Below are 143,776 nucleotides of genomic sequence, written 5' to 3'. Positions count from 1 at the left end.
TACAATTCAAGCATGCCAAGCTATGAGATTGACTCTAACGACGACAGAAGAGATATCTAACGTGGAAAGATCTTCCAGCAATACCAGAGACTGACGAAGCAGCCCGCACGAGCAGATGATTCACGGGCGGATACCGGGGGGCCAGATGGGGTTTTCCCAGGTGCCGCGGAGTGTTAGCTAAACCACAGACATCCCGAGTTCTAAGGAGAAGCTGCCACACACACCTCAACAGGTTCTTTCCTTCGAGAGATGGAAACAATCGGAGAACCAGCTGCTGGAGGCGGGCAGTGTGGGGTTTTCTTCCCCAAGCCAGTCAGGGGGGCTCCAGGGAACAGCCCAGGGAGCCTGCAGGGATCCTGCAAAAGGGGGAACCACCCTCGCGCCCCCAGGCTGAGTGTGTGTCCACCTGCAGAAACTCTTAGGTGCCCAGGAGTTCACCAGAGGGGAGCATGAGAGAGAGTGTAGGGCACGGGGGACCCAGAAACAGGAGCCAGGTTCCCGGCTGAAGAATTCGGAAGTTAGAGGCTGGCTAAGGCCACCGTGGCGGCCCAGTGAGGACAGGGGCAGGAGTGAGAGGCACCCCATAGAGTGTGATGGAGCCTCAAAGTCCTGCTGTAGGGCACCGCATCACTCGAGTGTCTGTGATGCTGGGGTAAACCAGCCACTGCACTCACTGCCGGTCAGTCGTGTGAAAGTACCGCGCATATAATTACGCACAGTGCGTACCTGGTAACGGTGGCAGAGGACAGTGTTACTGGCTTACATATCACACTATGGCTTCTACTGTTACTTTAGAGCACACTCTTTCTACTTATAAGGAAAAGTTTGCGTGAAATAGGATGTCAGGTGATGCCAGCATCCTCCTCGGACATGTCCTCCTGACTGGATCTTGAGCTGTTTTGCACAGAAACGTGCCGCACAAGCTACAGTGTAGCCTGGGGGTCACACGCTTAGCACACGCCTCGGCATGAGGCAGGCTGTGCCGGCTAGGTGTCCGCACGTGCACCCCGCGATGTTCACGCTACCGCCAAAGCAGGTAAGGACGCGTTTCTCAGGATGCGTCCCCATCGTTAAGTGGCGCCTGACTGTACTTCCCCCGCTCGTACCCCAGCCCTGGAGGAGGGAGAAGAAATCCAGTGAGAAGAAGAAGTGCTGGCAGGAGCAGAGACAGGCCGGTCCCCCGGGGCGGTTCCACACCTGCAGCTCCGTGGGTGGGGGTGGGGGGCAGGGAGAAGCTGGACCCGGATGTGAGAGTGCCGTGTGCTCTACACGGAGCAGTCAGGGGACTGTTCTTTCTTATAACCTGGAGTGACTGGACAGCTGTGGCTTCCCTGAGATACCATCCTGTTCGGGACGTCGGGTGGGGTGAATTGTGTCCCCAGAAGATATATACTGGAGCCGTAGCCCTCAGTACCTCGGTGTGACCTTATTTAGAAATAGTCTTTGCAGATGATCAAGCTCAAATGAGGCCAGGAGGGTGGGCCCTAATCCAATACGACTGTGTCCTTATAAAACAGGAACTGAGGATGCAGAGACACACACGGGAAGAATGTCACATGAAGATGAAGGCAGAGATCGGGGTGACGCAGCAGAAACCAAGGAGCGACAGAATGCCAATAAACCCCCTCAGCCTCAGACGAAACAGACCCCGCGACACCTTGATCTTGGACTCCTGGCCTCCAGAACTGCGAGAGATCAAATTTCTGTCGTTTAAGCCACTCAGCTGGTCGTACTGTGTTACTCAGCCCCAGGAAGCTAATGCGGGGAGGCGGACCCTCCAGCGTAGGTCAAAAACAGGGGCTGGAGACACTGGCTTCCCCTTCCTGACTGTATGTATCCGCTTCAGCACATGGGATGGGATTTTATAATCGCGTAAAGAAAACTTCTGTAGAAAACACACAAAGTGTTAGCAATGGTTACCCTCGCATTGTAGGATTGTTTGCATTTGGTTTTACATAGTGCCATTTTCTACTTTTTTAAAAAAATAATTTATTTTTATGGTGACACTGCTTAACGAAACCAATAAATTTCAGCTTCCTACTTCTTAAAACAAACGTGCTCATTGTTTAATATTTAAGTATTTCATAAGAATATACGCATATCTTCCTGGGGTTTCTCTCCATGACCTCCCCCCAGAGGCCTTCCCCTGGAGGAGAAGGGCGGGTGTTGGCGATGAACTATGGCACACAGGGGGACGCCCCCGCCCGGGGACAGGAGCCGCGGGGCTAGTGCTGGCTCCGAACACCTCTCTCACACCCGTTTCCGTTCGTCTTTACCACGAGAAGGAAAAACGGAATACTCTTAAGAAAGCAACTTCCGTGTCTTGATAAATGGGAGGGGCTGCGTGTCACCGGAAGTGAGGTATGGGGGTGACAGTGGGACGCGATGGGCTGAAATCTGCTAGACACATGGTGGAGAATGAGAGTAAGGGCACCGAGTGTAGCGGTACGGGCGGCTGGGCTCACCCTCGGGGTCACGTCGATCCCTTCTCTCCTCGTTCGTCCTCTCATACCCTGAAGTGGGGGACCCTGGTCCTCCTAACAAACCTTCCCCTAACCCAGCTCCTGGATGGTCCCTGACTTCTGGCCGGCAGAACTGTGAGCCGGTGGCTACTGCTTTAAATCACTACATTTGTTGTAATGTGTGACACACAGAACCAACCCAGACTTCCACTGAGTGCTCAGCAGAAAGAGAAGGGCTGGACAGGTGACCAGAGACGACTCCCTGGGCAGTGACAGTCTGGAAGAGGGGAATGGCTGCCACTGTGGAAAGCTTCATCCTTCTAGAAATTTCTCTGACGCTGCTGGGGGAAGGGCTACAAACCCTGTTGCTCCCAGAGCTCAGGGACGACCTACTGTGTCCTGGGCTCACGCTTCTAGATCCTCCTTCCACAGGGGTTGAGTAGCGTCCCCGACAGCCCCAGCCCTGACACTCAGGGACCCAGGACCCTCCTAAGGCTGAGAAAGAAACAGCACCCTGCCCTCTTCCACCGGACCAGCCAGCACTGAGAAGCAGGCCGGAGCATCAGAACCAAGAGAGTCGACGCGGGTTAGGCCAGCAGCAGAGGGAGCAACAGCTATCAGCCCACTCTCTGCACGGCGATGCCAGAGAAATGCAAAGCCAGCGGTGGCCTGATGGTAACCATAGCAACAACAAATGCCAGCCCGTTCAACTCTTGACCAGTCTCATCGCAACCAACCTCCCGCCCTGCCCCCAACTCCCCCACCTCCCAGCTTCTACCCAGTGACAGCCAGGGAGAAGGCTTTTTGCCGACACACAATGTCTGACATTTGCTAAACAAAATACGAAACATACAAACAGCAAGAACGAGCAACCCACTGCGAACAGACAAAGCTAGGAGCAGGAGCCGACCCGATCGGAGATCTGCGTCACCAATGAATGTAGACGATGCATACGCAGCTCTAACTCACATAGATACTGACGCGGTGAGGGGAAACTGACACATCCTCCACTGCAGTAAAATCCCAGGACACAGGTTTAGAAAGGAAAATCTAGGATACGAAAAATGGAGTAAGGATGGATAGCATCTGAATAACAAGAGCTTGATCTACCGGATCAGACAGAAGAATGTACTGGATAATCAGAGAATATACATTCTTTTTAAGCACATCTGGGATAGTTATAAAAATTGAGACATAAGCTAAAAAATAAACCTCTGTAACATTTTAAAAATCAATATTGCGTAGATGCCACCCTCTAAACCAAAAATCAATAAAACCAGAAAATAGTAAAAAGGCTATGAAAATGTTTGGGATGACTGCAAGATACTACATATCAAAATTGGTGGATAATTACAAACACACACTGAAAGGAAAATTACAGCCCTAAGATATGCATTAAATAAAAACTGCAAAATAGGAAAAAAGAGCAAATCTAGAAAACATAAAATAAATATGAGCAGAGATTTAAAAAGGAGAAATCAAAGAATACAGGAGATTAAAAAAATCCTGCCACCAATGTATTACCTTTATCTATTCATGATGAAATGTGGGACAAACCTAAATCGAGGAGCATTCTGTCGTGACTGGCCTGTGCTCTTCAAAAATGCCAGTGTCATTAAAGATAATGAAATATTGGGGCACCGAAGAGATGTAAGAAAAACAGCAATGCATGATCTGAGATTTCTTTAGCTAGAAAGGGTGTTATTGAGATGATTAGTGAAATCTCAGTAAGATGTGTGGGTTAGACAACGGCATGTTATCAACGCTAGTCTCTTGATTTCGATCGTTATACTGTGATGGTGTGACAGAAAGGTCCTTGTCTTGGGGAAGCGCACACTGAAGGAGTCACACATACATGTACGGAGGGGGGAGGAAAAGAAGGATAAAGCACGCTGTTGTGTAAATGAGCCAAAGATGGTTGTGTACGGTGATCCCTGGGTTGTTTATTTCTTCTCAGCTGCCTGAGACTGTTAGCTCAGAAGGCCAGCAGCAGCAAACTAAAATGTCAACATGCAAGTGTTTTCAACACAGCCCAAAGCTAAGCAGTTCTGTAGTCATCTACAGCCGGCCTGCTCTGCCTCCCCTTAAGAGGCTCTGACCCACAGATGCCTAGGGGTTCCCTTGTCCTCTCCACTCTGGGAAGTGGCTCCTGGCGGTCTCTGCTTCCAGGGACACGCCCCCTCCCCATGTGAATTCCTCAATAAAGCTTGCATGTGCTCCTGTCACCTCATGGTTATAGCTTTTTCCTTAACTGGCCTTGAAATTCCCTGACATCCCCCCACCCCCCATAAAAATGTAAAATGTTAATATTTGGGGAATTCAGACGAAAGGTGTTCAGGAATCCTTTGTACTATTCTACTATTGCAACTTTAAATCTGAAATTGTGCCCCAGTAAAAATTTAAAAAGAGAAAACTAAAATCAATTGTTGGAAAGGAATTATTAAAACCAATAAACTAATTGGCTTATATTTAAAAATAATATATAGACTGATTTCAAGCATGACTGATCAAGAAAACAAGAGAAGGCACGCACACATAATTTTTAGACATGAAAAAGGAGACAATTTCAGTAGAGATTTTTAAAGATTATTAGACAACTACAAATGATTTAATGCTACAAAATATACCCACCCATAGAAGAAACGTCAGACACAATCAAATCCTGTTCAAGATTTTTGCACTGTGCAAAACCCGAAATGGATTTAAATCTAGAATATGTGAAAAATACTAAAGATAATTAAGAAAAAGACAATCCAAAAGAAACATACGCAAATATACGAACACACAAGTCATATCTATTGTTTACAGCTACATACATTTTGTTTACTTAACATTTTGTTAAGTAAACATTTTGTTAAGTAAACAAAAACAGAGGATATATAGAAATTTCAGGAGTTGTGACCCCAGAGATAGAGGAAGGGAAATGGAACAGGTAGGATGCCAAAGGGGTCCGTACGATATATATAAGGTTTCGGTTCTTTAAAAACATGAAGCAAATAAACTTTAACATCTGCTCAATCTGGATGATGGGTGCAAAAGTTTCTTGTTTTACTTTGCTCGGCATCTGAGATATTTTCTAATATAACTAAGTAAAAACAGTAAAAAAAAAAAAAAAAAACCATGAATTGTCACAGGGAAAATCTCCTTTAATAAGACCCAAGTTCAAGTCATAATGGGAAAACATTGATACCTTTAAAATTAGATTTAGAGTACTGGTTTCGTTTTTCTCGCCCCAGCTCAAGTCCATTCCACCTCGAACAAGAAAGCGTCAACGAAAGACAAATCCGTCATCTCTGCATCACTTCCCACCTTCACCACTGCCGTGAAAGGACAGTCTACACTATACTGTCTCCGTGGCCTCCCTTCTTCATCCATCTGCAAACGGGTGCGCTCACGCTGCCCCGGCTTCCGGTACCCAGGCCCGCTGCCACATGCTCACATCCGAGGTACATCCGCCACTCACTTTGCTCGCTACTTTGTTTCGGCCGCCATCAACTCTACTCATTGCTGGCATATTCTGACTCAAGGACCAATATATAACCATGCGTCTGCCTCGCTTAAAACGCTTCAGGCACCATCAGGATCCAGTCTGCACCCCCTAACCTACCTTCATCTGCTCCCTGAGCCACCTCCAGCCTCACCTCCCAGAAGCTCCTCTACGATGACAAATCCAGCAGCACCTGCTTGTGATGCTTCTCACCTTTGCATGCGCTGTCCCCTCCTCCTGCACACCCTTTTGCCCCTTTGCACCTACAGAGACCTGACTTCTCTTTAAGTCTGATTTTTAGGCACCCTTCCCCAGTGGGAACTGAGCGCCCTCCCCGGCTGTCCATTCACCCCGTAATGGTAACTATCAGGGAACACACACGTGAGGGTCCTTATCTGCTCACGTGACCAACATCGCCACAGGACCCCAGCCAAGGATGGGACCGGTGCTTCCCTGGGACCTGATTCAGACATTTAATAAAGGTTTGTCCGATGAAGACAAACGCTGCAGACCCCCGAAATAACGATCCTCTCACGGCCTTCCTTCGTTGCCCTCATAGCTCAGAGCCTACCGTTGGCTGCGATGTGAGGTCCACGGGGGGCGGGGGTGGGGGTGGGGGGGCTTTCCTCAGCAGTCCCTCCTGCCCAAAGGAGGCCCGGATGCCTGAGCGGGGTTCAGGGGCCTGGCTGGGCAGAGAAGCTCTGGGTCAAGGGAAGAAAACGAATCCACCATTGGGAAAGAGGGGTAACCATTCAGGGGAAAGCTGATCCCCAGCTCACCGGGGCCAAGGTAGTCACTGGATCCCCTGCAGATAGTGGACTCCGATGACGCCGAGCTGCGGGAGGACAGAGAAGCGGTGAGACCTGGCCGGCAGGTGGCCCCCGTCCCACACCAGACAAGAACCCTGACCCTCTGCCGAAGACGTCAGACGGAGCCTCCCACCAGACCCCCGCGCGGGGCCCCCCTCCCAGCGGCCGCCCGGCCCCGCAGTGTGCAGGTCACCGCACGTGCCCGCTCAATAGGCCGGTGCGGAGCCCGAGGTGCAGCGGCCACCTCAGACGAACCAGGTTCCCGGTGCCAGCCGCCCGAGACCAGCCTGCAGTCTGGAAGCACGCAGATAGCACGCAGATGGCGCCCAGAGTCCTCCCAACGCTGCGTAGGTGGCCCTGGACTCGGGCGGAACTACAACTCCCGGGAGTCTCCGCGGTGAGCTGGTTCCGGTCAGCCGTGACGCACTTCCGGCCACGGTGGCAGCTGTTGTGCCTGCGGGCGTGGCGGCGTGGCGCCGTGGGTTGGCGCAAGACAAGGCCCTGGCCGCCGTGGTGGGGCGGCGCGCTGTCGGCGAATGCGCCCCTCCCCACGGGACCGCGTCCCGCCGGGTCCGATCGGACCCCAGCCCTGCGCCATCTTGAGGGGCGGCTTATGGCCACCCCAGCGTTGGCCGCCCAACCTGGGCCAGGCCGTAGGACACGTCCCAGAAAGTTTACTGACTCGGGGGGCGAGGGGGACTTTTTTTTTTAAGGCCTATCCTTCGGGCCGCACGATAATCCCCGAAATAGGTATCGTTATCCGCATGTCCCAAATGAAGAATCGGAGGCAGCCCTTCTCAGTATTTTCACTCTGGGGGAATCCTTGAAATAATTCCCAGGTCTCAGGGACCCTCTACCTAAATATGTCTGTGGCTCATGGTAGATTAAGGCAATCACGAAATTACGCTATACTGACGATACGAACACAGTCGCCAGACCGCGTATCCAAATAGGACTCTGACCTACCATTGCTGCAACCTACCCGGAAACCTACCCTTATCTACAACAAACAGCCCCGAGGAGCCAGATGGCTATCTCTAGTCACAGTCCAGGAAGCTAAACAATAACTTACATAACAGTGGGCCCCAAACGATCCCGACTTGATCAATACCTGAGAAGTTCTCTAATTTTTGTCCCCACTTCTAAGTTAGGACCAACCAGAGAAAATCAAATAAGCACCCCTAACGCATCATACAGGACACCCCACTTTTAGTCAGCGGCCTCCAGCTTCCTCATGCCAACAGCCTCCAGCGAGGGCCGACCAGAACCTCTGCATTTTTTCCACTGTAAAGCTTTTAACATTCCTCTGCCAACCTTTGAGTCTCTGCCAAGACATGCGACAGTGATTGATGCCTATGCTATAGCGATCTCTGGATAAATAGCTTTGCCTGTTCTACTTTGGGTGGTCTCCACTTATTTTCGGGGGTATCATTAATTGTCAATATTTTTCTGTAGATTCTGTTTATTTTGAATAGCTACTCTTTTACGTGGTTTCCCCCTCATCATTTGCCATTAAAAATTTATTATTTAAAATTCACAACAAAGAAGGTCGACATAAAAAGAAATTTAAACTCTAAAATGATGCTTTTTATATGCATGTAGAATTTATGCTAAAATTATCTAAACTTAAACTTTGGATATCCTGTATTACATAATAGCATTAATAAATTGTACTTCTTAGTTTACCATGTTGCTGGAATTGTCTGTGGAGTCTGAACAACCAGTCTAAAGTAGATACTCTTGAAGACATTTGGTGAGAGAGAGAAAGGTTAGGGACAATGAATGTCACGTGATTTAAAAAATCCTATTAAAATGGTCAGGTTTGCTATTTATTAACATGTTCAAATAGTAAGTTGCATATCAATGAATCTATCTTGCATTAGTATTGGAAACAACCCTTTAGAACTTTGAAAATACAGTTAGATTTGGCTCATGCTTTTTTTGGGGGGAAAAAATAGGAATATTCTTTTGTAACATGGGATTGCTTTTCCTTTTGTTTCTATTTCCTAGGTCAGATTTAGACATCAGGAATTTGAGTCCTTTGCAGATTCAGCTACATAGGTTTTTACCTTTTAGTTCGTTCTAGAGAAGTATGAACAGTACAAATGATCTCTTTTAAAAACTTTCGAAAGATTCATTTGTGAACCTTCTGAGTGTAGAACCTTTTTTATAAGATAATTCTTTTGGGGTTTTATGTCTTTTATTTCTTCCTGCTTAACCGATTTTGTTAATATATTTTTCTTCCAATTTGTCCTTTGAGTATTTTCAAGTTTTTAACTAAGTTATTTATTATGCCTACTACTTTAAATAATGTCAAATTTACAGATCTATTTTTAGAGAGCTTTCCAAGAATTGGTATCTCTTTTGTATTGATTAGTATAACCAGAAAATTATTTATCACTTGTTCATTTTTTCCAAAGACAGTGCTTTAGATGTGTTAATTCAATTTTTCCTTTCCTTCTCTAATGAGAGAGAAAATTAAACTCTCACAGTTATCATCTTCTAACGTCAAGATTACATGGAAAATTTTTTAAACGGGAAAGGGAACATTCCACTTCTAATTATGAAAGGAGAACTAAAAATGGATGGAGCTATATTATTCAGGAAATGGCTAAAACTGCTGTAATAGAGATACCAAAACAACAATGCCTTAATAACCATAGATATTTATGTCCCATAAACCCATCTGGGCAGCTCCAAAGGGAGTTAGAAAACCAGGCTCCTTCCAAATTACTACTCCACCATCCCTTGAGTGTTTCTCCATCTCTATGGCTCAAGATGGCCAACACCACGCCTACCTCTCAACCAGGAAGAGGGAATAAGGAAATGCATAGAGTACCCGTCCTTTTAAGGGCACAATCTAGAAGAATTGCAGTCACCTCTGCTCACATCCCAGTGGACAGGTCTTAGTCATAAAACCACTGTTATCTACAGAGAAGACTGGAAAATGAAGTCTTTGTTCCTGGAGGGCAATATTTCCAGCTAAAAATGGGAGATTCTCTTACTTTAGAAGCAGAGAACAGATATTGAGAGATAACCAGCAGTCTCTGCCACAGGAGATAAGAGAGGATACAAGATATCACCGAGAATGGCAGCCAAACAAGTGAAGTATATTGTGATATCGACCACGAACCTCCCTCCACTTCATCGAGTTGGACTGTAGATAGCACGGAGTTTTATTTATTTTCTCCATTGCACCAGAGGACAAAATTTAATCTTCCAAGCATGAGAGTGAAAATGATAAGCAGTAATAGCAACCTGGATGTGCCGGATAAAACTGGAGACAAGAGACTCTAACTGCTCTGATTATAGATTTTCATGTTTTTCAATTTATTTGAAGAATATAATACACGTATGGTGTAACAAATCAAATGATGCAAACATAGAGAAAGCTAATTCCCCGCCCTCATATTCCAAAGTAATAAATATGAATAGCCTGGTATGTTATGTCAATAATACTCCTACCTCTATATAATCATTTAAAATCATCCAAAGACCATTCACATTTAATGTGATTATTAATATGGTTGGGTTTAAATCTCTCATCTTGCTATTTATTTTCTATTTGTCCTATTTGTTCTGTGTTCTCTTATCTTTTCCTGACTTCTTTAGGATTAATTGAATGTTTTTTATGATTCCTTTCTCAGTCCTTTTAGGCCGCTGTAACAGAATGCCATAGACTGGCCGGCTTATAAACAACAGACATTTTTCCCAGTTCTGGAGGCTGAGAAGTCCAAGATCAGGGCCCCAGCAGACTCAGTATCTGGTAAGACCCTGCTTCCTGGTTCACAGGGGCAGGTCTTTTGATGTGTCTAAAATGGTAGAAGCAGGGAGGGATCTCTCTGGGGTCTCTTTTATAAGGCCATCATAAGGGCCCTACCTTCTCATGACTTCCTAAAGACCCCACCCCCTAATACCATCACATTGGAGCAGGGTGGGTAGGTGGCAGCATATGACTTTGGGGGGGACACATTTAGTCTATAAGAGCTCTATTTTATCCCCTTTGTTGGCTTATTAGCTATAACTCTGTGTTTTATTTTAGTGACTGTTTTAGATTCATAGTATCCATTTTTAACTTATAAGCTATCTTCAAGTGATATTCTAGGACATCACATGTGGCCCTGTCTGGCATTCTATCCTGAGAACTCTTTAACTACTGTGGTCTCATTGGACCCTCAGGCCTATCTCCTCAACCCAGGGAGTCCACTGGCCACCTCCCAGGTTAGCCTCTTTGTGCCTAAGTCTGAAAACTCTCCCAAGGCTGGACGCTGGGACAATCGGACGGTTCCTTCATTTATTTCCCAGCTCTCATGAATCACTGTTCATTTCCTGATAGCCAATGTCTCACAAATTGTTTCATATATTTTGTCTGGCTTTGTTTTTTTTTCAGTTTTAAGACTAAATCTGGTTCCTGTTATTCTGTCTTTACTAGAAACAAATGTTTATCTTCGTTTTTGAAAGATTTTCGCTGGGAATAGAATTGTGGGTTGATGGAGGTTTTTCCTTTTTTTCTTTTGGGACTTGAGAAAACGTCATTCCATTTTCTTTCTGACTTGCAGAATTTCTTCTTTTTCTGCATAGACATTGCGTTTATTTTTTTGTGTGTGTTTATTATTTTATGCTTCCGTATTCAACATTTTAGGAAAAGAACCCGAAGAAATTAAACGGAAAATGATACTGATTGGAGGATAAAATGATAAAACAGAAAATAATGAAATTAGAGAGGTTCAGAACTCCATGACATGGCTGTGAAAGGCAAAACTGTATCACTTTTAGAAGATAAAGGAGGATAGCCTTATGCTTTTAGAATGGGGAAGATGATTTTCTAAGAAAAAATATAAAAATCATTAACTATAAAGGAATAGATTGGTATGACTGTATCAAGAGTAAAGACACCATAAATGGATGAACTAGCCATAGAGTAGGAAAAGATATCTATAATCAATCTACAGATGAGTCTGTAGAATTAAGATTGCCTACAAATCCATAAGGAAAAAGCACGTGATACAATAGAAAAAAAATTAAAAAACTTGAAAAAGCATTTTCCAGAAGAGAAAATCCAAATGGACAATTAAGGGTACCGAAAGGTGCTCAACTTAAGTAATGAAGAAGCAAATGCAAATTACAAACCACCGGATTTGCACTGGTGGCACAGGGGACCAGCAAAGCCACAAAACCCCTGGGACACTCATTGCGGTGACAGTGGAAATTAATACAACTATACGGAGCAACATTTTGGTATCCGGCGGTAAAAGTAAGCAGGCATTCACCTGTGCCCAGCGACACCGCCTTGAGGGGTAACCCGCTAAGTGAGCAGGGTTTCTCAACCTCAGCACTGGTGACATCTGAGTGTAGGGGGGCCGTGCTGTGCATTGTGGGATGTTGAGCAACACCCAGATGCTAGTAGAAATGTTGGCAGTTGCGACTGCCAAAAATTTCTCCAGACTTTGCCAGATATCCCCGAGGAGATGGGAGAGGCAAAATTGCCCCAAGCTGAGAACCACTGGTTTAATCCGGTCAAGTAGTTTATCAAACTAGACTTTGAGATCACGAGACTTGAATCCGGAGTATGTGGCCTGCAAGATAAATCTGCTCTCCTTGCAAAGCCAAAGCCTGGGCCATCTTCCATGGGAGCCGATGGGTTTCTGCGGCTCCTCCCTTTGGAGAGCTGGACTCAGAATCCCTAATGCAACTAGAAAACAGTGTTTCTCACTCATTCTTGTGAGAAACGGTGCCCTGGAGAGCAGCTCCAGCTGACCGGTTCAGCCTCAAATCTCTTTTCGGAGATGGAAACTCACCCAGATGGTAAGGCAGCCCCATACTTCTTGAGACAATAAGAAGTTAACAAGCAGCCAATGACAGCACGGTTAAAATATCACAATGCCAACATTATTCAGTCCTAGATTTTGATAGGAAATCAAGCTTCAACCGAGGAATCAGTGTCTGATATATAAAATCTCCTCTTCCTAGAAAAATGTAAATAACTAAATCTCTTAACCCTTACTTTAAAAAAATCCTGCATAGCCCCGCCTATGTGAGTCTCAGAGACCTAAATAGAATCTGCCTTTTCTCTACAGCCTGCACTGTCTTCCACAGAAACTAATGTTTCCTCTGGCAAGTCCAGAGGTAGGTTAATTCTCCCCAAGGCTATTGTGTACTCACTTTTCCAAAATCCAAACTAGTCAACTATATATCCAAAAATTGTGTAAGGAGCTTAGAAGCCACACCACTCCATCCACACAAACTAAAAGCTGAAAAAACTGAAAAATCAACAGCTCTTCTCAGATTTATCAAAGACGTGAGGTCACAAGGCAAGCTGCTGTCTCCAAAATTGGAGAGACAGGCAGATTCAGCGAATCAGTTGGGGAACTTCAGAGCAGAAATATCCACCGTAATGGATGAACTGCTCCGTAATGGATGAACTGCTCCAAGGCTCAGTGTGGACAAGTGTGAGAGTCAAAATCTCCGGGGAGGTCCCCACTCTTTTGTAAGTTTTACCTCCTGGAGCTCAACCAGGGGAGAAAAATCCCCTCACTTCCTGCAGGTGGAAGGAAAAGTAACCATTTTGAAACTCACCAAAGCATCTGCTGATAACAAGGTCTGCCCTCAGGAGAAACTAGTTAACCAGAGCCCTACCTGCTAGGGTTTTATCAGAGCCTGACTGACCCGGAAGCGGAAGATCCAAGTCCAGCTGGCTCTAGCCTCCCATGTGGAGGAAGGGTCCCCAACTTCAGCCCACCTGGCTGCTGTCCCACTGGGGGTGCGGCGAGAGCCGCTCGTGAGGCCCACAGTCCAGAGGCACGAGTTCACTAGAGGACAGAGAACTTGAACTACAGACACTTCCCCTGACCCCACATCCTACCAGCTCGTTACTAAAGCTACGTGCACAGTGGTTTTTTCTTCTAGCCAGGACTAGCTGGTCCTCGAACTACATTGTTACACTCAATGTCATTTCGGTATAATGGTTGATGAGATGTGGCAGTCACTTAACTCTTGTTCGTATCGATTAGCCTATGGTAAATTGGTTTCATTTTAGTCATTTTGCTTAAATTCGAAGGACCTATCAACTACATTGAGGACTTACTGTACATCATATACACCTCTCAACAAAAAAAATTATAAGGTGTACTAAAAGGCAAAAAAAATACCTTTGACGAGACTGAACAAGCTGCAGAATTGTGGTCAGATATGGCAGGAATGTTCAAATTACCAGACCGGGAATTTTTTAAAAACTGGTTAATATGCCGAGGGCTTTAATGGGAAAAGCAAACAACATGCAAGAGCAGGTGGACAAAGTAAGGAGACATGGAAAATTCTAGCAAAGAATCAAAAAGAAACACTAGAGATCAAAAACTCTGTGACAGAAACAAAGAATGCTTTTGATGAATTTAACAGACTAAACACAACTGAGGAAAAAATCTCTGAGCTTGAGAATATCTTACTAGAAACCTCCCAAACTGAAAAGTGAAAAGGAAAAAAAAGACTGAAACACAGAATTAATGAAAACCTGTATGACCATTTTCATAGAAGCAGAAGAGGCATAATAAAAGTCAACATGCATTTGTGACTTTAAAATTGCTGTACGAAATAGGAGTTAGTGGATACTTCCTTAACATGATAAACTACACACACACACACACTTCATCTAAAAAGTTAGGATATTACTTAATGAGAAAATACTAGCAGCTTTCCCATTAAAGCAAAGCCATTTTTTCTAATATTCTTTAACACTATGGTGGAGTTATTCCACTACCATGAAATAAAAGAGAGCAAATTAGAGCAAAAAAAAAAAAGAGAGAGATAAAACTATAATTTTAGATGATATGATTGTATTTCTAGAATACACAAAAGAATCAATGGAAAATCTACTACAAAACTAGAATTTTGTAAAAGAAGGTATTAAAATCAACATGCAAAAATCTATATAAACAGCCATTTAAAAGATACAATGGAAGAATAAAAATGTAATAAAAAGATGACCCTGTTATGCTAAAAAGTAAAATACGCAACATAATCTTAAAATATCTAAAATGCATATTAAAAACACTGTAAAAACGCTTCCAAAAGATCAGAAAGGAAGTTTGAATAAATGAAAAGACATGCCCCATTCTTAGCTAGGAAGACAATTTCATCAAGATGCCCATTCTCCCACTAGGTTAATCTATAAATTTAACATGGTCTCAATAAAAACACCATGCATATTCTTCTTTTGAAATTAAAAAGTCAATTATAATTTGGAAAAAAACAAATTATAAAGGCTAGATAATGCCTAAAAAACAGCCAGATTCCAATATATTTGAACATGTATGCAGCCTCCGTCACTAAAACGAGACACTGGCCTAGTCATAGAAGGGAGAAAATCCAGACATAGCCAATTGCAGATGCAAAACAAGTAAGTACACAATAAAGACAGCATCTCGAGCCAGTGAGAGGAATAAAGGACTTTTTAATATGTGATTCTGGGATAACTAGACAAAACTGGATGCATTCCTCATGCCGTACACCCACTAATTTGAAAGGAATCAGATTTAAAACAAAAAATGAAGCCACATGATTATGAGAAGATAACATCGGAGAATTCGTCTATACCTGGGGATGGTGAAAACTTGCCTACAACCTGAAATTCAGACCCGATAGTGGGAAAGACTGATAAATTTGCCTGAATGAAAGTGGAAAACATTTACATAACATAAAATACCACAATCAAAATAAAAAGGCAAATGACTTACTGGGGAAAATATTTGCGAGGTATGCTACAGACAAAGGGTTACTATTTGTACTATAAACAATGTTCCTAAAATTAAAGAAGACAAAAATCCTCTGAGGATGTGAGCACTATATATGAACAGACAGGTCACAGAGAAAGAAAAGCAAGTTCTCTAAAATACGTGAAAAGATGCTCGATCTCGTTCCATATACGAGACACACAAGACACCATTTCTCATTTATCAGATTGGCAAAAATCTAAATACTTGATAACACACTCGAAAGATATTCATTAATCGCCTTCAGAAGACAGTGGGAGAACAAGTCATTATGTTGAAAGCAGCTATATATAAAGAGAAAAATAAACCATTTATTTTATCTTTCTTATCTAAATAGTACCCTCGAGTAACTCAATAACTGATATGGGAGAATCAATAAATTAAGAATTCATAGAATTATAATATTTATCATTTTGCAATCCCCAATGAACCCTTAAGTAGTGATCAGTTTTCTTTAAATAAGAAAACCAGACATTCTATCCATCTGTATGGTTGTACACAACATCACCTATGAGTAATCATAACAAAACAAAACAAAAACAGCAACCTGGGTCTGACCAAGCTTCTGGATCTAACTACTAAATTATAGGAAAACAACGGGCAGCAGAAAAATGTCATGTGACGTCACAATGAGACAATCCACAAAAGCCAGGCCGTGGGAAACTCTACAGCATCCTCAACACGTACGCTAGCTTCTCCACTGCCCTCCTCCCCTCTTCTGGGTTTTTATTCCTGTGATTCTCATTTTACAGGTGCTCAAACTGAGGCTCAGAGAGCTTAGGCACAGAACACTTCGAGATGTAGGGGTCAAAGCTGGAACTGGACTTTGGTCACCTTGTTCTGAAACGCCCTCACATGATTCGTTTCTTGACGGCCCCCAAAAGAGAAGCCACAGAGCCCCTGCATGCCTGCTGGCTACCCACGTTTCTGCATTATGCCCATTTTTAACGTCGTCGGGCAGCCTCCAGTCCCCTCCCCTGCAGATCTCTCTCCTCCCCTCCGTGCAGCACACCTCCAGTGTGCTTTGTCCCTTCATGGTGGCACCTGGGGAAACTGCATCCCTGAGAGTTTAGCTAGTGCTCCGCGGGCTAGTGACCAGATGGGGACCATGACCTTGCTTCCCGACCCCTGCTTTCCTACTCCCACGCTGTGCCTTCCTGACACCCTTCCCTGTCCTGGAAGAGAGGAGGGCGACGAAGAATGACAAGGCACCCTGGCGACTGAGGGAGAGAGAGGGTGAGGCCGACATGGTCATCCTCAGAGGCCAGCACAGCAGTGGACAATGCGCATGTGAGACAAGAGCCCAAACGTCGTGCTCTACCTCTAAAATCAGGCGACACACACCGTAGCAAACGCGGACCTATCTCTACGCCACAGAAAAGAAATCTTAGAGGCACCATAGGGTCATTCGGCGCTTCTCCGAGGCTGCTTCTCCCTGTCTGGTCTGAAGTGTTAATTTTATTGAGGCCAGGATATACAGTCGTCCATCGTCTCAGAAACTTCCCTCATGCCCCCTTTTACTGAATCTCCGTCCCACACTTGCACTACAAGTTTGGAAGGTTCTGACACCTTCTGGAACACTCTTGCCTTCTGGGTCTCCTCATTTGCCAGTGGCTCCTGGCAGGCCATCTAGCCATGATACTGCCAGGCTCCTGTGAAATGTCAGTCACCGCGTCCTACTCCGGAACTAGCTTTCTGACGACACCAATAACCACACCATCCATGTCGCTGGCTGTCACCGTGAGGCCACCAGGTCAGCCAGCAAGTAGAATTTTGCACTTCCTCCCAAGCCTTCCATGGAGCTGATTTTCCCTTCTCTCTCTCGGTATCTGAGGCCCCAAGCTCATTTTATCCCATGGCTAATATCTGTGACAAAGCAGGCCCTGATAGAGAGGGTGAAGATGCCTGTGATTACCTTAGCAACGGAACATGCTGTGCCTGGGAATCATTTAATCTCATCCCCATAGCAACAAAGATTCATAGAATCATGGTCATTTGGAGCCCAGTGGCAATAGTGCTCACTTAGTCCAACCCCTTAGATGAAAACAGAAACAAAACCAAAACACAACACACAAAAAAGTCAGTTGTCACTCAGAGCCTTCACATCCTTGTACATATCCTTTGTTCAGACTGTTTATAATGGGTGTTCATTCAAATAGGATAAGCCTTGTAGTGTCCATTTTGGCTGCTGATTCTTAGGCTAATTTCAAATCTGAAGCTTTGTCCTGCACTGTTAGACACAAAGGAGGTTTATTTGACCGATGGAGGCAGAGCAAGTCCGCCTACCGGGCCATACAGTAAGGATGCAAGGATAATAGACCCAGATAGTCATCAGGGGCTACACCGCTAATATATGTTGGGAGCAGGAAAGAGTTCGTCTGGGACTCCAGTCACTGAATTGCATTGTGGGGCTTGTGTGCCTGGTGATAACCAGGAACGGGCACGAAACAAAGCACATGGTAACCAGAGGCTTAGCCCTCTCAGAGAGGAACGTCACCCTGCCCAGCAACCAGTTTAGCTCGACAGAAGTGCTGGCTGCAGATGCGGCATTGGGTGGAAGAAGGAGGAGGCCACAGATGTCACTCGCAGCACAAATTGAAGGACCAATTGAAGTAGTTTATCCCAGGAATCTTGTTTTAAGTCTTTTTTTTTTTTTTTTTTTTTAGAAATTATGACGAGTCACCACTTTGGAGAATCAGTGTCAAGATAAAGTAAATGGGGCACTCGTAGATGAAGGGAATCAGGAGGAGAAGCTGTCTGTGCCTTGTCATACCTTGACATTCATTTCTACTCCAGAGGCTGCTTACTGTAAACAGCAGCAGTACCAGGCCTCGGAGCTGTTTGGGATGGCTGCCGGAGCATATTTGGACCATGCACAGGGCAAGCCAGAGGTACTAGAGGGAGGATGCCCCTGGAAACAGCCCTCAAGCAAAGAGATGGTGAGTTAGTGAATAAAACCCTCAGCATCCTCATACCTCAGGTGAGCTAACTTTGAGATATGTTCTGCTTGTCTCCTCGAATCACAGTGGGGTTAAGCTCCGAAGAAAACTGGCTTGAGAACTTATTAGCTTCCTTCCCTGCCTCACTCCTTCACTCCCCAGTGGGGATCACTTAAGATCACGGACCCAAGATATCATTTGCACTTCAATCCTTGCCTCCAAGTCTTTGGGAAGAACACAAACCAAGATACCAAACATGTCCTATAAATTTTGAAGTCTGTTGTCATCTGGTTATTGATTATATGATTACATTCTTGTATATAAGAAAAAAATATATACACACGACTTCTGTTGGACCTGTAGTTTATTTGAACCCTAACTCTTATTTTCTTGATCGGAGGTGTATCCATCTTCTTAATTGCTTTCAAGAAATCAAAGATTCGAAGAACCTAAAATTCGATTGGTTCCTGAGTTGACCTTGTTTTTATTATTTTCTTTCTTCTTGTTTTGGGTTTGCCCCTTGAGTTCGATATTCAGACTGTTTTGTTTCCTAATAAATGTGTTTAAGCTAGACAGTTGTTATTATGTACTTCTTTTGCAGTGTTCCACAAATGTTGACGTGAGATAGTTTTTATTATCATTCTGTTCCAAATAGTGCTTGATTTCCTTTGCAGTTTCCATTTCAGCTTGAGTTATTTAGTATTATGCTACTGCATTTTCAAACGTAGAATTTTTCAGCCTACTTTTATTATTAATTTCAAATTTTATTGCATTAAGTTTGGATTGAGTATTTTAATTATTCTATTTCTCCTCTACTAACATGTTATTTATAATTTCATTATTTTTTAGTTGTTACCCATGAGATTACAACATACATCACTGAATTATTAGAGCCTACTATACATTTGTAGTTTTATCTGTTTCCAGGACAACGCTAGAACACTCTAACTCCACATCCCCCTGCCATTGTCTTGACCATAGAATGCTATCGAAGTGATGTTCCGAGAATTCTGGGCTAAGGCCTTAGGGCTTGCAGCTTCTGCTTCTTCTCTCTTAAAATGCTTACCCTTGGGGTGCTTCCTCATGGAATGCAGCTCTTTTTTTTTTTCCTTTTTTTTAAGAATCTCAGCCCACCTGGAGGGCCCATAGGGAGAAGAACCAAGGCTCTCTGGCTCCGAGCTCCAGCTGAGCTTCTAGCCATCAGCCATCACCAAATGGGAGCCAAGCAAGTGAGCCAGCCATCTTAGCCATTTCAGCTGGGAGGATGCGGCCCCAGTTGACATCATGGGGTGCAGAACAGCCCAGCTGAGCCCAGTCAACCAGCCGAGTCATGAGAGATTACAGCTCGAACATCAATGTCTCATCAATAACACATACCTTACTATGCTTATCATCAAATGCAAAGGTAAATTTTACCTAACTGCAGTAGGTAAATCCTGAATTTCAAACCCAGGAGTGGACATCCTTTTAATGAGATCAGCTCCAGAAATTCTACTTGACTAATGATGATGACCAAGAAGGTTATGTTAGGGTTAGAGCAAGCCTAACCTGAGGTCAAAATTCACACAGAGCAGGAAAATGGGTCAGACATTGCCGCTGGAAGAGAAATCTAGAAATCAGACAAATGGTTGAGAGGTAAGTCATTGCCTTGCAACACCTGCTTTAATGGTGTCCCAGTCAAAGTTTAACAACTGGCTCTCTGCGGGGACAGTTCAGATGGGTAGCGTTTGCTGATTTCTGTGGTGTAAACACACCCATCATGACCTGCTTCAGGCTACCATGTGACATCACTGAACCTGTACAGAGCTGGGAAGAATTGCACACAGTGGGCTTCGCCTGTTCCTACACGCCACTGGCTCGGTGGTTCACTGCAGTAGCTGAAGCTTCAGGTTTCGTGAGGAAAAACCAGATTTCTGGGGTTAAGAAGCAAAGGGAGATTGGGGAAGCGAAAGCAACTAGCAGGGGCTATGTTTTTATGAAGATGTGCTGCACAGGGAGGCTGGGATAGAGAATAATGGCTAGAGTGGGATCCAGAGCTGATACGGGTGTGTGCGTGTGTGTGTGTGTGTGTGTGTGTGTGTGTGTGTAGTAGGAAAATCGTTAAAATCCGAACGTGTCGAGGGAAAAACCCAACTGAGAAGGAAATTTGGAATATTCAGGAGAGAGATGGTAGGTGGTGCAAGGAGGACCCTGTAGAAAAGAGAGGAGATAGAATCCAGAGGGAGGGTCGAGGGGTCAGTCTCAAACAGAGGCAGAGGCGCCTCCTCCTCAAGTCGGAAAGGTACGGAGTGATAGTGGGCCCATCTGGAAATCAGTGGGTAGGCTTGGAGATGGAAATTTGAGGGAGTCTAGGCAGAATACGCCAATACGGCCGTTTAATTGATACGAGTTATGTAATGTAGGTTTTCCTCAATGTAGTGGAAAGTGAGATCAGATGACAGGCAGGCACAAACAGACATGGAGGGCTGGAAGAGCTGACGTGGGAAATGTGAAAGGGAGCTGACCAAGAAAAAATAAGGCCTTGCAGAGCAACCCTGAGAGTCTTGCCGTGAGTTGTGGTAGCCTCAACCCACACTGCTGTGGGAGGTTTCTCTGCAGCCCACAGGAGGAGCAGAGGGGTTCTAGGCTTTTCTCAGGGCTGGACGTGTTCAATTAGCAGACGCAAAAGTCAGGCTGCAGTGGCAGCCTCATAACTCCAGGAAGCCTCTCAAGTCCTGAATGGTCATAGAGATAGAGCCGGCACTCTAGAATTGGGGTCAGCTGTGGATTGGGGTGGTGGATCGAAGGTGAAGGAGGAAGTTCACAGGAATAACCAGTGTGTCAGAAACAAAGCCTGGAACAGCAGGAATAATTTAAGACTCCCGTGGAATAAGAGATTCCAAAATACCTCCTGTCTTAACTGCCAATACCATCTTGAAAGAGATTGCTTTTACTTTTTAAAGAATTTTGCAGGCCTGTTGACCTCAAGTCAGTGGTTGAAATCAGCCACGGTCAGAAAATTTACCCATGAAGTCACCAAACAATGTAAGTCAATAGAATACTACTCAGCAATCATAAGGAATAAACTGTTGATACACTTAAACAACATAGAGGAATCTGGTAAACATATGCTAAGAAAGACTTGTGCAATAGAAATTACAAAACGAGCTGAAAAAAAGGCATAAATTGACACATTTCACGTTCATCAATAGGAAAACTTAATATTGTTGAGACATCAACACTACCCAAAGCAATATACAGATTCAGTACATCTCTATTAAAATCCCAATGGCGTTTTTGACGGAAATAGAAAAACCCATCCTAAAATTCATATAGAATCCAAAGAGACCCCAAATAGCCAAAGTGATCTTGAGAAAGAAAAACAAAGCTTTTCAGAAAGAGTCACAGTTCCTGATTTCAAAACTTAACCATGAAGCTACATCCATTAAAACAGCAGCACACTAGCAGGCATGTAGAGTAATGGAATAGAATAGAGAGTCCGGAAACAAAGACTTGGATATGTGGTTAAATGATTTTTGACAAGGGCACCAAAACCATTCAATGGGCGAAAGGACAGCCTTTCAACAAATGGCGCTAGGAAAACTGGATATCCACATACAAAAAAATGCAGTTGGACCCTTGCCTAAGTCTATCTACAAAAAATAAACTCAAAATGGGTCAAAGACCTAAATGTAAGCTCTGAAACTAGAAAACATAGAGTAAAATCTTTATGATGTTGGATTTTGCAATGACTTCTTGACTGATACCGAAGGCATGAGAAACAAGAAGAAAAAATAGACAAAATAGACTTTATGGAAGATTTTAAAAATTTATCAAAAAACGGTATAACAGAATAAAAAGGTAATCCACAGAATGGGAGAACATATCTGGAAATCATATCTGATAAGGGATTAATATTATAATTTATAGAGAATTCCTAAAACTCAACAACAGAGAAACATACAACTTCATTCAGAAATGACTAAAAGATTAAACAGATATTTTTCTCCAAAGAAAATATACAAATCATCAGTAAACACATGAAAAGATGCTGAAGATCATTAATCATTAGGAAAATATAAATCAAAAGTATGACTGAAATACTACCTCATGCCCATTATTATGGCTGCTATTTAAAAAAAAAAAAGTAACAAGTATTGGCAAGGATGAGGAGAAATCGGAACACTTGTGCACAGTTGGTAGAAATGTTAAATGGTAGAAAACAGTATGACAGTTCCTCAAAAATTAAAAATGGATTTAAAAAAATGATTCAGCAATTCCACTTCTGGGTATATACCCCAAAAAATTGAAAGTAGGAGCTCAGAGAGATGTCTGTATACCCATTATTCACAATAGCTAAAGCATAGAAGAAACCCAAGCATCCATCAATAGGTGAATGGATAAGCAAAATGTGGTTAACCCATTCAATTGCATTTATTTAACCTTAAAAAGGAAGGAGATTCTGACATATGCTACAACATGGAGAAGCCTAGAGATCATTATGCTAAGTAAAATAAGGCAGTCAGTCACAAAAGGAGAGATATTGTACGATTCCACTTACACGAGGTACTTAGAGCAGTTGAATTAATAGAAACGGAAAGTCGAATGGTGGGTGCCAGGGATTAGGGGGAAGGGAACGGGGAGTTATTGTTGAATAGGGATAGAATTTAAGTTTTGCAAAATGAAAAGAGTTACGGGCATGCATGGCGATGACGGTTGCAGAATATTCTGAATGTATTTTAATATACTTAAAATGGTTACAATGGTAAATTTTATGTTATGTGTATTGTACCATAGTAAAAATACATGAAAAAAATAAACGTATGTCGAGCAAAAGAAACCAGACACAAGTACATGCTTTATGATCTCATTTATCTGAAACTACAGAAAAAAAGCAGTTCTTGAGCGACAGAAAACAGATAAGTGGTTGCCTAGCGCCAGGGATGGGGGTGGTAGATCCACTAGGAAGAACCACAAGGGAATATCTGGGGGTGATGGAAATGATCTCTAAATTGATTGTGGTAGTGGTCGTATGGGCGTATAAATCTGCGAAAACTCATAGAAATGTACACTTAAACCGGGTGCACTGAATCGCATATAAATTACACCACAATAACATTGATTTAAGAACAAAAAAGCAATGGGCCAGAATGGCAGGAAATTACTACTTCTGAAAGCAGCAGACAGTTCAGGAATAATTTCCTCCATGGCCAAACTAGCAGTGCTTCATCTTGAGAAAGCTGATGGTACTACGGCGTACAAGCTCTTGGGAACAACGTGATGATGCACGAATTGTGAAAACTGCAGTCGGCTACGATTACAAATGATTTTACGGGTCATAGTCGCATTATACTAATTGTAACCAGAAAATGAAAAAAAGGAGACGGTGCTGTGAGGTTTCACAGAGATGTGCAGATTCTAACCACAGCTTTCTGGAAGGCTCGGCGAGCTCGTGTATGTTTCACACCTTTTGCCAAAACCGCATGGATGTACAGCCGGGTCAGACGACAGATGTCCATGGATGGAATTTCCATGCTGCTTCCCCAGAAAATAGCAAAACATCACTTGTTGGCAATAGTTTCATCTATGAGGGGTTAGCTTTTGCCTTTGATTCTTGATGTTGGTTAACATTAAAAGAAAAAAAAAAGTGATTCCTCTTATTGACATAGAACATCATTTTTCCCTTGAACTAAAAACGTGGAGCAAATATTCCTTTACTTCTGACTGATTACAAATGATTCCATTCTTCTCTTAACAAAGCTTATTTTCACTTACATGTCTCACACCTTGATTTAATTTTTATTTGTAGTTTCATTGCTTTAATTATAAATTTTTTAAAAATTCAACAACATCATTTTATGTCCTGGAATCTACTTTTATGGTTACTTTCTCCTTATGGAAAGTGAGACTTGTTTTCTATTTATAGTAGTGAAATAAATTTATCCTTTAAAATAAATATATTTTAATGAAAAATGAACCAGTCTAAAGAAAAATATTACTAGTGGGCTATAAGCGGATTTGTGGCGGAATGGCTCGAATGCCTGAGGTTTGGGAAAGGCTGTTGACTTTCTTCTCCTGCTTTGTTGTTCCACGAGGGCAGGTGTGGGTTCGTCTGTGGCATGTTGATAAGATGCAGCACGGTCAGCAATTCAGAAACAACTGAATCTTCGGAAAGAGGCATGTGCTATGGGACTGTACCACCCTCCTTCTGTACAGCTAACTGCCGGTCTGCTGGTCTTGTCTTCTCATTCACTGAAGATTTTAGGACCTGTCTTATTCCGTGCCCTACCCACATTTTCAACATCTTTCTTGATGATTTAACATCCTTTTAAATAACTATCGGCACCCAGGCCTCTTAGTTTCTCGATCTCTCCCCTTCGATGATGGAGACGTCCTCCCTACCTGAGCCACCCACTCTCATTGTCATACCCTAGGCTTCACCATTACCAACAACTGTATCATCTTCAAAATCTATTTCAAGCTTCCCTCTCGTTGATTCCCTTCCATCTCTCCAGCTCCTTACTTTCCCTGCATCTAAGCAGGTACCTGGAGAAAGATGCACACCCTTTCTGCCTGGCCTCACTTTAAATTCATGATCACAGAACTCCAAGGCCAGCAAGCAAGCCTATCACAGTCTGCTAGTTGTATCGCGCTCCACTTTTTCCTTCACCAACCTCCAAGACCCTCTTCCCGACTTCACTCTTAGCTAACGTCCCTCCGTGTTTCACTGAGACTCGATCCCATCGCTCTGAGTGTCTGAGCAAGATTTGGCACCAACGATAACTTCCTTTCCTTCCATGGCCTCTGGGCCATACTTTTCTGGTTTCCTTCTCCATCACCAGCCTTTCCTTCTCAGCATCCTCCTCTAGGTTCTAAATCTTGAAATGACCCTGGGCTCCCTCCTCAGTTGTCCTCTCTCCTCTATCTACACTCATTCCTTGGGTATTATTATAGCCAATCCCATGGCTTTATGTATTATCTTATCTTAGTGACTCACAACTTCAATCCCTAGCCTCTTGAGTTCTGTCTTTCTGAGGCCACAGACTCACACAGCTACAGTCACATGCCACATAATGATGTTTTAGTCATAGACAGACCACATATACTATGGCAGTCCCATATGATTACGATGGAGCTGAAAAATTCCTATTTTCCAGTAACACTGTAGCCTATGACTTCAAAGGATTTTCCAAGGATGAGGAGGTTGCAAAAATCACCAACGCTGTGGTTAAGATGACAAACAACTTCACGTGGATTCGGATGAGGCTGACACTGAGGAGCCCCTAGAGGTGGTTCCTAAGGAACTGACTAACCAGTTGTTGGAAATGGAACAGGAACACGTAGCTAAAAAAGAAGCAAGAAAAAAGGAAACTTCCGGAGAAGACAAACAACACCCAAGAATATTCACAGCGAAGGGTTTGGCAGAAGCATCTGCAGACCTCGGGAGCTCCTTAAAAGTTTTGAAAACACGGACCCCGTTGCCGAAAGGTTTTTAGTAAGAGAGGAGTGTTCACGGCACAGTATCTGCTTACAAGCAAATCTATGATGAAAAAAGAAACAAACCAAGCAAACCACCATGGACATATTTCTGAAAAGAGTGACACCTCCTCAAGAAAGAGCCTCGGGCAGGCCCTTCACAGGTGTTCCAGAACAAAGTGTTGTTATCACAGGAGATGACGGCTCCATGCGTTATTGCCCCTGAACCCCTTCCAGTGGGACAAGATGTGCCTGTGGGACACAGTGATATGGATGATCTGACCCCATGTTGGCTTAGGCTAATGTGTGTGTTCGTGTCTTAGCTTTTAACAAAAAAGTTTAAAAAGTTGAAAAAAAGAACTTTAATAGAAAAAAAGCTTATAGAATATAAAGAAAGCAAGCATTCTTTATTTTCTTATACAGCTGTACAATGGTTCATGTTTTAGAGTAAGTATTACTATAAGCTAAAAATTTTATAAATAAAAAAGTTACAGTAGGCTGAGATCGTGGATTTTGGGTAACCTATGTGTACAGTGTTTATAAAGCCTACAGCAGTGGACGGTCATGGCCCAGGCCTTCACAGTCACTCACCACTCACTGACTCACCCAGAGCAACTTCAAGACATGCCAGCTGCATTCTTTCTTTTATATCGTATTTTTACTGTACCTTTCCTATGTTTAGATATGTTTAGGTAAATAACCATTGTGTCACAATTGCATATAGTATTCAGTATAGTAACATGCGGTGTAGGCTTGCAGCCTAGAAGTAACAGGCTACGCCACACAGCCTAGGTGTGCAGAGGGCTATATCACTTGGCTTGGTGTAAGTGTGCTTTGCGATGTTTGCACAATGATGTAATTGCCTAGAGACGAATTTCTCGGAACATCTCCTCCTCCCGCCCCCCCCACCTTAGAGCGATACAGGACTGTGCCTATTGACAGCAGTCTTTAAGGTCTAGTTTGCATTAATACGCTCAAAATCTGTTCACGCCTCCCTACTCTGACCAAAATCTGTTCCTCCTGATTGCTCCCCATATATGTGAATGGAACCACCATTAACTCAGTTGCAGAAGCCAAAAACCCAGTTGTTACCCTTGACTCTCCTCTTTCTCTCTCACCCCACATCCAATCCATCTGCCAATCTCTCTGTTCTACCTTAAAAAAAAATTCTAATATTTTTCATTTCTCACCTCCTCCTTGATCACACTAGTCCAGGTCACCAACGTTTATTATTGAGACGCCTGCGATAGCTTCCTAACAGGATTTCCTGCTTCTGATCTTACCTCTTCACAGTCTGTTCCCCAAACAGCCCCAAGAGCGATCTTCAGCAATACGTAAGCTGACACAGTCACGCCCCTGCTCCCAAAGCTCTGGTCCCTTCCCATCGCGCTTAGAATAAAATCCAAATTCCTTATGAAGACCTTCTGTGATTTGGTCCCCTACCACCTCGCCAAGCTCCTTCGCCACCACTACCTGTCACCGCACGGCAGCCATGCGGTCTGCTTCGACACCAGGCCTCCGCTTATCCGGGGCCCTTGCCCTTTCTGCACCCTCTGGCCGAAGCGCCCTCACTCCGGGGGTCACCGTGGCTCACCCCCTAACTTTCCTCAGTTTCCTGCTCAATGTCCTATCCTCAGAAGATGCTTCCCCTGACCACGCTAGCGGCCCCATCACTCTCGATTCCTTCCTCTGCTTTAGTTTTCCTACTTCTGCACCCCGGACGCTTCCTGCCCGAGCCGGGCGTTTCGTGGGTGGGTTAGCTCGCTGGTCGGCTCACTGCTCGTGTCGTCGCCTTGCCCGCTGAAGACACGAGCTTCACGCGAGCAGGGCGCTCTCCCTTCGTGCCCGGCGGCGCCTAGAACAGTGCCTGGCGCGCCCTCCGAGGGGACGCGCTCAGTGGACGACCTGCCAAAGGCCAGGGGCGCAGACGGGGGCCGCGCGCAGACCCCCGCGCCCGCCGCAGCTGCAGGGCTGAGGGCGTCTCCGCCCCACTCGTCCGCGCGTCTGCGGGGGGCGCGAGGCGCCGCGGGCGGGCGGGCGGCGGGCGGCGGGCGGGGACCGCGCACCGGCGTGGGCGCCCGCGGCCCCGGCCCCGCGCGCCCCGCGCGCCCCGCGCCCCCCGCGCCCCGCCCGCGCGGCCTCCACGGCGCTTCCTGTGCTCAGTCGGGAGGGGGCGCTGTGCGCAGGCGCGGTGACGCCGCGCCAGGGCCGGAAGGAGCGCAGCGGCGGCTTCGGCGGCGGCGAGCGAGCTCTCGGCGGCCGCTCCAGCTGACTGAAAGCTCCGGCGACAGAGGCCGCCGTGCCCGCCTCGCGAGCCGGCGACCTGAGTGGCGAGTGAGTGTCGGCTGCGGGGCGCGCCCGGCCCCTGGGCGGGCGCCGTGAGGCGAGCGGCGTCCGCGCGCGCGGCGCCCTCCGGAGTCCGGGGGTGGGGGCGGCGGCCTGGCCGTGAGGGGCGGCGGGGGTCCGCGCCCCGGCTCCGGCTCGGCGCGGCGGCGGCCGGGGCCCCGGCGGCGCCGGGGGCCGCGCGGGGCGCCGCCGGCCGCGGGCCTCCGGAGCAGCGGGGCCGGCGGCGAAGCGGGAGCGACAAAGGCGCGGGCGGCCGGCGGACCCTCCCCCGCTCCCGCCACTTCGGGAAGTTTCGCGGGCCGGTCCCTCGGCCTGCTGCGTGAAGGCGAACGCGCCGCCAGCCCGAGTTTCCTGGGCGACACCTCACGGGAGGCGGCGTCCGTGGAGCCGAGCGCGGCCCGGGGCGCGGGGGGCCGCGCGCCGCCGCTGTGAACCCCGGCGCCCCGGGCCGGGCGCCGACGCGCCGCCGCCCCTCAGCCTCGCGGCCGAGCTCGCGCGGGCCGTCCGCCCCGGTGCGCGCAGCCCCGCGCCGCGCGCGCCGTGGGACCCCGACGTGCGGACCGGAGCGGCGGCCGCGCGTGGGGTGTGACCCGAACGCCGTGCGGGGACCGCCGCGGAAAACTTCGGGGCCGCCGGGTCTTGTGACGGACGCGCCGAGTCCCCGCGGCGGGGTCCCGGTTAAGTTTCGAGGGCCGGTTCCGAGCTGAACCAGCCCGGCGCCCTGTAAACAACTCAGACGTGGCGATAAGTCCCCTGAGAGGGCCTGTCCCTGGCCCTTCGCGGACGGCAAGTGGAGGATGATGCACCCTGCTGGGAGGTTGTAGGACAGACCCCAGCTCGTCCCTTGCCTGAAGGAAGAGACCGCTGCGAGTCGGCCTTGCTGTGCTTCGGTTTCTGTATCAGAGATTTATCACGGCCGGGGTCGGGCGCTGCTGAATTCGGGGAGACAGCCGGAGAGCCTGGGGCCAGACTTCGGACCTCTCCCTGGAAACCGAATCCGGGTTCGAGATCTTTATCCCGAAGGCCGGCCGCGGCTGCTGAAAGAGAAGCCTCGCAGCCCCTGTGGGGAGATCCAAGGAAGTTTAGATTTGAATCAGGGAGACCGAAAGTTTCTGAAATAGGATAGATGAGAGAATCCGTGTGTGCCGACTCCGAGGGCTGCTATTTAGTGACTGTATTCTAGGCTGTGTGAAGATTTTTGCAGACATCGTAACTGATTTCACACCACTTATTCTATCTTCGTGGTTCATAGGACAAAACGCGATCCTAGCTGCCAGATACTGTTCTAGGCATTTTCCACATGTTAACTCTTAAATCCTCGGTGACCTGGGTTTTGTTATTCTTACTTTAAAAGAAGAAAACAGGTGCTGAAAAATAAGTGACATCATCACGAAGCCTGTAAGCGTCAGAGCTGGGACTTGAACTCGGTCGGATTCCAATTCCTAATTCTCCTGCAATATCTGTGAATGGTGCTTATTCAGAACGTTCTTCTCGGGCAGTTACTTTGTGCCTGGAGCTGTGCTACGTCCTGGGGCTATGGGGGGTGAATAAGATGCAGAGTCCCACCTTGTTGGAATTTTTTTGAGGGGGTGGAAATTAAACACATCTTCCTAAATAATTGTAATTATTATGGTACTGAGTACTTTGAAGGAGTGAGAGATGTGTGCATGAATACTGGGGATAGTCAGGAAAGGCTATTCTCTGAGGAAGTGACATTTAAGAGGAAAAAGTTAAGGGGGTGATAAGAGTTTGTTCGATCTGAGAGAGGCAGTGAAGAGTAACCCAGCCAGAGGAGAGTCTGAAGTGGAAGGAAGGAGCATGGCCAGTGCAAGAAACCGAGCCATTGTCACTGCAGAATGCTGAGTGCCGGTGGAGGGAGAGGTATGAGGTGAAGCCAGCTGTGTCAGCAAGGGTCATATGAGGCAGCGTTTCGCAGGCCACAGTAAGGATTTGGTTCTACTTTGAGGTCTGTGATTTAAAACAAATCCTCAGTGCTACATGAAAATATGTCAGCGGGTAGAACCTGTAGGCAGTATTGGGATAGAAGGGACAGGGTGTCATGAATTCACAGGATTCAACTATAAAAAAAGATCATTGCATTTCCCCCTTGTAGATCAGGATGTTCTTAACTGGGTTTCTGAATCAATATTCAGTTGGCAGTTAAGGAAAATCTTAATGTTATATATGAAACTCTTTAGCTCGCCCATTGAAGATTTCGAATTTAATTTTGAGTTTAAAGTCTTTCCTATTGTAGAAAGATACTGATAGCAGGATTTTTGGGGCTCTTTGAAAATCTACTTAAACTCCAGACTAATTATTTGCATAATTATATCTGTAATTATGGATGCTATTTTACCTTAGTTCTTTCATTTTTGTTGATGTATTAAAATTAACACATTGCATTTTCTTATTCTGAACTTATCACCTGCCTTGGTCTCTCTTAATAGTATCACCATCCTCCAGTCACCTGATCTCAACATGTAAGTCACCTTGACTTCTTTCTCTTGTCCTGATGACCAATTACATTAAAAAATCCAATTAAATCTAATTCTATAGTCAGTATCTTGTATCTTTTTCCTCCCCCTGGTTACTGTTAGCTCTAGTTTAGACAGTTCACTAGCTTTTGTCTTCTGGATTTCCTACCAGCAGACGTCTTCCACAGTCATACACGTTGCAACAGGGTTGATTTTCCTAAAGCACAGCTCTTTATTGCTTTCCATTGGATAGAAAATAAAATTTGAGCTCTAATTGTTATTTCTTGACGCATAGCAAACCACCCCTAAATTTAGTGACTTAATACAACAGTTTTGTTTCTTGACAATATTGTGAGTCAGGAGACTGGGAAGGGCTCTCCTGGACCATTTTTTTCTGATCCACGTAGTGTCTGTGCGGAGGTGATGGGGGCTGGAGGATCCACTTCCAAAATGGCTTCTTCATGGGAAGGCGGGGCTTAGCTGTCGGTTCTCGCTCCACGTAGTGTCCTGGGCTTTCCATGGGGGTCTCTTCAGCTGGGTAGTCAGACTTCTCGCGTGGTGACTCAGCTTCTAGGATCCTAGGTAGAAGCTGCCCTTCTCTTAAAGACTGAGCTTGGAACGGATAGAACATTCAGTTTAGCTTAAATACTGCTATCTGCACTACTTGTCCTCCCACAATTGGAATAGTCTCTTTGGGGAGCGGAGGGGATTATAATTATTTATTTTTTAAAAAGTTTATTTTTCATTTACAGTTGACAGTCAATGTTATATTAGTTTCAGGTGGACAACATAGTCGTTTGATATTTATATAACTTATGAAGTGATCCCCCAGAAGTCTAGTACCCACTTGACTCCATACATAGTTATTAACAATATTACTGACTGTATTCCCTGTGCTGTACTTTACATCCCCGTGATGGAATAGTCTCTTTATTGCGCTAATGACTTTATATTTTGTAGTATACTTAATTGTAGGCATATTTTCTCTCATTGATGGGATTCCAAATTTTCTGAGGTAAGATCCACATATGATTTTCTTTGTAGTTACTCATCATGATGCACAACACATTATCTATACCATGTGGCAGGCCCACAATAAATATTTGTTGAATTAATGTATTTTAATTTTAAGTGTTAATGTAAATACTGATTTAGCATAGAAAAATCAGAAAATATATGGAAGCAAAAAATGTAAACTACCTTAAACTTACTACTTAGAAATAACCATTATTAACCTTTTGTTTTGATTAATATTGATTAAATATCAGTACAGGTTTACAAAGAATGGCTCTTCAAATACTGATTAAGATGACAAGCTAGTATTTGAATGAAGAATAAAAATCATTTATAGACACTTAAAAAATATACTAGGAAGAGACATTGTGGGGAGCTGGGGTGATGGTCATTATCGGCGTCTCCCAGTCTATTCCTGGTTCTGCCTTGCCTACCTTTCCCTGGAATGTTCAAAGAGATTAGCTCATTAAATTTGAAACATCTTTTATTACCCCAAAATCAGTGTTTGCAGAAGTGGCAAGCGTGTTTATGGAGATTATTTTGGAAAGCAGGAACATTAAAAAACCCCAGGACCATGCAATCTTATGTTAAGAGCATGTGGAAGGAAAAATGGAGGCACCACATGAATAGAAGAATGAAAAGAAAATGATTTGCTAGAGACAGACCTAAGGTCTGTCTCTGGTCCTGAGGAAGCAAAGATGCAATTTTGAAAACCAGAAAATTGTGGGAGAGAACCATGGATTCCCATTTTTTTTTTCTGACTTTATTTTATAAATATTCCACAATGGGCATACTTTATAACTAGAAAATCCTGATGAACTTGATTGTTTTCACCTAAGCCATTTTACCTGACTGGTTATATATATGGCTGTGATTCACAGCTTTAGTCTCTGACAGAGAAATATGTTTTTAGAGCCACTCATTTATTCAGCTATGTGAGACACAGAAACAAAGCTGAAGAAGGCATAGTCAAGGGCATGTGGAGAAAACAGTTAATAACAATGTGAGTTCTTTTTCATGTTGATTCAACTGTACAAGGAAGAGGAGGTATAAGATTCTCCACAGTTATGAAGTAAAGAAATATGTGCTAGTTTTTGGTTCTATTTTGGAAGCATATGCTGATATTTGACTATAGAGTATAGTCATAAGTGTACATATTTTTATAATAAAGGGAAGAGGCAAGAACTGAAATATTCTTTTTTGGGTGCTGTTTCTTATTTCTGGACTCCAGTTTTGTTTTTTTTTCTTAGGTTGTCTTATCAAGAAGTGAAAAAATATTTAGCTTCTTGCTACTTCCAGAGAAAATCAAGTTTCTTTTATAGAAGAAAGTAAGGTTTTGCTGTGAAAGGTTAAAATACTAGTGAAAAGTAGGTTGTAAGAGGAAAATACAGTTTCCCTTCTCCGGTTTGGCTGTATTTTCAACTCATAAATAAACACTGCATCTACTGTGTACTTGTGATAAAGGAAAAAAGCTCCTGTTTTGACAGCATTTACCATATATAAGGTACCTTTTCATATTTTATTCTTCACAGCCTTAGAAGATAAGAAAAATAGCTATTTCCATTTCACAGATAATAATAGTCATAATGGGACACTTGCTGTGTTCCAGGCTCTATGCTAAACACTTTATACATATTTAACTCCAATTTTAAAACAACCTTATTTTACAAATGAAGGAACTTGGCTCAAGAGATTAAGCGATTTACATAGTCACTGATTCACTAAATGGTGAAACTGGGATTCATACTTAGGTATTCTGACCCGAAGCCCAGATCAGAGAACTGAATGTCAGGGGTCGAGTGATCTTCACAGAGAAACTAGGTAGGAGTAGAAATTCCTCTATTAGACTCCTTTTCTCACGCACTGCAGGTGAGGACCACTTTATATGCCACTCATGAGGAATCTTGCTTTTAAAGCACCACTAATAATCTGCTTAACAACAAGCTTGACATTCTAACTAAATTAGATGTAAAGTGAACCATATTTTCCTTTGATTTCCAAAGTTAAATTGAAAGAGCCTAGTTGTGGTGAAAGAAGAAATAAGAACCTTAGCTATTGGAATTAAGTATTGAGAATACTTTTTAAAAATTGTACTTGAAGAAAAAGTAAAGTTTGAGTAGATGCAGTTTCAGATTTGACACTGGAACTCTTTTGTTTATACTGTACTATTTGTAAATAACATTACTGTTATTTCAAGTGACAGACCCAAACATAGGCTTGGATTTATAATTCTTAAAAATTGAAATATCTTCATCCAGTTATATATACCAGAAAGTTCTGTTGTAAATCTTAAACATAGTCTTGGTATACAACTTTATATTCTTTAAGTTGGAAAAATGCTGGTATTTTTTGACTATTAACTCTTTGTAGACATTTAATAAGAAACCAGAGTCTGGGTCCTGCCTCCAGTGATGCATGTGGTTTCTCCCAACAAGGCAAAGAAAACTGAGATTTTCTTAAGAGAGGAATAAAAACGTCAAGTGAGTAGGTTACAGATAAGATCTTGGAACTAAAGAGGCCTCATAGCAGTTATAATTTTACCCCTTTGGTTCTAATTGATTTTCATTCTTCTAATTTTTGTCAAAATAAAGCAAGAAAATGTTTCAAAGTCAAACTACAGAAAGACTTAATTAAAAACAATAATCCTCTCTTCCCCATCCCCAGCTGCTTTTCCCAGAAGCAACTTTTTTTTCACTTATAACGGATTTGTTTCTCCTAACTTTTCCACTGTGAAATACAACATACACAAAGAAGTTTCACCCCATAATAAACTTAGGCCTGTGCCTAAACTATCTAAATAGAGTCATTCATCTAATATTTTATGCCTGGGTTCCTTCATTCAACCATTTGGTTTAAATATCCATCCATGTGGTATGTGTAATGGCTTCATTTTTGCTGCTGTATAGGTTTTAATTGTATGAACATACTACAATATATTTGTCCATTCCATCATTGATGTGAGGAGTCCTTCTCAGTTTTTGGCTCTTAGAAATAATGCTGCTGTGAACATTTTTGTCATAGACCTGGTGCATGTAAGCATACATTTCTGTGATACGGATTTCTGGCAGTGGGTTGTTGGGTCTTTAGGGGACATAGATCTTCCACTGTAAGTGATAAAGTCAGGCCTTTTTTTCACGGTTCCATTCCCACCAGCAGTGCCCAGGGCTTTCCTGTCCTCCACATCCTCAGCAACACTGGTAATTTGTTGTCTGATAATACATTCTGACAGGTGAGAGACGATAGCTCATTGTGGTTTTGATTTGCAGTTCCCCGATTAGTGACATTGAACACCTTTTCACATATCTGTTAACTTTTTGAATACCTTACTAGGAAAAAAGTATTTAGGTCCTTTGCCCATTTTTAAATTGATTATGTGTATTTTTGGTATTGAGTTGTGTGAGTTCTTCATATATTTTGGATTTTAATCCCTTATCAGATAACATAATTTGCAAATATTTCCTCCCATTCCATAGGTTGCTATAATTTAGTTTTTAAGTGTACTTTTTTAAAATATATATCTAGTGTTTTGATCCTTTATTCCTTTTTTATATGTTCTTTTGCAGTGATTGGGTTTTTTATTATTCCATTTTTTTTTTTCTATTAGCTTTTTAGTTTTACATTAGTTTTCTTTTTAGGATTTTCAACATAAGTTTAGAATGCTACCTTGACCAGATATGTGGGAAGAGTTTTCATACTCCCTCATCATTAATGTTCTTTTTCTTTTTCAGACTCCGGAACAGATAGTCACCATGTTTAGATATTAGCAAGCACGTCTGTGCGTGTCAGCATTCGAAGATGGCAGAGGGCAGTAACAATGAAGAAGTGATTCACTTCAACGGCTTTCACTGCCACCAGGGACAAGGTATCTGTTCTCTTGCACTTTCACCCTTTCATTGTTGCTTCTCCCTAAGTACTGCAGTTTTATCATCTTTGAAACGAGCCTGTTTTGTACCATGTAGAACCCAGAGACATTTCATTTTTAGACCTCAGAACATCAGGTGTAAATGGACTCATCAGACTCGAATTTTGTGTCAAATGGTGATATCTGCTGAATGAAGTTTAAGAATCTTCCATCATAAGTAGATAAATAAGCCATTAATTAGCAGGCTAAAAAGAGCCGTGAATGTGTAGTCACGGGATCTTAAGAGGCGGGAGTATCAGAACAGTGGCATGTCTCTGTTTTTGAAGGAATGGTGACGCCTCCAGGCCTGTGGGATCTAAGAGTGCTAAGGGTGCTGCTAAAGCATTTTTGCACCCCCTTACGGTGCTTAATTTCTTCTCCCCCCCTCAAAATTTCTGTTTTAGCCTTACATTTTAGGACATGTATTTTTTCATTTTACAGTGCTGTAAATTTGGGGAAATTCTTTGATTCATAGAAGAAGGAGTTTGCATTTCTATAACTTCATTCCTGAATGTGTATGAAATTTCCTGTGAAATCCTAATTCACATTTATACATGAGCTAAAAGGAAAAATTTCATGCCGATGAGTAGGAAAAGATCATTTTTTGCAAGTATAAATTACATGGAATAGGTTGTACCAGTTTTTTTTCCATTGATAATATATTTTGTGCTTATGAAGATGACTTGTTTTCCAGGAGAGGGTAAATTTTTTTTATAGCAAAAAAAAAAAAAAATTATTAGGCAAACAAATTGAGAAAAAATTGCTTAAGCTATGCAAATGATGAGTACTACAAAAGAATACTGATTCTTTTTTTATAATTTCATTAATAGTGTTTTCTTACTTGGTGATTGTAGCTATAATTTGTGATCCAGAAAGTTTTAAATTGTAGCTATAATTTCTACATATGATCATTTACAAATTTTCTGAACAAGTATATCAAATTAATGTTATAGTTGTTTTTTAATTGGGTCTTAAATATACTTGAATATTTCTTTAAGAACACCCAATTCTTTTTTGGAAATTATTGATTTTGAAGGGTTTTTTAGGTTTTGTTTTGTTTTTAAAGATCTAATAGATCTGCCTTTTGTCACTGGACAATTTCATATACATGGAAGCATACAGTATATTCTTCGTGCCTGAATTCTTGCCAACATAATTCTTTTCAAGATTCATTCATGTTATTGCATGTGTAAATAATTCGGTCCATTTTAATTGTTGAATAATATTCACCTAGAATTCTATACCCAGTGAAAATAGGCTTAAAAATGAAGGTAATGTAAAGAAAGGTTGACAGCACAGGAATGAAAACAGATGTGTTATGCAAATAGCTTTAAAAAAAGGCTGGTATATCTGCATATTATCAGATAAAATAGACACTCCATCCAGAAGTATTAATAAGGAAAAGAGTTCATAATGATAGAAAGATCAAAGCACTGGAAAGCTAAAACAATTCTAATCCCTACACACTTAGTAATGTGTTAAAATATATGCAAAGCAAAAATTGGCAGAACTAAAACAAGAAATGAACTAATCCACATAGGAGATTTGAACTTGTTTCCTTCAGTAACTGGGAAAGAGCAAAAACATACAAACATTTTTATGAATACAGAATATTGGAAGAATACAATCAACAAACTCAATATAACATACATATATAGCATATCATACCCAATGTATTTACCAAAATTGACCATATGTTGAACCACAAAATAAGTTTACAGTTTCAGAGGAGTGAAATCATATAATGTTCTCTAACTACACTGGAATTGAGCCATAAATCAATTACAGAAATATAGATAGAAAATCCCTGTATATGTGGAAAATAGGAATCTAGAACAGCCCGTAGTTCAAAGAAGCAATCACAATAAAAATTAGCAAATATTTTGAATTGCCTGATAATGAAAATACAATTCTATTAGAGCTTATGAGATGCATCCAATGTCGTGTTTTGAAGAAACTTATATGTTCATAAGAAAACAAAAACAAAGTCAAGAAAACTAAAATGTATATATTAAATAAGAAGTAAAGCTGAGAAATTAATAATCTAAACTGGGGCTCAGCACCCTTAGAGCCAGATAGTCACTGTTTTAGCCTCTGCTGCAACTGCTCAGCTATACCACTGTACTGTGAAAGAAGCTATAGATAAATATATAAATGAACGAGTGTGGCTATGTCCTTATAAGGACATTATACACCACTGGTGGGAGTGTAAATTGGCACATACAGTTTGGAAAATTGTTTAGTGTTGTTTGCTAAAATTGAACATGTGCTTTCCCTGTGACTCTGCACTTCCGCTCCTAGAGTGTACCCAACTGAAAATGAGTATACCGTGAGACATGTACAAGAATGTTCATAACAGCATTATCCAAAATAGCCAAGACTGGAACCAATTCAACTTCAAACCAACTTTTTCATTGGGCCCCCAATGTTGTTTTCTCTAAGTGTCCCTTTCTTGGGCTCATTCTTTCAGAGAGGAGTCTACAGTTTCCTGCATATGAAATCTAAGGCTCTGCTGGCATTCAGGGAACCGAGCAGCAGAAGGCAGCTGGCGCCTTTTTCATTATGCTGTTTCAGTGGCACCCCTTTCCTGCCTTGACCCCAGGCCTGGTGTCTGGGCCTCTCTGCCTCAGAGTCTCTTTAGAATAGACCTCCACAGAGTAGGTCTTCCGGAGTGGCCAACTGAGGAGCTTGGCAAATCCTCTTCCCAAAATCAATGATAAACTTAAGCAAGATTGTCAAAAACTACCATTTAAGACTGGAAGTGACCAAAGATATGTTCGTTCAAGAACATCTAGGATTCTGCGGTGTGAATTAGGTCAGCTTTGGTTGGCTACCCCCTCTACAGGCTGGGTTTGAACCTCCTCCACTCTGCTAGAGTTCTTGCCAGCTGCCATGTTCTTCCCTCTTTTTTATTAAGGCAAGGCAATCCTTTGTTGATCTCACGGATTGCAAGGACCTTGTCAGTTTATAACCTGTCATTTTTCACACCTGCAGCACTTGGTCTTTCTAGGTGGTCTCCCATCCAAGTACTAACCAGGCCCAGCCCTGCTTAGCTTCCAAGATTAGACAGGATCAGGCTTATTCAGGGTAGCATGGCCATGAGACTTATCTCCTTTCCTCTTTGTTGTGTATTTGAGAGGTTATACCTCAGGAGGTGATGGGATGATTATTTAAATTAATTCTGCTAGGTTTAACCAGAGTCTTCTATCATGTACTTCCCAGGCCTTCAGTTCAGTTAGTTGTTATCAGTCTACTGTGTAGGTGGCAATGGACTTGAAATTAGACATCTTTACTATGTGTCAAATACTATGATAAACAAGCATTCTATGTGAGCTTTCTCAGTGAATACAACTACTTGAAATAGGCACCATTGTTAACTTTTTTTTAACATTAAGGAAATAGATGCTTAAAGAAATTAGATAACAGTGTCAGGTAGCTAGCATGGTGGAACTGAGTTTGCACCTAGGCAGTCTGACCTTAGATCCCACAGACTTACCTGTTTTAAACTGCTGTCCCTCGCATTATCACAGCTCTGTTACAGGAGTGAAATGAGATCATTAATTTTAGATTGCTTTTCAAATTGTTGGGTGCCATAAAAATATGAGGCATTGACCATGACAAAGACATTAGAGCTTTAATGAAGGAACTTCAAAATTTGTAATGTGATGTCTCTTGTTTCTTTTTTCTTTTTAGCTTTTTTATTCCTAGGATACTTAATGTATTTTCTCTTTATTACCTATTTTAGCTTTAACATTCTCATGGAACCAGACAGGAAAAAAAATATTAGTTTGTGTTTTTCAGTAATTCATATCAAACATGATCCATTTTTGAACAGATCAAAGAAGTTGAAGACCTTGAACAGAATTGCTATATCTAGGTGGTTCATTTAACTCTAGTTATATTTAAAAGGAAATTAGGGAAGTTAAATTGTTTTACTGTCATAGATGCTAATTGAGTGTTTGGTTAAAACACAGAAATATACATAAATGATACTTAAGATTTATGTCTAAGATGAGCAAATTTTAATATTTTAAATATTAAATGAAAATTTTACTATTTTTAAGTGAAAGGTTTTCAGACCTATTAGTTTGAATAACAGTGTTTTATTCCCCAGGAGAATTGGAGATGAGGTGGAAGGCCATGATTTAACTTTTAAGAAATTGGCAGTGAGGACAGGACAATTTCATCAGTAGATTTCTCTAATCTCATATAAGGAGATGTTGATAATCTTGAGCATAGTAATTGTCAGATTTTCTCAAGTGTTTTTTAAAATGTATTATTGGATAAGATCAGGATAGAAACTTGGCTCTTAACACTTAGGTTCAAGTGCTGCTTGAGGAGATAAGTTAACTCACCAGTAGCCATAAACTGGTTTTCGGTTCGACCCTTTGCATTCCAAAGCCAAATTAAAGGACTGAATGTGGTGGCACCCACTTCCTGGTGACAGTGTCCTCTGCCTACTTTTAGACTGGATCGGTCTCAGAGATGGACCCATCACCATATCCGACGACTCTGATGAAGAAGGGGTTCCAATGCTGGTCACCCCAGCTCCTCAGCAACATGACGAAGAGGACCTGGATGATGATGTCATCCTGACAGAAGTGAGTTTTCTTAAACTTACCATGATGAGGTGTTATTACAAGTTAGCGATCTGGTCCTTCAGCTACTCAGTGAAGGCTGCGGGGACCTCGTGAAGGAACAGCTGAGAGCACCACTTGTGCTAAGCATCGCTTGCACTTGTTCTGCTCCTGAGGACAGCCCCCTTCCACCCTGCCTGATGTCCCCGTAACGTGAGAAGCCGTGTGTTTGGGTCTGCTTCTAGAATTCTCTGCACTGTTGCTCTGTCTGACTGTTCATGAACTAGTCCACGCTCATCTCCCCTTATTACTCTACATTTTCCAGAATCATCCTAGATATTTGTAGTATTGACCCTTTCTAAGAACAATTTTTGTTATTTAAAAGTTGGTTTTTGTATTCATACTCAAGTCACCTTATTTTTAATGTCTCGTCATTTTTTCAGTTGACCCTCGTAATTTCTCAAGGGATGGCATCTGATCTATCTGCAGATGATAAACTTTCTTTCATTTTTATACCTTCTCTTGACTAATTTTATGAAGTGATACCTCCTCGAAAATTTTAAGTAATAATCGTAATGGGAATAAGAAAGATAGCCGCTGACATAAATGGGAATATGTTAATGTTTCTTCACCAAGTATGGTGGTGGCTTTTTGCTCGAGATAACATTTTTAAAAATTATATTAAGGAAGTAGCCATCTACTTTATTTCAGGTTTTTAATACATGAATGTACAATTCTATCCAATTCAATTTTAGCATCTATGGAGATTATCATATAATTTTTCTTCTTTGATTTGTTAATGTAAATTATTCTGTTTCTGGGTAGACTCCACTTGGTAGTATTGTAATTGGTGAGTTCTGTTTGCTAAGATTCTATTTAGGGTTTTCTTCATAGATCTTATAATCAAGATTGGCCCATGGGTGCTATCCTTGACAGATTTTTTTATAAACATGATTCTGATTCTGACTTTATGAAGAATTGAGAAGTTTCTTTCTTTTTCTATAGTCTGATAATAATATTTTAAATAACATTTTAAATAATATTTTAAATGACATTTAAATAACAACAAAAAAATAACATTAAAAAACATTAACTGTTCCTTAAAGATTTGGTAGAATTATCCCTAAAGACATCTGAGCTGTTGCTTTTTGTGTAGGACAGTTCTTTGAAACTCTCGGCTTCCTCCAAGGTAGTTAACATGTTTAGATCACCTGTTGCTTTTAATATCAGTTTTTTTCATTGATATTTTCCTAGAAAATCACTTATTTCCTCAAGATTTTTTAATATATTCAATAGAAATATGCACCATAGCTTGCTGGTCTTCTGCCTCTAAATTTACGACGGCTTCATTTTCCTTTTCTATTTTGCGTGCTTTGTATTTTTCCCCGTTTTTCTTGATTGGATGAGCTAATCATCATCTTCCTTTGTCACCTTGTTCTCTTCCTTTCTCCTTTACCACAGAACCGCTTCCGAGATTTATTTTGTAATGCTACCATTTGTTTTCTTACTCATTTTTGCATTTGTCTTTATTAATTCTTACCTTCTGCTTTAGCATATTTAACATAACTTCTTTGGCATTTATTTTATGGTCCTTTTGTTAACTTCTTGAGTTATTCATCCTGTATTCGTTCTTTTATGTTATTTTGGTTACTTATCACTATGTAATATATCACCTCAAAACTTAATTACTTCAAACAACTAGTCATTTTATTCTCTCATGGTTTCTGTGGATCAGGAATTTGAGAAGCACTCAGCTGGGTCATTCTGGCTTGTAAGCAGAGGTGATGGGGTGGGCCAGTGGGAGAATGGAGGCTGGCAGGCATTGCTTCCTTCAAGGCGTCTACATGGGATCTCTCTTTCCCTTTTTGAAACAACTATTGAGATAAAATTCACATATCATCCAAGTCATCCACTTAAAGTATACAGCTCAGTGGTTTTTAGTGTATTCACAGAATTTTATAACTATTAACACAATTTTAGAGCATTTTTATTATCCTTCCAAAGAATTCTGTGCCCATTAGCAGTGACTCCCCATTTCCCACCTCCAGTCTCTGCCCTCCCCCACCCTAGGCAACCACTAATCTTTTTATCTCTGTCGATTTGACTCATGCACATTTATATAAATGGAATCATACAGTCTTTTATAACTGGCTTCTTAGTATATTTTCATGGTTCATTCATGTGATACATGTATCATCAGTACTTCATTCCCTTTTTTAAACAGCTTATTGAGATATAATTTATATAAAATATGTCTCTTTACTTAAAAGTGTACAGTTCAGTGACTTTTAGTATATCTAAACAGAATTGTGCATCCATCACCACTGTTAATTTTAGACCATTTTTATTACTCCCCAAAGAAATCCTATTCCTTTTATCTGTCATCTCTCAATCCCCCTATCCTGACTAGCCCTAATAACCACTGGTCTTTCTTTATAACAATTTTTAGTCCTCTGCTGAAGTTCTCAATCTAGTCTTTTATTTTCTTAAACATGCTAATAAGCATGTTATTATTTTAGAATCCATATCTGGTGACTTCACTATCTGAAACCTCTGTAGATTTGTTTCTCTTGTCTGCTTCTTCTTTTGGTTTGGTTTTCTATTATGTTGCATCAGCTTCTTATCTGCCTAGTTATTTTTTATTGAATAATAGTCATCATTGTGTATGAAAAATTTGAGGTTCTAGATGATGTTATCTTTCTTTAGAAACAGCTCATTTTTGTGTCTCAAAGGTTAGGGGACCTGCAATCTCAGATTCATAGATTTAAACTATCCAGACTAGGATTCAGTCTCTGAGAGGTCCAGCATATTTCCAGTTTGCCCTTATTCAGTGGAGTAGCCCTTCAAGGACTCACATTAGAGCTTGAGATTTACCAGCATCCTGGCCCTTGGTGAATTCTGAATTCCAGTTTTTGTGCCCATAGCTCCTCAGTAAGGATATCATAGGGTTTGTTTATCTTCTTATTCTTTAGCCAGGTCTGGAATTGGCAGATGCATCTGTATGGGGAAAGTATCCTAATGTGGGGCTTATACTGCTGCATTTCTTCCTCCTGGATTCTGTCTCCCTGTATTTGAGTCCTTCAGATAGATGTTTTGGTTTTGGTTTTGCCTTGATATTTTGACCAGGTTTTCTGCTTTTCCCCAATAGAAGGACTGATCTGAGTGATCTAGCATGCCATTACTTGAGTCAGAAGTCCACTTTTGTGTGCTTATCTACGTACTTTCTGAATCACTGTGTTCCAATAATTCTTGATTATATAGTTGATTATGTAGTTGGGTTTTGCTTAGTGGTTCTATTTAAAGAGACTTCAATTCAGTAGGTGAATTGATCTCATTTATATTTATTAATGTGACTATTATAGTTTGTCTTTAGTTCTCAGTATTTAATATGCTTTATATTTTTATTTTTAAAAATAATCTTTCACTGTATTACCTGCATCATTGGAGTTTTATTTTTATTTATATTGGGAGTGTCTTCTTGCTGATTAATTTGAAAGGTTTTTATTTGTAGTCTTATTCTTACTAGTTCTTCAAGTAGTTACTTTTATACTTTAAAATGCTGTCTTAAAAAATATTAAATAAATAAAAATGCTGTCCTTATATATGTCATTGGATTTACCAGCTTTACATGTATTTTTTGACCTCCAGCTTCTCCACTTCCCCTCCCAACTTTTGATAGTTACCTTGTTTCTATAAACCATGACTTAAAACATGTGTAATACATTCTCTATAGAAATCGAAATAATATGCATAAAACTGAGGTCTCTTCACCAGCCCTTTCTTCCTGGGATTTCCCAGAGGAACGTTTGTTATCATTGTGGCATGTATCCTTCCAGATCTTTTTCTTTGAATATGTGTGTGTATGTGTGTATGCATATATATGCTTTTAGATATGGTTATGTTGATGTCTATTTTGTTTTTTTTTAAATATAGAACCATTCCGTGTATTGTTTTGCATCTTTTCTTCACTTAAATGATATTTCTTGGTGAGCTTTCCATTTCAGAATATATGGAGGTACCCATTTTGGGGTGAGGGGAGTTGGAGACTTTTGTAGAGCAAATAAATGATAATTTGCTTAACTGTCTCTTAGGAACAAACTTTAAGATGTTTCCATTTCTTTTCTATGTTATAAGCATTGTGGCAGTGAATATCCTTGTATATGCCTCTTTTAGATACATAACGGTTTATAGATTAGACATGAAAAAAGTGATGTTAATAACACATGAGGATATACATTTTTTTACTTTAATAAATAATGCCAAATTGCTCTCCGAATTTTACCAGCGGTTTTCTCATATCCTTACCAATGGTTTGATATTATCTGGCTAAAAATTTGCTAGTCTTATGAAGGGGGGTTCAGAATCTTATTTTAATTTAGTTTTGTTGATTGTTAATGAGATTTAGATTATTTTCATATGTTTATTGAACATTTCTCATTTCTTTACCGTGTTGTCATTTTTTTCATTATTTACTATGCACTGTTTCTTTTTTTTTTTTTTTTGGTTCTAGTGGTTTTATGTGAAATTATAATTCAAACTATAATTCAGGCTTCGATCTATGAATCGTTACCTTGATTCTTATAGTTAGTATAGTATGATCAAGTTTCAGTGTTAAAATGAGTGTGAAAAGTAGGTCTCGTGGATGAGGGTGTTTTGTTTTTGTTTCGTTCCTGTCCTATCTCAGAAGCTCAATATAAATACATAAGGAGACATAGACACAGGAAAGAAATTGAATCATTATTATTAAAATTTCATTTTTTCTTAGACAAGTAAACCGCAAACATCACGACCCAATCTCATCAAACCAGCTGCCCAGTGGCAAGATCTCAAAAGTTTGGGAGAAGAAAGGCCTAAAAAGTCTAGAGCAGCCTTTGAATCAAATAAGAACAGCTTTTTTTCAGTGTATAACAGCTCATTGTTTGATTCTGGGGCACAGGATGATTCTGAGGATGACTACGGTGAATTTCTGGATCTTGGGCCTCCTGGAGTTTCTGAATTCATTAAGCCAAGTGGCCAAACAGAAAGAGAACCCAAGCCTGGACCAAGTCATAACCAAGCAGCAAATGATATGGTCAAACCCAGATCAGGGCCAAAAATCATTATCTGGGGAGAAAATAGTTTTCTTTTTCCAGAAGGCAGTCCTTTGCGCACTCGGAACAAGTCATCTGAAGACTCAGAGACAGAGCTGTTACCAAACCTCAGAGAATCAACTACCATCCTAGATGACCAGACCATCGAAGATGACTACTGGTTAGACCATCCTTACTTTCAGTCTTTAAACCAGCAGGCACGTGAGATAACAAACCAGGTGGTCCCTCAGGAGCGGCAGCCGGCAGGGGAACTGGGCCCGCTGTTGTATCAGCACAAGCGCTCAGGGCTGGCTTTCCCACGGCCAGAGCCCCAGAAGGATGGGATTCCGGGCCCCTCTTCTCCTCCTCCTGCCCAGCCTCTGGGGGAGCTTGAAGACCAGCAGTTAGCAATAGATGATGAAGAGCCAGGCCCAGCCTTTCCGCTGCCAGGATCTCAGGAGCCCAATTTGGAAAACCTTTGGGGACAAGAAGCTGCGGAGGTAGATCAAGAAGTCGTTGCACTATTAGTGAAAGAAACAGTAAGTTTTATTTTATTAAGTAAATAATTATAGACACTAAATAAGTTTTCTTCTATTGCAAAAACGTGTGTGTGTATACTTCATTTCTCTAAGGAGTATCTAGCTGGATACATAGAAGAGAAGCTCTGAAAACATGAAAATTGAACCAGGATTCTTTAATCTATCCTCACCCCCAACCAAGCCCTCTGGGAGTCTAGCTACAGATCACAGGTGCCCTGGTGCTGTCATAAGAGCAGTCATCCAGTTTTTAAAAAGGCATTAAATTAACTCCAAAGTCAAATCCTTAAAGTGGGCTTGTAAGATTTACCTAGAACTGCACTGTCCAATGTGTTAGCCTCATGTTACTGTTTAAGTTTAAATGTCTTGCAACAAGTAAAATTACAGTTCTGTTTCCAGTGGCACCAGTCACATTTTAAGTGCTTGATAGCCACATGGGGCTGAACGGCTGCCATATTGGAAAGCACAGAATAGAATGTTTCTGTCCCTGTACAAAGTCCTGTTAGATATCACTGATCCAGAAAGTAGTGAAGGGCTTTGTGTCCTGGCTCGGCTGTTGTTTTCCTTTGAACAGTCTTTTAACCCTTCTTTCCCCAGGTTTCATCTGGCCCACTGGCTCATGTGCTTCTTGAGGGTATAAGCACTAGGTAGTGCTCTATTCATCTTGAGACTTCCTTTGCCTAGGCAGAGATGTTCAATATTTATTGAAATAATGAAGACTGGACATGCAGAATGGGAGCAAAGGACCAGATGATCTCTAGGGACCTTTCTAGATTCCGTATTTTATGTAGACAGATAAATCTGGGCACCTCACATGGAATATTAAGCCAGACACAAACCTGCCTTATAGCCCTTTCTTAGTGTGGAGTCATTTTATATACTTTTTGCATCTGGTTTTTATTACAGTTTGAAACCATTCTAGTGGATGAAATGTAAATGTTTTTATTCCTTTCCAGGAAGCGAGATTTCCAGATGTAGCAAATGGATATATTGAGGAAATAATTCATTTGAAGAATTATTATGATTTGAATGTGTAAGTATACCACCTGCCTTTTTTCTTTCTTTTTTATGGTGGTAAAATATACATAACAAACATTTACCATTTCAAACATTTTTAAGTGTATGGCATATTCTCATTTTTGCATAGCCATCACCACCATCCGTCTCCAGAACTTCTTCATCTTCCCAAACTGAAACTCTGTATTAAATACTAACTCTCCATTCCCCACTTCCTTCCCACAGCCCCTGGCACTCACCATTCTACTTTATGTCTCTGTGAATTTGACTACTTCAGGAACCTCATATCAGTGGGATCACATAGTGCTCGTCGTGTGACTGGCTTATTTCACTTACTGCCTTTCCCAAGTCAGCAGCCCAGAGGAGGTCCTTTTTTTCTAATTTGTGCAAACACATTGTTGGTGCCAGCAACAGCCCTTTCTTTCCACCTCGGTCCAGAGGCAGCCACTATTGCCAGTTTTTAAACCAGGACTGAATCAAGGTTTCATTGTGTATTTGTTTATTTTTAGTGCCTCAATCTAGTACTAGATTAAGTACTTAATCCAGTACTTAATCTAATACTTTTTAAAGAATGTCATTGATTTTTTTTTTCTCCAATAGTTTTGAACATAAAAAGTTGAAAGGCTGTACAATGGTCACCCATATATCCACCACCTAGATTATTATCTGGCATTCTACTGTAAAGAAGATTTTGCCTTTTTACTTCCTCCTGCTTTTTTTTTTTTTAAATCACTATAGACAAAAGGTTTTGTATAAGCGGTGTTTTATAACCAGGTACAACTTTTTCTTTTTGATACTGAACTTTCCTAAATTTGACCAGTAGGAGGAGCCTCTTCAGATGTATGACTCCATTAGCCTTTGAGCACGTCCTTACTTCTTAATATGCCAGCTTGCCCTAGGCTTACCTTGAAGTTCTCTGCCTCAGACCTGGAATCTGTCATTTCTCCAAGAAATCCAGGTTTCTTTGAACGAGGATTGATATCTATAAAGGAACATTGCTACTAGCATGTCACTATTTCTAGGCCCTTTCAAGGGACAGACCAAAGAAATATGTTTTTTTTTTAAATTACGAATTTATAATTTCCCATTCAGCCATTAACGTTATGGTTTTTTCCCCTTATTCTTTCTAAGTTTTACATTTTGAGTTGTTTTTTCTTCCACTAAAAATGTAATTTCTAGTAACGTTAATATATTAATTTTCTTTGTCTTGCAATATACATAAAATAATTTTTAAACTGTAGTGCTAGTGTTACTACAATACTGACTTTATTGAGTAAAGTGAATAATGCTTATAGTTATTTTTGCAATTAGTGTATATTACACTAAGGCAAAACATTTAGAATGTAGATCACAGTGAGTCAGATTGAAGATGGTGGTCGGTTTCGGAAATTCTGTAGCCATTGTCATCAGACAGTCCCTTTGCCCCATTCTCTGTCCCATCCTGTGGCACTTCTCTTCTCCCCTGCCTCTCAACCCCATCTCTCTGTCTCTGAGATACATACATTCTGGGTTGTTTCTTCAGAGCTATCTTCTGGGTCACTAATTCTCTTTTCATGGAATGTAACCTGTTAAACCCATCCACTATGTTTTTAATTTCAGTTTCTACATTTTTCATTTCTAGTATTTAAAAAAAATTCTTCTGGTTATTTTTCTAATGTTTCATTTTTGTTTGCCTGTACTTTAAAATATTTTTAGTTCTTTAAATACAATGAACATAGCTTTTTTGTGTTATGCATGTTTTGAGTATGTAAACCACATGATAGCTGATTATTTTTAATTAATAAACTATTTTAAGAGCAATTTTAGATTCATAGCAAAGGGGAGCAGAAACAACTCCATTTTTAAAATGAAAAATATCTCCTAGACTTCAGTTCAACTAAAAAAACAACATATTTTATTTTTATGTACCCTTTTAGTTCTTCTTGGAATGAAAACTTTTTTTTTTCAGAGAGGAAATACAGTTTGGGGTAACTTATGAAATAATGTTAAGTAAGAAACATTTTCCATTTTTTTCTTCATGATGTTAATGATCGCCTTTAATAACAATTACTCTATTGAATTTTCCTCTTTGTTAAATATTTTGTTTGTTCATAGTTTTCACTAGTGCTCTGATGAACATTATTCTGCATATAGCATTTTTTGAATTATTTACTACATACTGAAACCCTAAATTAAAATTTGGAGTCAGGGATTATAAACAAATTCATGGTCCTTGGAAATATTTTCCAGGTAGCCATCCAGCAGACTTGTACCACTGTACGTTGCTGTTGGAAACGTGAATTGCTTTAATAGTTCCTGATAATATTGAGTAAATGGTGCTGTTTTTTTATTGTCGTGAACTGTACATAAAAGTAATCTAATACTTTATGATGCTTTTTTTTGATAATTGGCTGGATGGCATTTTTCATATGTTTGTTTGCTAATTATATTTTCCTCCTTTGTGAATTGTTAACCCTTTTTTTCTTGAATTTTTTTGTTAATGTTTTCCCGATTATGAAACATACTTTATTTTAGAAAATATAAATAATAAAGTATAGACGTAGCAGATTTAGTTACAGGATACTGATTTGAATAGGAAATACCAAGTGTATTTTTTAATAATTTATAGCAAATATTAAAGTATCCCTTTAGAAATTTTAGTATACCTTAATGTTACCCACTCATTCTACAAATGAACATATTTTTTAACTATCTTCAAGATTGTCTATGAAATATTAGTAAAATGTGACCAAATTTACAGGTTTTGTGACAGGTCTGCTGTCCTGCCTCTTGAGTCCGATGTGTTTTTTCCTAGGGCCCTAACTGGCCTTTTGCATCATTCAGAAACAAATACTCATTCTTAAAGACATAAAAATTCTCATGAAGTCCAAAAGAAAGGGAACGTAAAGTAATTGTATTGAAATTTTTTCAGACCTACAGTCTCATTTTCCTGACAGTGCTTTCCTCTCATCCCTGGGTCTTTAAATCATCACTAGATGTAACCAGCTGGTCATATCAGCAAGGGGGTACCTGTCCACCAGAGACCCTCCTGTGATGGGACTCTGCTCTTTGGCTGGTTAAGACTTTTCACTCACTTAAATTGGATCCAGACAGCCAGAGGTTATCTATGGAGTAAAAGCTTGGGGTGCTAGTCTGGCTTACGTAGCAGGAGTGCTTTCTCGAGACCCTTTCACTTGTCAGGTGAGATCAAGCCTGAAATCACAGGAATAGGTGGGCAGATCTGAGTTAGACCAATCTCCCACTGCCTTGACTCCAGGCTAGGAATATTAATGCACTGGATTGTAGCTTACTTCTGTAGAAGAGAAACTTTGTCCTTAATTATTTGTGTCACCAAAAGTCTGTTAACCTCCAGGAAAGTTCTGTTAGTAAGAGTAGAGAAAATATTAAATGAAAATGATTCAAAGCAAACGCCTCTTATTTCTGCCATGTGGAACTTCACATCTTGTAGCAATTCAGTACGTGAAGTTCTTAATAGTGTTGAAAATATAAAATGAATTAAGAACTCCTAAAATGTGGGGGGGTTTTGCCCCAGAAATTAGACTTACTGTTCTACCTCTATATCATGCTGTATTATGTACTTAGAAAATACCTAAGAATAGAAAAATTTTAAAGGATGAGATTTTAAAAAATAGAAGTAGGAGTTTTCATACTTTCTTCTAACACGCCAGCAGATCATCTTCCATGCACCCCACTTGGAAACCACTGGCTGCACTGATGGGCGGCCATTCTGGCAAAGATTGCTATTTTATCTTTCCCCACATTTCTGGTATCTGGCAGTTTGTTGGCCTGTGGCAGCCACACTGACCAGAACATTACAAACAGGTAAGTCGAGTGGAGGAGCTGCCCCGCCGCTGGTGTGTACTCATTCCGGGTGTGTGTGACCGGAGTCGAGTTGCTGGCAGCAGTAGGCCTTTCCCCATGGTAGTAGGTTCTTAGTGGTTGTTAACTCTCAGGTTGGCCCTCAGAGATCCGTGTAACCTACAGTGCTCATCATTTCGTCCTGGAACAAAGAGTTAGCATTGATGGCAGTACTTATAGAAGGAGAGGTCCTCAGAATTCCTGTCTTCCCTTGCTACAGCCGTGATATGGGAAGGGGTTATTTCTCATCACTGGGCCTCTGGCACTGTGTTCCAGGAGACGGGCATGATGAGAGCTTAGAGAAGAAGCATTTGGAGCTTATGGAAATGATGGTGTTGAGGTGCGCTGACTGGTTTTGGAATAGGGTGAGGAGGGACTTTGTGGAGGGTCCTCAGGGGGTTGCAGAGGAAGTGTGCCCGTCCCCATTTTGTGGTCCCCAATCACTTGGGTGAGGAGAGGAGCTAGAGGTAGACACTTTTCCTCCATTCTCTTCCTGTCGGACCTGTCTTAGCATTAGAGGTCCACTATTGACACTGGACAGACAGGACCTGGGAAGAAGGGAGTCAAGTGAGAATTGTGGGTTGGGCACTTAAGATGGAGTAGAGTCATCCTTCCTAAGAATCTGCAGGAGCAGGAGAAGGACGGATGGGGAGGGGGACATCCCAATGCCCTGTGAGCAGAGGGCCCTTCTTGGTAGTGACTAGTCAGGCTGGACACCACCCAAACTGACCTCACACTGTGGCATCATCCAGGAGCACAGTTTGTTACCCAATTTCGTGGTTACAGGCTGAAGAGCGTTACTGGTCGACACTTGTAAATCTGTGTGTATCTGACTCCTCTCATCCTTACCTTTGCAGTATTACGTAGTGATAAAGAGGCAGACTTGGGTTTGGTATGAAGAGCAGACATGATCTGTTCCTTTACCTTGCAGGCTGAGTAAACTGGATGTCGCTCAAATCGCTCATAGGGATTTATATAACCACATGGTTACAAAAGTAGAAGTGAATTAACAGGGAGGGCTTTTACATTTCCTTATATGGCCTTGCCACCCTGAACGTGCCTGATCTCATCTGATCTCAGAAGCTAAGTAGGGACAGGCCGGGTTAGTACTTGGATGGGAGACCACCTAGAAATACCAGGTGCTATAGGTGTTACAAAACAAAACATTTCCTTTATTCTTTTAGCAAACTATTTTTAATTGTGAACGTGAACACGTTTTCCCCACCCCTTATTTGTTATACAGTTTTCCGACAAATAGATATTTTTCATTTAAATTCTGTAGTTCTACATAGTTCAACCAATAAGAATTTCAGTGACTTCATTACATTGACACCAACTAATAGAAGAACTGCAGAGGAGTTTGCATTCATCAGTACGTTTATTGCTTTGGAAACTAGCAAGAAAAAAAAGAGAAATTCATTGTAATTGTCTTATTTGTCTATTTGTTTTGTTTCCTGATCTGCAAACATTTGTAATGTGTAACTAGGGACTTTACTTTTCAAATAGTGTGTTTGAATCGGTGGGCAGTTGTGGAGTTTGGAAGCAGTATGAAAGTGACATCATTTATTTTTGCAGACTTTGTAATTTCCTTCTGGAAAATCCAGATTATCCAAAGAGAGAAGATCGAGTCATTATCAACCCCAGTAGCAGCCTGCTTGCCAGCCAAGATGAGACAAAGGCAAGTGTCATGCTCTTTTTTTATGGTCTCTACGTGGAAATGTTCTGCTTTTTTCATCATCTTTATGGGAAGAAAGTGCTTCGTCAAGACACATTTTTAAAGACTAGCTGGGAAAATAGGATTTCAGAATATACTTAGACTTCAGTGGGATTTCCCAACCTGAGCCACTTTGACGTCTGTATTTAATTTCAATTCTCTCTTCCCTTTCCCGTAAAATACAAAACAAATTCTCTATTTCTTTAATACTACAAAGCAAGTTTCTAAAATGAAACAAGAATTGGCCAAGATTTTGGTATCATTTCAGTTGGAATAACATTTTATTATCAAAAATTTTAATTACACAATAAAGTCGAAAGATCTTACATTAATCACCTGTATACCCAGCAGAAGTACCATTAGAAGTTAACATTTTCTCTACTTTGTCACATATCCATCAGCACATCTCTTACATTTTATTTCATTGTAATGCATTTCAACATAAATCACTAAAACATGAATATACTGCCCCAAACATACTTCATCATGTGGATCATTGCCTAGAGTTCAATATCTCTTCGTGGTTTTGATGTAAGATTTATATACAGTGCATATACTTATGTCACCAAATCCTGCATTAGGATATAAACAGTTGGATTTTTAAATCTCAATTATTGCCTTCGTTTGTGATCCAAACTAGTGTTTCGTGTAAGTAGTTAAGGAAAGTGTAGTCCAGAACTATGTCGCTTGGTCCCTTTACTCCCCACAAATTCTTCTGACTTTCTCTTTTACATATTCTGTAGCCTGAAACAAATAATTTTCCTAAACATTTTGTGGAAAGAAGATAGCTGAAAGATCGGGTTCAAATCCCCAGCTGTCATTTTTTCTAGCTCTAACCAGCGAAACTCGTCTCCAGGCTCTGGAGAGCCGTTTAGCTTCTGTGAATCACCATTTCTTCATGTCTGTTCAGGGCTGGTAACCTCCTTGTAGAGTAACTAGGAGTGGGATGGTTTTATTCTGGACTGAGCAATCCTTCAGGTGACTTCCCCTCGCGGGACGCACACTGTCTGACACTAACGTCGTGCCCCTCTCTCTTTTCAGTTGCCTAAGGTAGACTTTTTTGACTACTCTAAGTTGGCTCCTCTTGACCAGCGCTGCTTCATCCAAGCTGCCGATCTCCTGATGGCCGACTTCAAAATGCTCAGCAGTCAGGACATCAAGTGGGCCCTGCACGAGCTCAAAGGACACTATGCAATCACCCGAAAGGTGCACTATTGGTCTTCTTGGTGGGGTCACACCTCATGACTAATTCTTGCTGTGATAATGGAGTGAAGATTTCCACTTGTAGAAGTTGGGATGGTTTCTGATGGCAAAGCGCTAAGGCGGGTGTCAGGGTGAAGAGCAATAGACAAAGGTGCTTGCGGATCAGGAGGAACCGAATGCAGAGGGATGCTGGATTAGAAGCAGGGACATTCGGGCGGGACCATGACATGGGGGGAATGAATTTTACCGGGTGATGCTGGGTGCCTAAGAATGTGGGAGATGTGTTCAGGGCCACTCCTCCCCTTCCCGCCGCAGTGGCTGTTACCAGTTACGTGAGGCAAGGTCTGGAAAGAGCCCGGGAGCCCTGCCCGGTGAGCGTTGGTTTGCCTCGGAAGGGAGTGGGCAGCCGCTGGAAGCGCCCAGTGTTTTCTCCAGGGCCCTAAATAATATCCCACTGAGAGTCGTTATCCCAAGGCTTAGCAGGGTGCCAGTCACCAGGTAACACAGATGCATGCGCCTTGTTGGAGAAGCCCACCACACGAATCCTGTGTCATGGCAGTCGGCCAGGACAGCAGAGCTGCACCAGCAGGTCTTTGGCTAGTTCCTCTTCCTCTCTTCTGCCATGGAATTCATTTCTCCTGTTAAAGTTCTCGTGATTCCCAGCAAACTACTTTTTTCCAAAAGATAAACAAATGGGAAGTTATTTCAATGGTTAGAACACCCGCGGGGTCTTAACCTGAAAGAAGGTAAACCCCCAGGCGGATGTGGCCTCGCGCTGAGTGTGGAGTGGCAGGAAGATCCAGGTAACTGTCAGCGAACTCCTGATTGTAGATTAATTTTAAGTAAAATTATTCTGAAGGGAATACAGAGTTAGTCCTTTCTGTTTCTAAATCTCATTCCCCATGTTCGCTAACTAGGAAACACCTGTACTGTCATTGAAAAGTGAATGAGCTTCCCCCAAAACTAGTGACTGCAAGAAGCTGGGGCTCTTATATCGTGAGACCCTACCTGGCACTATACTGCTCCAGTGGTGCCTTGCTCCTTTGCTGAGCACGCAGGGAGCCCAGAGGAAGAACCAAAGGGCGGCAGCAGGAGACGCCTCCTGTGGTCTGCGGCCCTTATTAGTAATGTCCCTGCCACAGGTGTGCTCGTCCCACAACACACTCGTTACTTGGCGGGAGGGTGTACGATTTTGTGGTTCATTCTCATTTATGTCTTCCTGTCCCTTTCCTCGTCTTTCTGGCTCTTTATGTTTTTTATGGTGTCTGCTTGTTTTGGTGAGTGGTTTGAAATTTACAGGGTTTTGAAATGAGGTTGGGCTGTTTGAATAAAGGTGACGTGTTTAAGGTAGAGTACTGTTTGGCAGGAGCTAAAATCTGGCGTGCTCTGTTACAGCTGAGAACTCCTCCCTGCTGTGTGCAGATAGTGCCCAAGAGCTCTGCCCTGTAGACAGTGACACTCGGGGACAGGGATGAGGAAAACATGCCCAGAGATATTTCGTAATTACGGCAATAGCACGTTTTCCTTGTGCATGGCTGGGCTGCTCCCCACATATGACGATGGCTCGGGGAAGCATGTTCACTGTGAAGACAGAGTCACATTTCCCTGGATTTTTTTTTCACATTTTATTATACAGATCAAGCATGTATGAAAGAGGTCGTATTCTAATGAGCCCATGTTCAGCCATCACTCAGCTTCAGTAATTACCAGCTATCACCCAGTCTGGTTTCGTCTTCACCCCACCCACTGCTTCCTCTCAGAGTGTTTTGAACCAAATTCCAAGGCTCATCTCATTTCCTTTTCATCCACGACTCTCTTAGTATTTACCTTTGAAAGATAAAGGGTCTTTTTGGAAAACTGTAATCAGAATACCATTTTCACACTTTAAAAATCAATGTCATTAGTTATCCAGTCCATGTTCAGATTTCTCTGTGTCAAAATCATTTTAGCAGTTTGTTTGGTTATCTGGGGCTCCAAGTAAATCTCTCTGTTTTAGCTGGTATATTATTTCAATCCTTTTTATTGTGTAAGTTTTCTCTCTCCCTCAGGCTGCAGAGTCTCTGCAGTTTTTTGTCATCAAATGCCCATTATAGTATTTTTAGGTCATCCCTTAAAGGAACTTTGGCCATTGTCACAGATATCCTAAAAATCATACCATACTGTATTTTTGATTCTCGGCGGATATTTGATTTGTGAACATGTGCAAACTAGAGGGAGAAATGCCAGATAATAGCAAAAGGGAAATTTATTCTTCAGTGATCTTTTGTTCTGTGTCCCTCCCATTAGGTTTCTTGAATAGTTACTTTGTGGTTGTTACCGAGTCTACGCAGGGGACACTGACATCAGTAGAACACAAATTAGCTTCCTTCAAAAGAGCTTTAAGTCTGAGAGTTTTTTTAAAGAGATTAAAACAGTGTGATGAGTCTTATAAAAGAGTACATGAGAGAACACTAGGAAGGAAATGAAGGTGTCATTCGAATAGTCTCAAAAAAATAAAAGATGTTTTTGCTAGAGGAACGGTATGTGCAAAGGGTAGGAGGCAAGAAAAAGTGCTCGCGGTGCGTTCATGGTGTGTAGGTGTGAATTATAACTAGCGTATCTCAGAAGGAAGGCATTCAGATGACATAACTTTATGTGATCTACGTAACTAGACCTTTAGTCACTGTTACGTGATGATTGTTGTAACTCTTAAGATTTTTGTAGGCTCCTTTAAATTTGTAGAGAATATTTTGTTTTAAGAAACAGTTCCCTGGCAAGTACCAGCTTGTGTTCCCTGTGTGTGGATTTTTTTTTTTCACTGCTAACTAGAAACATTATTCAAATAGGACCAAGGTAAAGCTCACTTGCAGTCAGAAGCCTCCGTGTTTTGTGGCAGTGCGATGTGGTTCAAAACTCAGTGGACTACACGTTTGAGCTCTGAGTTCACTGGTAAATGACGTGTGACTTGTTTATAAAACGCAAATCGTGATGCCTGTCCTGCCACTCCCCTTAATTTTTACAAATGGTCCTGGTTCACGGTGGAGTATTTATTTTTGGGTGAAGCTGAGTAAAAATCAATTAGTAGTCCTGCATCTGAGTACAAACGTGAGTGACTTTAAGATTAGTGTCTAAGGGTTTGTAGGGAACCCCTGGGGTCATGGGACTTCCAGGGAAAAGAAACAAGAAGCAAAGGAAGCGGTCCTGCAGCCACGGAGGGCGTCATTGGTGGAGGTAGAAAGGCAGCGGGATGAGTGTCGTTGTCGGCCAGCTCTTGGTGGGGTTTCACCGAGTTCAGATCCTAGCATTAATGAAGGTTTGATGGGGCAAGTTCCTTCTCTCTACACCTTGCTTCACTCTGCTGTACAAGAACTAATACCTCTCTCAGGAGATCATTGTGAGAATCAAATGAGACACGGAGTAGGATGGTCCAGGTGTTGGGCTTAGCTCTTGGGTGGTGTGTATAGCAAATGCCTTATAATCCCCCAGCTGAGGAGCTTGAGAAGGAAGGGCTTGGAGGTGGATCAGGGTGAGGAGTGATCCTTCTCTCTTCTGTAACTAAAATACTTTTTGTTTTGCTGTCCTGCCACATAGACACACAGATGTTTCTCTAGGATAAGTGGGTCAGAATGTGACTTGTTAGCAACATTCGTATAACATGTACAGCGCTATAAACTTTTGTTCGGCGGATCAGGTGTTAAATACGAACTGTGCAGGTGGCTGAGGATACACCCTGAGCTCAGGTGCATTCTTGCCCTCCAGAGGCTTCCAGTCCAGTGGCGGAGATGCAACAGCATCAAACAGATACATATATAATTACAGCTGATGAATATTTTGAAAGAAAAATACAAGGTGCTTTGAAAGAGTGTAGTAGGACATAAGGTAGACGAAGAGGCTCCAGGGCCTCCCTGAGCAAGTGACATTTAACCACAAACCTGAGTATTATGTAAGTCGGAGTTTGGGAATGGGGTGCAGATAACAGTGGTTCCATTTCCTGGGATGAGGACGCTGTAAGAGAGCCGATCTGGAGGGAAAGGATTGTGAATTCAGTGTGGGGGACATTGAATTCCCAACATGCTGAGTGGGGTCCGTGAGACAGCCAAGTATAAATAATTCACTGGGTGTTTGAGTGGGCAGCAAAGGTGGGAAATACAGATAGGAGAATGGATTTGGGGTCATCGGTACATGGGAGGAAACCTCACCAGCCTGGACAAGTTACCTTAGAGGGTGATAAGAGCCGAGGCTGTCCCGAGGACTTGCAGCATCTAGGGACCGAGTAGAGAGGATGACGGAGGAGGGGCAGCGCAGGGAGGAGGCAGGAAGCAGGAAGCCAGGACAGCGAGAGGTTGGTCCACATTGTTAATACCTCTGAGAGGTCAAGGCGAGAGCTGAGACACAGGTGTTAGACTTGGCCCTGTGTTGTGAAGTAGACTAGCAGGTAGTACGGTGGGGTTTCATGCCAGATTGGAGGGAGTTGGAAAGCTCACAGGAGGTGAGGTGATAAAACAGCATACAACTGGCTCCTTTGGTAAATTTGGCTACAAAGAGGGGCTGGTACCTGAAAGGGGAAGGACGCCAAGGGAGGAAAGGCTTTCTTTTTTAAGATAACAAAGACTTGAACACACCTAAGTGTCCATTGGAAAGATCTAAAAAAAGGGAGAAGCTACAGGTATGGCAGGAGAATTTTGCGCTCCGGTGTGCAGTACAAAGGGGGGGTGGGTATAGGGGAAAGCAGTGAGAACTGGGGGCGAGTGGAAGCCGTGCGTTCACCTGAGGGACACCACGTAAGATGGCCTGTGGAATGCAGCTCGGTAGCCATTCGTTACGTGATTTAACCTGTACTTCCTCAGGGAGAGGTTGAGCAGTTTCTATTATGTCGCCCTTTAATTTGTCAGTGAGCATTTTGGTTCTGCCATCGTAGCAGTGTATGAAAGAAAAAAAATAATGCAACACCACCTATTTCTTTGGCCACTAACTATTTCTGTAAGACGGGCAGCAGAGATGGCTGAAACTGAGTCGAAATGAGCTTTGGGGATTGCCTGTATTTCACATGTTCTTCTGTCCCATCTACCGTGCTAACTTTTTTTCTCTTTCTCAATTTTTAGGCCTTTTCTGATGCCATTAAAAAATGGCAAGAGCTATCGCCAGAAACCAGTGGAAAAAGAAAAAAGAGAAAAGAAATGAATCAGTATTCTTACATAGATTTCAAATTTGAACAAGGTAATGGCAAACCGTGAGTGTCACTGACTGTGATGCTTTTACGCAGAACTGTCTCTTTCCTGCGCAGCCTATGAGGGTGTCATGGTACAGCCGCTTAGGGAGTGTCTCCCGGCCAGTCCAAGGAGTAACTGACATGGTCCACTCTGACGACACATCAGTAGTTTTCGAAAGTGGCTACAGTTGTCATCTCCTTTCTTTCTGCTTAGGATACACCTTGACAAGAAAATGTAGCAAAATGTCAGAGAATTTGTGCATGGAACTGTTTGGGGACACTCTTTAAAGTTTCGGGAAAAAACTGGTCTTGGATATTTGATGAGAATTAGCTTTATTACTAGTAAAAACTGTCTAGACCAGTGATTGATTGCTTACTGCCAAAGGGGTCACTTATACCCCTGAGAGTGGCTTCTTACAGGAAAAACACAAGCAGCTCTTAAGTAGCCACCATTTATTTAAAATTCTGTTATTTTTATTGATGAAGTAACTGCTGAAAGCTCTTCAAAGAGGTTGCTTCAGGTCTGATTCCCCCAAAAGGTAAACTTGTTGAATTTTACAACAAATTTCATCTGAGTTACTCTGTCCAAGAAGAGTCCACTAATTTTCCTATAGATTATGTCTCAAGGAGGAATATTTCCATTTCCTTGTCATCTTTCTGTTACATATGTATTAATTACATAACTTGATTTCAGGTGTGACTAAATGGAAACTCCGTGAGATAGCTATAGAGTTGGAAAGTGTTTGACTATCTGAACTCTTTGGGACCTAAAAGAAAATGCTCTAGGCTCTGACTCCTAAGGTCCCCAAGCTAGTCCATGGAGCAGAGCCATCCTGACATGATGTTCTCACAGGCCTTTGGCAGGGTGAGAAAGTGGGGATAGCGTGTAAGTGGTTTTTCACTCAGCTAAATTTATCCACATTTTAGACTAGGAATCCTGAATACGTAGCCATTCCGTGCTCGTTCTAACTGTAAGTGGCAGAGAAAGGAAAGTCCCGTTGGTGAGATGATCCACTCCGTTGTTGGTCAGCTGTCTCTTTTAGAAAGTTCTTTTATACCAAGACAGAAGGTACCTTCCTGACATGTACCGCCATGGTGTAGTTCTTACCTCTGCAAGCACTTGGAGTCTGTCTGTTGCTGCTTCATCATTCCAGTTTGCTTCTGTGCGCCCTTCTCTATCATGTCAGTATCTCTTGGAGAGTTTGGGTGCGCCAGGCTGGACCAGGGACTCAAGTGAGGTCTGCCGTGCAGAGACTGTCATGGCTTTTGAAAATCAAAATAGGTCCCACCTTTGGCTCACATTCAGCCTTGGTCTTTTCGTCCACCTTGCTTTTAAGTCACAAAGCCCTCTCAGTTTTGCTGCATCTGACATTTTTCCCTGTTAATGTCATCTCAGTTCCAGCTCATCGTTTCAGGTATATCCCTTTAATTTTGGATTCTGATTCTTAAATTACACTTATTAGATCATCTTTAAGGACACTAGAAGTTGGAAAACACACTTGCCATACATTAGGAGTTTAATATTTGTGACTTGTGGATACATTTAACCTTTCTTCTCAGCAGTTTATAAGCACATAGGCTAAGAATCCTCCTGCACCTGTTGCAGGAGTCCCTTCACCTTTTCAGCTTGTTTTTCATCTAGTCACTGCTATTTGTGCTATACGTGGCGTTGCCGAAAGAGACTGCCCTTTTTACGGTCTTCACGAGCCAACCATAAGCCTCTCATGAATAGTCTGGTTAGAAATGGCATGTAAACTGAGCTGCAATAAAAATACAACATATCACCTTTAGCAATGCTACCAAGAAAAAAAAAGAGACACAAATGACCAATATCAGGAGTGATCACTTTCTACGGGAGATATCACAGTAGACCCTACAGACATCCGAAGAGGAATAATGTAAATAACTTTTACACGTAAATTTGACAACTTAGATGAAAGGGACCAATTACTCAAAAAATACAGACTACCAAAACTTACCCATATAAAACATAATTTGAATAGCCCTATATGTAGCTATAAAGGAAATGGAATTCATAATTTTAAATCTTCCAACAAAGACATCTCCAGCCCCAATTAGTTTCACAGGAAAATTCTTCCAAACGTTATTAGAAGAGTCAGCACCAATTCTACACAATCTCTTCCAGAAAATGGAAGAGTAGGAAACACTTCTTGACTCATTTTATAAAGCCAGTGTTACTCAGATAACAAAACCAGAGACAGTACAAAAAGTATAGACCAGCATTCTTCATAAATATAGATGCAAAAATCCTTAACAAAATATTAGCAAATAGAACTTATAAATATATGTTTAAATATATAAAGTATACTTAAATATATAAAAATATATTTTAAAACATACACTGGAACCAAATGTATTCCAGGGATATAAGCCTGGTTCAGTTTTTGGAAACCAGTCAGTACAATCTGTCATGTTAAACTAAAGAAACATCACATCACCGCATCAGTTGATGCAGAAAAGGTATTGAATACCTATTCATGATTAAAATGCTCAGAAAATTAGGATTTGTGCTTTCTCAGCTTGATAATGGCTACAAGAAAACTCATGGCTAACCTCAGACTTAATGTGAACCCTTTTCCCCTGTGATCGGGCAAGGAAAGGATGTTTTCTATTCCCTGCCTTTCCACATGGTACTGAAGTCCCAAGCCTCAGCAATAAAGAAGGGGAATAAAGGTACAGATCAGAAAGGAAGAAGTAAAACTGTCCCCATAGGCAAATGACATGATACTCTGCATAGAAAATGCCAAGGAGTCTACCCCAAACTCCTAGAACTAATAAATGAGTTCAGTAAGGTTGCAGGGATAAGATCAACCTAGAGAAACCAATTTATTTCTATATACTGGAAATAAGCATGTGGAAACCAAAATTAAAAAGAGTACCATTTACAGTAGTTCCCCCAAAATTAAATACTTAAGTGTAAATCTATTAAAATACGGACAGGGCTTATATGATGAAAACTATGAAACACTGAAGAAAACTCAAGATAAATATAAATGGAGACACATACTGTGTTCATGGATTGGAAGACAATATAGTAATGATGTCAGTCCTCCCACATACACAGGCAGGCCTGGTTTTATTGTGCTTCATTTTATTGCAGTTTGCAAATAGTGCGTTCTCATCAACATCAAGGCAAGACCCCTCCACCACCAAAAAGATGTCAGCTTGCTGAAGGCTCAGGTGGTAGTTAGCATTTTTGAGCAATAAAGTATTTTTTAATTAAGATCTGTACATTTTTTAGATGTAATGCTATTACGCACCTTAAATAGACTACAGTATAAGGTAAATGTAATTTTCACATGCACTAGAGTCCCAAAAAGGCTGTGTGACTTTATGGCACTCTTCACTTTATTGCTGTGGTCTGGAACCCAACTGGAAATACTTCCAAGGAGTGTCTGTACAGGCTTAATATAATCCCTATTAAAATCCCAGCAAGATTTTTTGGTAGATACAGGCAAGTTGAACCTGAAATGTATATGGAAAGGTAAAGTAGTATAATAGCTAAAATTTTTTAAAAGGATAAAGTAGGGGAAATCAGTCTACCTGATTTCAAGACTTAATTGCATAGCTACAGTGATTAAAACCCACAGAGGCAGAAAGATACACAAGTTGATTGATTGAAACTAAAGAATGAAAAACTAGTTTTCTAAATAATAAAGTTTTAATTTTTAAAAACTAGTGAGAACAAGAAAAAATAAAATGTATCGGGATCCAAATATAGTTAATATTTGTAAAATGAAAAGAAATTTACAAAGAACGACTTCTGTGAGTAAATAGGAAATCTGGACGGAGTAGACCATTTTCTAGAAAACGTCAGTTACCAAATCAAAGAAGAAATAGAAAACCAATTACATGATCTGATGGTTATCGTTTGTTATTTTTATTCTAAGTTGTCGTGAATCTGGGTATTAATCTTTTGGCTTTTCTATTTGAAATCCTCAAAATACAAAGTTTAAAAACATAAATAAAACACATGTGTACCTACTAAAATAGCTAAAATCAGAAAATGACGACACCAGGTATTGATGAACACATGGAATGACAGGGACTCACGTACATTGCTGAGGGAGGGAGAGTGTAAATTGGAACAACTGTGCTGGAAAACGCCTGTTTTCCAAAGCCGAAGCAGCAGTTCTAGTCCTTGCTATCTGCTCAGCTGAATTGCAGACATATGTTCAGCAGCCCTATTTAACCCCACACTATAAACCACCGGTCCTCAGTAGAATGGGCAGTGACCTGTGTTATAGTCACATAGCCCAATACCGACAGGATAGAAGAGACCCTCCAGTTGGAGCATAACAGAGGATAAAGATGCGAGTCAGGCGTGCACAGCATGTTAGGGATGGTATGAGCCCGTCGTCGTTCCTAAATGGTAGTGTGTTGTAAGAAGAACGAAACTTGCCGCTAGGAAGTAGGTGGGGTGCAGGCCGCAGAAGGTGAGTGCCCGGCCTGGATACCGAGCAAACAGTTGTCTCTGCATGATTTTGCATTGTTATGTGTCTTCTAGGTGACATAAAAATAGAAAAGAGGATGTTCTTTCTGGAGAATAAGCGGCGACATTGTAGGTCGTATGACCGGCATGCCCTCCTTCCGGCTGTGCAGCAAGAGCAGGAGTTCTATGAACAGAAAATCAAAGAGATGGCAGAGGTAGGGCGATGTGGGTGGCATGGGTTTCTGGGATTCTGGTACGCTGTCATGGCTTAGTATGAAACTGTCTTTTAATTTTAAGGCTTGCCATTTCTTTCAAGCGATTAACTTGAGTAAACCATAGAGTTTTTCAGAGGGAAAACAAAACTGAGTTTGGTAATGATACTAAAGTCGGCAGGTTCGTAAATCAGATTTATGTTAGAGAATTTTAATTGGAGCTTAGCACACATATCTGACCTCCCTCAGCCTCTGGTGGCAGAGAAAGGCCAGAGAGGGTCCATTTAGATCTTTAATTCTTCCAAATAGACTATCAAATTTGCAAGCCAACCAGAATATGTTGGTTGTTTAATATGTATTTTCTAGACCATCAGTTCTGAAAGTATGACCCTGGCTTCCTTTAGACTCTTTAGGGGTTTGGGAATTTATTTAGCTCTCTTCATGATAAGATATTTTTGCACCATGTTGAATTTGTAGTGACGGTAGCTTAGTGTGAAGCAATCCAGTGACACCAAATTGTACGCAATAATCATTTTCTTCAGCACCGTGCACTTTTATTTAAAAAAGGCAGTGTCACCTAATGTAACTTGATAGGTGATCAAGTAACTCTATGACAGATGGATCAAGACCTCCAAAATGTTGATTTCTGCTTGAGAGCTAGAATTTTATCATTAGCCATAAATAATCACTTTATTCAGTTTTGAGAAAGTGTCTTGCCAAATACATAATTTTGAATAATCACAGTTATTCCGTTATTTTTTCAAGTAACAGTGCTGTTCTGTTAAAAATAAGTGCCTAATTGAGCAGCTTGCAGCCAGTGACAAGTGCTCTGGAGATGGCCACCGTCATTGGGACGCAGCAGAGCACTTGGTGCACACTTCCCGTTTTGTCAGAGTATCGAAAAGGTGGTTTCGAGGGTTAAAGTTTAATAAATGATTTTTAAACTACTAAGCTATGTAACTGAAGAGATGACTGTTAATAATAGAGTTCTTTTATGTTTATGGAAATAAATTCTAGATGGTCTGCAGTGTCTTTACTAAATTTGTATCTGCATGTCTGGTTTTGTTCCTCAGCATGAAGATTTTTTGCTTGCTCTGCAGATGAATGAAGAACAATATCAAAAGGTAGTTTGAAAACTCACTTAATCATTTATTCTGGTATTTTTCTGTGGGCTGTTGTCTCTTATCACATTTCCTTGGCATTTTGATGGCACATGGGTTCCCAGTTAGCCTCCTGTTGATCTGCTCAGTTTGTGGTTCGGCCAAGTGACAGATGCTTAAAACATAATAGTCGCTTTTAATGTCAGACTGGATGAGAATTGAAGGGAAGATGATGAGAGAAGTGTTCCTGTTAAGGAACGCTGCCTGGGATCCATCGGATAAACTCTTAGAGGAAAACTTAGGACTCGGATATCACTTACGCAGAGTTAGGAGGAAGAGATACGTATAACCCCAGGGCCAGACGGGCCTCGTCCTGTCTGCCATCCTTATGCAGAGGGCTTTTCTTATGTGGTAGGGATGGACTAGTCACTGGACCAATCTCTGCCATTAAGAAGAGGAGTACATTTCCCGGGGCTCGCGGTGCCTGGGATTGCAGCGTTAGTTAGCTCAGTAGTCCCTTGAGATAAGCTGGGGCTGGGCCGCGACTTTCTCACACCTGTCTTACTACAAGAAGAGCAGAATCCAACTTCTAAAGCTTTTTAGGTAACACCCTTCCTGCTACTTGTCCCCGACTCTTATCATGTCAGCAGTATAATCTGGTTGCAAATCATATACTTCTACTGGCACCATGGAATTCATGAATATGATAACTTTATACAAAGGATGACCCCAAAAAAATACCAAAAAAAAGAATGAAACTCATACTGTCTCTAGCTGTGTATTAATGTTTGTATGGTGGCATATCAACCTACATGTATGCAGAAGGAAGTAGCTCCATGTTGTTTTATGGCTTCTGGGGTTGCTTTTTGCCCCCTGGGAGGAGGCAGTAGGAAGCTTGCCGCCCCCTGCTGACTGGGGCTGTCATGTGTATTTCTGCCGGCCTGCAGGATGGCCAGCTGATTGAGTGCCGCTGCTGCTACGGGGAGTTCCCATTCGAGGAGCTGACGCAGTGTGCAGATGCTCACTTGTTCTGCAAAGAGTGTCTCATCAGATACGCGCAAGAGGCCGTCTTTGGATCTGGCAAGGTGAGAGACCTGTGGAATACACCCGCAGGTAGGAAACGTTCAGAGTCTGAGGAGCCCGCGTTTATAGATCGGTGTAAATGCCTCGTGGGAGTGCCTTCTGGAGGGAGCCGGAGCTCCGCTAAGACGTCCAGTGTGTGTGGTTCCCAGGCAGCCCCTGGTTTGTGTGATTGTGGTTGCAAGCACAACGGCAGATTTCTTTTCAGGGATTGGCATCATTCCTCCGTGTCCCCATCCTTCCATGTCACAGGCACGCCTGCTGCTTCCCGCAGCTTCTTGCTTCTAAGAAAAATGAAGGATGAAATCAAAAAAGAGAATCTTGCAGCCTGTTTGAATGTATGACAGTGCAAATTAGTACTTTTTCACAAATGTTTTAAAGGATTTTGTAGTCAAATTAAAAGCAAGTATTTTATACAAGATCATATTTTTTCCCAAAGTTAGCTTCTCTTGATACCAGCATAACACAGTATGCAAAGTTTTAGTTTTGATGAACACTTTTTAAAAAATCACAATTGGCGTTTCATAAATGACTGACCGATAATCAAATCATTCGACATCAATTATCCTGCAGTCTGTTGTAGTTTATTTAGTCAAGAACTGAGTAACAGTTATGAGCAGAGAGGTTGCGATTGGCAGAAGAATGCCCCCTCCCAAAGATGTCCCCCTCCTGATCTCTAGGACCTGTGGATATGCTGCCTTACAGGGCAAAGGGGAATTAAAGTTGCTAATCAAATGACCTCAAAATAGGGAGGTTGTCCCGGATTGTCCAGGTGGGCCCAGTGTGATCCCAGGGGTCCTTACGAATGGACAAGAGTGGCCGAAGGGGTCAGAGTGCTGTGGTGTGAGAAAGACTCACGCCACTGAGTGGCTCTGAAGACGGAGTCCAGGTGTTCCAGAGAACGTGCTCTGCCCTCCTGGAAGAGCCTTGGGTACTGACCCATCCGAAGGGGGTGGGAGCTGGAGGTTTCTCAAACAGCCCCCCAGTTTTTAGTTTATGGTCCCGTCAGTTCCCTCTCCTCCCACCACTCACGCTGCCTTCCAAGAGGTCCACACCTCCAGCCATCCCAGGGGCCATAGAGGGACCTGCCTGCTGCTCACATGGTCTCCCGACACTGAGCTGTGACCCTCCTCCTCAGGTCTGCTGAGCTGTTTGCCCTCCCCTGTCTGCTTTATGTCGTCATGTTTGGTTCGGGCTGATGGCGGTCCTGGCGGTGTCAAAAGCAGACTGCGTTTTTGTTTCCTGGCTTCCTTGTGAGTGTGGTTCCTCCGGAAAGAGGACAGAGTGGCCTTTACCACCTCAGAGCCTGTGTTCTTAACCACGGTTCATTTGCTTCCCACTGAGAGACACGTTTAGCTACTGAGGCTTTTCCTTTTTCTGACAACTTGGTTGAACTTGTCGCTGTCCTCTTTGCCCTGACCTCCTCATTCTAGGCAGAGCTCAGCTGCATGGAAGGCAGCTGCACGTGCTCATTCCCGACCAGCGAGCTGGAGAAGGTGCTTCCGCAGACCATCCTGTACAGGTACTACGAGCGGAAAGCCGAAGAGGAAGTCGCTGCCGCCTATGCCGATGAGCTGGTCAGGTGAGTTCTCAGTCAGAGGGTGTCATCTGTCGACTCGGTCCCCGTTAGGAAGGCTGCCTGAGCACTTTGATCAGACAACGAAAATTCCGTTAACACCTGTATCTTCCAGGTTTTTGGGGATTTTTTTCCTGGGAAATAATAATTGTATTAATGGGAAAATGTACAGTTCAAGTTTTTGCCTACTTTCCTTGGTGCCGATTGATCATCTGGCCTGTAGGTACAAACGTTGTGCATTGGGGCGGAGGGAAGGCGACGTGTGAGGAGTTCTCAGAAGGGTATGTTTATTGAATAGTGTGCACCGAAGCAGGACCCCGAGTGGCACCTGCACTTCCTGGTAGGAGCCAGCACACAGGAGAGTCTGCCTGCAATAGTCCATGTATTAATGAAAAGTAAGGAGTAAAAGAGGTACGGCCGGCAGCTGAAAACTCCATCCTAGGATGAATGGCGAGGCTTGACTATTCTGAGTAACGTCCCTTTGCTGTTTGACTCTAGGTGCCCCTCCTGTAGCTTTCCTGCTCTGCTGGACAGTGACGTGAAGAGGTTCAGTTGTCCCAATCCGCGCTGCCGAAAGGTAGGGTTTTTTCTGCATTTATACTGGAATCGTAGTAGTGTGGGCTTCCTTCATGGCCCGAGTAGCCGTTGGTTATCTGCGTGCTGACTGTGGGAAGGGTTTGAGTGCTCTCCTCTCCGTGAAAGCAGATGAAGATTGGTACTCTGAGAGAGGTGGTCGACGTGGTTACAGAGATGGGGCCACGTGTGGAATCGCTGTCACAAAGCACTGGATCTCTGTTTTATGTCATCTTCCTACAAGGGCAGTTGTAATGTGAAATGTGAAGAGTTTTCTGTTTCTTCCACTATGCCAGCATTTTTCTCACTTGCTGTCTTCACCCTGTTGTGCTCAAATAGTATGTGTGCGTACACACACACACATGTACACGCACATACACCTGCCATTTTCAAAGTCCTAATGACACTTCTTTGATTAAAGAACTGAGCATCATGGCGGCATTTCTGTCATGTCTGGTAGATTATTCAGTGCATTGTTCTCATAAGAACTGATGGCGTCAGGTGAGACGAAAGCTGTCCATTCACCTTGGTGCTGAAAATCTTTCTTCTCTTTAAATAGACTCCTTTTCTGTGAACTAAGACTGTCTTAAAATTAAGCCACTTAGCATTTTCAGTGAACGTTGGCATCCATCTAGGCAAGTATGTTTTAAGCCATTTTTCTAAAATAGTGTGATCAGAGTTGAATAGTATATCTCTGCCTTGAAATGAAAGTAAATATTGGAAAAGGAAGGAGGAAACTAAATAGACTAAAACTTTATTCCTTTTGTTTTCAACATTAACATTTCTGTATAAAATATGGATGTATATTTACAACCGACGTGTTCATTTTATGATTTTTCCCCATCTCAGGCCGTTGATGTAACAGTTGTCCCAACGGTCATCTTGTAACTAAGAAAGTGGAACGATTGACCGTTCTGGGTGCTCCCAGTGTGTCTGGCCCTGGGGCGCCTGGGAAGGCGGTGCCTGAGAGCTGAGACACGGAGCAAGGAGGCAGAGGGTGGGAGCGCAGTGAAAGCAAAGATGCTGGAATGTTCCAGGTCCAAGGAGCAGTAGCACCTGGACACTGATACTGGGGGCTGCGTGGGGCCAGGGCCGTGCAGGCCTTGAACTCCATCCTGAGGCCAGGATGAGGGGAGCAAGAGATCAGGGTGGTCTTCTGGCTATCAAGTAATTTAGGGGAGAGATGCGTGTCGGCACCGTCCTTCTGGAGTTCCTGTGAATTGCTAAAATGGAGCTGGGAAGCACACTGCTCGTATGATTCCAAGTTAGGCTCTGTCGGTGACAATTCTCAAATGATTAGGAAGGCCAGAGAAGGGGAGCCCATTTTGCTGTAAAGACTGTTTCAAGCAGGCATGAGGGTGCACCGGTCTGAGGTAGCATCCATCGTGTGAATGTCTTGAAAACACCCAACCTGGGATGTCAGCGAAAGTCTCCCAGAGGCTCTTAAGATCTTAGGCAGAAACACCAGATACTCTGCTTCCTCTCTGGGAGAAATACTCCTGCCATTTTGAATTCGGTGGTGACCACACAGCTTCTTTTGGCCAATGAAATGTGAGTGTGGGTGAGATAGGACACTTGCCAGAAAAGCGGTAAAAACATATACTTCAGGATAATATTAGCGAGATGGCAGAATAGGCAGCCTCAGGCCTTGCTTCTCCCACAGAAACACACTGGTTCCTCAGTTCACGGACCAGTTCCCTTTATGAGAAATCTAGAAAACAAGAGACTCCTGCACTCCAGACAGTACAAAGCCAGCAGCAGTGGAGCCTGTAGGAGAACTCAGAACTCACTGACCAGAGCCCTCCCATCAGCACACGCAACGCGGTTGTGGGGAAACTCCTAACTCCTCGCTTTTCCTGGAGGGGACGAGAAAACCAGAGCATATGTCTAACTTTGAGACTTCTCAGAGGGCTACCTAAAGGGCTGGCTTCTAGTTATCCTGAATCTAAAAACTGACAGGAAGGAGCGTCAGGTTGGGGACTCCCGAGAACAAGGCTAGTGGTTTGAATTAACAGACACTCACCACTGCTCCTCCTCTCGGCTTAGCAGGAGAAAACCTCCAACTCTTGGCTTCTCCCTAAGGAGGAGCGTTCAAGCATATGTCCAACATTCAGCTTTTGGGGAGACTATCCAAGGGGTGAGTTTCTGCCTTACCCGACTTGGAGCACTGACTTGGGGCACTGATGGAAGGAACCCCACATACTTAGATGCCTGGAGGCCTCTGAGAACCAAAAAGAGCTGGGCAGCTTATAGCAGCTCCAGAGAAACTGTAATACTGTCAACAGACACCAGAGGGAGCAAGAGATTATAGGCTCCTGAAAAAAGAAACCAGCAAACCTCTCTAATTTGGAATTTACACGTGTAAGTCCAGAAGATGCAGTCATAGAAAAGGTTTGAGAGGCCCCTAGAATCTATAGCCAGGCTGATGGGTGGGAATCTTTCCCTGTACAAAGCCAGTGTTTTTTCAAATGTATGGATGCCAACACAAAGTAACAAGGCACAAGAAACATGGTCCAACAAAGGAACAAATTAAATATTCAGAAACTGACCCTAACGAAGTGGAGGTGTGTGAATTACCTGACAAAGAATTCAAAATATATCAGGAAGACACTCAGTGAGCTCAGGAAAAATGGTACATGAGATGATGAAAATGAGAATGTGAGAATGTCAACAAAGAAAATACTTAAAAGAAACAAACAAAATTCAGAGCTGACAAATACAATAAATGATTGAAAATTTCTCTAGAGGCATTCAACAGCAGACTTGGTCAAGCAGAAGAGAGAATCAGCTAACTCAAAGACAAGTCATTTGAAATTATGTAGTCAGAAGCAAAAAGAAAAAAGAATGAAGATTAAGGAAAGCTTAAGGGACATATGGGACACCATCAAGCAAACCAGTACATGCCCGTTTTGTGAGTTCCAGAAGAAGAAGAGAGGAAGAGGCAGAAAGCTTATTTGAAAAAATAATGGCCAAAGCTTCCAAAATCTGGGGAAGGAAGTGGACATCCTGATTTAAGAAGTAAATTGCACCCCAATTAGGATGGACCGAGACACTTTATAATCAAATTGTCAGAAGTCAAAGACAAAGAATTTTAAAACAGCAAAAGAAAAGCTACACACACAGTATAGCTCCCATAACATTCTCAGTGAATTTTTCTCATAACATTCTCTACAGAAACCTTGTAGGACAGATGAGAGTAAGGTGATATATTCAAAGATCCAAAAGAATAAAAGAAAAAACTGCCATGAGTATTGTATCAGCATACAGTGCATATCACTTCTTCGGAAGTGAGAGAGAAATTAAGACACAGGTAAACAAAAGCTGAGGGAGTTTCCTGTTACCAGACCTGCCTTGCAAGAAACGCTAATGGCAGTCCTTGAAGGTGAAATGAAAGGATGCTAGATAGCAAGACCAAAGCACGTAACGGTATACAGCTCACTGGTCAAGGCAAGTGTGTACACAGGCAATAATGTGTGTACATGTGCTCACTTTTAATTCTGGTAGAGAACTTAAAAGACCAAAGTACAAAAAATAATTATAAAAATATATTAATAGATATACAATACCAAAAATTAATTTGTGACATCAGTAGCAAAGGGTGGGGTACAAGTTTTCATATATTATCCGTAGTTGTTATCAGCTTAAAATAGATAGTTATATCTATACACAAGAGAAGATGAGAAAGGAATCAAAGCATGTCACTACGGAAAAATCAGTGATGCGCAAAGGAAGACAGCAAGAGAGGAAAGGAAACAAAAAAGCTACAGGACAGAGAACAACAAAATGGCAGTAAGTTCTGCCCTCTCAGTGGTGCTTTAGAGGATCATACAGCACGACCAAATGGGATTCGTGCCAGGGATGCAGAGGTGGTTCAAGAAAAGTCAGTGTGACACCACATTGGGAAGAATAAAAGTGTCTCAGGAGATGCAGAACGAGCGTATTTGGCAGAATTCAACATCCTTTCAAATAAGAACACTCAAACTAAGAATAAGATTACCTCGACATAATAAAGGCTATAAACGAAAAGGCTATAGCTAATATCATACTCAGTGGTGAAAAACTAATACTTCTCTTAAAATCAGGAAAAAAGCAAGGATACCCATTCTCACTACTTTTATTTACCATATTACTAGAAGTCCTAGTTAGAGCAATAAGCAAGAAAAAGAAAGGCATTCAGATTGGAAAAGAAAAAGTAAAATTATCTCTGCAGAAGATGTTATATGTAAAAAACTGTTAGAACTAATAAATTTAGCAAAGTGGCAGGATACAAAATGAACATGCAAAAATCAGTTCTGTTTCTATATGCTAACTACAAAAAATCTGAAAAGGAAATTAAGAATATAATCCCATTTACAGTAGTATCAAATAGAAGAAAATACTTAGGAATAAACTTTAACCAAGGAGGTGAAAGACTTTATACTGAAAACCATAAAGCATTGCTGAGAGAAATTAGACACTAGTGGAAGGACATCTGTGTTCATGGATTGGAAGACTTATATTGTTAAAATGTCATACTGCCCAAAGCCACCTGCAGATTCAGTGCAACCCCTGTGAAAATACCAATGGCATTTTTTGCAGAAACAAACAAACAAAAATCCTAAAATTCATTTGGAACCACAAAGGACCCCAAATAACCAAAACAATCTGGAGAAAAGAACAAAGCTGAAAGCCTTACACTTCCTTACTTCAAAGCATATTACAAAGCTACAGTAATCAAAACAGTATAGTACTAGCATACAGACAGACATACAAGGCAATGGAACAGGATAGAAAGCCTGGGAATAAACTAATGGATATATAGTCGAGGGTACCAAGACTACGCGATGGGGAAAAGATAGTCTTGTCAATACATGCTCTGGGAAAACTGGAGAACCACATGCAAAAGAATGAAGTTGGATATTATACCATATTAAAAAATCAATGCAAAGTGGGTTAAAGACATAAACATATGACCTGGAAGTATAAAAAACTAGAAGAAAACATAGGGGAAAGTCAGGTGATTGCCTGGGTATGACACTAAAAGCAGAGGCAGTAAAAGCAAAATACAGAAATGGGACTACATCAAACTAAAAAACTTCTGTACCACAGAAGAAACAACAGTGAAAAGGCAACCCGTGGAATGGGAGAAAATATTTGCAAACCATTTATCTGATAAAGGGTTAATATCTGTAATATGTGGAATTTCTATAACTCAATAACAACAACAAAACCCAAATAACCCAGTTTAAAAATGGACAAAAGGCACGAATAGACTTTTTTCCAAAGAAGATACAAAATGGCCAACAGGTATATGAGAAGGTGCTCAACATCACTAATCGTCAGGAGAATGCAGATCAAAGCCACAGTAAGATACCACCTCACATCTGTTAGGATAGTCACTAACAGGAAATAACAAGTGTCAGCAAGGATGTGGAGAAATTGCAACCCTTGACATTTTTGATGGGAATGTAAAAGGGTGCAGCTGCCATGGAAAATAGTGTGGAATGTCCTTCAAAAGCTAAAAATTAAAGTTACCGTAACATCTAGGAATCCCACTTCTGCATATTTATATCCAAAAAAAATTGAGCATAGGATCTTGAGATATTTGCACCCCCATGTTCATTGCAGCGTTATTTACAATAACCAAGATATGGAAACGGTCTAAATGTCCAGTAGTGGATGAACGGATAAAGAAAACGTGGTCTTTCCATACGCTGGAATGGCATGCAGTTTTTAAACAGGAAGGAGGTTCTGACACATGTAACAACGTTGATGAATCTCAAGTACATTATTGCTAAGTGAGATAAGCCAGTCACAAAGAGACAGATACTGTGTGATTCCACATACAGGATATGTCTAAAGTAGTCAAATTCAGAAGCAGAAAGATCGTCAGGGGCTGTGGAGGGAAATGGGATGTTGTCACGCAGTGGGTGTGGAATTTCAGTCATGCAAGATGCAACAGTTCTAGAGATCTACTGTATAACCATGCACGTGAACTTAATGCACTGTACTGTGCACTTCAAACTATATGAATAGGATGCTGGGTTTCATGTTATGTGTTTTTTGCCACAGTAAATAAGAGAGCATATGGTTCGCTGTCTGTTTTCCTTCTGCCAAGGTAGACGTGTAGAAATAAGTCTCTGTTTTGGGTTACTGAAGTTTGAGTTTGTTCCCAGAAGCATAAGCCAGCACATCCTGAGTGTTAGTGTGAGAGGTGATGCTGACCACCGGGTGGAGAAGGGGAGCCGGTTTGAAAGATTGTGGGAGAGATAGGGTTAAGGAGCTATTCTGACCAGGGAGTGAGAAGTCCAGATTACTCACACTACTCCGGATGACTCACCACTAAGTAGGTGATAAAGCTATTCACACAAAATTAGAAATAAAATAGAAAAGATATTCTGGGAGAGAAGATCAATTCTGTTTTGGACATGTTGAGTTTTAAGGGTGGAGGTTTTCGCTCTGCATGTTTTTCCAATGCCTGGCACATAATAGGTGCTCAGTCATTATTCGATAAGTGACTAGGGTCAGAAACAGGAGAGATCCAGGCCGGAGGAAGATCTTGCAAGCAGGAGTAAGGAGCATTGCAAGAGCCCAGGGGACAGGCAGAGGACTTGAGAAGGCTAGGAGGGGCTGGAGACTAGGCGTTAGCAGCGGTGGCACTTTGATTATAGAGTCTTTTCAAATGTACAGATGAGTGTAGGGAAATTATTACCTTAAAAATGTTGAGTCCTGCTCTCTTAAGTTCAGAGTACGTCTTTCTGTTTATTCGTGTCTCTTTACATTCCTCAGGAATGTTTTACAGTGGAGAGAATGCATCATAAGGTGCTGTCGGTGACTGATTCAGAATTTGACCCTCACCCCAGGACCTTCCCACCCTGCCCTTTGAAGGGGAAGGGAGAGTTTACAATTACAATCCAGTGGGTCCGTCCTTATTATGAGCTGTGGAAAGAGTGGCCACTAGGTGGCACTGGTGCTCCGTGAGGAGAGGGTGTTTCTCTTGGGCATTTTCAAACTGTCTGTGTCAGCAGAACACTGTCTTGTAAGCAGAACTGACTGAATTCTTTCGGGCTTAGCCTCTGTGCGCATTCAGAATTTAGCGTCCAAGGTGTCAGTGTTGTGAGGGCATATGCTTTTACCTTTTTCACTTGTACAGATTTTTCTTGTGACATCCGTTCTCTTCAGCTCGGTGGCTAAACCAACCATTAATCTTTAAAGATTCTTAATGTTTAAGAAATTAGCCCCAAGCTAATTTTGGCCCATGCGAGACTAAGGGCATCTGCTTCCTCAATGCGGAGTCTTTGCCAGTAATGTGAACTCCCGTTAGATTTCCAGGAACTTGCCACTCTGAGATGAGGCATTTGTATTAATGCATTATCTGGAGGAGGGCTGGAATGCCTAGAACCGTGGCCTCAGATCCCTGAAGAATAAGACACTGTGTCTCTGATGAAATGGAGGAAGAGTCTTTGTTTGTTGATATGCTGGAAGGCTTTGCGGAGGCCCTCAGGGCCAGCCTCGCCCTGTGTGCTCGCAGATAAAGGACTTATCAGTGTGTTTGCAACTGTTGCTTTTAGGAATGAATTGGATGTGTTGAGTTTGAGACTGCAGCATGTTAGATAAAAGGATATTTGAAAACAATGCTTTGGAATATTTATTTTTGGGGGTCAGAATTTTCTCTGTTGAGTCTTTTTTCTATCTTCCCAGAACCATAACTTTGCTCCATGAAGTCGCGCTCCCTGGAAAGGTAGCCAGGGCCACACAGTAGAGGTTTAAGAATACTCTCGAAGCAAGTGCTAAGGAAGGGAGGCCATCAGGTGGTGAGGCTTTGCTGAGAGGAACTGCAGAGCTCTGAGCGTGGTGTCTTTTAGTGAAGGCTGAGAACGTGAACGTGAATATGTAAACACTCCTCTTTTTCCGATGTCACTAATAGTTGTTTTTATATCTCTTTCTCACCCCCCAACTCTCTTCCCTACTCATCTTTTTTCCACCCTATCCAGGCCCTGTCCTATCCTTTGTAGCATTAAGTATCATTGACTCTACAGCAATGAAATATAACTGAAATTTACATCTGCAATGAAGCAGTTTATTGCTAAAAAACAGGCTTCTGCAGCCGCCTGCAGTAGCTGAATGGCTGCGTGAAGAGAATGTAAATGAGTCAGGACCAGCTGTCAGTGCCAGGGCGGCTCCAGCTGTGACAGTGGAGGTTGGCACTTATTAGCAGCACTGTAATTTGAGGCCCAGTCAGTCAGCTGACTCCTGTGCTGAGCACAGGCCTTTACATTTATCTAGATGTGAATGAAGCTTGATCCTCTTGTTCTAGCTATCAGGGAGGACCTTTATTCAGGAAGTGGCATTGACAGGAACCGAACGTTGGAGTAACAAAGGAGTTTTAAGTCGCACAATGAGGACTCATTTACTGGCCTGGAAGTTCATGCTGCATAATGCAAGTTCCCAAAAGAAGTGAGGTGGGGTGGGAATTCCTTCTCAGATTCAGCCTATCCCTGCCTGTCTGGAGCTGAGGCGCTTCCTTCAGAGCCTGGGGGTCCCCGGCCAAGTAGCTTAAGACCTCGGGCTGCTGTGGCACGCAGGTGTGTTGGGTAGCGTGCCTTGTTAAGAGCCCTAACCCCGTTGGTCCCCACAGCCACCCTGTGAAGTGAACACTGAAGTAAGAAGTCAAGTGATGGTAAATGGGGCCGAGAACCCGGGGGGGGGGGGCCTCCCTGCTCCGACACAGCCCCGGAGTGGGTCCCAGACGCCATCCCTGTGAGTCACCCCCCCATCAGCTGGCACTGCAGCAGCGAGGCTTCAGGATTTCACTGTTTTTGTCAGTGTTCACTTTTTAAAGTTCCCCATAGTAAACAGCATGATGCATCTGTTCATCATAGCTTCTCGATCCTTGAGTGATTTTGGCTGATAATTACACACACTCCTTAACATCTTCCGTATCAAACACTGAGTAGAGAACCTGGTTCAGGGGTGTGTGTGTTTCCAAGAAGAATAAAAGCAAAAAGACAAATATTGCTTACTTCTCTTCGTACCTCACCTTCCCAATGAAAGTCATACCACATCTGCTGCTGTTTGCAGTCCTCGCTTACAAGGGAGATAGATATCTACCCGAAGCAGGGAATGGTAAAAATACACGTCTTAAACAAAAATGTCAGTATGGATAAAACATTTATTTTTGTTTCCCCTCAGCTCCCAGAAGTAGTTTTTATTCCTGTATTTTGTCCTCTTTACCCCTTGATTCAAGCATTGAATGATGAAAACAACTGCCTCTCCCTTTTGGCCTGCGTTAGAGGCGATTAGGGGACTGGTGAGTGGGCACAGGTAGCACTACTGTGCCTGCCCCCTCCCGAGGATTTCAACCCTTGAACCTCTTAGAGGTCAGCTCCTGACTTTCCATCAGGTGCCGGGGTGCATCTTCGAGCCAAGGCTGTCCAGGCAGGCTAGCTATCGGTGTGGACTCGACTCCCCCATCCCCGGGACTTGGGCGTTGTCCTGCCTTGCCCCCAGGGAATGCCCCTGCACCCAGTGATGCTGCTTTAGATGGTTTAAATATTGCCACCTTCCCAGAGACAAATCACAGAATTTCCTGTTCGGTTCAGAATGAAGAGACTTTGAGTTTCCTCTCTGCAGGCATTGCTTGGGAAAAGTCCTTCGGCTGGTCTTTATCAGTGTGCTCTCTGTTTTGAGAGTTCTTTCGAAGACAGTATGTGAGAAGCTCTCACTGCTGCGTGGCTCTGGGTCCAGCACTGTGCTGGACTGTCAGAGAAGTCCACAGCTGTCACTTACATCGCAGCTAAGGAGACAGTCTGGCACCATGGTTAAGACAGGGATTTTGACGTTAAACCTTATGCTTTAATCTCAGCTTTTCCACTTCGTGGCTTTATGACCCAGGGCAAATACATCATCTCCCTGAGCCACATTTTCTATCTATAAAATAAGCTGTGCCTATGTCATAGAGCTTTGGTGAAAAGTATGCAGCGGCTTGTCAGTTGTACCTCGGTAAACCGGGGTGGGGGGCAGAGTTGGGGACATGAAGCAGAGAAAGCGCTTAGTCAGGTGCCCGAAGCTTCCTAAGCCAGGAAGCAGTCGCTGCTGATGTAAAGGGTGTGGAGACTGATGCCGACAGTGTGTGCCGACCCAGGCGAGGGAGGGGATTCCTAGAAAGGAAGAACTTCTCCCAGGTTGGTAAACCTGCTTCCACAAGAGCGTACAGTTCCCCTAAAATGGGCAGATGTGAAGTGACTCCTCAGTGTCCTCAGTTTTTCAAATCATGTAAAGTCGTGTCCTGCTTAAGGATGGGGACATGTTCTGAGAAATGCATCCTTAAGCAATTTCATCATCACGGGAACATCGCGGCGTACACTTGCACACACCCAGATGGCACAGCCTGCTGCACACCCAGGCCGTGTGCTGCGCGACTCGTTGCTCCCAGGCTACACGCCTGTGCAACACGTTCCTGTACAAAGCACGAGATCAGGTCGAGGACAAGAGTGCGCGATGTGATTGAGAGAAGCAGTGAACATGAGACGTGAGGCTGCCCCGGTGTGCCGCGGCATCCTGCTTGACAGCCAGCTTTTTTTTAAAGTAAGAAAGTGTACTCTCAAACACTGTTATGTATACATAATAAATGTATACACTGGTAACATTGTCATTTGTTACCAGGTATGTGCTGTGTATCACTATGTGTGCAACGTAAGTGTGTGTTGCTTTCACGGAACTGGCAGCACAGTAGGTTTGTTTACATCAGCGTCACCACAAACACGTGAGTAATATGTTACGATGGCTGCGAAGTCACTAGGCAGTAGGAATTTTTCAACTCCATTATGATCTTAGGGGACCTCCATCATATACTTGGTCGGTGACCAAAGCGTTGTTTTGTGGCATGTGACTGTACTCAAAAAACACTTCTTACTAGCATGTTACAATCAAAGATTTTTTAAGCTAAATTTTTTGCTAAACTGTATGTTCTGTAAGAAATGCTTACTCTCGCTTTAGTCCCCATCGTCCCCTCATTGTCTGAGGGTGGAGCAGACCGCCCGCTGCCCCAGGGAGGGCTGTGGCCTAAGGAAGGCTGCGTGGGTCTGCTCTCCAGGGTCTCAGTGGCCGGAGCCACAGCACTACTGTGTCCCCTCTGCTCAGGGTTCTTGTTGCCCTTTTTTTATTATTATTATTATTTCTATCTGGAAGGATTGGTTTTTGAGGGGATGATATTCAGAGCCGAGGGTAGGAAGGGCCTAGAAACAAAACCAATAGTACATTTTACTGGAAAACTTCTGTCACAGAATGGAGATAAAGGTCCCTGGTTTGCTTCGGTGACTCATCGGTAGTGTTTTTGTTTTTCTGGGAGGGTGCTGACCTTTGGGTCCTGACCACCTCGCCTGCCCCCAGTGCAGCAGGCATCCATGGCGGTAGGGGCTGTCACGTTTTCCTGGCCTTGGAGCGAAAGGGCGTACCTCCTTGCCTCGCTCTCGTTGTTCTGGTGTCTGCTAAAACGCACTGTCTGCAGCACTTAAGACAGGTTTACATAGGCTCTTTGTTAAAATAGGAACTCTGACCCTGTTTCATGGTTTTTGTGGCCGCCATTAGCCATTGTTTATCAGACTCATCGCAGCTTAACCCTGTTCACAAACCATAAAAGGATCCGTGCTTTGAGTGCCTTTACTTCTGAAACCACACGTTGTTTCATGCCTTTATATGTTTTGCTAAAATAACTTAATGGCATTTTTCTGTGCCTGTGGCCTCATCAAAGGAGAGGTGCATTTCAATTCAGAGTCTTCAGAAATCTCATATTAAAAATCCCTCAAGAATTGATATGTACAAAATATCTTTTTATAGAGTCATTTGCCTCCTTTTTGTCTTTACACTAATAGTGTGTTACCAGGTGTCAGCATCTTAATTTGTTTTAGTGATTCTCATTGCAACGTCCTTGAGGAAGGAGTGCGCGCGCGTGTGTGTGTGTGTGTGTGTCCGCGCGCACGCGTGTGAGTGCAGAGCGAATGTGTCCCCTCTTTGCATTCTCAGCACAGAGCACTGCAGAGCTTCCAGCCTTCCAGGTAGAAGAGAAATTGTTGCTATGGTAATAACACAAGCATGAAAACAGGCTCTGTCCCCATGGGTCTGTCGGGGAGGAGGGACGTGGGCGAGGGGAGCAGCAGCAGAGGCGAGTGTTGAGAGCGCACCTAGCAGAGTTAGAGTGAAGCCGGGGCTGCAGCTGCCGCCGGCTGGGATTTTTCATGTTTGCTGTTGAATTCAGGGTCACTTTCTGATTGCGCTGTGGTGACCTAGAAACGTAAATGGCCTTTTACTCCTCAGTGTCCTCCCTACACGCATACAGAGAATGAGAAGGACATCTGTCACCACTCTAGTCTCCAGAGGTCACATGGCCTTCTCCCAGACCGTGGTTAGAAACACCTGTCTGTACGTGTGGCCGGTGTACCAGTCCAAGTGGGCCACCCACCCAGACCCACGGCACCCCCTGCCCTTTGTCACCAGTGTGACAGGCTGACCAGCCCTGCCGTCTCTTTCAAGACGAGAGGGCAGCTGTGTGCTTTCTGTCTGCACTGCATGCTAATGTCCCTTTAGAAGATAGACTTGGGATCACCTTGGTAACTCGGAGCAGTGTGGAGAAACTAAGCTGGGCCCTCTAAGGTCGGGGCGAGGCGCACAGCCAGAAGCCCGCGCACTGCACTGCTCCACCAGACGGTCCAAGGGTGCAGCCCGGCCCCTTGAGGTGGCGTTCGCGTCAGGGTTAGGAGAGGCAGGCGTGGGAGACTGCCAGTAGAGCTCTCGGCAGGTTTCAAGGGCTTCCCACTCCTGAGCTGCTCACGGACACGTGGCTAGAGGTGACAACGTCAGGAGTCTTATTGTTATTTGTTGCTTTCAGGTGTCATTTTGGTGTGATGGGTTGGTTTTAAGTGTCCTTTTTTTTGAGACATAAACTGAAATACCTAAAAATAAGCGATGTGTAATCTGGGGTTTGCTTCAGAATTATACTGGAGAGGGGGATGGCAGGGTAGGTAGGGCATGGATGAGCTAGACTGGTCGTGAGTTGCTAGTTATTAAATATGAGTGGTGGGTACTTGGGATTCATTATGTTATCTACTTTTGTATATATTTAAACTTTTTCATAAAAAGCTCATTTTTAAAGAAACACCAGCTAAAGAAACCTAGGTCTGTTTGGCTTTCCGTGTCTGTGCTCTTACCAGCTCTGCTGCTTCGAGGCAGCTCACTCAGGGAACTGGAAAGACCCTTACTGTTCTACATATTTTGTGGCAGGGTCACTCTTTTAAGAGATGAGGGAAATTTGTACCATGACAGGATGTCAACAGGGATTTGTGGGAAGATCGAGGGGTAGTCAGCCTGGGGAGGGAAGGCTTCGCATGTAGTCTCTCTGTACGAGATTGGTTCGTGGAAGTGCTGGGCTGCTGTTTTCCAGCTTCTCTGTGAAAACTCCCCAGAAGGAATCAGGTGGGTCGCTAGACCGTAAGGTGAGCAGTGAGCCACCCCGGGAGCCTGGGGCCCAGCGCCGAGGCCCTCCGTGAAGGCCCTGGTACAGACACAGCCAGGCTGTCCTTTCTCTCGGACGACTTTCAGCATGCTGTCCAGCCTCTAGGCCAGGAGAGAGACCACGTGACCTTTCGAGTGTCCTAGTCCAGAGTCTGATTTCTAGAATAGTGAGGATTTTCAAACTGGCATTGGCATTTGGTTTTCAAAGAGAAATAAGCTAAGAGAATTTCTCAGATCAAATCCCTGTAGCCTCATAAAAGCTCGTTTCGGTTTTATTTCCCATCAGAAGTTCACATGAAAAGCATTTAAGTTTCAAAAGCTCCCGGCATCTGAGAAGCCATCCAGGTTCTGGCCCAAAGAGAGCGAGGTCGACTCTAGGTTCATTGTCTTTCGTTTCTGACTATGGCTTGCCCTTCTGCCTCCGTCTCCCCTCTTCCGTCAGATGTTGCTACCAAAAGCGTCTCCTGTTGCTGCTTCTCATGGCACCACAGCTGTCTCAGCTCCAAGGCCTCTCACTTCCCATAAAATCCTCCCTTTCTGTGCAGGGCCAGAGCCCACTCTGGCCTAACCATAGGTAGACCCTTCCTCCAGGCAGGCACCCTTGCCCCTACTGGGCATCACCACGGCCCCGCCTGCCGTGCTTGGCCTTTCCTCCCTCCCCCTCTTTCTTTCTCTGGACTCACTTTTTCTTAAAACCTTTCACCTGGCCATCGTGCAGAAGAAGCTGCAGCAAGGGGTCTTGCCCGTCTTCCCCCCCAGCATTTCTTCCGTCTTCTCTGAGCACGCTCCTTAGCTGCTCCCTCAGCATAGGCTTATATCAGGACAGGCGAGACCTCACTGCCGGGGTTGGAATTGGGGTCATTCATTCAGCAGCTGTTTATTAAGCACTGTGCCTGAAGGAATGCAAAAATCAGCCACAGACCTAACCTGATATGCGGACAGGGGAGGCCAGCCTGGGGCAGACAGTGAAGCAGTGGACAGTGATGGGGACCGCTGTGGCAGTCAGAAGAGGGTTGGTTGGTCACTGTGATTTGGCCTGATTGGGAAATACTTTATGAAAAAACTGGGTCTTGGCCTGTCTGGGCCCTGATGAGTGGAAATCAGGAGAATGTATTCCAGGGCTAGGGTACGACTGGAGCAAAGCTGGGTGGCAGGTCAGCCAGTAGACAGGCGTGACAGAGCCAGAGGAACTAGGACTCTGGAAATAAATAGACCCACATGGAAGCAGAGCAAGGAAGGTGGGTTTGGTTCGGGACACCCCGGGGAGCAGGTGTGACACAAGGAAGATATGGTCGTAGCTGTGCGGGGAGGTTGGACCTTGTAGAGCCCTGAAAAGGAGTGAGAGTTGGGCGGAGGTTAGATACGGACTTTAGGGAGCAGGAACTGTCATCAGTTCAGTTACCAGAGCAGGTCATTTCTGGTAACCTGGGAGCACACAGTGTTCCCGAAGTCCTTGGTGAACAAACCGTCCGGTCCCAGAGCTCGTGTGTGCGGAGCCGTAGGTCTTTGCAGTGATTTCCTTTCTTCGAAGGCCTCAGTGGGGTTGGATCCGCTCTAAGAAACCCTGCCCTCCTGCGGGCAGGCTGGGTGGCAGCAGCTTGGAGTGGTGGTGGAGGTGGCCGTCCACGGCTGACGGTGGGCGCAGGCTGGGCATGTGTGTGCAGGAGGCCGCCACGGGGTCACTCCTCCCGCCCACGAGTGGCCGTCCCTGGAGCACAGCTGCTGTCGGCAGAGCGAGTGTTGTGTTGGAGCCGCGTCGCTGCGCAAAAATGAGACCCCGCACATCACTGCCCAGCTGCTCTTTGCTGCGGTTCCACGGCCAGCCTGTTTCCTTAGTCCTCGGGTGCCCTAAGTATGGAAGAAATCATGTCATCGTCGCGAGTTTTTCCCCCACCCATTTAAAAAGACTTGTTTTCCAGCCGAAAGCATGTTGGATAAGCTTAATTTCTCTCACTCAGATAAGCTTAATTTCCCTAACTCTGATGTGCATACAGAGAATTGCCTAATTCTCCTTTTGCAACATGTTTTCCCAGCTGTTTGGAGGCCTGATTTTTTCTGCGGGCCTCCCGACAGAGATGCCTCCCGACAGAGATGCAAACAGTTTAGGGCCCCGTGGTGCCAACTGCTGTGAATTACCATGGGGGCTTGGATGTCGGTGTGTTTTCCCAGGGAGTATATTTATCCAGAGTTTGGGTCCGCTCTCATGTCCCTGTGACAGGAGCCAGGGATCAAGGCTGGCTGGGCTGCAGCCGAAGCCACAGCCCGTCTTTCAGAGTGAGGTCTCCCCCCTGCCCAGCTCCAGTCCTGCGTCGTCATCGTATGAGGAAATGAGTTCCATTCCTTGGACGCTATCTCACTGGAACCCTGTTTTCTGGGGCGCCTCTGCTTAGATCTTTCAGCAGAACACAGGCGGCCCTTTTATACCTTGTTTTGTGAAACGTGCGAGGCCACAGAAATAAGGCTTGCCGCCGCCTGTAAGTAAACACCTCCCTTTGCAGGCGCGGCAGGAGGGGCCCGCGTGCGGGAGCAGCTTGCGGGGTTTTGCTCCCCCTCAGCAAATGCCTGGCGTGCACTGTCCATCCAAGGGTGGCTGAGGGGAGAGCGTTCTATTCTCTTGCTGCCAAAACCACAACAAATGACAACTTTCCGTTCTGTCATCTCTCTCAGCTCCACTGCTGGGCAAGCGATTCATTTTTCTACCATAAAAGGGCAACGAAGCCTGTGCAGAGCCGCGGTGCCTCTGCGCTGCAGTGAGAAAGCAGAAGACAGGCAAGGGACACGCAGCGGCAGGGGCCGCAGCACCGTCGCCGGGCCGGCCGCGGGCAGCAGAGCGAGGGCAGAGCAGGCTTGGGCGGCGTTGACATCTCGTCGTGTCTGGTGGGCCCGTGAATGTGTCGTTCTAGCCTGTTACGAGACTGCACTGAGCCTGCCCCGGTGGTTCTAGACTGTGGGCACGTGTTCTCCGTTTGTAACTGCAGGTGCAGGATTTGTAAGGGGGGCCTGAGGGTCACATAGCCAAGATGCCTTCGCTGTGCAGGTGAAGAAAGAGGTTCGGTGCCAGGTTCATTGGCACGAGAAAATCCTTGAGTTTGCGTCCTCGGTTATATGTGGACTCTGAATTCAGGTGTGGCTCTCTAACCTGTTTCTTCAGTGACCATCAGTGTAGTCTGTCTCAGTTAACAGTGAGCCTCGGAAACCTTGACAATAGAAATATGGTTCTTGATTGGTAGGTTTTTGTGTGAATCAACCAGGACCTTTAAGAAATTACTTGTTTTTTTTAGTGGTATTTGTAAAATCCGTATGTCCTTGAGGTAATTGTGAGTAAGTGTTCCAGGTCAGTGGAGGAGCAACTAGAAAGCAGACACTTAGCTATTTCGACAACACTTGGAGCGCGTTGGAGGCAGAGGCAGCAAAACTCCTGCCCCACGCAGCCTGGCACAGGAACCGGCGTGCCAGCTCAACGCAGACCCGCGGCAGCACAGAGAAGGCCGCTGCCCCCGGAGCCCATGCCACGGCCACCCACACAGGTCTGCGCTATGGGCTCCGCCTTCTCTCCCAGGAGCGGCTGCCGCCCTGAAGAGGGCACATCTCAGAGTGAGCCAAGAACAATGCCCACATCTTTTTGCCTGGCTGCCTTGAAGGTTTTCCTGTAAAGAACCAGGATTTGTCATTTAAACTTACCTCGATTCTAACTGCACATCTGATCTCATAGCAGATGCTGGAACTCAACCAAGCACATTCCTAAGGGAATAAAACCATGTTCAAGAATCTTGCTGATCTGAAAATCTGGGAGGAAAAGCAAGTATTTTCAAGGTTAAATTTTATTACCCAGATAGTGCTGGTGGTCAGAATAGATTGTAAGCTCATTGGCTCAGAATCAGAAGTTAACTCCGAAGTCATTTCTGAAAGAAAATCTCGCCGAGCGGTGATGGTGGAAACGGTCTCAGCATGAATGATTCAGTATTGCATTCCGAGACCTTGTTGGAAACGGTAAGGTTTAAAACCCTACCGCTCCAGCAAATAAAACAATTGGGTAGGCAGTTGTCAGATGGAAAGTTTATACAGTCCTTTTTTAGCATGACCTTTCCAAATTATTTTTTCTCAGTAGTGTAAAACTGAGTGTCTTATTAACATGTCAAAGAGCTAATAGGTGTACTTTTCCCTGGGACTTCTCAAGACCTGCTCTGCCCTTGGAATAAACAGAACAGTGCCCAAAAGAGTCGGTCTCCACCACGCACCACATTCTTTCCTGTGGGAACCTTGGGAGCTCTGTTTTTTGTCAGTAGCAGCAAGTGAATTTCATCTCGTAGAACAAGTATTCTTATTTAGTGTAATTTTTTATAAGGCTAATTTCTTAAGCAAATAGCATCTGCCTCTTGGACTGAGTCTCTCCTTCCTCATCCATCACTGTCTACACATGCCTGGGCGTCCAGCTTAGAGACATCAGCCTGCTTGCTTCCTAATTTGGTCAACAGTATGCTTCAGGCAGCCTTGCCTAACTTAGAAGAACACAAAAACAGGGAGTAGCTTTGATATAGCAAAGGGGGATTTCCTTTTATCAAAAAACCTGCAGTTTGCCTCGACTTCCTCTAAAAAGAGGAAGTGACCCTTTTGGAGATGAGAGCTCGCGAGTTCCCTCTTCACGCCTGCTTCTTCATGCCAGCCTCTTCCCAGCCAGTTCCTGCTCTTTCCTTCCTCATCCATCTAATGCATCTCCACATTTACAGAGTTTAAGAATTTCAAAGAATAAGGAATTGTCACTTGAATATTCATCAACAAGAAACATGGCACACACCAAAGGTCAGCAACCCTTTTCTGTAAAGGGCAAGGTAGTGAGTATTTTAGGCTTTTCGGGCCATATAGTCTCTGTCGCAAGCTACTCATCTCTGCCCTTGTAGCTCACAAGTAACTACAGACAGTACGTGAGCAAGTGAACCTGGCTGTGACCCAATAGGATGATATTTACAAAAACAGGCGGCAGGCCAGATTTGGCCTATGAGCCATAGTTTGCCAACCCCTGGCATACACCATGGCGTTAAAAAGAATGACATGGGTCCAGTTGTGCCAGTAGGGAGGAGTCTTCAAGATGTATTAAGTGAAAAAAAGCAAGATGCAGATTGGTGGGTGGCGTGTGCTTCTCTTTGGTTCTCAAATGGGAGGAGGAGGAAATGGGTGCTGACAGGTACATAAAATTTGTGCGGAAGGGTAGATAAGAAATAGGCCACGGGGAATTGCTTTGGGGAGACTCCCCGGGGGAGGGAGAGGAGTGTTGTATGTATTACTTTTCAGTTTAAAAAATTGCACCCATTTTCATCAACCCAGTCATCTTAAAGGGGTTTTATTTTGTCCTGTTTGTTTTAAGAGAACTCGAAAAGGAAGATAGAAATGCGATTTTTAAAAATATACTTGTATATTTTCAAGCCCGTAGCCATTTCTCTTGGACCCCCATGGAGGCCGACTTTACCACCCTCCAAAGGAATGTCTTGCCTCAGGTGATAGGGGCGGGGACCCAGTGAGAAGAGCTGGGACTAAGCAGCTCTGCTGCCTTTTTTCCCACTGGCCTTCTTGCCGGAGCCCTGAGTACAGCCAGTTACCTGCCCAGGCGTCAGAACCGGAAGGCGATAAACACAGCCTTCAGTGACTATGATTCAGGACTGCTTCCACCTGCTGCCTTTTCCTGCAGAGCTTACTTCTGACTAACCAGTAAGGGTGGGTTCTGATCCACCCAGGCATCGGTTTCAAAAATGTCTGCTTCTGGTCCTGAAACCAGCAGATAAAGTTGTTACTTTCCTAGTACGTAAAACAGTTCACTTTTGGTATGTGTGGGACAGGCGAAAGGTTTGGGAGCAGTCTTTCCTCTGCTTAGAAGGCGATGTGGATAGTAACAGCTCAAGAGTCACGGGTGGTCATGGCCTTGCTGCTTCACCCTCTCTCCCAACAAATCTTTTCAGCCAGCTATAGTGAACCTTTCGCAGGCGTGCATCGCAGACTGACTTGCTGGCGTCCAGTTCCTGTGCAAAGCTCTGCAGAAACGTCAGGCATCATACCTTTTGAAATCCCTTGCAAACACACTGGTGTAGGGATTCGCGGTGGTGCGGGAGCAGTTGGAACAACATAGTCTTCCGTCCCCTCCACTAACGGAGTGCCTGGCTGCCAGCCCCAGGCCTGTTCTGCATCACTTGTCTTGACTTTCTTGTAAAAGCATTAAGTGGGAAGGTACCAGTTCTGCTGAATAAGCAGGCGCTGCCTTTTCTAAGAGAAGTCATTTAAAACATTGAAAATGTGTTTGAAAGATACTGGTGTAGTTTCCTCTGACCTCAATTTCATACACGAGTAACTCTCCCATGCCAGAGACTTAGCCTTGACACATTCCCTGCCAGGTGGCCAGAGACGTGTGTCCACTCCAGAAGAGGGGAAGCTGTCCTTAGCTTGATCAAGGACACTAAGAAGTGGTGCCTTGCCATATGTATTGCCCTTAAACAGAAGCTAGACATTTTTAAAAATAGATTTTAAACTATCTAAACTAACAAACTCTCTGTGTCTCTCGTGCATTCTTTCTCTCTTTCTCACAAATACACACACACACACACACTTTCTTCCTACCGACACTGCCTGCACATACACATATCCCACCACGGCCCTCTCCATTACTGCTTTTAACCTTCAAACCTCTGTCGTACACTTATGCATCCATTGCATTCCTGCTTTTGCATTATTAATGGGCCTGGAGCAATCCAGCCAGAACACTGACATTACTAATTACTGCTTATGACCGAGAAATAAGGAGCAGGGAGTAAAGTGGGTCGCAATACAGTGTCATAACAGTAATATGCTGCTGTCGGGCACAGTCGCCTGGTGCCTGCTCTGTTCGTTCAGGGCAGAGGCGGACCGTCCGTGGGCAGACCCTGCAGAGGTCCTGTCGGCAGGAGTGGGGCGCGCTTCCCACCAGTCACCCCAGGTTCGCATCTGTGCACGAGGGCAGAGAAGGGGATTCCTTGCTGTCAGAACTACAAACCTCCAGAATTCTTACTCTGGCACAATAAGCTTTTGGAAACAGGCTCTTTGCGCTGGCGGGGTGAGCTCAAAGCAGACTGCGACGCCGCAGCAGGACGGGGACAGTGTGCGCGGGAGCCAGCCCTGCCTGCGCTCTGCTGTGCCGCGTGCTGGGATCAGCCCTTTGCTTCCGGATCTGAATCTGCTCATCCGTTTGAGTTTCCTCCATCCCCCAAGCCTCAGCTCCATGGCGAGTGTGTACGTTTTACACGTGAACATCTGTGTTAGAAGGTGTCAGGTTGGCAGACTGAGCATGTTGCCAGCCTTATGTACGAAATGCTGGGCCAGAGCATTGTGGGAGGAGAACTTGACTGAACTTGACTGCCCTGGCTAGCCAGGGCCCTCCCACACCTTTTCTCTGTGGAGTAGCTAACCCCAGCGCTGCCGACTTGAGGGGTGGTTTGGTATTTTCAGATGTGTGTGAAAGACACTGAGTCGACAGGCCAGTGTACGCTGGCGTGACAGTTTCTGTGGGAGGTAGAGCAGCAGCTCCTCTTTAGGACCTGAGTTGTGCTTGTTTTCAGGAGAGGAGAATTTCATTCCCCCAGAGCCGTTGATCAATCTCAGGCCTTTAGTGTGATCTGGGGAGCCTTAGCACAGACCCACCTACCTGACCCCCAGGGGGCACTGACCACGTCTTCTAGAAGAACAGAAGTAGAGAGCGACTTAAAGATGGGAGTAAAATAAAACACCGCTGAACTCTGTACGCAGAGGTTACCTGCCCCATTGCGTACCATTTTCTTGAACTCCACATATCTAAACTCCACATATCTTAAAGGGGTTTTATTTTGTCCTGTTTGTTTTAAGAGAACTTAAAACAAAGAGAAAGGTAAATTGAGAATTGTCCAGTGTTCAAGTGTACTATCCTGGAATTATAACCCTGAAGATAGATTTCTTATGCTTTAGAACTTTACTTGTGAAAAATCCAAGAGAAAAGGAAAAGTATTTTGAAATAATTTTTTTTTAATTGTTGAAAGCAGGAAAAATCATTTTGAGAACACACAAAGCTTAGATTTTTCTTGAAAAGAAAAAACAGCTTTGCGAAAGTGAGGAATTATTGATCACTTGACAGTAGGACTGAGAGGATGTGGGTTTCTAGGTGCCCCGCCTCCTGGTTTTGAGATATTCTGCTTTTCTCTTTTCTTTTGCTTTCTTTTTTGTTTTAATACTACAGATGTGGTCGAGTTGAGAGTGTTGGGTTTAGTCATGGTTCTCAAAACTGAAAGTAAATTCTGTCACTTTTCCCGTATCTCACACACCACCACGATGCCGAAGGCAGCTGTGTGGGAAGAGTAGGCACTTGGGCAGGGGGGCCACCCTGAGGAGCGCTGCCCCGAGGCACTCGTATGCTGATGGGGGAGCTGGGTACTGGGAATTCGTTTTGTCTTATGGTCTCGACTTCCTGTTCTCCCACGGCAGAATCATGTGTACCCCAGGGTTCTCAGATCCACTTAAGGAAAAAGGGTTATTTCCTTTTTTCAGTTCTGCCAGTTCTTTTTTCCCTGTTCCTTCATTTTGTTAACATTTGAGTTCTTTACATTTTACTTTAAAAAGCACAGCGATTACATAGTAATGTTTACCTGTTATCATTTAGGATCCTGTATCACATTTTATCCAAAGCAACCCTTTTATTGATAAGAAAGTGAGAAAAGGTAAATTGAGAATTGTCCAGTGCTAGTCACCAACAAAATTTCACATCACCTGTTCCAAAAAAAATAAGACAGACCTGTAGGTGCTGCTCAAGAACTGTCTCCAAGAACTGCACCATCAAGCAAAAGCGAGGCACGGTGTGCCGTGCAAGCGATGGGCTGCTTTGTATGTTAGGTAAAAGGATTTCCCTGTTAGAGATGGGCGTCGTATTTTTTGTGAATGAAACAAAACTGCAAAAGGAAGGCTTGAAACGAGGGGAGCTTTCACTCTTCGTTTATACCTTTCTGCGTTTCTCGGGATATACATATATCTTCTTTCTTTCACTAGTATCAACAGAAAGTAAAAAAAAAAAAAAAAAAAAAAAGCAATTCTAGGACGGAAATCTAGCTTTTAGCATCCTACTTTATTTCCTGTCTGCTTACACTTTTAATTGCTTTTTACTCTACTTTTTCTCTCAATTTAAAAATAATTGAAGACTTATCAATGCTAGAAATACTTTTCAGTTTTACAGAATTCCTTGCTTTTAACAGCTAAATGAAAGCCTAGTGTTCTCACTGGCCAGCGATAGGAATCCGGAACTTGAAGCAGGAGTGTATTCTGTTGAGAATATTCTCATGACTGTTCCAGGAATGCTTGGCAGAGCTTTGTGCAGTTCAGTAGTAAAATTCTGTTTTATTAATTTGAACTGAAGTGCATCCTCTGCAAGACTTGGAGTTGTGTGGAGGCTTTCATTTGTAGTTGTATGGAAGTCAGTGAAAGTCGTCAGGCCACAATTTATTAAAATAATTATTTTAAGTTTTCTCAGTTAAGGAACAGAATTAATAATACAAAACACAGAAACTTTATTCATCATACATGTTCTTTCCACTGTTTACTGGTTACTGATCCATTCACCTCTTTAGTTTCATTTCCTAAAACCTAGGACCTTCCATCAAATCTAAGTAAAATTATCAGAACAGCCGCCTTTTTCCTGCTGGAGAAGTAGGAAAGAGTATGATAAGATTTTGATTTGTTTTGTCTTATGGTATGACGGTAGGGATTTGGGGCATAACCTGCATGATCTCATCAAGTCCTTCAGTCTCTTAGTTTCTTCACTCGTGAAGTGGGTGTGATTGTTACCTATTTGAGGATCGAAGGAAGGGATATTTTTAAAATTCTTAGCCTTTAGGTCCTTGAAAATGTGGGCCAGTTAGTTCATCTTCTCCCTCTCCTCAGGCTTGGGGAGTAAACAAAAGTGTTTTTATTGTTCTCGATTCCTCCTCTTTCGGGGCATTTAATTTCTCTACTTTGGGTTTCTTCTTGGGAATGAGATCTCCTTACATGGGGGGCAGGGAGCTCATCACAGACTTTTGAACCTAGAAGAAATTTATTAAGATGTCATTTAGATCCACAGGTGTCAATGTGAGACTCTTTCTACACATCTTTGAAAATTAAATCTCTGGTTTCTAAAAACTCCACCTGCTCCCTTAATTTATAGGTTTTCCTGACAGATACATTCGATTGACAATGGTAATGAATCCAGTTGGAATAACCAGGTTTCTGTTTTTATCTTTTAAGATCCTATGTAGGTAAAATTTCATTACTACAAACGTCACTACCGTAGAAAGCTTTGTTGACCAGTTTTCCAAACCCAGCTGTCTTAGCTCAGGCCGCTGTAACGATAACCATAGACTGGGCGGCTGAAAACAACAGACACATGTTTCTCACAGTCTAGAGGCTGGGGAGTCCAAGATCAAGGTGTGGGCAGATCCCGTTCTGGCGAGGGCTTGCGGGTGTCTTTTCTGTGTACCCTCATGGGGCAGAGAGCAGAGAGAGCTGCTCACAGAGAGACCGGTTCCCGAGGGCCTCCTTCTCATGACCTGGAATCACCTTTCGAAGGCGCCCCCAATGCCATAATGTCGGGGGTTAGGATTTCAACGTGGAGACTTTGCGGGGGCACCAACTTCGGGTCCATAACACTAGCACCTTTGTTTTTTACAAAATAGTTGACAAGTACAGCTCTCTCTAACAGAGCCAAGCTATTTAGACAAGTCCCGGGAGCCCATCATAGGTGATTTCGCCTGCATCTTGTGACTTGAAAGGTGCTGATGGTCAGAACCATGGGGCTTAATCAGAGAACTGATAACATTCTGCCTCTAATCTGCTTGCCTCGTGACTGTCAGCAGATCATTTACTCTGACTTTCCTGTCAGAAAAGTGGACGTGCAAATTCCTGAATTCCCAGTCCGGCCCCCTTCCAGGAAGCCTGCGAGGTTCTGTGAGGTGGGGGCTTTTGGCCAAAGGAGGTGTGGGCTGTTGAGACCACGCCGCAGCAGGAGTGTTCCTTGAGGCTTTTGACAAGTACACTGTGTTTTAGAAATGGAAGATTGGGTACTTTTTCTCTAAGACAGTACGTTGGGGTGACCAGTCTCTAATGGGTGATTACCAAAGAGCAGTTATCCCTGGAAGGTGGCAACATTGTGCCTTTTAGCAAGGAAATACAGTGGAAGAGAGGGTCCCAGAGCAGAGGCAAGGCCTCTCTCCCAGGTGCGGTTGGGGACAGCCCCTGAGGACTGGGGGGTGAGGGTCAGACTAAGTGGGGATTGTCCTTGGGTAAATAACGTGGAGCCTTTAAAAGCGAAGATGTTTATCGAGGCACATTTTTCTAAAGCTCAGTAAGGACCGAGATTTTATCTAAATTTTTCTGCTGTGTTTTTAGTGTGTGCTTCACCAGATTTTTTACATAGTTTTCTATAAGATCAGTAATTAGAATACTTTATACTGCTCTGAATGTAAAGAATTCACATTTTGAAAATGTTTTGCTTTTGTCCAGGCCTTCTTAACATACATATTTAATTACAAGGCATGAGGATTAATGGGGCTTTGAATATTTAAAGCTCTTTTCATGAGATTAATTTGGTTTAATTACTCCTGAGATAGATGTTTGCGGCATGGTATGTGCCATTTGGATGTGACTGAGAGTCAAGAGCTAAACCATGACTTCTGTCAAGTTCAGTTTTTGGCTTTTTACTTCCCTCCCCACAGCGTCACCTCCCCTCTCGTTTTCAGCTCTTCTCTTTGTCTTCTTGGTTTGATAAGGAATAAGGAAAAAGCAGTAGAATCTTCCCCTGTGGGGTTCATCTGGAATATGGCTGCATTTTCAGAGTAGTGATGAGGGCATCCCTTAGCACTCAGGAAAGTTGGTGACAGGACACTTTCCCTAGCCCTGCTCTCCCAGAGACTTAAAAAATCATCTCTTGCACCCAGAGTCCTTTGACCCTGGTGCCCTGTGTGGAGAGGAGAAAGAGGCCCAGGCCCACAGAAGAGCTCGGACCCCAGACAAGGGCCAGTGGGAGTCCACCGTCCCTAACAGGTCATCCATCTAGGTCCGAAGGCGGGGCAGGGGGCCCGTGGGCAGAGAGGAGGAGGCGACTGTGCAGGTTGGCTGTGTTCCTTTCCTCCTCGGCCGCTGCCCCGTGTCCACACATCTGTGACGGGTGGTGGTCATGGGGAGCCTCCCGGTTCCTACAGCCTGAGCCGAGGCGAGGGGCTCACCCCTCTTTCTGCGGGGTCTGGCAGTGTGGGATGCCCCACCATCGGCAAAGGTAGTGGGGTCGAGGGGGAGCAGAGCTTTGGCCAGCAGAAGCTGACTTTGTCCCCGGGCAGCCTCGTCCACACCCAGCGTGTGCTCGGCAAGGGCGACCCCCCTCCCTGTGCAGCCCAAGCCTGTGGTTGGGGAGCAGCAGCAGAGCGCCCCACAAGGTCTCGATTTTCCTCTGTAGGGAGATAAATAAGTTTGTGTTTTGCTGATTTCTCCTTTAGCCACCTCAAAACAAAAGTGGAGCATGATACTTGATTTGCTGGAGGAGAGGACTGTACAAAAGTAAAGGTTTTGTTTTCCTTTCCTATTTGTGAGGTGCTTTGAATGCAAGCCGCTCAGGAGCCCACTGGAAAAGCTGTTAGGCCCTGAGTCCCCTCACGCCCCCTCTGCCGGGCCTGAGGGGAGCTGGGGACATAGGAGACTACTTGGAGTGATCTTCATTGCCGCAGCCAGCTTGCATTTCCAGAAGCCCCAGCGAGCAGCGTCGTACAGCAGGAGTGGTGGCTGGCGCTGGCAGGGGCAGGTCAGGGATAACGGAATCTGGCGATAGTGTGAACGTCAGGATTTTCCTTTTCTTTTTTTAAAGCAGGGGCTCAGCTTAGAAAGCCCAGCTAATGGAAGCTCGTGTTCCGCCATCACAAATCAGTGCCAGCTACCGGCCGGGCGGAATCGCTTTTCTGGCCCCTTGTTCTTCACACTTCACCATCTGCTTTTATCTAGGCCGTAACTCGGCGATGGCCAGCTTCGCACCACGTGTACCCTGTCGTATCACACTGTTACCATTTTTCTAAACATAAGCTAGCGGCACTGCCATCCGGAATGAAGCTGGAACATCGTTTCTCTCATTTGTCTCTGACAATGGCCAGAGTGACCGGGCTGTAAACTCAGCCCAGCTCATCGTGAGCTTTTTACGATTTTATCCCAAGACGCTGATCTAACTGCCACCCTCCACCCCACCCCACTCCCAGTAATACAATTGATCTGTTATACAATTGATCAATTATCTACTGCTGTGCTAAGGACTTTAAAAACTATTCCAGTCCTTAGAGTGACCCTGAAAGAGGCGGCGGCATTACCCCCATTTCACTAGACAGGGCACCGAGGCTCGGGGTTTACGCACCCCGTTACATACCTGTAAATTGCAGAATTGAGGCCAGCACATCTCTTTGGAAAGTGCTAGTGAAATGGCTAAGATCACGATGCCCATGTGCCTGTGACACTTCCCTCAGGGCATGGTGAGGGGTGTGGCAGCATGGCCCCTTTCCATGTCTTTTACTGAGCGCATACATTTTCTCATTTATGTTTACAGAAGTCCTGCCAGGTACTTGTTGTCCCCATTTTTGTTGATAAGGAAGCCCAGAGGGTAGGACTAGCTCAGGGTCATACCGGTTCCTCTGGTCCCCTGTCCCCTGCTCCTTCCACCATATGATGCTACATCTTTAGCATATGGTCTGGCATTTGTTTATTGTCATGATTATAATCATTCTATACATACAGTGTCATATCCTGTTTTTTTACTTAGCATGACTTTAGTGCTTTCTGCATTCTTAAACAGTTTGTAAACCTGTCTCATGGGTGGCTGTCATTCCAACAAACAGATGTGTTTTGATTAACTTACACGAGTCCCCTGAGTTGGAAATGCAGGGAGTTTTCCATGTTTGTTGCTGCAAAAGATGCAGTGCGCAGCTTTTGCATAAAACCTTTTCTGTTTCAGAATTACCCCTGGGGCTACGTCCCTAGAGTAGGACTCCTGGGTCCGAGAGAAAATCAGTTGAGACTTTCGAATCAGTTCCAAATTTCTTTCCAAAGAGTTTCATGTGATTATCTTTCCTCCAAGTACATGCTGCTTATTTTAAAAGAAAAATTATCTGTTCTTTAGCTCCAAGCCGAACAGTGACATGCGCCATATGGCTGCCCTTCCAGAGGGACACTGACACCTGTGAAGAGCTACTTCGTGAAGTAGCCTTTGAAGTGATTGCAGAGGAATCACAACAAAATAGAGATTTTTGGAGTTGAGCTTGAACAAAAGCAAATGTGGGCCGGCACATCGGTACAGGATCTGCCAGCTTTGCAATTTAGAAAAGGGAAAACACACAGACACAGGTTTGCCCTGGCAGCGCGACACCCACTGTGGTTTCAGGTGCCCGTCCGAGTGGTCGGTTACGCTGGCATTTTAAGTGCGGGCGTTTCTTGATTGTCCTTGCAATGAGGAGGGCAGCTGCTGGGAGTGAAGGAACAGCCTGAGAAGAACCAAAACAAACGGATGCACCTGTGAAGCCACCGCCATGAAGGCGCAGGCGTGCGCTCCTTCAGGGCCATCCTTGGCTGGGAAGTTGTCGCCTTTGGTCAGTTTGCAGCATTCTTCGGAAGATCCCTGGGGGTACCACCCTTTGAGGCTGTACAAATCCTGCCTCGACTCTGACCTTGCTTTTGAACTTGGTCTTTCCCCTTCCGATTCTGGGTCTGTTCTCATTTGTAAATTCTGGATTGGAGTGACATTTGATTGGACACTTTGATCTAAGCACTAAAGTTGGCCGGTGCTGTCTGTGCCATAAGTACGTTGTGACTAGTGAAACTTGGACCAACACACCAGACAGAAAACTAGCCCGATCTGAGGTATAGCTTCTAAGTGAGAAGGATCGAAAAAGGCTCTTGGCGTCATCAGTCGGTAGGCTTGAGGAGGGAGGAGGACGCTTGTCCTTGGTGCTGAGGCTTTGAAAAAACCCTTGGAATAAACTCAAGAGAGACATGGACACCGGAACAGGGCTGGTGGTTCCAGAAGCTCAGAAGCTGTTGGAGTCATGGTAATCCAGAGCCATTTCTCTGTAGCTATAAAATGTGACATTTGTTTGAAGCCAAGGATGACTTTTCTCTTTCAGAAAAGAGCTAGCAGTAGGTTTTTCCTTTCTAAAACACTGTAGATAAATGATGAGAGATACAACAGAATTAGAATTCAGATAAAAATCGATTTCCTGACAGGAAGGATAGGTTTCTGTATTAGGAATGGTGACAAGAAGCATTGAGTGTTGGTGGTGGCTTAGATGGCTCCTCAGTGCCTCTGGGTAACAGCACACAGCTCAGGACAACCTACATTTCACTGCGAGTGCAGTTTTCTTGTTGGTCTAGTGAGGAGCTAACAGTTATAGCATGCAGCCAGCAGAGGGCCCCAGAGCCTCACAAATAAGCACAGATTCTGACCCTCGCTGGAATGCTGGCCAGTTCCCATGCCTGCCACCTTTTGGCTCACCCAGGGTGTGCGCAGGCCAGCCCATCTCTGAACTGGGAAGAGACTGCAGCACCTTCAAGATCAAGATAGGTGTCAGGAAGAAGGTAGAAATTACCGTTATTTACAGAACTGTTGCAGAGTCTGGTGACCTGATAGTGTGGTCTTGCACTGAGGATGGGGCATGGGACTGTGTGCCATTGTACGTAAAAGAGGGAGCCACTGGCCTCTACAGGAACCTGGAAGGGAACAAGAAACCGCTTCTGCCACTCCCTCACTGGCCCGCATCCCCTTGCTCTGATCCGTGCTGAGTCCTGACTCAGAAACCCTAGCGGTCTTCGCATGTATAGCGCTCCCAAGACTACAGACGGTAAACGCCAGGACGCGACTAAGCTGTTTGGTTCCTAACCCCAAGTATTAGCAATTGAGTGGCCAGATTCCAGGCTGGTTCTCAGTGATTTCTTTTGAATCTGAGAATCCTGACTATAGATATGATTGATTAATTGATTGATGGTTGATTGGTTGGATTGATAAAGAACAGTTTCTTCGTAAGTATTTGCTATTATTATAATCTGCCAAAAACTGTGTATTGGTCTTTAAATCATGGACTAGATCTCATATTTTATTCCTTTTCTACAAACAGAGAGATTTCCCATTTTTTTCTCTCTTAGAGTAGAAAGCTTGGAGTAATCGCGAGAAAACCAAAAGCATGCAGTTATATGATTAGCGATCACATCCTACAGTGCTCACGTTTGGTGAATGTAGGAGGCATTGCCTGCGCTACAGTGTTGAGAGGCGAGGGAAAATGAAATAATCGATGACCCCTTGATTGACACAGTGGCAGTGTATGTTCAGCAGTCTCTAATGTGCGTTTGCTCTGAAATGAATACCTCAACAGTTTAAAGACAATGCCAGTACAGAACAAAATCATTCTCAACTTTCCACGTGATATAAGCTACGTCCGAGTGCCCTAAAGAAGTTGGTCAGGAAGGTCACTTGAGCGTGTGCACGTCTATAGTAATATTTTGCTTAAATTGAGCCACTGGCTAAGTCTCCTAAGAAAGTTATTCAATACAGTTTCGTTTATTTTGGTTTGGTTTGGTTTGGTTTTCAAGAAACAATAACCCTTCCTCACTAGAAATATGGGCCTTGGATGAGATGATATCCGGCCTCGACTGGCCCCATTTTGGAGCTCCCCAGCTGGACACACACCTGGTCAGGGGCCCAAGGTCAGCCTTGAAATAGTAGCACAGGACAATGGCTGAAAGGGAAGCACTTTGAGGCCCAAGGAAGACGGTGGTGTTCTGTGTGTCACGGTCCTCCTACTGTACTGTGTGTGTGAGAGCCCTTGATCCCTTTCCCAGGTGCTGGCCTGAAGTGCCATTCTTCTAAAACACAAGGTCTCAGATCGGGTTGGCTTTTTCCAGCTCAAGGCTGCTCTTCCCAGTTGTACACCTGTCTACCGCCTGCGCCCTCTCTGTGTCCAGGGTGGTGTTTGTGTTCCAGGAGTGAAGCCACAGTAGCCACACAGCCAGGCGGATGGGACTGAGCCAGTGGTCTGGTGTGGGCTGCGCCATGTGTCTCGCACAGATGCGCGGGGTGGACGGAGGCTGCAGGGAAGGACTCACTGGCTCTGCCACAAGTGATGCTGGGAGACTCCATTTTGCATCTACGTTGTTTTAAAGGCCCCCTCTTTGTGCACCTACGAGTTAGTGTCAGCACCTCCTTGAAAAGTCTTCCCAGGGAGTCCCTGGCCAGCAGTTTTCTAACATGCTGTGATGACTTAGGGCTGTTTGGGTCTTTTCTTTGTTGCCAAATGGAAGAATTTTTTCAGAACCCCCCCATCCTCTTTCACCTGATCTGCTTTCTCTCTCCGGATCGTAGCCTCGGCCTCTGACTCTCCTCTCTCCTTATAATGTCTGTCCTAGAATATCAAGTCGGCCTTGCCACTTCTTGTCCTGCTGTCTCCACAAAGCCTTCTCCAGCCCATGCTGCTCCGTTGGGTTTGTCCATGCTAATTAGCATAGGTAGGCCCATGGGCAGGCAGAGGGCCTGTTTTACTCTTTGGGGCTCCATAGAAGAATCTCTGTAACCGCTGAGTGTTTAACCTTCTTCCGCCAGGTACGGTATCGCCCGCAGGTGGGGTTTGGTGTTCGCCAGGGTTCATCTGTCTCAGCAACAGACTGTCCAATCAACTGGTCTCAGGAGGTCCAGTTGGGGGGGAGGGGATGCCCACACCGTGCACATATGTGCCTGTCCCATCGTGAGTGTGTGGAGACGCTGACAGACACCGATCCGCACCTTGTAAGACACAACAAATCCATAAATCGCAGCTTCTTAGGCTCAGGCCCAGGAAATCTCAGCCTTTCTGTACATCTTCTGACCAAGGGCTCCAAAGGTCAAGCGATAGGATCTAGAGAAATAAACTCAAGCCTTTCCGGCCAGGGAGCACCTTGACAGTTTCCGGGCATCGACCTGTGCTCCATGTCCCGAAGGGCCTTGGCCCCTCACCTGCCACCCTGGATTCCCACCCTCCCTTCTCCCTGCAGCCCCCTTCGCCTTCACTTTCCCACCCCTGCTCGCAGCCTGTTGCCAAGTCCTGTCACATCCTGTCCTCCGTCCTGCGCTCGCGCCCGGATCTCCGTAAATCTCAGTCCTGAACTTCCGCTTCCATTCGCCACCTTCCAGTGCCAAGCTCCACTCCTGCTCCCAAGCAGTCTTCCTGAACAACAAGCGTGGCCACGTTTCCTCCCATTTAAAACCCCCCGGTAGCTCCCCTGGCTCTTGGGGAGCTGCTTAGGAGCTCGTGCGCATCTGACCTTGCCTCCAGTCACCTCGCCAGGCTCCTGCCCTGCACACGACCCTTCCCCCGGCACCTTGTTCCAACCACACACACATTGAGTCTCTGTGCCAGCCGGACACTCACGTCTCCGTGCGGTGTGCTCGTCACACCCTCCACCCGCTCCAGGGTGACTCTCCTCAACCTTGGAGCCTCAGCCAGATCCACTCCTTCCCGGGCCCCGCCCCCACCCTCCTGCGAGCACCTAGAGCGCCGTGTCCCCCCGACTTCTTCCTCGTCCTCCACTACCAGCCCATCCCTGAGCAGAAACACTGCAGGATCCGTCTCAGGACCTGCCGTAGCGTTTGAGTGAATGAGTGAGTGAGTTGTGAGGAGACAGCACTGCTCCTGACGTGTCTGCCTCTGAGAAGACAGCCGTTTTCAGAGGGGCTTCTTCCAGGGACTCCTGTCTGCTTGTCTTTGGAGCAGGGGTGGGGTCCGGGGAGAGGAAGGGGAGGGGGTGAATATTCTCTTGACATCTAAAGAAGACTACATATGATACCTCTTCAAAAGGGGAGAGGACACCAGGGGCCAGCTGGCGAGTGTGGCAGTTCAGTGGGTGAACGTGCATTCAGGCCTAAACTTAGTGCCAAGGCCATGAAGTTTCCTTGGTGCCACTGATTGTCCCCCAGCTGTATCCAACCCGAGACCTGGTCCATAAAGTGCAAACCCGGAAACTGTAGAGCGGTCACATACGCGCCATACACACACACACACTCCAGATCCAGCTCATAGCCATATTTGTTTAATCCTCACCAACATTACAAACTGTTTTTTTAGTTAGCTGCCAGCATATAAAATCAGATTCGATGTAAAATTCCAGATTTTTAATGTCTCTTCAATTCAGCGGCCAAACCGAATTCTCACTTTTGCTTGGCAACCGTCGGTCACCGTGCTCGGTGGTTATGTTTCTGACAGTTTGCATTACCTGCTGCCCATATGGGCATTCTGAGTCTGCAGCTCTCGGTCATCTGCAATTTCCTGAAAGTCTCAAGGACAGAGCCTTGTACACCACAGTTTTATTTCCACTTCCTAACTCCGTGCCTGGCTTGCTTGGTAAATATTTATCTAAATAGATTTTTATTTTTCATACCTAAGCATCATAACTCTTTGTTGTTGGGTACCAACAAGGGAATATAAAGAAATGGATACAAACTTAATTCGGCACATGTTTTGTGAATTCCAGGAACTGTGTTCATCTGGATGGAAAGTAGGTTTGTGGTGCTCTTGGTTTCCTGAGACTTAGTTACAATTTCTACAACCTTTTTCCTCTCTGTCCCCCCAAGAATCATGACTTAGTCTCCACCAGGTCTAAAGATCAGGAGGCAGCAGTGCGTGCACGAAGGGGTCCTCTGGATCCACCATCATCTAGCGTTTGTCACTGAAGGTCACTCTGTTAGTTTGCTAGGGCTGCCGCCACAAAACACCGCAGACTGAGTGGCTTAAACAACAGTTTTCTTCCAGTTCTGGAGGCTGGAAGTCCAATATCAGGGTGTCGGCAAGTTTGATGGCTTCTCAGACCCCTCTCTTTGGCTTGCAGTTGGCCGCTTTCTCATTGTATCCTCACGTCCTTGCTGCTGTGGATGCGCAGGTGTCTGTGTCCCGGTCTCCTCTTATAAGGACACCGGTCCAATTGGATAAGGGTCTCATCTGAGGACCTCATTTCAGTCTAATCACTGCATTAAAAGGCCCTGCTGCCAGATGGATTCACGTTCCAATGTGTTGGGGTAGGACTTTACCATCTGAATTTGGAGGAGACGCACTTCAGTCCATAACAGCCACAAATTTGTCTTTTTTAGCGTGTCTGATTCAGTTGGGAGAACAGTATAAGTAAGTGGGAACTGTTATAATTGGGCTTACAGTTGAGCCAATGACAAATCTGTTAGAATATTAGCAAACATGTCCCCTGCATATTTCAGGTCGTCCCGCCTTCATCCGGGCACATAGAGCAGTTGCTGAGCCTGCATAAAGCGGGACTTAGGGAGCCTGGCAAAAGGCAAATGGCTTCTCGTGAAGTTTTAGCCTACTGTCCATCTGCTGTTATTTTGAGCAGTTGCTATAAGGAAATAATTAAAAATGAAAACAAAGACTCTGGCAACACCATAACAGGCTACCTAGCACTCTGGCAGCTCTCCTAGAGGCCCAAGCGTTCATGAGAATCACTGTTGGCCTTCTCAGGGAGTGGCATGAAAAGGAGGGACATGAGTGACGTGGTTCCCATTGGTTAGAACTTCTGCTCCACCTTCCTGGGCTGGACACTTGTCCTCAAGAAAGGCTGTGGACAGGCTCCTTATATGGCCAATACTACAAGTTCCCCCTGGGTAGGCCACATGACTGGAACTGAGAATCAGGGCTATGGATTAAGGCTGAAAGCTTGAAACAGACGAAAGTCACATTCGTAATCTAATGTTACGACACCTATTTCCAGCACCTCAGTTGTACTTTTGCTTCCAAGGGTCACCTTAGGGTTTTGGGACATGAAGAAACTAATGTAAAGGTAAGGTTGGGCAGGGATTAAGCATGCCATGGGGGCAGAGTGGTAGGTACTGTATAGTAGAGTACTACACTGATAAATTTCTCTGTGATCACACATTTTTTATGCTGTTTGAGAAAGTGGAATCATAAGGTTTGTTTTATATTTGAGTGACTAACTGTACTGAAAATTTAAATCCAAAAATAAGCAAACAAAAAAATAAAGGACAGCTTGTTTTCATCAGATAGTTCAGCAGTCTCTCCTGGTTCCAAACGTCCCTTCTTGGCAGCTTCCTCAACGTGGCATCAGGCACGCTTGCCTCCCGCATAACTGGGTCCTCCTCTACACTGGCACGCAGCCGCTGGTCAGGCGGTCTGTGCCCAGTGCAAACAGTGTATGTACTAAGACCCTGAAGACCCTGTGTCAGCATCATTTACAAGAGTAAACAGTGCATTTCCAAAATGCCTCGTCAGTCTCATTTTCAACACCCAGCGTTCAGCAAATCTGATATAAAGTTTAGATCTTGATTTACAAATATGAAGAGTTGTAGATTTCATGACCAGCGCTTACTGTCACCTCATTCTCTAGTAGCATTTGGTCTCTTACTGTTACCCGGGTTGATCACCTTCCACTTGAAATAAGATGGAGTGAGATTTCATGGGCATTGAGTAAACTCCACCGTCTTCTTAGCCATGCCGAAGAATGGATAATGAATATAGTCAACTTCTCTATAATTGCTAGTAGCAAAAATCGATCTTCTAAAGAACCCAGATTGTCTGATTTTTTTTTTCTTTTCCGAATAGAAATATCAAAAGGATCACAAAGCCAAGACCCGTGTAAAAAGGTCAGGGCTTCTTAAACTATACCGCGTGTCAGAATCACTTGGCAGTCTTGTCGAAATGCAGCTCTAATTAGTGGGTCTGGAGTGGAGCATAACACTGCATTTCTCACAAGCTCCCAGGCAGAGACGGTGCTGCTCGTCTTTTGAGGAGAAAGGGACGAGGTGTAACCGCCTCCAGAGGGGACCCTCTGTGGCCACCTGCCTGCATTATAAAATGTTCTCATGTTCTTTATAGTATATAATCCAAAAGAACTCAAAATCATTGATTAAACCACTCATATTCCTGAGAGAGGGGACTGGTTTTTCAACTGGGTAAAGAGCCCTGTGGGGAGAGGCGTAAGGATGACAATGTCTGGAGACGTCAGCTGGCTAATGTGCCATCAGATAGCACTGTACCGTTTCCCAAAAAAAAAAATGATTAAGGCCAATTACACCGTAACTGGAATTGCCGAAGCACGTGAGCGGGACAACGAAAGGAAGGAGGCCTTGGAGGACCAGCATGCCCGCGCTGGTCGTGAGGCGTGTCCACGTCAGCACCGGCGTCCGTGTCCCTGCTTCTGTGCCTCCTGAGCTGGGCGTCTTCCACTCGCGCGTCCCGTCAGGGCCCCTCGGTCAAGTTGGCTAGCGTGCTCCCTTTCCCGCCTTGTGCTCAGTTTGTAGCTCCTGCAGAGGAGAGAGGCTTTTCTTTTTGTTACACTTCAGTAACAAGGAGAGGAAGATCGAAGAAGCCCACCTCTGCCCCACCTCTGCCGTTTGCTGAGGGGCGTGTTTGTTTGTGTGTTTGTTTTAGACGAGGAAGGCTGGTGAGAATGTGGCAGTATAGGCAGCAGCTTGCTCTGTGTAAGCCTGCTCGTGAAGTGTGGTATCACCTCTTCTTCCACCTACGGTCAAGGAGAGGACCTTCCCTGAAACCCAAAGGGACGGCTCTGTTGTCTGCAGCACCTGACCTAGCTGTGTCGCTCTTGGTTTTCGTGTCCCGCTCAACACGAATTAAACAGTCCATACCGGCACAGAATTAGTGAATATCGACCTGGCCAGTCGGGATCAAAAGTGACTGCCCTTTAGTTTGCTTTACCTTTGTTTGTTCTTCCCTCTGGAAAGACAGTGAGGGTCTGTCTCCTCGTGATGTAAAGAATTTGGAAGAACTCTGAGTCTTTGGAGGAAAGTCCTTCTAAAATCCTCGTAAGTATGTGGTTCCCTTGACCCCCCGTGCCTTTTCTAGAAGCTGACTGGGTGGCTTTGGGCAGATGAGTGGTTTTAAGTGGCGTCCGCTCCACGGGCAGGGTGGAAGTCCCCAAACTCTAAAGGAAAAGAGCTTGATGGTCAATGGAGTCCAAGCAGAGTGTTGCCAGGGTCCACCTCCGGGGGGTTTGGCCCTCTGGTCGGGGTATTACAGTAGGTGAGGCATAAAGAACACGCAGTGTGAGAGCTTCCGGCTCAGCTGACAGCACCCAGCAGTCCGGTTGCGCCCCAGGGGGCACTTCGGAATATTTTAAGTGTATGATGACAGCGTAGAATCTGCCCTGCAAACCTTACCAGCTGAAGATGATGAGAAAAAGACCCTACCCAGCTATATAAAACAAGCCACAGGGTGCCACAGGCTTGTCGCTGATGCTGCAATTGTTAGAAGTGCAAATGACAGAGCGTGATAGGTACAACAGAGAGGTCCCCCCACCCCACCCCAGTGAGGTCGGCATTCAGAGGCGACATTTTCTCCCTTAATCCTTACTGTCCTCCAGGAAGATCTGAAGGTTAAGTCTTTGGGAAGAAACCAGGGAGCCTGGCAGTGGCAGCAGGCAAATAGCAACAAATCGATTTTCTTATTCTCCAGATCCTGGGCTCCTTCTGCTCTGAGGTGTGGTCTTTATTCCCTTCAGAAGGCCTTGGGGCAGCGGGCGGGTCAAGCGGGTGAGCTTTAAAAATAAAAGTGGAAGGAAATCCAATGGGACTTCTCACTTAACCAGCCCAAGATTAACCTGAAACCATGGCCCAGAAGCTATTACTTTAAAATACGCACACACATGTGCGTGTGTGTGTGTGTGTGTGTGTGTGTCAACTTCTGTGTCACTTTTCCCCCTCCAATCTGTCTACCGAGAGTGGTGAGCTGTAAGTAAAATCCTCCGTACAGAACTTGTTCGTGTCTGTCTCAGGAACAGGACGCAAAGGAAACAAGAGAGATTGATTGTCCCAAGGGGTCCAAAGTTGTGAGTGGGGGCCATGTCCAAGGGAAAGGCCTGCATGTGGCCTCTACCCCTGATAAAGTCCAGTTCTGAAAAGGGAAATAAATGTCTTTGGAGAAGGAACAGGATGAGGGGTCGATGAGGAGGCTCCAGACATACAGGGCCTGTTGCAGGGGTGATGGGGAGAAAGCAGCCACTGAAGAGAAACAATGTTTAGAATTGTTTTCCTCCCAGTCCTGCTCACATGCTCTTTGGCCATTTCCCACTCCTCCTCCAAGAACCTGCCCCCCTGCTCCCAAGTTTCCCGGAAGTCATTATCTAATCTCAGTATCAAAAATAGCCCTATAAACTGTAACAGCCAGTTTTAGCAATGCCGTGGAGGCATTCTTCCTCGAGCACACACACTCCCAGGCATGGGTACCTGCTAAGCCCGCAACACCGGGAGGACAGTCCTGATGATTCCAGCTGGAACTCTACCTAGGAGATCCGTGGCACAAATGAGCACTGAGGCTTGTGGCTCTAGGCAGCTGCTGCTAACTCATGGTCTCGTGTTACGTAAGTGTTGCATTACTAACCCGTCAGTCATTAACAAAATCTGAGCCAAGAATTATCTAGTGGTTGAATGGGGCTCCAAGTGAAGACAGTTACTCATATCTCTCTCGGCTCCAGGAAGCCCAGCAGGAGCAGGGCTTTGGGTTCCTGTCACTCAGGGACTACAGAATGGAGGAAATTCTGTATTGAACTTGGCGAGCGTGCAGCAGACGTGCCAGTAGGATGCGCAGAGTGAGATGGGCGCGATGTTCCTAACTAGCCCCGAGGTAGAGACTGCCGATCCCTAGGGCGCAGCGGTTCTCCCCACGCCCTCATCTGTTATCTTTCATTTTAGAAACCCAGTCTAGTACCTTAAAGGACCTCACCACTCAGAAGCATCCTGGTACTCTCTCTGTCTGCCCTGCACACCTGGAGCACCCTGGGGCTCTGACCTGCGCATCTGTCCCCACTCGCCTCAGATGCGCTCATCCAGGCCGTGTCTTCAAATGCCTTCTGCGCACCACGGTCCCCTCCCTGAGCCCCTGCCCATCTGCCAGGCTCAAGCCACACCTCCCAGAGCCACCAGGAATAATTTATTTCTCCTTGAGCCTTGGGGAAAAAACAAACATGATTACAAAAATGTCCCCATTTTGAAGAGGTGAAATATTGAGATTATTTGAGTAGAATCATGTTTAACTGCAGTTCACAAGCATCTGGGGTGCTTCGTGGGCCGCTTTAGCATTCTGCAGATGAACGTGAACCCCAGGTGTGCTTTCTGTTCCATCAAGTGAGGAAATGCCGGTGAGGTCACGTTCCACTCGCGTCCCACGAGTAAACGCGCATCTGCTGTTACAGCTCGTGTACTACTCTCCTTGACGTCTTCCTTGTTAACGCTTGTTTTCTTGACAAGAGCTTCGGAAAAGCACAATGACAACTTCTCATAAACCATAGTCCCTAAAAAATTAGGGTGAGCCTAATGACACCTGTGCACCAGATCTAAAAAGGCCTGAAGTATAACTGGTCCCCCCCTGCACTAACCTCACGGCTTGGGTTTCGTGAGAAAGCCTGCTGATGAGGACTAATCGAATATGTGTTCGCCAGAGAGGCTTGTCGTTTGGCAGAACTAGAAGACGTGGGTACCTCTCTCCACCCTGATAACTAGACTGTTGACCCTCAGAGAAACTCGAGCACACGGGGAGGGGACTGACCTAGTACTCCTTCATTCCCACGGACATGTCTGCCGAGACAGTACTGTCCCCTCACAGTGTTGGTTCAGTAGGTGAAGAGAGTTGGGTTGGGAGAGGGCCATCAAGGTCAAGCCAGGGCCGGTTTCACAAAAACTCCTATTTTTGAGAAGAATTTTCTATGGCTGCCTTTTTTGGTTTTTTTGTTTGTTTTGTTTTTTATCTTCTACACTGAACTAGTGTCAGGAGCTAATGTGAAAAGCCTTCGAAGCATCTGGAATAGTTACCGTGACAGGCCGTGATGCCTTCTCCCCAAAGCTGAGCCCTAGAGATTTGCCCCTCTGGTCTGTTCTTCAGCTGCTTCGCAGATAAATGGGGAGAAAGAGGGAGTGCGTCGGCAGGCATAGGAGCAGCAGCAGAAAGGGGCTGCCTGAAGCAGGGAAGAAGCTGTGTAGCCACAACAAACATGAAGACTCCAAGGGCCCAGCGGCCTGGGGACAGCTGGGAGAGGGACAGACTGCCCACACATCTCAGTAGGCTCCAGCGCTTTTCCTGGTTACGGCTCAGAGCGGTGGATGGGAGCTGAGACCATAACTGTGAGTCATCAGGAAATGATCGAATTATGTTCCCGCCACGAAGAATTTCATCTCAGTTAAAAACTTAAAACTCATAATATCTGTAAAGCTGTCCAAGAAATACAAAACTGAACGTACCCCAGGATCACAGATCCTCTTAGAGTCCTTGGCATCCTTCTTTCTGAGTATGTGCTAATTCTTATTGTCGTGATTTTTAACTATCCAAAGTTGTTTTCAAAGTGCTAAGACTGAGTCATTTTCAGACGAAGTCAATGAAATGATTCCCAAACCTAACCAAAATAGAAGCATTGGTGAAAGAGACTCCCCAGAATATACCCGCACTCGCGCGCTTGTGCCCTGTCTGTGGTATGTTGCCTTTAGATTTGCGAATATGGAGGCTAATCCAGTTGTTCCACACCTGTTCTTAAACCCTAGCGACAGTGGGGCAGTATAGCAGTTTGAGCCCAGGATGTGTGGGCAGTGTGTTTAGTTGCGGAGGGAAGGCCGGAACCCCAGGCTCATGAATCTCAGTCACATTCTCCGTCTCAGGGCTCACCATCGGAGTCGGCCCTGCGAGGCCCCTGTCCTTTGAGGTCCGTCTGTATCGCTCTGTGTGAGTGCTGCTTCTTACCCGCCCAGCATCTCGTCATCCATGCTCCTGGGCGCCCGGTGCCCCCTCTCTGCTGCTGTAGACCCTAGAATACCTCCTCGTGGGCCCGCGCTTCGCTTCCCTGGGGGAGCAGCTCTAGGTGGGGTCATCAGGCACCCAACACTCTCTCCGGCTGTGCACAGCAGTTGGCACACAGCCTCGCCAGTTTATTTCCTGATTCTTACCACTTCCCTGTAGACCGTAGGTATTAATCCTGTTTCAGTTTTGCCCCAGATACCTTCTCCTAGTCAGGCACGCATCTGCTCCCTGTGTCTGGCGTCCTCTGTAGGCTAGCACTACTGTTCAGTTGTTTTGCTTTTGTCATGTGTGCTTTTTGGGGACTTGTTTAAGAAATACTTTCCTAATCAAAGAACATAAAGCTTTAACACTCTCGTAATGCCCGCCCTGCCCCAGAGAGCTTTAGTCAGCCGTGTGGCCCAGTGTGGAGTCCAGACCTCTTAGGGACGGTCATTATCTGCTTGTGGGCTCCTCCCTGCGTGGACCGTCTGCGTCTCAGTGAGTGGCCTGCGGGTACTTGCCTCCTCAGAGACTTCTCTTCTGAGGTGAGGAGCCTAGATCGTAAACCCTGCCAGCTCTTCTCTCTGACGTCCGCCAAGGGGCACCATAAACCCTAAGGCCTTCTGACCGGGTGCATGGTCCGCTGCCAGCTGTTCAGAAAGCCCCCAAAATGCGCTTGCCTTGGCCTGTGTGGAGTCTTCTAACTCTCCTGCCTGTCTCTAGGCCGAGCATGGGGACGGGTGCTGAGGTGGCCTGTGTCCCTGCTTCCCAGCCTGCGTGGCAGGGCCTGTTTCTCCGTTTTCCAGCTTCCAGTGTGTCGTCAGACCTAGTCTGAGAACAGTGGACGGCACGTTCAGGAGACCTTCTGTCGAACTCTGGCAGAGAGGAGTGGCGCAGGTTTGCGTGCGGCTACTCAGGAACCCATAGGAGGAAACTGGGCCGCCTGCTGGGGAGGGACATTGATTCATGTTCATTTGCTCCTCCCTCGGATAAACCAGATCACAGAGGGAGAAGTCGTCATGACTGTCCTAAAGGGACGCCACCAGGGCGGGGCCTCACAGGAAGGCAGTGCTGCGATTCAGGGCAGTTTCTCAAAACAGTCTCTAAGCCAGCTGTTAGCAGTGTCCCATGAAGCTGGGCCGTTCCTGCCAGGCCACAGTCCCAGGAAGGCCAGGAGTGGCCCATACAGTGAGCAGAGCCGCGGTGTGCTTGGGCTTGTTTCTGCCCAAGTTCCAGCGCTGTTTCATTTAGACAGTTTGAAATGGTCCGTCATTAGATCCCCCACTTCCTAATTCTTGCTTTGCTAGTGCGCCTCAGTGAAGGTGGCCCTCCTGCCTGATTCGCACGCACGCTGCCCGCTGAGCGCACTCCCTCCGGGTCAGCCGGGGATGCGGCCAGCGGCCAGCGGCCAGCTCCTCGTGGTGATCTCAGAGTCCCCATCACGAGAGGGAGCCTCTCTGATCCTTTGAAGAAACTTTCTGGTTTTTGAATGAATGAATGAATGAATGAATGCATTCTAAGTTAATGGCTTTCTGTTTTGACTGTGACCTATAATAAGAATATATATTTTATCATAAACTTAGTACATTCATAAATATACATATGTATAACCAACTGAAGCAATAGTTTTACAAAACAAACCTGACATTTGGGGTGCACTCTAGTATCTTTTCTGTTCTAGTTTAAAAAAAAAAATACTGGTCATTTGCTTGCACAAACTCGTATTGTTGTGTCTAGTGAGTACGGTGAGCAAATCCCTTTGGCTGGGGCTTAGTCACAGCTTCTGCCCTCCACCCTTTCAAGGCCCTTTCAAGGCCGAGTGCAGCGCAGAGGTGGGGGGCCCAGGGTCCTGGTGGAGGTGCGGCTCCAAGGCCTGAGAGCTTTCCGTGAGAAGGGGGCCAGCAGATGGGGTGCCTGGGCACTCACCTCACTCCGAGCTCTGTGGAGAATCCTCGTGGACCTCTGTGCACTCTGGGAACATGCCGAAGGCCTGATCACGACCTCCCAGGCCCAGACACCCCACCCTCCATTCAGCTCTTACGGGCCTTCCTGCCCCACTCCCTGCCATTCCTTACTCAGCCTGGAGGTCTCCCCCAGACGTCGCAAGTCACACTTCCTCACCCTTCTTAAGACTTGCTCAAGAAACACTGGGAATGGCTTCCCTCTCTGCACCCCTGCGCTAACATTCTTTCTGCCCGTGTTTTTCTCCTTAGCGTTAAATGTCCATTCCTGGCATTGTCTGGGTGTCGCTGACATCCCAGTGATTCTTGCAAATGGGCACTCGAGAAGCAGTCATCAGTATTCGAATAACTGCTGTAGGGAAATTGGGATTTTTATTTGTGATTATTCTGATAAAGGTGAACTAGAACTTACATATTTTCCAGGAAGCGTTTACCTCCCACTTTATTTAGAAGTCCTGGTGCCTGTGGTATAGTAAGAAGCAGGCAGCTGTGGCTTCCCATGTCAGCCTTTCTCATGCGTCACCCTCTCCCTGGCAGTGTGAATCTCTGTAGGTCTTGGGCCCCTATAACTTTCTGTCCCTAGGGGGCAGGATTAGCACAGAAACCAAAATCGAAGCCGCCTATTCCAGTTCCTTTAGACCTACTCCTAGTCAATCTGAAGGCTAAAGGAGCACTAGGCTTCTTTCCAGTCTGCAGGAGTAAGGCGTAGAGTTGTTTATTCTGTCTGCTTCTGTACACAGAAATGGCAGGGTGCACATCCCATGCATCCATTTTTTAAAAGCCCTGTAATTTAGTGTGTGACCATCAGAAAATAGGAACAATATGGAATCTTCCCCAAAGAAGCCTTTTCCTCAGGAATGTTGCCCAGAGCTATTGCCTGGTCACTCCCACATTTGAATTTCTGCATTTAAAAATCAAAAGGTTCTCCCGCCTCAGAGATATGAGATTTACTTTGAGGAAAAGAAAGCTTCTCCTAGAGATGTGATGTCATTCAGTCGTTATAAGATGTCATTACAAGGATGAAAGTTTGAGTTTTGTATGTCCTTTATAAAAAGTAGATCCAGAGAGGTGGATGTCTTGTTTTGGTGGCTCAAGGCGGGAGGAACTCATAATCTGACCTTGAGTGATAAGTGACCTCTACAAGGGGGACTGACTGAGTTTTCAGTCCTGACTCCGCTAAACTAGAGGTTCTCACGGGCACACGTTGGCGGGCACTGCCGTTTGTAAAGCTCCTTTCACGGAAATGAAGAGAGATCAGTTTCCATGTATCAGAGCTACAGGAGAAAAGTAACAAAGAACGTCTTAATTGAAATATATACAATACTTTCTCAAGCACCATCTGCAAGCATTTGGCCATTAGCTTCTCTTGAAGAACTGATCTTTCCAGTTTTGTGCATTAAATTGGGGAAGGGAGTTAGGGAGCAGAGATGGGAACCATGATGAAAAATATATAACTCATAGGCTTAAAACATAAGCCCTAATGATTAACCTGAGAGTGTCTTATATATTAACTACATTTTCTCATAAAATCGTCATTATACTTTGTGTAATTATAAAGACCCGATAGGGAGGAAATAATGTTCTTTTGGGCAGGGGTCACTCCACTAAGAGGTCTCACGTGCCTTTCCCCCCCGTAAAGTACAAAGTCCCAGCGTAGTGGAGAGGAGCGTGCTTTGTCTTTCCGCCTTCATCTCTAATTTTTCATACATTGAGTCCCTTGTGTGGGTCAGACCCTAGTGCGAGGCCTAGAAATCCAAAGAAAACTGAGGCACAGTGTGGTAAATTGTAAACTCCTTGCGACTAGCGATTTGCAGTTTATTCACCAGCACGAAGTGTACACTTAAAGATAACATTTTTCTGAGGAGATGAATTGAACCATCCATTCCAAGCCTGTTTGTGGCGATCAGTAGGACATGGTCTTTGCCTACAAAGAGTGTGTGGCCCATGGGGATGCTCTGTAACCAGGCAGTCGTGAGACACTATGACAAGTGCTGTGACAGCAGGAGCCAAGTGCCAGTGGGGGAAGGAGGCCAACTTCTGCCTGGGTCGTTGGGTTTCTCAGAGCCCCTGCTATCTGAAATGAGAACCACGGGTAGGAAGAACCATCTAGGCAGAGTGTTGCGCGGTCCGGGGCGTCAGGCGTGTGGCTCTGGCAGGAGGCCAACATGCTGGCCCGGGACAAGCTGCGAGGCCATGGGGGCTGCTGCTTCTCTGAGTTCCTCTCGTCTGCTCTGCATCCTGCTTCCACCCCTCTGTCAGAAAGCCTGCAGGTCTGCGCTACGCCACGAGCTGTCTGTCCTTTAGCCCGTGTGAGCTGGCCGCCTCCCTGCCTGCTCCGCCTCACGCCTTGCCATAGTTCCAGGGGCGCGCATTGGCTTCTTGCAGAGCAGGCTTTCATCTTCAGTTGGGCCACCTCCCACTCCCCCAGAATGGTGACTCAAGGCGGGCAGGGACTGCGTTTGTTCACGGATCTCATGCTGAGAACAGCCTGGTCACCATGGTGGGCTCCGAGGTATTGGTTGGTTGAAGGGGGCGAAGGAGGATCAGTGCCCGTATTGTTTTCAGTGCAGAAACGGTCTCCATGGCCAGCATCACTCAGAACAGAACTTGGACCCAGAGCAGTGTTGGTGATGGTCACGAACTCAGACATTGTCATTAGCAAGTCTTCATACATCCTAGTCCTGGCCACCTTAACGGAAATGAGTGGCAAGTATTTACAGGTAACAGCCCAGGGGCTGGTCGAGGAAAGAGCCAAATAACCAACGCTCGGTTCTGGCGTGAACGCTCGCGGCGAGCCTGTCTCTGCGCCTCTAATGGCAGTCGAAGACCACGCTTCCCTCTGCCCTGCCAGGCGAGCAGCTGGCTGAAGGTAGCAGGAACAGCTGCTTCCTCACATCTGTCCAGTCTGCGCTTGCTTGGTGATTAGCAGGTTCCCATTGTCGTCATGAAGAAGTCCTAGTCCATCCTGCCTCTTGCGGGCCGCTCCGAGCTGCCCGGGAAGCAGAGGGTCACAGGCATCCTGCACAGCTGCGGCTGGGTGTCCCTGCCGTCGCCACCCTGACGCTCGGTTCTGCGCAGCCCTGCTGGTCTTTCATCTGTGGTCTGACACAAGATGCCCATTGTAACCTCGGGGCTCGTCTCATGCCCTCATGCCCATGGGTTCTCCAGTAAACAATGCCCTGTTCTTGCTGGCACACACCATGCCGGCAGGCGGTGGGAATACAGTGAAAGGGCCGGTGGATTTGGGATCAAGCAAACTCGAGTCCATAGCTCTGTGACCGCGAACAAGTTAATGCCTCTCTGAGCCTGCCTTTTCTCTTTTACTTAAAAAAAAAAAAAAAATGGGGCTGCTGGTCCAGTCCTTACCATGTGGAGTTGCTGTGCAGAGCGAATGAGATGCATCTGTGGGGTAGCGGGAGGATGCGTGAGTTCAAAATGCTTGGTAAGGATGCGCCCTGCCACATAGGCAGCGTTCCAGGGGAGACTCATCTAAAGAGTCCAAACTGAAAAACAGTCCGCTTCTTGAAATAATAACGAAGTCCCCTTCTGAAAGCACATGGGGATAGCGGCCCTCTTATTCCTGACAAGCAAAGAAGGATCCGTGGTGCCATTTCCCCGGGCACAGGGCGACCGCAGCCCAGCTTGGCGTTGGCGCAGCTCGGTGCTGGAGGGAGTTTCCGGAGGGCCACGGAGGAAGTCTGGTCGAGAATAGAATCCAGACTCCAGGGCTTGTTCCCTTAGAAGTTCTTTGCATGGGCCTAGTTTAGTGACAGGGTTGCTGCAAGGTCCTACAACCTCGCCAGCCATCCCTCTGCCATCGGCCACCAGAATGGTCTTTTGAAAACGTAAATCCAATCACCACACGTCACCCACTCCACCTAGCTTTCCATTTCCCTCCCTCTAGGCTCAGTGCCTGCGCGCAGCATTGACCATGGTCCACGCACCCCTGCCCCCACCCTGGGCTCCAGCCACACCAACTTCCTCTGTGTTCCTGGGGGACAGGCCCTCTCCCTCACCAAAGCTGTCACATATTCTCTTCTGCCCAGAGCACCCTTCCCCTGCACTTGCTAACTCTGGTCACTTTTCAGGGTTCAGCCTCAATGTCACACCCTCTAAAAGGCTTTTCCTGATCGCAACTAATTTAACTCCGCTGTGTTACACTTAACACCACCGGTGCTTTTCCTCTGAAATGTTCCCATCACGGTTGTAGTTATATATTGTTTGTTTAATGTCTGTTTTCTTCACTAGAACGTAAGCTCCAAAAAGGGAGAAACCGAGCCTAACTTGCTTATGGCCGTATCCCCAGCATCTCATAAAGCACTTGACAGATGATAGAAATTCACAAATACGGAAAATGAATAAATATGCTAGTCTAAAATTAAACTTATGTTCTCACCTCTCCTCCCACCCTCACTCAAATCTGCTCCTCCTCCAGCATCACTTGATCCAAGTTCATGTTTCTACCAGCTGGGTCCCAAGTTAGAAACCCAGAAATCCCTCCAGACTTCTCTCACACCCTCATCTCTTTCATAGGCTCCTCCAGTTGCTGCCTATCTGTCTTCCTGCCTCTAGTCCAGCATCTTCAGTCCATCAGAGCATTCGCAAGCACCAGGCCAGGCAACTAGCTACCCTGTCGTGACTTTCCAGTGTCTAGAGAAGTAGATGCACAATTCTGTGATACTCACAGTATCAGAAAAATTTTGTAGCGCAGAACCCCGCAGTGTTTTGTGTTTATTTATAAATTATGTGCATGTACTGCTGTTGTAGCATACGTTGCAAAGCAGGCAGAACCATGGAAATGTTAAAGGGGGCGATGAAGTAAATCATACTTTAAAATAATTTTATTGAATGATAAGAAAACCTTTTATGCCCATTGAAATATTAACACGGAATATGTTGTTTTGTTAAACTATTTGATTGAGGGTCTGACTCTACGTTTTAGAATATGTTTATAGAACATGTACTTGGCTTTAATGGCTGTCATAGCTGGGAAGGGTACTTCACAAAGAGTTGTTGACCCAGATGGGAGGAGTACTTTACTGGTTACCTCAGTGTCCTCAGCACTTGCGACACTTGTTTTATTCAGTCTCATGAAAATGCCAACTCTTCAGAGAATCCTAGTCTGACCGAGCCCTCGTGCGTGTGTGCGTGCGCGTGCACGCATACAAACACACTGTTACACTTAACTCCACTGTGCTCTCCTTGGTTTGCTGCAGAATCTGGCTTCCTCGGGGACTGCATTCTGGCCCTAGGGAAAAGAGAAGGTCCCAGACTCTCTTAAAGAAAGGAAAGCAAGCCCGCTCGTTCTGCCCGAGCTTTGATTTTCCAGGGTTCCAGCATCTGTCTCATTGTCTGTTTTACTGTCTCAAAAGCAGTCTCTTTCCAGACGTGGCTGTCATTTGGGCCTGGAATTTCAGAGATTAGATTTAGACTGGCCTTGAATTCATGCCCCATATCTAGGTCAGCAACTTCCTTCCCCCAGAAAATGAGTCTAGAAATCTCACTGGAGGAACCATCCAGAAACGAGTGAGTAGTTTCTACTATATTCTGCTTCTTGCGACAAGACTGGGAGTCAGGCAGATAAGGTGCAGGGTGCACAGGGAGCCAAGCAACTTCAGAGCAGGCCCGGAGGCAGGGCGAGCAAGGCCGGCGACTTGGTCCCTTGGTCTCATCTTCTCTCCGGTTCTCTGCCAGCAGCAGGAAGTCCTGCTGTGTTTAGACCAGGTGATGACTGGGACAGCATCTGCTGGTCTCTGAGGAACCTGCTTATATGAGGAGATGTCAGCTGCCTGACAGGATCTCTGAAACCAGACTTCACTTCTGCTTTACCCATAAAACATTCCTTAAGCAGCAGAAAATGAGTGAAGGGGATATGGAGTATTTTCCTTATTTTGCAAAGCTAAGACCTTAATGAATAGTCAAAAACCTTGATGTGTCTTAAGGGCGACCTAAAACGGAACCAGAAATCTGATGTCGTGAGGAACCGGGACCAACAGCCGCTCCTTAACGCATTAACCAGCGTGCGCAGTCCTCATCCGGAAGGAAGGAGCTGCCTTCTTCGTTGTATTTAGAATGATGATGAATGCAGCCATTTCCTCTCTATCTGAAAATACACACAGCGGACGGAAGCTTGGTCTCCCATTGGATTTGATGGCCAGGATGCGCTTGTTCTTCGTGCCTTGAAGTTGTTAAAATATAGTCCGCCTTCCAAAGTGGTCCTTGGGACTTTCTTATTAACCTCACTTCAAAAAATGTGGTTGTCTTCATGTTAGAACCATTCAAGAACATTTCTGCTGCCTAACATTTAAGAATTCATGAGTCTAGGAACAAAACCTAGCAGTGCTTGAGAGAAGAGAATTACAATTTAGTAAAACATATACTGTGTTTAGAAGAGAGGGTACCTTTTAAAGAGAAAGCTCCAGATGTTAAATTCACACAGCCTGCTATTAGCTTGCCTTATTTTAATTGTGGGTTTCAATGTCTAGTTAGCTAGTCTTTTCAAAAGACATTTTGGTTTTGTTCTCTGGGATCCCTGGGCCCCTCAGCAAGCAGCAGCATGACTGAAAATTCACACATGGACCTGCAAAGAGAACCACTGTGATTTTGGAAGTGCGTGGTGGTCTCACGCTGACCCCTCACAACCAGCTCGGCTTGGCAGGGTCCTCTTGCTGTCGTGGACTTGTGTCTTGCCTGGAAGATGGATTTTTCCCTGAAGAAGAAAGTACCATAAATTAATAACTGGATCACAGGAATGCTGCACAGCACTACCTAGATGCCATGCATTGTTTTCAAGACGTTATTCCTGGCGGGTGGCTAGGTTAGTATTGTTTGGAAGGTTAGGACACGGAGATCAGCTCATCTACTCTCCAGCTGTTGTTTATTCCTCCCGTTTCCCGGAATAGTCAGGCACAAGGTCTTTTAAAAATGGGTTTCATGCTGCTTTACATTTTGGTGTGTAGTAATTAAGTCTCTTACTGATTGGCTTCATCCATTTTCTGCTGCTTAAATAACATTTTGTGGGTAAAGCAGATGACCCTCTGTTTACTGACAGGGATGTAGTTAGTGGATCAAAGGACCTCGTACCCTTAGAAGCAACGGCATTCAGTACCGAACCCCAGCTCAGCTCATCTCCACCCCAGCCCTCCTCATCCCGGCAACTGAAGCCTCTTTACAGCATCCACCAAAGGGTGGTTCAGGTTCTCAGCTCCCCGAGCAATCCATTCCATTTCTCTCCCTTTAAACTTTATTTTTTAATTAGGACATTTATATAGTATAAGATACAAGAAAGGCCTACAGTAAGAAGTCTCACCCCTGCCTTCCAGCTGCTGTACTATCTATCAGTTTCTTGGGTGTCTTTTGAGGTCGATTTTCTCTATCACTGCATTCCCCCCACCAGCTTTTTTTACATAGAAATGGTAGCACCTGTACCGTACGTGGTTCCGTGGCCCTTAGTAGAGTCATCTTAGCAGCATGTATTAGAAAATGATCGGTAAGGGGAGAGTACAGTGATAGGAAATGTTTCTAGAATTGATGTGAAGATATAATCTAGTAAGCCTCTTGGTGACCGCTAACCCAGCCACTCCCAGACACTAAACATTTGCACCCAGCTCCCTGCCTGACATCTCTGCTGGTTGTCCCTCAGGTCCCCGTATGTCACCACCACCCAGATCAAATTCCAGATCTTAATGCCACTCCTCCCTAGTCTACCCAAGCCAGGCCTTTTCCACTGTTCCAAGCTCCGCCCATGTCACTGCTGTCTTGGGGTGCACTAACTGGAAACCAGGGCATCATCCTTGACACCTCCCTCTCCTCCCTCTCCTCACCGCCAGAGCCAGGCCATCACCCAGCCAGCCAGTTTTGCTTCCTAAATTTCACTCAAATCTGTCAACTTCCGTCCATGTCCTCACCTCCCTCTCTAGGTCTGGGCCTCCTTCATCGCTTCCTAACCATCTTTTGTGCTTCCGCTTTCCTGCTGCCAGTCTGTTCTCCACAAAGAATGATCTCTTAAAATCACAAACCCGATCATGTCATTTCCAGGCTTGGCACCTTTCAGTGCCTCCCTAGCGCCTTTCGGATGGAAGGCAAACTGATCATCACACCCTCCGAAGCCCCCGTTGGTCTCAGCGGGCCTGTTTTCACATCCGCAGTCTGGCTGCAGGAGCCAGACTTGCCTGGCTTCACCGCCAGTCTTCTCTTACTGTTCCTCCGTCTGGATGCTAGTCTCCTTTCGCTATCTTTGACCCATCTTTCAGATCTCAGGCTCCACTTCCTCAAGCCTTCACTGTCCCCCAGGCTAGATCCGGTCGTAGTTAAGGCTGCCACCTTTTCCTTTACTGAACTTACCACAGTTGTCATTTCCATTTATGGAAATTAAATGGGATTAATGAATGTGTTTTTAATTCTTGTTTTTGACATGATAACATAGTTTTGAGCACGTGTGAAAATATAGACTATGAAGAATCCTAGAGTAAAAAGTAGTATTTTTTTTAAATTCATGTTTATAAATAAAGTTAAGCTCTAGAGAATGACTCCATGTTGATGGGTGAGGGACTCCTGAGGGAATGTGTCCCTTTTAAGGGTCCTAGGAACCGCATCTAGACTGTTCTGTTCTTCAGGCCAGCGGGAGTGCTGCGTGCCAGGCCTGCACTGGGACACTGGGCGCAGGACTGCAGAAGTCACCAAGACCACAACACGCCCTGCCCTCAGGCTCGCAGCGTTTTATTGTTAAGAACCCAAAATCACATAAATCTGTCTCATGTAATTTCTTTTATCAGGTGGCTCGTGGCATCTTCGAAAGCTTTTACACATTGGGTGATGGGAGCAATACATCCTTTGATCTCAGCAGGGGATGTTTTCCCATGCTTTCTTCTCATGACTCTTCCTTTTCTGTTGAGAAATGTTTTTTAAAAATATGCCCGCCGAAAGGGAGAGTGCGTGCTGAAAGAATTCCAAGTGAAGCGCGCTTCCTGTTCCCTGTTGTCGACCAGGAACGTGCATGGCATCTGCTCACCGGGAGCTGTCCGTGTCTCTGCTTCATCCCCAGGAAACCTGCAGGAAGTGTCAGGGACTCTGGAAGGAGCACAACGGCCTCACCTGTGAGGAGCTGGCTGAAAAAGATGACATCAAGTACCGAACGTCTATGTGAGTAACTTTCAGAGGGATTACTGACAAGTTCTCAAAACGCACGCACGCACGCACACGTGTGTGCACAGATGCATTGACCTGGCTGTGGGGCAGAGAAGGCCAGTGAGTACCGCTGCCCCAGCCTAGAGTGATCTCGAGGAAGCGGCCTGACCCTGAGCCTCTCTGCCGCCTCACAGAGCTATCCCCGGGGTCAAGTGTAACATAGTGCCTGGCACATAGGAATTTCGGTATTTGGTGGTTCCTCTTATTATCTAAATAAATAATCGGGTAACACATTTTAGTAGATTAGATTGCCTCGATGTTGCGTTCATCTGTATTTCCTATAGGATCTTGGTGGCTTGAGACATGAAGTAGAATTACAACCTCCAGGAAGCAAAATTAATGCAATCAATAAGAACCATTACTCTGACCACTCCCTATATGGCCAAACACTACAAATGTTAGCTTATCAAATACATTGCCTTAAATAATATACAACTTTAATTTGTAAATGATACCGAAATTATATCTATATCATTCCTGCTCATACCCTATTGGTCTAAACTGAGTTACATGGCCACACCTGGCTCCAGGGCAGACACCATATGTAGTCTCTAGCTAGGTAGTGTTCTGTCCAGCTTAAGTTTGAAGCGTAAGCAGCATGTTTTGTTACTAAGAAATGAAGTAGGAAATGGGTATTTGGGGTAGCTAACAGTCTCCAGGTCTACACCACAGTTAGGTATCGTTATTCTCATTTTACAGATAGTACAAGTGAAGAACGGAGAGTCCAAGTAACTTCTCTATGGTGGTCACGCAGGCATTCAGTAGCATAACAGGATCTTGAAACCTAGGCACATGGCTTCCTGACTGTGTTCTTTACCACAGGGTTGGTAGGCAGAGTAATGGCCCCCAAAGATGTCCACAAACCTGTGAATACATTACTTCATGTGGCAAAAGGGACTTTCCAGGTGTGATTAAGGTCATGGACCTTGAGTTGGGGAGATTATCCCAGACTATCCAAGTAATCACCTGACTTTGTAAAAGCAGAGAGAGCCTCTCTTTGGTGAGATGAAGACGTACTAATAGAGCCAGAGAGACATGAGAAGGGCTCAGCCTCCTGTCACTGGCTTGAAAGAGGCAGGAAGGAGGCCATGAGCCAAGGAATGTGATAGGGTCTAGAAGCAGGGAACAGCCTTGAGTTTCCAGCCACCAAGAAAATGGAGACCTTGGTCCTACGACTTTAGAGAACTGAATTCTGCTGACAGCCCAAATGAGCACCAAACAAGCTCTCTCCTAGAGCCCCCAGCAGGGAAGGCAGCCTGCCAGCACCTGAGTCTAGACCGATGGGGCCCATGCTGGGCCTCCAACTACAGAATTGTAAAACAGTACATTTGTGTTATATTAGGCGGATGAATTTGTGGTGCTTTGTTAACAGCAGCAATAGAAAACTAACACAGATTTGGTTCCAAAAGTGGAGCACTGCTATAACAAATGCCTAAAACTGTGGGAGTGGGTTCGGAATTGGGCTATGGGTAGAACCTGAAGGAATTTCGAGACGCGTGATAGAAAAAACTAGATTGCCTTGAACAGAGACTGTTGGTAGGAATACAGACATTAGAAACCCCAGCATGGAGGGCTCAGAAGTCAGTGAGGAACATTCTAGGCAAAACCTAAGTCACCTTAGGGAATGTGGAATCCTTAAATCACTACAAGGGACTGGTGGTGGTGCGGGCATTAAAGGCGCTGCCGGTGGGGATTCGGAAGGAAATGGGAACGTGTCGGGAACAAAAGGAAAGGGAGTCCTTCTGTCACCGCAGAAGGTTTCTCTGATTGTGTCCTGCAGCTCTGTGGAAAGTGGAACTTGTAAATGGTGAAACTGGACATTCAACTGAGATTTCTAAGCAAAGTACTGAAGAGTAGGAAATGCAGTGGAAAAAGATAAGTTGAAGGAAGAGCTATTAACACAAAGGAACAGGACTTAATTGTTTCTGAAATTCTCATCCTATCCAGATGATAAAAGACTCGAAAATTAATAGATTCACTGTCAGGAAAAGTATGCTCTAGAGAAAAAGCCAAGGATGTGTGCAGAGTGTGAGTGTGTCCTGTCACACAGAGGCTCCTTGAAGAGACTGAGGGGGTGACTCACGGATTCTCGCAATCTAACCAGGGAGCCTCTAGGCATCTCGGGCATTATCCCTCAGCCATCTCAGCAAAGGCCAGAGATTATCTAGGGATTATCTAGGTATGAGCTTCATGTCTAAGGGAATGAATCCTCGTGACATAATGGGAGACCCACAAGGTTCTTGAGAACTTCATATCAGGGAAAACACTGCCAGCTTGGACTGAAAGAGAGTGTGAAGTGAAAGAAGTCTGTCCGACCCCGAAATTCCACAAGCAGGAAACAGGCTGATTGAGAACTGCTCCGCTGTGAGCATATGGTACCTTTTTTGAAAATGAAGGATGACTCAGAAAGTGGAGCCATGAGCCAGGAGGGCAGAGCCTCAAACCACAGAGGGTTATTCTCAGATCTGAACTCAAAGGGCGTTTGCCCTGCAGGAATTGCAAATTGATTTGGAGTGGTGACTCCCTTTTTCTTTCCCTTTTCCTTTTCACCCTTTTTGAACCAGAATATTTGTACCTATTATCCTATTCCTGTCCCCTCACTGCACTTTAGGAGCAGATAATGTGTTTCCTTAGTTTCTCAGGCCCACAAGCGGAGAGGAAATGTGTCCAGGTGGATCATATCCGGAGTCTCACCTGTACCTGATTTAAGTGATGACTAGGTTTAGATGAGATTTGGGACTTTGAGTTGACGCTATAATGGATGAGATCATTGGGGTCTTTGGGATGAGGTGTTTGTAGTTTGCATGTGGGATAAATATGAATCTCTAGAGGCCGGAGGGCAGATGGTGTAGCAAAGGGACTTTGCAGATGTCATTAAGGTTACGGCTACAAAAGAAAACGAATACAATGACATAATCACAAATACCACTCCAAGAAAAAAAACCTGGTGTTGCTTCCTCAGATCCAGGCTTGTTGTCTCTTTCTGTCAGTGAGCCCTGTAACTTAGTGTGGCCACCAACCTCATCAGTGGCGTGGCCTTAGAGCAGTGAACATATCATAAATTTGTCTTTCCTCAAAGTCATCTTGTCCAGCAGTATACTAATTCCAGCAGTCATGTTGCCTAAAACACTTTAAACTTCTCCTTCAAACTTGTCTTTCAGGCAGTTTATGAGCCAGCTCCCCCCAGAATCTGTTCTTGTTACTGTGGACAGGTCACTTCTGGCTTGAGTTGGGAGGAGGGGAAGATTTCTGTTGCTGCTGTTTGGGCCTTTGTTTTTCCTGAATCAGTGCAGAGTTACTGAGTACTGAGTGTTCACTATGGATAGTGGTGGTTAGGAACCTTGAGCAAATTTCTTAATTTTTCTCTGCCTCAGTTTCTTCATCTATAAAGTACATAGCATAAGCATATCCACTTGTAGGGTTTGTATGAAGATTGAAGTACTCAGATGGTTTTTGCCACGTGATAAGGCTTCCAAAGTATTTTGCTACTTCTCTTTATTTTTTTTTTAGCAGAAGGCCCTGACTTACAACTATGACACAAGTGCATCAACAGAGAACTCACACTTAGGGCCATCTCAGGCCTGGGCCCATGGGTTCTACTTGGAGTTGGTAATGGAGTGTCAGCCAACTCTGTACTGGCCCTTGATGCCCATGGTCAGGCACCTGGCCTACTCCAGGACTCAGTCATGAGCCAGGACATATTTCTTAGGAGAAGAGTTGGTTAGTTTTCGAAGCAGAGCCCCATTCCGTTTCTGCTGTCAGTTCCTGTTGCTGGCCGCGTTCCGAGTCTTGGTCTGGGCCCTACGTACACCTGGCAGCCTTTGGTATCAGCAGTAAATGGACCAGAGCAGCACATTCCAGTGTGCTGGATGTTAATTCCGAAGTCTGGAAAGGCCTCCCACATGTCTGACTTCTTTCTTCGTGGTAGGGCGTACAGGATACAGCAACATGTGTTTAACTTTGGAAGGAATGGCTTGATATACACACCTGACCCCCCAGACTACAAGAACTTTATAGAGATGACAGAGCTCTGTGTTTTCCCAGGGACTTATGTCCCGCCCCGCCCCACCCCCCACCCCGGCAATATCTACTATATTAAGGTACCTACGACCTCCTGGTCACCAGGTTCTGTCTGTGTGTCATTGGAATAGTAGACCAGTGTGTTGTCCTATTGGACAGCAGATGATCAGGGTCCTCGCAAACTGCTTCTGGTGTGCTCTGCTTATTGGGCAGGGAGTAGAAACATCTTCCAGATCAATAGCTGCATACCACTTGCCAGAGGCTATGCTTATTTGCTCTGGTAAGAAGTGACATCTGGACCAGCAGCTGCAGTTAGAGTCGGCACCTCATTTGGCTTACAGTAATGCACTGTTCTCCAGGCCCCGTTCTTCTGTACAGGCCAAACGGAGAAGTAAAAGGAAATGTGATGAGAGTCAACAGCCTGCATCTTTGAAGTCCTCGATGGTGGCACCGATCTCAAAGATGCCCGCAGGAATCTGGTATTACTTTTTGTGGGCGGGGGTGCTCTAAGCACTTCCACTTCCTTTCCCCACCATACAGCGCTTATTCCATGGACCAGAGGGCCACGGAATCCTGCCCATTGCCAAGCATCAGAGCAAGAAACAGCAGGGTACACACAGGGAGTATAAGTAGTTTATTGTTGCTGAATCATAAAACATAGTATCACAAGCAGTATGAGATGAAGCAGGTGTTCCGACAAACACTTGTACAAGAAGGTTCGTGGCGGCACTGTTCACCATAGTCAAAAGGTGGAAACAGCCCAAATGTCCATCACCTGATGAATCATAAAGAAAGAGCAGTATATCCACAGAGTGGAATATTAATCAGCTCTGGAAAGGGAGTGAAGGTACGTGATGCGACGTTGGATGAATCTTGAAAACATGCTGGGCGACAGAAGCCACAAAAGCCTACGACTCACACGATTCCATCTGCACGACATGTTCACGGACACATGGACATTTGCCTCTGTGCAGAACAGACAAAGCCACTAGGGACGGAAAGTGGAGTGGCGATTGCAGGGGAGGGAGAGACAGGACGTGGCTGCTTAGTGGGCATGCGGTTTCCTTGTCAGCTGGTAAAAATGTTCTGGGACTCGATAATAGTGATAGTTGCACAACACTGGGAATGTATAAATGGTCCTGAACTGTGCACTTTAAAATGATTAAAATTGTAAGTTTTTTGTGTATTTTATTACAACTTAAAAAAATATGCTCACAAAGGAAAGCCATTTAAGATTTTGAATAGTATACGCCACAAGAAATGAAGACAGCTCCCAATGAGGCATTCCCATCATACTAAATAGGGGTGAGAAGAATAATCATTGAGCCGTGAGATCTTTATTGGTTGTGTAGAGGAAGGCAGCGAGCCTTCCTGTTTGAACACGAGGTCAGCAGACACAGCTGCAGCATAGACCCCTCTTCCTGTTCTGAACAGGAACACATCCTGTGGGGCTGCTTCCTGCCTAGTTTAGAATCCAGTGCCAAAATTACCCTCCTCCCAGAAGAATCCACTGATTTCTCCCCAGTCCTATTTTGCATTTTTATGTTACGGGATAGGTAGTCCCCACATCCCATAATAGCAGTCCTTGTTTGGTACGAGGCCATTCTGGCCCTACCTAGTATTGTTCTTTTGCAAAAGCAAAGGACTTGTATAGGTATTCATGCAGCATTGAATAGCCGCTTGAACACTGTAACATGCGATCTTTATATATTCCCCCATCTCTTTAGGAGTGTCTTCTCTCCCCTACCACACCCATTATTATTTCACATTGGCAGCTGACATTATGACGAAATAGAGCAAACAAGTGCACCCTCTTCTCAGACCTTCAGGAAAGATACATGACCTTGGTTCTTCTTAGCACTTCTCTCCCACACTGCAGCCTATGCAGCTAACCCAGGAAAGAAGTCAGCCAGCCGCTGACAAGCAGGTGATGGCTGGAAGCCACTCCTCAGTCTCAAGGGTGCTCTTACGCAGGAAGTCTGTGCTATAGAAAATTCCAGTAGTGTTTTGGTCCAGCTTTTCAATTTGAAAACTTTTTCATCGGAACATTGAGAGTCTTAGGGAACATTGACAAGTGTCTTCACAATTGCTAAGGTACTGAAATCATGAACATGTGTATTATATTATTATTAAGTTGATAATAACTTTATATTTAAACTTTGTCTCAAATTCAGCAAAATTTAGAGCTCATTTCTTCCTCCATAACTTGAACTGTGTTTAAACTCCTTTCAAGCCAGAGTTCTGCCTGCCTTCATTTTGGGTCATTCAAAATTAGACCTAAATGAATAGCAGCCAGTTTCCCAATGTATTCCTCTATTTTTAAATATGTCACCTGGCCTCTAAGGAACACATCACCACAGCTGTCTTCTGAGTATCAGTAATCAAAAGCACTTGCCTACCCCTGACTCACCTGGCCACTTAGCGGAAAAATTTGGAGCAGTAGGAGGAAGAAGGTGATATTTTCTCAGCCCTAGGAGAGGGTCTGCAGATCAGAACTCATCCCCAGACTGTTAGTCTTTACATGGAAGCAGTTCCCTGGTCGCCCCTGTAGGTTCCTACTTGAAGGGAAGAGAAGTGCTTGCAACAGTGGGACGAGTCCCAATTTCACTGTCCACCCTTCGGGTTCTTCATGCTCCTCCCTAGCCTCAGACGTGCCTTTTGATACCTCTCATCAAGACCGTACTTCGCGCCAGCTTGGTACGCCAGCACAGCTTCTGCCCTCTACCTTCTAGGAACCCAGCTTAAGAGAAGATGACACACACACAAACAATTATAAGCCAAAGTGGCAAGCGTTTTGAACGGAGCACCACAGAAGTAACTTAATTCATCAGTGCCAGCTCTGGACAAAGAGCCAAGACCTGTCATTTTGACTCCACCCATCTGTCCCTCTGTATCAGTTAAAGCGCTTCTGGAAACAAGTAGCTTCCCTACAAGCTTCCCATTGGCCAAGATTGAGTCATATGCATGCCCATCGCTTAGCTGCAAGGGAGCCTGGGAGTGGCTTCCAACATGGAGTTGGGTTCTGCCAATAAGAAGTCATAGATGGGCTATTGGATCATCCCCAACTCTCTATCTCACCCCCATACCAAGTATTTTATGAATGTAACTAAGGTTGAGGCTTACTGGCTCTCCATTATCCAGCTTTGTACATAGGAAACACTTTATTTAGGAAGACCCTGAGTTTTTCTTCTCCAAAAAGCCTGCAGAGATTCCTATAATAAATAGAATAGTCATTTTCTAAATGCTACATGACCAGAGTACTTTATATTTTACCTGTAATCCTCAAGACACTATCAGAAAGTTGGGTTTTCCCAATTTAAAAATGAAGAAACTGAGTCTCCCATCAATTGGATAATTTACCCAAGGTCATCAAGTGATCCACTGAACCCAGTTCTTGACTCCAAAATATAGGCTCTTTCCACTCTGTCACCAAACGGGCTAGGTAAATAGAATACATGGAAAGAAAGAAATACTTAATGGCATAACGTTTTTCTTTCCTCTTCATCTTCTCTGCTATCTCTAATCATGTGTTCTTTTTTCAGTGAAGAAAAAATGACTGCTGCCCGCATTAGAAAATGCCACAAATGTGGGACCGGCCTCATCAAATCCGAAGGCTGCAACCGTATGTCCTGCCGCTGCGGTGCCCAAATGTGCTACCTCTGTCGAGTATCCATCAACGGGTATGACCACTTCTGCCAGCACCCGCGCTCTCCGGGAGCCCCCTGCCAGGAGTGTTCGAGATGTTCTCTCTGGACTGACCCCACGGTGAGTGAACGCGTGGCTGTCTGCTGCTCCACAGACGGAAAATGTCAGTAAGGGGGCATAAGGAGCAAGGTTTTACGTATACGAAACACATTGTGATTCACGGGAAGATGGGGAATACATAGACCGGTAACCACCGGAAAAAACTGAGAATGGAATGAAAAAGCTACTCCTCAGAAAGCAGCATGCCCAACAGCTTGAGCACATTTTTTTCATCCTTTAAAGAATGAAATTTTTCTATGCCATCTGAAAAGTCCAGAGCATAGAAAAGTAATGACCCTATTACATATATTTGTATAAAGCCTGCATAATGCTGATACCAACATATGACAGAGATGACCCTAAAAAAGGAAACTACAGATCCGTCTCACTTATAAATGCAGGTTTTAAATTCTCTAAGTAAAATCAGCAGGTAGAAACAATGAGCAAGTGAGATCGTTCCAGAAATGCAGGGATGGTTTGATATTAAGATCTCTTAACAATGCACCATGTGATCAGTCTTTAGGTGGTAAAAAGTCATTTAATAAAATTCAGATATCCTTAATTCAAGCTTTAAAAACTAGTATTAGAAGGATGATTTATTTAATATGATATTTTTAAACCTCCAAAACTAGTCATTAGCGTTTATTTAATAGTGAAATGCAGAGAAGCATTTCCAAAAAGTCGAATATAAGACTATAAGACTACCAGCCCTGTTTTGTTCTGGAACTGCTGGTCATTGCAGGTAGCTAAGAAAATCAGATAAAAGGTACAAATGTTGGAGAATGTTTATGGGGCACCCACTTGTGTCACATACCATTCTAAGCACTTTTATATGTAAAGAAGAAAAGCAGATCTACCATGTTAAACCTGAAGGAAGACAAAATAATCAACTAGAAAGCTATTAGTAGTAGAAGATGATAAGATATAAAACAAAACACAGAGTACCATTCTCAGGAGCAATATAAATTATAAAATACCCTAGAAATGAGCTTTAATAAGAAATAGGGAGAAAATTATGGAAGAACATGAAGAGATTTGAACTATGGAGTTTTATAAAAATCTATCAGTTCTTCTTAAAATAATTTTTAAATGTGAAACTCAAGTTATAAGTTGCTCTGTAAGGACAGCAGTGTGACATGTGAAGAGATTTGTTCCGCCAACAAGCGATTCAGCCTAACAGTGAGTACCCTGCCAACTCGGGGCAAATGAAAGGCCTTGAGAGGGTGCACCAAGGCCCACCAAGGGCCCAGTGCTGGCCAGTTAGTTACTCCTCAGCTTTCACTTGAGACGGCGAAGGTGACCTAGACAGTGGAGAAGCATCATGTCCCTCAGCGGGGAGACCTGGTATTGTAGAGATTTGTTCTCTCCAGAGTGATCTACATGTTTACTGTAATTCCCATTTAAATTGAGTGGGACTCTTTCCTTGAAAAATTACCTATAATTTTGAAAATGAGACCGATTTTTAATATGAAGTCACAGTAATCGAAACCGTATAGACTAATACAGGAATACGCAGAAAGATCAAAGGGGCAAAACAGAGACCAGAAACAGACCCATAAGAACTTAATGCGCAATAATAATACCATTTCCATTCGCTAGAGAAATGATAGATGCATTCATTCTGTCATTATTAGCTACTCAGTATGTCCAGGAGTAGTCTGAACAGCAAAGGCCCTGTCCTCATGGAGCTCGCAGTCTGCAGAAGTCCTCCATGTAGCTGGTGCCAGTGCAGCAAAGACCGGAGCTGGAGCAGGGGCGCTGACAGCGTGACCTTGGCAGCGTCTTGGGGAGGCAGCATTTGCAGTGAGACCTGCGTCAGGAGGAGAAAGAACACAGCAGGCCGAGGAAAGAAAACAAAATCTGTTTGGGGACTAGAAGGAAGGCCAGCGTGGTTCGCAGGTGGTGAGCTAGGGAAGGAAATAGAGGCGGGCACAGGACCAGGCGGTGGTCTCACTGTGGCCAGAGCTGTTGCAAGGTTTGTGGAAGGAAGTGACTGGGCCTCATTTAAGTTTTCAGGATCGCACTGGCTACCATGTGGATTGAGAAATGGGAAAGTCGTTATAACGTGTGCTATAGATGAATGTTATTAGTATAGAAAGAGCAATATGACTGAATAAGAGGTCAGCAAACATCCATCCCTATGTTAATCAGGATCAATTTGGCTATGAATATCAGAAAGCCCAAAAATAACAGTGGCTTTGACAAGGTAGCAGTTTATTTCTCTCCCTCGTGTGTGAGCACGGTGGTGGACAGCCCAAGGGAGGATGCGCGCATTAGCGTGCTATGCAGCCATAAGGAGTGGTGCCGTTTACCTGTGCTTAAAAACATGGAGGGAGACCACCTAGGAATACCAGGTGCTGTAAATGTTTAACACACACACACACACACACACACACACACACACACACACAAACACAGAGGGAAAACAGCAGAAAAAGATTCACACTTAAAACATAAACAGCAAGTGGCTGGGGTCGCAGACCCAAGGTACCACAGGGGCGAGCAGCGACATGGACGATGGATGAGCGTGAAGTAGGCCAGCGCTGGGGGACGGCAGGGTGTGGTGGGCACTGTGGCAAACGAGAGCGTTTGGGCCCCGCCTCGGCTGCTGCTCAGCTCCCGCAGCTCGTTGCCAGATGAGACTGTGCTCAGAGTCACCGTGGCTTCAGATTTTCCAGAGAGGCTGGACATCTGTATTTTAATGTGAAATCTCCCGATTTTTAAAGATTGGTCATTCAGCCAAGTATCTTTAAAACGCTTGGAGCCAGCATTTTAGACACCAAAGAAGAGGTCTTGGGAGCCACTAGTCTGCACCCCGGTGCCGAGCGTCCCTGATGTGCTCGACAAAGGCAGCGTCGGGGTAACCGGCCACCCCCGAGAGTACACACCACCCCGGTGGCCTCACCCTCACCTTCAGAGCCACCACACATTTCAAAAGTGAGTCCTCTGTGGAAACCAGGTGTCTGTGTGTCAGGAACCTCCTCTCTGGGCAGAAATTTGGGCCGCAGGCCCAGGAATTGCTTACTCCATGGCTCTTTGACCTCCATCGCTGAGGAGAAACGGGAAGGAAAAGGGAGACTCGGAGCTGTCCTTCTGTTAGTGGCGGAGTCGGGGGGAGAGAGTGCGTGGGAGTGCTCACACGGTAGCCCGCACCGCCTTTGTGGCAGACCTTCCTGGGACCTGGCAGCTCTCTGACTCACTCTTCAGTCCCCTCAGCTAGCACATGGGGGCCTGAGCATCACTAGGAACTCCGTGAGGAAACAGGCTGCTCTCTCCTCAGCCGCAGCCCCTGAGAAGGATTCCTCTTCGGGGTGGGAGGCGCCACCCGAGGGAGGACAGTCAGCGATCCGTTTCTCCCTGTTCTTGTTCCTTCTCCTGTCACCTCCATTTCTTCCCACACGTGGAATTGATTAGAAAGGTTTCTCATGTTCTATTACCTTGTTTGGGCGCCACAGCATGCGACCGTCCCCTTGTTTTCTTGTCGAGTTGTCATATTCTACCCTGAGAAAGGCTCTGTATTTGCTAAAAAATAAAGTTGGAAAGGAAGGTCAGACAATAGAAACCCCTTCGGTTTCCTCTGGTAGCCACAGCCAGAGATTTCGTTCCACTTGTCCTGTTCCCATCAAAACTGGGATCAGCCCCGTTTCCTTGATTCTCACCAGGAGACCGATTGAATTCCAACTCAGCATCTGTTGAGGCTTCTGAGAACACAAAGCCATTCAGAAGTTCAGGGAAACAAAGCATGCCCTGTCGTCGAGCCTGTCCTCCGCCTAATGAACCAGTGGGGCCAGGAAGAATCTCTCGATTGTCAGCGAGGGAGTTGTCCCTTCACGGCTTGGAGAGAAGTTGGAGTTTTCATCCTTAATGACCAGAGATTGCTTGGGAACCCAAATGAACTCTGTATTAGAGAGCTTAAATGGTGAATAGTAACTTTAGTAACTTTTTTTCACTGTTACTTATCAAAAGTAAGCCAAAAACATCCAACCAAGAGTCTTATAAAAACAAGATGTCATTTTAGAAAGAAAAAAAGAGAAGCAAATCACAGTTTTCTGGCTTAGGGGGCAGAATGCAAAGCCATGAACAGAAACGATTTGCAGTGGGGGAAAGTTCTCCCCGGACTTCCCTAGATCCAGATACACTGACTCCTCTCTCGTGTGTGTACACTCACAGGAGTCGTGGGGGCTGGCACGTTGTCACTGTCAGAAGCCATGTTCACAGTCACCTGGCAGCCTGGGCTCTACAAGTGGGGCAGAATTCCTAACAGCATTTCCCCAAAACAAAGTCAGTGTTGATCTTGAGTTTTGGCTACCCGAAACTGCACAGAATTGTTTTCTATAACTTCTTTGTTTTTTTTATATGAGTTTGAAGCATGTTCACTTCAAATAAAACCCCAGGCTTTAACAGCCAGTTTGCAATTTACAGCTCGGTACCATTACCTCCTTGCTGTTGGTCAGGAGTCCCATTTATTGTCCCCAGGCTTGCAGTGGATTGGTCCTGACATCCACGTGTGTCGATTCTGTAACAGTCCCCTGAGACAGGTGTGCCCCCCCCACCCCAAGTTTTATAGATGAGGAAACGCTGAAGGCTGTGGTCAGTGAACAGGAGCCCAGGTCGTCGTTCTCAGGGGGCATCTAAAAGCCACCCGCCCTCCCACCTTCTTCCCTCGGCGCCAGGGGAGGGAAGAAGTGTTGGGGGAATGGAGAGGAAGAAGAGAATTGTGGGGAGGGTTCCACCCCGGAGGAAGATTCTCCAAACTTTTGGCCAATAACTAACTCAGCTTCAGCGAGGACGGTAAAGCGAACCCCCAGGTTCCCCCATCCCCCAGCTTCCACAGCTGGCCAGAGCCTTTTATTTCTAGTCACTGTTTGAAATACCATTGTCTCCATTGCAGCATGGGGGCGGTGCCAGTTTCCTGTTGTCCAGACGGGAAAATGAAGTTCAGGTCACCTGGTGAAACCAGGATAACAGCCCAGGTCCTAGACCGGATGTCGGCCCCTCCGCTCCCAGAGTCTCCACACCCTGGGGAGAGGGCTCAGATACGGAGCTCGCCTTGAGGTGCCGTTGGGACCCTCGCTGGACCCTTTCCCTATTAAACAAGTTGCAAACGGTAGAGGGGGGGCCCGGCAGCTCCAAACTGACAGTGTCCCTAGTCCAGTTTGGTTGTCACTGGAGGACATTACTAAGGAAGACCACAGCAGCACGGCTCAGTCAGTAAACACGGCATGTGGTTATGTGTCGTCTTCAGCGAATGCCAGCAGGCCCCAGGCTGAGCCCTTGACCCTGAGAGGAATCAAAACATGGCCAGACTCCAGGCCACCTCCAGGTCCCAGTGGGGGAACTCTGGACGGAAAGGCAATTGGGTGCTGGGCCTCTGTGACCCGAGGAGGTGGCTGCAGAAGCCAGCCCAGAGCCTGTCGGGACTGTGCCCCCCCCCCAACATGCAGGCGGACCCCAGCTGCACAGCGTGTGCCCCTGCGGGCTGTGCTTCGCCCTCCTCCTGCAATTTCCTGTCGCAGGGGGACAGCTGGGGCCGGGGTTCGGGGCTAGTGTTGCTCAGCGATCTGCAGCCGATCTGGGAATAATTTGAAACTAAATCCTCGGCTCTTTGGAAGCCTTTTATGAAATCATTGCAAGTTTATTAACAACAGCTGTGGCCACACATGACCTGGATCCCAGCCCCAGCGCCACCCCCAAAATCGCAGGAGGGAAGTAGCAGTTGACTTGCAATTCACAGTCACCTTTTTAAGGGGAGAAAAAGTTAACTAAAGAAGAGAAGTCACCCATTTTTCCTCCCTGGTTACGAGCGGCTGGACAGCAGGCAGGCGGGCAGCCAGCCCTGGTCACCAGCAGTGTTGTCGCAGCCAGAGGCTCCGACGGACTTCTCACAGCCCGGGCGGGGCAGCCCTGCGCCATGAGCTGAACGCCCGTCTGTCGAAGGCCCCTTCAGCCCTGGGCGGCGGTCACCATTAAGTCCGATCGATCGAGGGAAACGTTCTCTCCTTCCCCGTGACCCACTCGCAGTTTCTCTGCCCTCGTGCTCCCTGCCCAGACTCCTGCCGGGTAGGGACAAGTTAAGGAGTTGGGTTCTGTGGTGGTTTTTTCTTAATTAGAGCCTCTCTGGTGAACCCTGCCTCGCTTCCTGCCGGCGCCTGTGTGCTGAGTCGGTGCTTGGCGAGCCCCCCCCCCCCCGCATGAAGCAGGCGTGTCAGAGTCCTCGTGTCGGGCCAGCACTTTCTGCATCCTGCTGAGCTCAGAGGAATCTGGGGAAAGGAAAGAAAGCCTCTCCCTGTTAAGTGCAGCCCACTCGGTTCTCTGTTTAAAATGTCCTTCCAGATGGGCTGGGTGGTGGGACTCCATGTCACGTTCTGCTTTAATCCTTTGTCCTCTGCATTGCGCTTGGGGCGCACTGCCCACCGTGGGTACTGTGCCCATCTCTTCACAGTTCTGCTTGCATCCCCAGTGGCCGTGGACAGCTCACTTCTGCCCCAGCCTGCTGTTCCATTACACTCGGTCTTCTGAGACCCACCCATCTCAGCAAGTCCTGATCACCGACCAGTGTGCGCTCTCCCGTCTCAGCCTGGCCTCGCTTACGTGCACATTCTAGGGATCTGTTTGTTACTTTTCCCCGAGATTAGGAGGCCAGAAGAGGACTCACCCAGGCTCACTGGGTCTGTCTTAAAGGCCATGGAGAAGTGCCAGGGGAGGAGGGGTCACCCATGGTGGCCATTCACTAGGACTGCTTGGGTGTCCAGCACACTGAGTCAGGACAGAGCTGTCTGTTCCTCCCACAGCGTCCATTGGCGAGACAGGCGGGGTGTGAAGGGGCGCTCAGGTCCCAGGCGGTTTAGCCGCCAACCTGACGGAGGGCAGAGCAGTTGGAGGGACTGGCCAGCCCACTCCCGAGGCCGGCGGCCTCTGACTGCCTGCAGAGCCCAGACTGGCCAGACCGTGACCTGGTCCCGCTCAGTGTCTTGCATGTGACTGCATCCTCAGGGCCTATTGTACCCAGGCAGACTCCCCACCCGCCCCTCGTGGCTGGGAGGGGCACTTTGAGGGCCCACGTGTGAACTGGAGCAGCACACACGGGGGCGGAGCTCCTCGTGCAGAGCAGGGCTTTCTAGAAGAGAACTTCAGTCTCTTTGAAAGCCAGCTGTGGAGACAAAAATAACCAATGGGAATTAAGCCAAAATGTTTCCTGGAGTTTGGTGAGGTTAATATATGTGAGACTCAAAACCGTGTGTGTGCGTGCGTGCGTGCGCCAGGAGAAAATTCAGTGAGACCCCACGGTATGTATACAAGTGACTTGGTGGCCTCATGAGAAAACATGTAGGCGGAGAAATCCAGAAATGTTTGTTCCACTGTCAAGTTGGGCTGAGAACAGCACCCAGTTGGGGCGATAGGAGATCAGGTCACCATGAGCCAGCAGTTCCCTTGGCCTCAGGGGTCAGGGACGGAGCCCAGCGCACACCCGAGGCCGCTGGGGCCCCGAGCTCCCGGCTCCCACTCTGGGTGAGAGGCGTCTTCTGGCTTCATCTCAGAGGCCGCGTGCCGGGGAGGCCCATCAAAGACCTTCAAGCGAGTGATCCTGAGGGCTGACATGCGCGTTTCTAGGTTAGCCGACCCCAAGAAAGTAAGAATTCCCCGAGACTCTCTGGGGAAGCGGCGCACCTCCTCTGCTGTGTTGGCTGTCATCTTGAGTGGAGATGTTTTGTTTTGCCCTATTCTCTTCTGTATTTGGTGGAGAAAGGAGATTTCAGAGTTCCGCCCTTCCCAGAAAGAACCCTCTTATATTTCAAGGAGGGGAAGAGGCACTCTTTGTGGAACAAAGCAGGGCCTAAAAATAGTCTCCTGGGACAGTGCTGAGGGTGGAGCCGGGCAGTGTCCTGGGCCCCTCCAGTCACTGCTCCAGAAACTTCAGAAACCCGTGGCTTATGTGATGAAGAACTCGAGCTCTGAGACTGGAAGGCCTGGGTTCCGGCCTCACTGAGGCTCATCCGTAATGCGGGCGTTAACGAATGGCACCCATCTCGTGAAGTTACAAAGATCACGTCTGTGTGAGGTGCTTAGAATAAGAGCTGGCACCCAGCGGCTCTCAATGACTGTTCACTACCATTATTACTGCCACCGTGCTTGGCACCTCATTAAAGAAAGGCCATGTGCTTCTCACAGTAAACCTGCTGTGGAAATGACAGGCTCCAATTCGGTCACTGGGGAGTAGAGGGGTCCCCAAGCCCAGGTCTGTAGAGCCCCAAAGCTGGAGTTCTTCCCGTCATGCCAGCAGCCTGTGTGTGAGGAATCCAGTGCCGCTTTAAGATAAGATTCACGCGGTCTGGCAGCTCCACACCCCTGGACTTCCTGTGGGTGACTTCCTGCAGGGCCTGGGGACAGTTAATTCTGTGACCCAGCCCATGCACCTGGCCCGCATCCTTTTCTTTCCTCCTATTGTTCCTCGTCTCCAGCAGCCCAGGTGTGTCCTAGATTTGCAGAATGACAAGCCTTTTGCATAAGTGTCCTATCCCGAGGTGACAGTAGGGATGCCCAGAATGTTTGCCAAGGGGACTCACCCCCCAGAGGCCCCGAGAAGCCGCCTCTGTCGCGCAGGCCCAAGCCCAGGAAGTGTTCTGACGAGGGCCCGGTCTTCATGTTTTCGTCTCAGAATAACTCCTGTGCCTATCTTCACTCTTTTGTTTAACATTAATCTTCTCAATTGTAGTAAAATATATATATAAAATGTGCCACTTTTAAAGTACATAATTCAGGCTGCCTTCACTCTTAAGGAATTGAAAATGCTTAAGGGAAACTGAGAACAGAACTCCCACCCCAGATGAAGTAAGAACTCTTCCCCTTAGAATCACATACTTGGCTGAAAATATAATTTTTTCTTAAAAAAAAAAAATTTAAGTATTTTAATTCTTAGTTTCTAAACACAGTGCCCTGTGACTAACCAGTTGGATAATGTTGAAACCTGAAACTCCTAACCCATATTTACTAGCTGTAACTGACAGTTTATTCATTATTTATGGTAACAATCACTGCTCAAAATAGTTGAACGCTTTCATTTTCTGGTGAAATTTAGACTGAATTTAGAATCTAAGGCAGCGGTCCCCAGCCTCTTTGGCACCAGGGCCCAGTGCTCCTATGAGGATCTAAGGCCTGAGGATCTGAGGCGGCGGTGCGGGCGCTGGGGGCGGCCGCAGGTACAGATGGAGCTGCACTCGCTCACCCGCCCCGCTCACCTCCTGCTGTGCGGCCCAGTTCCTAACAGACCACAGACCGGTACCAGTCTGTAGCCCAGGGGTTGGGGACCCCTGTTCTAAGGGCACAGCCTACCCGGGAAAGGACAGGGCTTAAGGACAAATGGTCTTGAGTCCACTCACCAGATCAGGAATGATCAGAGCAGTGGAAGGAGGGGCAAGACTCGAGGTGGCTCTACAGAAGGTGAAGAACTCGGGGTTCACAGGCTCCTCCCCCTCCTGCAGGAAGAGTCTGGAGCCTCCGCGTCTGCTGGCAGGTGCACCAGGCCGCTCTGTCCTCCAGCGGCTGGCAGCTCCATCTGTATCACAATGGCCTCTGCGAGGGCCTCAGACCCACCCGAGGGAGTTCTTACATTGCGTGAATTCAGCGGTGCACCTCTGCCAGAGCATTTGATTTATCACAGGAAAGGTAGCATTGATAACAGACAGGTACTGTGGGGACTGGAATCTTCTACTCGAAGGAAGCTCTTATCCCTCATTCTCCGTTTATCCTGACAGAAGTATCATGAGAGTCTGAGGAGAAGGGTGGGTGAGTCTCTCATGCTGCGGAATGCCAGCTAAGACAGTGATCACGGCACCATGGCAGACGCGTCAGACAGAACGGGGCCGGCTTGGCCCTGGTCACTGCCGCGTGTCCAGCGCAGAGCCTGCTGCGTACTGGACCCGCAGTACCTGTTCTTGAGTGAAAGAATGACACACACTTCAGATTTTCCAGTGAACATTGGGCACAGGGAACCTTCAGGAGACTTTCCTGTGGGTTTTATCCAGGGAAGCTGTTTGAATGACGCCGTAGAATGGTATAAAGCATGTGCCTGGGCCTGCACCAGCCAGTCATAACTGTGAACATCTTCCTTTCTCTGGGACCTTGGTTTCTGTGCTGTAAGGAAGTTGGAATGGGTGATTTCTAAGGTGCCTTCCGTGCCAGCAGAGGCCTGGAGCCTCCCTCAGGGGACGTACGGGCATAACCGCCTTCAGGTGGTGCGGCAGAGATAGGGACGAGGTAGCGGCGATGGTGACGTGGTGACGGTGGTGTCGTGCTAATAGTTACAATTAACAGATGGCCAGAGTCAGGAAACTCGTCACTCGTACCATAGCAAAGCCACCGAGAGAAACGTGGAGGGCCTCTCCCAATCTGTACCACTTTTTCTTGAGACTTCTTATCTTTCTGAACTTTCCGTCCTTGACATTTTCCAGGCTTTTCGACCTTCAGTGATGAATGCTCACTTTGTGCTGAGTTCATGACACAGCTGGGTTCATCCAGTCCTGAAGACAGCGCACTTTGCAGATGAGGCGCTGAGGCTCGTGTCCGGGGCCTTGCCCGGGTCACGGGCCGAGAGGTGCGGAGCCGCTGCGCTCCCACGTTCAGTGCTCCTGATGGCTTTCCCTGTCGCTCCCGTTTTGTCTCTTTTTCCGAGGCCTGCCACCGGCACCAAGCTGCCAGCTCCTGATCTAGGTCATTGGTAGGGTTTATCTTGACGTTCACTTGGAGACCTTCAGGCTGTCCACCGAACCCCACGAGTGCCTGTGGCCCTTTGTGCTGATTGGCTTAGTGAGCGCTTTGAGGAGCAGTAAGTTCTCTCATTTACTGTGTCCACAGAGGCGTAAATGGCCACATCTGGCATTTTGTAGAGCATTTTTGTGCATTACCTAGGGGATGGACTTGACACCCACCAGGATTCCTTCTGGTCAAATGATTGTCTGATGTGAATCTCGAATGCATGGTGGGATCTTAACCTTAGTCACCCCTCTTCCCCTTGCCTTGCTCAGAACACCTGGCCAGGTGAAGCTGAAAAAGACCTGGGCGTATGATGAGAATTTCCAGTGTCAGAGTTGGACAGAAGCTCTGAGACCACTGAGTCCAGATTGTCGTTTGGCTTCTGCGGCCTTGAGAATGCCAGCGAAGTTAACGGGGCCTCCCGCTGCTGCCCGCAGAGCCCACAGTCTTCAGAGACGCAATCCTAAAATTTTTATCTACCAAAAAAACCCCCGTGGTACTTAGCTTCTGACTCATTCCATCGGTGTGACTTTCAGTTTCGTCGTTTGTCAGAAGCTGACCCGGTAAACCGAGAGCGGCGTGTAGCCGTCGGTGCTCCCCACGCACCGGCCGAGTGAAACTCGTGGCTCCAGGCTCAGAGGTTCGTGACTGTGCTGAAGTCACTGATTACTGTCTTGGCTGTGACATTAATAATGTGCTAAGTAAATAAGTGAACTGTCCATGGGGCTGCCACACTGTCCTCTCGTCTAGGGATTTTCAGCGGTTCTTTCCAGCTCACATGCTGTGTTCTGTGGCCTTCCATTCACATCTCACAAGTCCCGTGGGTGTCGTCCGCCAGCAGGGCCTCGGGTCAGCATGAACAGTCCAGAGTTATCTCTGACGCCTTCCAGCCCGGCGCGTCCCTGGCCAAGTGGCAGGCTCTCGCGCCTGGTCTGGGGAAGCATGCGTTTCATCAGGCTTCTGGAAATACTGAAACTTGCTCGTGCCCTTCGTCCCCGTATTGGGCACCACTGCCCTTCCCCATACTTCTTCCAACTCCCTGCTGTTAACTCTTAGAGAAGCAGCCAGAAGACCCCACGAAACAGACCAAGTCTGCCTCGGTTTGGATCGGTGCAGCCAGTGTGTTCAGATGGAGGCTGCAGCGTCCGCTCTGCTCCGTGTCGGGCCCCTCCCCGCGGGGCACCCCGCGCGCCCACGCCGTGCTGGTGCAGCAGCAGCCCTGTCGCGGGCAGCAAAAGCGTGCGTCCTGCGGGGGTCTTCGGTCGCGTGTGTGTCCCGTCAGTCTCCAGGTCATGGGCAAGCCTCTTTGCTGGGCCACGGAGCACAGCACAGGAGGGCGGGCACGGTCAGGGGTGGTCTGTCCCAGCCAGCAGCCCAGCACGGCACCCGGGGCAGGTGGAGCTGTGGGGGCTGCCTGGACGTGGTGCCCTGTTGCCCAGCACAGGCCCTGGGGAAGGCCACACTTGGGCCAGTGCCCAGGGCACCTCTTTGGCTCCTGTACCCAGGCTGGAATAACACGTTTGAAGTGCCAGTGTAGCGGGCCCGCCAGGTGTTGAGTTTGGGAAGGGGGGTGGAAAGGTCTCGGGGCGAGGTGTCTAAAGGTACTGTGTCCTTCCTTCTCTACTGGAGACCTGACCTAGGCCGGCTTCAGGGCTTAGCAGGCCCAAGGAGACACCGTTCAGCCCAGTTCAGGGAGTTGAGAGACTCTGCTGGCCTCGGAGTCTGTAGGCCCGGGTCTGACCCCTTAGGCTGTCAGCCCAGCCCCCAAATAGCCTCCTGCCACGCACAGAGCCCACTCCTCGGTCCCAGCCTTCCAGATGGCTTCCTCCCATGAACCCCACCCGGTGAGGAAGAACATGATTCCCAGGGAACTGGGGGAACGAGGTGTGCAGGCTCAGGACCCTGCTAGTCAGCAGCAGGTCTCTGGCCTAACCCCCCTGCTGACCAGCAGCAAGCCAGCACCCCGCCCCCCGAGTCCCCGTGCGGCCTCAGCACTGCGTGCAGCTGGTTGAGACCCAGCTTATCTTGTTGCTTTTCTTCTAGGAAGATGATGAGAAGCTAATTGAAGAAATCCAGAAGGAGGCTGAAGAGGAACAGAAAAGAAAGAATGGAGGCAAGTCCTCCCCCAGCACAGGCCCTGCACCCAGCACGCGCCCCACTGCTGGCCATCCCTAGGGATCCCGGTGCTCCACCCAGCCAGGGACCACCCAGGAAGTACTGTCCCTTGTGTGGCTATAGATACACTCCAGCCGCCTGTCCTGCTCCTGTGGGCAAGGCCGAGAAAGCTTAGACCCAGTCTCAGCATCTCCTTGATGGCCAGGAGGTCTTACGGGTGGGTTTGAGCTTAGGAGGCAAATCCGCCATGCCAGACTAAAAAGACAGGAGGCCCACCGTGACCACCGTGAGGTTACAGGAGGATGAAACGGCGAATCCAAGTGGCCATCCAGCCCTGGCTCTTAGGAGCGTCTCCCAGCCGCCCCGCCAGTTCTGAGCTGGGTCCGCCCGCCTCCTCCCAGGGCACTCGCTGCAGGGCCATGCGTGGGTGGTGTGGCCTCTCCTGGGTGGCTGGGTGGCGGCTGCGGGAGGTGTGTCCCCGTGCCTGCTGTGCTTTGTGCTTCAATCGGCCTCACTGTGGCCCAGCCAGCCCTCCTGTGTGCACAGGTCAGAATGATGCTGAAGGTCACAGCTCCGGGCGGGCCTCACCTCATGCTCCACGCCCCAGGCCCCGAGCTGGATGCGGGCACAGTTGGCTTTAACTATTTTCTGTACTGACCCCCCCCCCCCATGTCCTTTTCAGAAAACACCTTTAAACGCATTGGGCCCCCCTTGGAGAAGCCCCCAGAGAAAGTGCAGAGAGTGGAAGCCCTGCCGAGGCCCGTCCCGCAGAACCTGCACCCGCCGCAGATGCCCCCCTACGCCTTCGTGCACCCGCCCTTCCCCCTGCCGCCCGTCCGGCCCGTGTTCAACAACTTCCCGCTGAACATGGGCCCCATCCCAGCACCCTACGTGCCGCCTCTGCCCAACGTGCGGGTCAACTACGACTTCGCCCCCGTCCACCTGCCCCTGGAGCACAACCTGCCCATGCACTTTGGCCCCCAGCCACGGCATCGCTTCTGATGCCTGGGCCCTGCCCCTCCTAGAGCCCCACAGGGGGGGCGGCTGGGTCCTCTGCCCCCAGCCAGTGGGTCTGCCGTGCCTTCCCAGGAGGGGCGCCGGGCTCGGCTCCTGAAAGCACGGGCTGCTCTTCCCACTTCTCCTGGGAAGCGCCGCTGCCCCTTAGAGTCACCGGCAGGCTAGCTAGGCCAGGGGCGGGGGGCAGCACCCACTTCCTAACGAGTTCTGCCACCCCAGCTGCCAGTCCAGTGGCCCTGGCCACGAGGCAGCCCATCTCTGTTCTGTCACCTGTGTTGCTGCAGGAGACGAGGGGAATGTTTGCCTCCTGCCCCTCTCCAGCAGACAGAATTCTCTCAGTTAAAACCACGTAGGCCTTCCTGTGCCGCGCCGCTGGTCCCAGTAAAGCCCAAGTGACGGGTGGAGCCGTCAGGGGCCGGAGCGGTGGGAGCCGTGCTGCGAAGGCCAGGTCTCCTGCTGCCTCGAGCCGCTGACCCAAATGAGGTGGCAGAGCAGTGTCCACAGGCCTGGGAGCACCACTCAGGGTGGGGAGGCTGCAGACCATGTCCCCTACGTCTAGAACCCCGGTGACCCTTGAGGGGTCTCTCTCCCTTTTGGTCCACTCAGATGAGACCACAGAGAGACCATCTCGTGCTGTAGGTTCTGTTTTGTAGTTTAAGGAAACGTTCGCTGTTTACTCACTTTGACCTTACCTAGTTTTCCGTGGCCCACCAGATTCTCCCTCATGGAAGGTCAAAGAAACTCGTTCTCCCAGGTCAGGCGGCCTGTGCGGTCTGCGTGGTCCTGAAGCTTCAGCCAAAGGAGATCTTTTTGAGGCAGCAGTGACAGGCCCAGTGGCTCTCCTGGGCAGCCCAGTCCCTGGGGGGCCTTCTCTGCCACCAACCAGACAGTGAACAGCTCCCCTAGGTTTGGGGCAGTGGGTGTCCCCAGGACCAGGTGACCCAGGTTGTGCCCACCCGAGATCTTCCGAGCCAGTCATTGCTGTGCGGCCCAGCAGCTGCTCCCCTGAGGGTGGGCGAGTCCACACGGGTCCCTTCTGTGTTCCCGCTCCCTTTTCCTGTCCAGCCCCCACCCAGGGTTTGAGCCACCCACCGTGCGGTACGTCACACGCCAGGCTGTGCAGACCTAAGGCCTCGGCTGGGGCCACGCCTGCCTGGCTCCCCGTGTAAGTTGTCCATGTCGCTGTGCCTCTTGACGGTGGCGGGGTTCCCACGAGCACACAGTGCACCCACGGACCAGAGGCGGAGGAGCTTACAACCAGTCGCAGACACCACCCCGCCCTCTGCGCCTCCCAGACCTGCTCCCTGCCGTCGGGACTGAGCGTTGCTGGGCGTCGTCCCCGCTGCCGTTGGCTTCTCGGTTGTATTTCAAGGAATAAAATGGGGTAAATCTGCTGAGGTGCCCTTTCTTGCTGCTTTTCCTCCCGGTGAGGGCTTTGCAGTAGGCGGTCGTCAGGGCGCAGGGTGGGGCCCGTGAGGACAGGCTTGCGCCAAGTCTCCGCTGCCGGGACCTCTCCCTGGGGGGCTGTCTGCACCTCACTGCCGGCCTGAATGGCAGTGCTTTGGGAGGGCCCTGATGGGGCACACTGCGGGTGCAGTGACAGGTACCTTCAAAGCATGTCACCCATGCTTCCCCAGGGCAGGGTCTCAGATCATTGACCGCCAGCAGACATCCCACCAGATGGGGAGGGTGACCCCAGGCACTGTCCTGGCCCGCAGGCCACACCCTGAACCCCCAGACTGCCTCAGCCGATTTGTTCCCCTCTGCCCCACAGCCCTGGGCCCGTGCAGATAGACCCTGAACGATGGCTCGTGCCATCCTTGCCGTAGCGAGGGACTTGGCGTGCAAGGGTATCCTTGGCACAGGAGGGAGGGGACCGGAATAATGGTTCCCCCTAAGGCCGAACGGAGGACTTCACCTTTGAGCAGAGTTCTGGCTGTTACACGCTGCTCAAGAGCCACCCCTGCCTTCCTGAACCGTGGCACCTGATTCCTGGCGTCCCTATGCGGGTCAGGGCTCGCAGGGTCTGCAGGTGTGGCTCAGTCGCTGCTGTGGAGAAGTTCACTGCCGTCAGTCGTGACCCTACGTGACCCTCTAGGCATCAAGTGTCCCAGAGGCAGGACCGGCACGCCTGGCACCTCAACCATTCAGCACTAGTCGTGGGGTTTGGTGGAGAGACGGGGCCACAGTCATCTGATGAGCCAGCAAGTGACTGCAAGATGCAAATGACAGGAAACCCAGAGAGATCAGTCTGAGGGACAGAGCAGGAGTCCTGGAGACAGAGGTGGCCTGGCACCTTCCCTTCTCGGCCTCTGGGCTTGTTTCCCTGGAACGGGACGGCCCGGTGACAGTCCCATTCCACTTGCCTTAAAACTGGAGAAAGGAATCTAGTATTTGCACTTAGCAAAAGATTTTAAAACTTAAAAAGTGCATGACCTGTCACTTTGTATAAAAATAGCAAAAATTATTAAATTCTTTACCTTCTGGTAGTAAAAATACACAAAATAATTGTTTCAACTACTGTGTGTAAAAAGCCTGTATCATGTACCTTGGACTTTTTGTAAATAAACGTTTGTGTGCCCTGTCCCTTCTGGTTTCGTTTCTCCGCATGGCGGTCAGATGGGCCCGCCATACCTATCACGGGGGCTGCAGGACAGCCTGGCGAATTCCCAGGGTGATTAGGTGTGAACCCCACGCACCAGAGAGGTCACAGCAGGATCTGGTCCCAACGCAGCAGCCCTGTGCGGGGAAGGGAGGTTTTCCTGCCTCTCCCCTGCCCAGGAGGAAAAATGGGTGACCACGGTGCTAACTAACCCTGCTTGCATGCCTACTGAGGCCCCAGTTAGGCACAAAGGGCTTATTTTTTGTTTTTTGGCACAGAATCCCCTTCAAG

At 45.7% G+C, this 143,776-nt stretch overlaps 2 protein-coding genes, 1 long non-coding RNA gene and 1 pseudogene across 4 annotated transcripts in view; 2 read left to right on the top strand and 2 right to left on the bottom strand.

The window, feature by feature from the left end:
* The window catches only part of LOC107515898, a 10,330-nt gene extending 2,974 nt beyond the window's left edge, over window positions 1-7,356 (bottom strand). Inside the window, exons 1-3 of the mRNA XM_036225061.1 lie at window positions 7,316-7,356; window positions 6,961-7,212; window positions 6,729-6,784 (exon numbers count right to left, since the gene is read on the bottom strand). Coding sequence (XP_036080954.1) covers window positions 6,729-6,784; window positions 6,961-7,212; window positions 7,316-7,356 — 349 coding nt within the window. The remainder of the gene's footprint in view (window positions 1-6,728; window positions 6,785-6,960; window positions 7,213-7,315) is intronic.
* Window positions 7,357-28,097: 20,741 nt separating this feature from the next.
* Window positions 28,098-143,469, top strand: RNF216 (ring finger protein 216). Of its 2 annotated transcripts, none has more exons than XM_016155207.2 (17): window positions 28,098-28,251; window positions 35,480-35,613; window positions 40,120-40,253; window positions 45,166-45,837; window positions 46,791-46,867; window positions 52,285-52,387; window positions 53,465-53,629; window positions 58,708-58,822; window positions 63,343-63,482; window positions 64,553-64,603; window positions 65,527-65,664; window positions 67,093-67,241; window positions 67,734-67,812; window positions 119,096-119,193; window positions 126,801-127,023; window positions 139,795-139,864; window positions 140,549-143,469. In XM_016155207.2, exons 2-17 carry the CDS (start codon window positions 35,547-35,549, stop codon window positions 140,866-140,868), a joined length of 2,601 nt encoding a protein of 866 aa, XP_016010693.1. In that variant the 5' UTR covers window positions 28,098-28,251; window positions 35,480-35,546; the 3' UTR covers window positions 140,869-143,469. The 2 variants fall into 2 exon arrangements, with proteins under 2 accessions (XP_016010693.1, XP_016010691.1); XM_016155205.2 differs by having other exon boundaries at window positions 44,995-45,837.
* Window positions 51,742-51,860, top strand: LOC118606090 (annotated as a pseudogene).
* On the bottom strand, window positions 104,470-105,623 carry LOC118604971. The gene is made up of 2 exons (XR_004951800.1): window positions 105,556-105,623; window positions 104,470-104,867 (listed from the first exon to the last, which is right to left on the bottom strand). It is a non-coding gene; the product is annotated as an uncharacterized LOC118604971 (long non-coding RNA).
* Window positions 143,470-143,776: the final 307 nt, after the last annotated feature.

Source organism: Rousettus aegyptiacus, unplaced genomic scaffold (genome assembly GCF_014176215.1).
Source record: "Rousettus aegyptiacus isolate mRouAeg1 unplaced genomic scaffold, mRouAeg1.p scaffold_m13_p_7, whole genome shotgun sequence".
NCBI classification, from domain to species: domain Eukaryota; kingdom Metazoa; phylum Chordata; class Mammalia; order Chiroptera; family Pteropodidae; genus Rousettus; species Rousettus aegyptiacus.
This window is presented reverse-complemented; position numbering and strand designations above follow the sequence as displayed.

Bases quoted from the DNA above. Each gene is read 5' to 3' on its own strand.
- RNF216 (XM_016155205.2), top strand. From the start codon at position 35,547: ATGGCAGAGGGCAGTAACAATGAAGAAGTGATTCACTTCAACGGCTTT. The intron at 45,838-46,790 runs GTAAGTTTTATT...ATTCCTTTCCAG, and splicing joins CACTATTAGTGAAAGAAACA to GAAGCGAGATTTCCAGATGT. The intron at 67,242-67,733 runs GTGAGTTCTCAG...GTTTGACTCTAG, and splicing joins TATGCCGATGAGCTGGTCAG to GTGCCCCTCCTGTAGCTTTC.